Source organism: Phyllostomus discolor, chromosome 1, assembly GCF_004126475.2.
Source record: "Phyllostomus discolor isolate MPI-MPIP mPhyDis1 chromosome 1, mPhyDis1.pri.v3, whole genome shotgun sequence".
Taxonomy (NCBI): domain Eukaryota; kingdom Metazoa; phylum Chordata; class Mammalia; order Chiroptera; family Phyllostomidae; genus Phyllostomus; species Phyllostomus discolor.
The window spans coordinates 74,350,209-74,488,216 of NC_040903.2; the positions used below are offsets into that span (position 1 = coordinate 74,350,209).

Here is a 138,008-nt window from a genome sequence, read left to right on the forward strand (position 1 = left end):
CCAAGGCAAGGAAGTATTCAAAGAATGATGGGGCATGTCAAAAAGACATGAATAGAAGCCAGCCTGAATGGATTTCTAATGGATAAACAGGAGACAATTTAGGCTTTGAAATAAATGACAGTAATAGATTATAATCCACTGAATAAAATAGAAAAGGGCATGAGTCCATACAGATATAAGTAAATGAATAAATTGAAAATTTGATGTGTAATGGGATACTAACATCTTATCACAAAACATTTATTACAAAGAGGAAAACAGTGGCTTTAAAGTGGGAGCACCTGGAAGACACTGCTTGAATCAAATGATCAAAGTGAAGATCATCAGTAATGGGATGAAAGGATGCCATAAGTACACAGTACTTACTGTGTGATTCCTGACAAAGATGCAAAACCTGAATCTAATCACGAGGAAACAAAGAAATCCAAATGGTGGGATAGTCTACAAAATAACTTGCCTGTATTTCTCAAAAGTTCCAGGTCATGAAATCAAGAAAAGACAAAGGACCTGCTAAGGACACATGACAACTAAATGTAACAAGTGGTTCTAAACTGGATCCTTTTGCTGTAAAAGACATTATTGAGACAAGTAGAGAAACCTGGGTCTGAGGATTGAATGGTAGTAATGCATCAATGTCATTTCCTGATTTTAATGGTTGTAGTGATGTTGGAGAATGTCCTTGTTCATAGAAAACACACACTGGCATATTTAAGGGCAAGGAAACCTCACATTGTCGATACCTGTAAAAGATTTAGGGGAGAAAAGTTATTTGTAATATAATTCCAATTTTTCTGTAAGTTTGTTTCAAAATTATATGATTACTATAGCGAGCAAAAATCTCCAGCTTAGTGACAGGAATCACTACATACTCCATACAGTTGAAAAGGTTTCTAGCAATAAGGTTAAGTCTGTTATGAAATTTTAAAAGATAATCTTATCACATTTTGATAAGTATACCACTCAGAGAAAGAAATTGGTTTGCTATTTTTCTCTACAAAGTCTTACTTCATTTGCAGAATCCCAATGCTCTTTTCAGAGGTAGTTGTCTGAGGGGTCAGAGGTAGAAGAAATACATACTGGAACCAAGAACTGCTGTGGAATGCCTGGATAGTCTTCCTTTTGTTAATACCTTTGCTTTCTTTCTAGTATTTTTAAAATTGTATTTTACTATAACAAGATGATTGTTAATGGACATGAATTTCCAGATAGCAAAACACAGTCAACCACTTCATGAAAACCAGGAGAGAGTTCTCTGAGAATTAAACTAGGAAGCAAGATTTAATTCACAAAAAGTCCAGAGTTTAAAACCAAAAAGAAAGACTAATCTGAAGGTAAAATATGAAATGGCAACTCACATTTGGAAACACAGGACATCCTGGTAAAATGACTATGACTAGTATTAATTATAATCTTGAGGATTCTCCATGAATTCTGAGTATGGGTCAGTCTGCTGATTTCTCTTCAAATACCTGAATATTGGAGACCCGTCCTTACATCAGGACTTTTAAAGGGATCAGTGATCAGATAGCTTTAGGAAATTGCCATCTATGGCCAAGGACCCTCTTCCATGCTCTTGGCATGGCCATGCTCCACCATCTTGTGTGGCCCCTGCTAACTTCTCTTGGAGCTGCAAGTCTGCGGGAAGACCTCAATTTCTTGGTGACGTCAATTATGAAGTGCTAGATGAGACCACTGCCAAGAAGTGCTTGCTCACCCTCCTTTCACAAGCAGGGGAATCTCCCTTTCCTGTTCTGGGTGAAGCTGAAGAAGACTCATCAACAAAGTCCAATCCTTCTCACCAATTTCAGCCCACACCTCCCAGCAACTGAACTTGAAAAACACCTGGTTGAAACCACTTCCTATCTGAGACTAGAGAAGAGACTGCCAGACACGATTTCCTGACTGAACAAATCAGCCTAACACTTATAAAGTACAACTCCTGACTGTCATAGAGACTGGAAGGACCAGCAAGGATGACAACCTAATGGACGGATCCCTTTGTCTCCCATCTTCCCAGCACAATGCTAACAAGAGGCTGACAGGAAACCCCGAATTTTGCAGAGAAAGATCTTCTCTTCACTGCCGCTAAGTCTATCCCAGGTGCCAAGAAGATGGAGCGAAGCTTGCTGATGTGGAGGTTCTTCACATTCATCGTGGTAACTGACTGCGTGATAGGTAAGGGGTCACGGGTGCCCTCAGGAGTGTGGAAAGGCTAATGGGTGTTATATCTCCCCAACCACAGAATCACAGAGGGCACCAAATAGAAGGGGCAGAAAAGGGGTTTGAATCCTGGGCTGTATTTCTTGTCCATGACCCTCTGGGGCTCCATTTCATGCCTCAGTTACCCCTGATCCATATAAGAGCTAGGAATGGTGGACTCTCCTATGACTCAAGGTCTTTGACAGTTAATTCTGGAATGAATCAAGGGGCCTGGTGTTTTAAAAGAAATTTTCTTTTATTTCTCCATGGATTTAGTTTCCTGCCTCACTTACCAGCTGTTAAAATAATACTAAAAATCTGCTAGAAATAACTCTAAAACCATGTAAATGTGCCTGTGATGTCAGTACCTTATATATGAAATATTGGGATAATTCAAGATCCCAGAATAGTTTAGGTTCAAGGATGTATACTTTCTTTTTCACTGCTTAAATCATACCTAGGAAGCTCATTATAGGTGCAACTCTATAGAAATTTTGGAAATATAAGAATGCTCATTTTCAGAACACTACTTTTTCTTATGTTCTTGTGTGTGCACTATATGTATGTGTATATGATATTTTATATATGCAAATTTCGTATTTCATTCATCCTTCAAATGTGTTTTGTCAAAGTTTTTTTTTTAAAGAAATAACCACCAACTTTTACCTCAAACCATCCTTCTTAATTGAGTGTGAATTTTCTAATGACTTCTTCTCTTGCTTACCTAGAAAGAAAGCTAAGGTAGCAAAGTCTGTAATTTCATACCCTTGTTTTCTAGATATAAAAGTATGGGTGAAAGTAGGCTTGCTATACAGTGGTTTGTATGGAAAATAATACAATAATTAATAAATAATAATACAAGAATAAAGTCTGTGTTTCACATACAACTATAAACCTATTTTTCCCACCCCTATATGATAATCAAACTGGCTACAAAATGATGTGTCAATAAGTGAAACACAGTTGTGCATGGAGTCCTTTTCCTTGTTTTGGGGAAGTGGCAAAGTTATGTTGGGCTGTGAACTAACCCAGGTGTAAGTACTTCTTCACTTTGGAGCTGAAGTGGGTATGATTTTAGGGGTGCTTCGAATGTAATTTCTGTCTTATCAGGGTCTTTGCAAAGTGGGAGGTCAGTCCAAGCCAGAACAGAGGAGTCTTTACAATTATTCATGCCCTATTCCTGGGAAACACATTTCAAGTAAGCTCATGTTATTGCTAACAAGTTATGACTTATCTGAGGATATGAATGTTCTTGGTGGCAGCAGGGCAATTAGAAGTATTATGAGGACTCTTTCATTCACTCAGTCCTCCAAAAATTTATTCAATACCTTTATTCCCCTTTTCAGTACTATAGAAAATATAAAAATAAACAAGACACTCTCTATCCTTAAGAGATTTGTAACCTAGTGAAAGGGAGAAAGGCATAGATATAATAACAGTAATACACTAATAAAGTTGAAATATGAAGATCTATGGGATCAGGAAGCTACAGAGGTGGTTTCACAAAGGTAGCATGCAAGTAGAGCCTTGATGGATTAGTAAATTCCCATAAGTGGAGATTCCAGACAGGGAGGACCCGATGAGCAAAGGCAATGGATCATTGGGAAAGCATGTGGTCTGCTGTGGCCCTGAGCATGGGACAGTGAGGTGAGGACATTGGGAATTAAGACTGGAAAGGTAGGATGGGGTCAAATGAATGACCCAAGGCCTTGGTTAACAGGTCAAAATTTTTTAACTTCATTTGGTAGTCAATAAAAGACTACTAGAATATATAAAATTATCATTTATAACATACCTTCTATTGCCAGATATATGCCTTATTTTAATCTTCATAATGATTTTGCAGTGTAGATGTCACAAATCCACTAGATGAAGAACACAAAACTTGGAAGTCACACAGGCAGTGACAGAGCTGAGGCTCAAACCCAGGTCTCTCTTGCTTGTGCTCTTTCTGTTTTGTTCACTCCAGACAGAGTCAGAGCTCCACGGAAAAGACTCTGGCAAAGAGTGGAAGGACATTAGGTGCACAGAGGCAGTTCATGAGGCTCTTGAAATAGTCCAATCCAGAGGCAAGTGAGAACTTGGTGGCTAAAGAGAGTGAAATGGGTTGGGTAAAAAATAATCTCATCTCAGGCTTTATTCTCCAAGAACTCAGCCCTTAAGCAATTCTTTATTCCTCAGGGGAAAGGTCTCCAACAAAATCAAACATTGTCAACAGACACAATTTCTAGCTGATTCATGAGGCAGGTTTTCATTCTGAAAGTTTCCAAAGCCACCATTTAAAATTGTGATGGGTTACAGGGGATGTATTAATAAACTTGGGTGTTTTTAGTCTCTATATTACTGGGTCCTGGGATGTGGTTAAAAGAGAATTCTCCTGATATTACCAACACAGCACATTATTGAAGGCATTGTTCTCAGAACTGTGGAAATTCTGAGAGTTTATCTATGCCTTGATCACCTTTCTTTCATTCTAGGAATTCTGTGATCAAATCTTCATCCCTTAGACTCAAAAATAAAAAAACAAAAAAAAGGTATGGAAACACATAAAGATGATATTTCTAATTATCCTTTCTTATAAAGATTATTGCCCACACTGGAATTTCCCATTTTCACATTTGTCATTAAAACACAAAATGTTTAACTCTTCACAGTTAATCATTCAATTTCTCTAGATCCTAAAATGTTATTACCACTGTTATATTACTCACCTTCAAGATACACCTTGGTGCTCCAGCCTTGGTTGGAGCATTGTCCCATACACCAAAAAGTTGTGGATTCAATCCCCAGTCAGGGCACATACCTAGGTTGTGGGTTTCATCCCCAGTCAGTCATGTTGGGAGGCAACTGATGGATGTTTCTCTCTCACGTTGATGTCTCCCTCTCTCTTTCTTTTCCTCTCTCTCTAAAACCACTAAGCATATAGTTGGATGAAGATTTTTTTAAAAAGATATACTTTGGTGGGCCCTGGAGGGACAGCTCAGTTAGAGTGTGTTCCTGATATGCAAAGTCTGTGGGTTTGATCCCTGGTCAGGGCACAAAGAAGAATCAGCCAACAAATGCATAAATAAATGGAACAACAAGTCAATCCCTCCCTCACTTCCCGACCCCTCTCTCAAATCACTAAATAAAAAAGACAAAAAAAAAAAAAAAGAGATACACCTTGGTGAAAAAGGGCTTTGGTAAGCATAGAGAGTACCTCATAAAATAGTTGCTACTTTCTTTAAAACAGTGTGTCTTAAATAGACAGTGCTGTATATCAGCCATACCTATGGTCCATTTTAGACTTGAGAAAACTGAGGCATAAAAGAGTTGACTTTGCTAACAGACAGTTAGAGATGCTAGTAAAGAACTATGGATGAGCTCTACAACCCCACCATATGACCCCACTCTTCTCAAACAGAAGTATTCTTAAACTTTTAAAGCTAAATCCTTGAGTATTCTGGATAGTTCTGCATAATTTCTTGTTGAAGTCATTCTTTTAATAGCTAGAGTCACCTTCAAGTCAGGCTATCTCTCAATACAGTGGCCATTCAAGTTAATTTCCCTCCTCTTCTCATTGCTCAATGATCAGTAGAAACCTTAAAAATAGACAGAGTTCCTTTAGGCAGTGGGGCAAGTCACCTGAGGTCAGTGGAGAGAAGAATTAGAGGGAAATTGAACTTTTCAGGGAGTTAATAGAGGGTCAAAACACCTCTTTACAAGCATTGTTGGAGAACTAAAGAAAAGACATGTGAAGGATGTGATTTTTTACAAATTTCTATACCTCCCAGGTCTTCAGTTTCTCTCTGTACAATAAAAATGTTGGTAGAGATGATTTTGAGGCCTCCTTCCAGTCTGTCAGGAATTCTGAAAAGGGAAAAGGAAATAAACTTGGCTTAAAAGGCATTTTCAAGCTGAGGTACTTGTGGATGAAAAAGTTTCCAAACTTAAGACATACAAAACAAGGTCTGAGTTAAGAGACCTGTGAGTGTCAAAGTACTCACGCTAACATCTCACTGTAGGTTATTTCCAACTCTCTCCACTGCACTCAAGCATGACCCAGTGCTTCCGTAATTGTTGCAGCTGTCCATGTCAAGGCAAAGACACCACTAATGTTGGTGAGACCTTCTGCTGATTCTCGTTAAAGGAGTTTTTGCCTGAAAACATTTCCTTATTTCTCACAGGAGAGGTCTTACTTGAGTGGGAACCTACTCCTCTTCTGTTTATCCCAGGCCATTCCCTGTGAGAAAAGGAAAGTATTTTAATTCAATTGATTGCTTCAAAAAGTTATAAGCCCTTCACCCATGAAAATGTTCAAATAGGCACTGACTGGCCACTTCTGAGGGATGCCATGGGGGGTGCACATGCTGGCCGGGAAGGTGGACAGGGTGGCACTCAGGCTCCTTCCCACTTATCTATTATGGTTCTCTTCTACTGCCTTCCAACCACTATTTTTCACTTCTCCTCCTAGAAAATGAAACTAGGGATGTGTGATTTTCATACTTTTCAAATCCAAAAGCATCCAGATCACATCTAAGTGTGGATTCTTGGTTTTAACCCACTGACTGCTCCCCCACCCCAAACTTTGGGCAGCAACGACAAATACAAAAGGAAGGGAAGGTGATTGAGGCTGGGTGAGGGGAAGCCACTAGAGAGGTAAAATTTGAATCATGGGTTTATCTGTACAGGGGGGCACAAAGGTAGGTTTACAGTTTTTCTTCTGGAAAGCAACACAATAATTAATAAATAGTAATACAAGAATAAGCTCTGTTTCACGTACTTACAATGGTAAACTTAACTTTTGCCCAACCCTGTATTTGGTGAACTTCCAAAACACAAACACTCAGAGTGAAGAGCTCTTCCACTCCTGTCCTCTCCACAAAAACATGGTCTCCCTTTCTCTGGAAGCACCTTAGCAGATCCTACATGAAAATTTGTCAAAAATGAGAAGAGATGTCCCAAACCAAGCAGAAAGCTGAAGTAGTGGGCTCTGATCCCTTGGGTGTCAAATCTAGGATTCCTTCCACCTGGACTGACAATGTGTAGCCACCTTGGCATCAGTCTATGGCCCACCAGGGAGCCTTCTGTTACTGGGGATCTCTATGCTTCCCGAGACCCTCTTCTTCTGTTCAATTCTTTGTCTAGGCAGGTATAGGGAGAGATTGGAGAGCCTTAAAGAGCTTCCTCATATCCTGCCTTCCTCTTGGTGCCCCTCTCTGATTATTTCTACAGTTTGGTTTGGTAAAGTCAGCTGCTGCCCCAGGTGGCATCAATGGGGCCAAAAAGAAAACAAGAAAGCCCTGAGAACCTCACTACACAAAGATGATCCTCATCTATGGCTCCTATATCCACAGTCTGAATTTCTCAACAGGAAAAACAGTGTGATAGCAACAATTCGTCTAGCTTTTGGTTCTTAATCTTATTTGAGTGGTGAATCCTTGAGAAAATGTGATGAGATCTATTAACTGTTTCCTTAGAAAAAAATGTGCATACCCACCCAATTTTGAATATAATTCTTGGATTTAAACCCTCTTTGTAAACCAGGGTTCCCAGGCAAGACCTCTGATTCCATTATTTGACATCTTAAGACTCATTGTCATGAATAGAGAGAATGAGATACAGGAAGTCACTCTCCCTGGTAAGGGAACTATAAATGGCAAGGGCCACCTAAGAGGCTTGGTGCCTAGAGAAGAGAGAAATAAAGGGTACCATGGAAGTAAAGGGTATCCCAGGCAAGCAAGAAAAGTGACAAAGCCAGGACTACAACCTAGACTTCCTAAATTTCAGTCCAATGTTCCCTGCATTTCTTTACATAGATTCTCAAAGACATGCACCCACCCATCCATTCACACATCAGGTTTACTGAGATGACAAAAGTGACAGCCCTTGCCCTCAAACTGCTTTTGGCCTAACAACAGGGATGAAACATCTGCTGAGCAATTCTTGTCTTGAAGACTGACAAGGGAAGCCAACAGTATTTGCCAATGAGTCAACAACCCATCTCTGAATCCCCCCACCAGGCTTTCAAATAAGTCATCCATTTAGGGGAAAAGAGTGATATAATTGTCTCTAGGGATTTTAGGTATTTTCCACTCTAAGATTACTCAGATAGTTTTTGGCTATTTTGACTTGCTTTGAGGTTACTCTGGGATATGATACCATCAATAAGGAAACACAAGTCCCACTGGGAAAAGTATTTAGAGTGGTGGTTCCCAGCACCAACTGCACATTGTGTGCACCTGGGATGCTTTAACAAATGTCTATCCCCTACTGCAGAATAAGTAAGATTAATTAGTTAAAATTCTCTGGGGTTGAGAACTGGACACAACAGTAAGTTTTAAAAAGTTCCTCAATGATTCAACATGAAGTTAAGATTGAAATCCACAAAATAATGATTCCTATTTTAGTATGACTCTCTGATTCCCTTTCTATTCACTAAGAATGAGTGCTCTAGTGAAGTACTTCCCAAAATTTAATGTATTTACAAGTCGCCTGTGGATATTGTTATGAAGCAGAATCTGATTCAGGATGTCTCGGGGAGGGGCTGGGATTCTGTTTCAGACAGGCTCCTACATGAGGCCCATGTTGTTGGTGCATGGACCTCATTTTGAGTAGTAAGCATCACGTGAGAGAAGAAAAATGAGTTGTGTCTACCCACACAAAACTTGCAGTTAAAATGGGCAAACCAATCTGAGAAAGATTCAAGATCAAATTTTGTATAGTAGTATGTAGCAAAAAATTGACACATGCCATAACGATCATATTAAGTGGATAATATGCTTCCTGGAGAGTTAGGAAAAGCTTCTCATAGGAGATGGTCCTGGGACTTAATGGCTCTGAATTTGTGCTTGTGAATATCAGGAGATGGGTTGGAGGATGGTGTTTTCTAATGATTTTGCTAAAGTTGCATACATGGAGCATGCTCTGTGGGTAACAAACTAAAAATTGAGGAGTTTATCAGGGCAATGAAATAGATGATTCATATTTCACATACATACATACACATATATACATATATGAGCATTTGTGCATATGTGTGTGTGCTGAGCAAAATGAGGCTCAAATGGCTAGTGATTTAAAAAAATACTTTTTCTCATATAAAAAGCATCTGAGTGCTCCTCATCTCACTTTAATCCTCTAGTGTCTATACACGTCATTGGTACCTGGTAAACTTTATTCACCCAATAGATCACTGGATCATCATCACCAGAGCCACATGACACCTCTGGCTAACAGTCAGGAAGGCCAGGAGCTTATTTTCCCACATTCAAATTTCACCCCTGACCCAGCCCCAGCTGACCACATGCCAGTACCTACAGTCTCAGCTATCCATTCTGACAGCTCCACCTACACTCCCCACCACTCAATTCCTGGGGCATTGGGGGGGGGGGGGGTGGTCACCATGCTGGGAGGAAGGCAAAGGGAAGGAGTAAGCTGCTGATCAGAAGCCTGTGTTTCTGGCAGGCTGGCCCACAATGGCAGGAAAGGGTCAGATCAGTCCGACACAATTTTGTGACTGCTTTCTCCCTTTCCAAGCTGTCCTCACACCTCTCATTCCAGATACAGTGAAAGAATAGGCTGGTGTCAGACTAGGAGAAGTTGAGTATTTTTTCCTCAAAAAAAAAAAAAGGGAAAAGGAACATGTTTCTGAAGATAAAAGGGAAGTTCTAAGTAGGCAATTGGTTTCTTTACCCAAAAGAGCATGGAAAATTAACTAGTTTCCAGTAGGCACTGATCGCCTATAGTGAGAGAGAAAGGTGAACCAATGAGTGAGGTGTGAACAGGAAAACAGATGGCTGGTTTAGGCAGATTGAGCATGAATACTGAGACCAATATCAATTTTCCTTTCAGGCTCATTTGCTTTCAACTTGTTCCAAGAAACATTTTGAACTGTAATGATAATAACACGAGTGACTATTCATATTTTATAGGCTATCTTTTCGACATTGTGTGAAAATGTAGCATTACTTCAGTTAATCCTTATTATCCCCACTTTACACCTGGCTACCTGAGGCTCATAGAGGTTAAATAAGCAGCCCAATGACACACAACTAGGCTCTGAGCCAGGCAGTCTCATTCCAGAGCCTGTGTTCTTCGCTATTCTTCTAAACTGCTTCTAAAAGCCAAAGATATATGTGTTGTATTGACAAAGTTTATTTTCATTGTGAGGCATATCCCACTGCTTCTGTGGTTTTGCATAAATTAATGTGCCTGTGACTACAGAAACCTACCCATGATGCCATGGAGCTGTCCCCCTAATGTACTGGAGGAACCGGTCTCTTAGGGTCCATCAGGTCCTTGGAGTCTGACATTCTCTGAACCTTGCATTCTACTTCAGTGCTCGTTCTACCCCCAAAAGAGCAGTTTGCGATGCCTTTCTTGTATTTCACTGTGCTTCAAAGAAACTTCAGTCGGGCCAAGTCTGCCCCAGCCGCCCACAAAACAGAGGAAATTCTGAGCACCTCCGGGCATGATTCAACCACACCATGTTCAGGAATTGCCATTTCTGCCCACGGAATCACCCACTCTTTTCTGTTTGGGACAGAAATAGATACCTCCTTCAGCAGCCTCACTGCTTTCTGTACTCTCAGCAATAAAAAAACAAAGGCAAGGATAGGTGGGTGCTTCTAAGGCAACATGGTGGGAGTTTTCCCTGCTGAGAAGGTTTTCATAGTAAAAATGATCTTGCCAAGGCAGAGTCAACACACAGGATGGGTGGGACAGGTGGAAGAGGGAAGCCATAAGGTGACTGGGGACAATCTTGCCTGTGGTCATTTGTTCCTTCCCTCCTTACTTCCGTAAGTAAGTAAGTATGTATTGAGCCACTACTATGTGCCAGATAGAGCATAAGAGGTGAATGTAAACCAATCCTTGGTCTCCAGGAGCTCACCAGACAGCAGGGAAGAAGTACATTACACAGATAATTACAGCACAAGATCTAAGGTACAAGTGTGAAGAAAGAGTGATGGAACACACAGATGTTCATTCTTATTGCAAGTCCCCAAAACTGAAGTCAGTAACAGCCTCGTGTTTACACTATCATTTGGGACAAAATGAGGCTGAGCACATTAAGTCAGTATTAATAACTAAAATTATTAAAATCAATCAACACTGATTTTGAATTTGCAATACTTTATAGAGAGGATATGCAGAAGCCTTCTTTTGCTCAAGAAATTCCTTTACAAGAAAATGGGAACATTTGAGGTGGGGGTATCTACAGTCCTTTAAGATCAAACTGCTTGATTTCTCCCAAAGCCTCTAAGTCAGGGGTGTCAAACTCATTTTCAATGGGGAGGGGGCACATCAGCCTTGTGGTTGTCTTCCTGAATGTAATTTTGGACTGCATAAATGTAACTACTCCTTAATTAGGGGCAAGGAGCTTGGCGCTGCCGCCAGGTAGAAACAAGGTGCCAGGCTGGATAAAACAAGGTGGAGGGCCGGATTCAGCCCACGGACCTTGTGTTTGCCACCCGTGTTCTAAGTGGTTTGGAAGTCCCATTTACAGATGGTGCTAACTGCTCCCTCCCCAGCTGTGTGTGAGCAATTCCCCTGTACTAAACATCAGAAAGGACTTTCCTCTCCAAGGGAACTTAATCAGTTTAATTATATTATTATGTGCTTAAAAGAAAAGCAACAATGTTTCTTTAAAAAGTTTTTTTCTTTTTATTTCATGAAATGAGCCCTTTGGAGCAAAGTGGCCCATTTCCTCCTCAAAATATCAGTTATTATGATACCAAGAAAAGGGCGAAGGAATCATTTCTAAGAGTTTTGCTTGAAGTCCCCAAAACATAAGTTGACGTCAGCTTCTTCCTGTCTCAGAGCTCTGTGAGTTTCCCGGGAGTTTTGGGGGGGTGATGACTTTACACAAGGTTGCACATTTGACATCTTTCCTGGCTGTGGCCAGGGGTATCTCAGCTTCCCCCGCCGATGAGAGCAGGCAGAGCCTTCAAACCCAGCTGAGCCCTGTGTGGTATCTGTTTCCGGCCCCTGTGGTAGTGACACCTCTGTTCACCACCTAATTTAGAATAAAAGGATTTTGTAAAAAGAAAACTTATTTTAAGTGAAAAGCAAAACAAGCAACTACAAAAAAACCCCACCAAAACCCATTTTAAAGTAAAAGGGCAGTTTCCTCAGACATCCCGCTAACACCCAAGAGAACACTGTGACCGCAAATGGTTAGCATTTCAGCTCTCAGTATTTAATCATTTTGTCATTTATTTCACTTTTGGCTTTCACTGCATTCACAGATGGGGCCATAAATCTCAGTTTCCTTCTCCCAGGGGTTCTTTTTTTCCAAGTAAAAATTTTTTTTATTATGCTGTTACAGTTGTCCCATTTTCCCCCTTTGTCCCCCTCCCCTAGCGCCCCCCTTCCCTCTACTAATCCCCGCCCCTTAGTTCATATCCATGGTTCATGCCTGTAAGTTCTTTGGCTTCTCCCTTTCCTGTATTATTCTTAACATCTCCCTGTCTATTTTGTTCCCACCAATTACACTTATTCCTTGCACCATTTCTCCCTTTCTCCTCCTTCCTCCTCCCAGCTGATAACCCTCCAAATGATCCCCATAACTATGATTCTGTTCCTACCCTGGTTGTTCGCTTAGTTTTTTTTTTTTTAGGTTCAGTTATTGATAGTTGTGAGTTTGTTGTCATTTTAATGCTCATAGCTTTGATCTTCTTTTTTTTAAATAAGTCCTTTTAACATTTCATTTAATAATGGCTTGGTGATGATGAATTCCTTTAGCTTTATCTTGTCTGGGAAGCAGCTTATCTGCTCTTCCATTCAAAATTATAGGTTTGCTGGATAAAATAATCTTGGCTGTAGGTCCTTGCTTTTCATCACTTTGAATACTTCTTTCCAGCCCCTTCTTGCCTGCAAAGTTTCTTTTAAGAAATGAGCTGACTGTTACTCCTTTGTAAGTAACTCTCTGCTTTTCTCTTGCTGCTTGTAAGTTTCTCTGTTATCTTTAAACTTTGGCACTTTAAATATGATGTATCTTGCTGTGGTCCTCTTTGGTTCCAACTTTATTTGGACTCTCTGTGCTTCCTGAACTTGCATGTCTATTTCCTTCACTAAATTAGAGAAGTTTTTGTTCATTTTTTTTCAAATAGCTTTCAAATTTCTTACTCTTTCTCATCTCTTCTGGCACCCCTATGATGTGAATGTTGGCTCTCTTGAAGTTGTCCCAGAGGCTAATTATACTACCCCATACTACCCTCATTTTTTAAAATTCCTTTTTCTTCTTGTTGTTCTGATTGGTTATTTTTTGCTTCCTTATGTTTCCAAATCATTGATTTGATTCTCAGCTTTATCCACTCTATTGTTGTTCCCCTGTAAATTGTTCCTTATTTCAGTTAGTGAATCCTTCATTTCTGACTGTTTTTTGTTTTTTGTGGTTTTTTTTTTTTTTTTTTGCTGCTGAGGTCCTCATTATGTTCCTTGAGCATCCTTATAATCAGTGTTTTGAATTATGCATCTGATACATTGCTTATCTCCATTTCATTTAGCCTTTTTCCTGCAGTCTTTATCTACTATTTCATTTGGGCCATGTTTATTTTTCCCCTCATTTTGTCAGACTCTCCCAGGGGTTCTTGAATTTTACTTCTGTGGTCTGAGTTTGCCATATAGGCTGGTGCAGAAGCAACTTTGAGTCAGAGTGAGCTAGGATGCCTAAGCACCCTGCCTTCCTCCTCCTCATGTGATAGTAATTTTGGCTCCAGAGACTTTTTGTGGGCCAGTCAGGCACTAAGCTGCATACTCTGCATCTATTGTCTCACAGAATCCTCATAATAGCCCTGTGAGATTGATACCATTGTTATCATCCCCATTTTCCAGATGAAAAAACTGAGGTTATGAGGTCCAAGAAAGCAATGGAAGCAGGCTATCTGCTCTACTCTTGTACAAGGAAAGCAGCTGTCGGCAGGTATTGTTACTTCCCATGGCTTTTTATGCAAGGCTTCTATCTTTCATTTGAAGTTGTTTCTTGATCCATCTCCAAATTAATCTCTTCTGAAAGCAAATTTCATGATGACATTTCCCTGATCAAAGAGTTCAAATAATTTTCTGCTGTCTGTGGGACACATTTCCTCTGCCTGGCATCTAATATTCTTCCCTGGATATGCACATGCCCTCTGCACAGGGAGTACCCCAGCTCCATGCACCCCAGCCAGCAGCTCTTCTTCTTTTCTGCAGGCACAACTACTTCACCTGTGATTTCAAAGCTTGCCTGCTAGGGGAGTCTTACTTCCCCCCTTACTGGAATAATCTTCCACATCTCACCTACCTCCTTGGAATTCTGCCCAACTGGACAACATGTTGGGAGAGCAGAAAGGGCTCACGAATTAGGAAATCTACAGGCTTGAATTCAGACCCCAGCTTGAACTTGCATACCTCTCTTTTAAAGCAATCATTGAGTGCCATTCTCAGGCACTAGCAAGATGGTGAGATCAGAGGGACACGGTGCAATAAGCACAGCCCACAAAAATGGCAAGGTAGTCTGGGAATGCAGAGGACTGTCCTAAAACCAGGGCTGAGAGGGTCCAGGCAGCTTCCTAGGGAAAAATGGCAATGAGGAAGGTCTGTAGGTCAAGCAGGGGTCAAGAAAGAAAGTAGGAACTAAGTCTTAAATATAGAATGAGCGCGGCCAAAGACAAAAGACATGGTAAATTCTGAGAGCTGCATGTAGTTCTACCAGGCCAGAGCATTCAGGTATATGGCAGAGGTAGAGACTTTGAGGCTGGGTGTGAGCTATATCATAAAGCCTTGCCAAGCACAAGGATAAACTATATTTTGAGAGGAAAAAATACCACAGAGTGATCTTAAGTGAGAGAAAGACATGATCTGTACTTTAAAGTGTTGGCACTAGCTTCATTGTGAGTGATTAGCGGCAGACAAGAAGGGAGGCTGGGAGTGGCCGACCCCAAATGTGCTGAGTTAGGCTGCTAGGTTAGGTGAGAATGGATGGTAGGCAGGTTCCTTAAACCTCCATGGGCTTCAGTTGCTGAGAATATAAAATGGGAATAACGCCCACCCCCCTCACTGGGTGGGCTGTAAGGCCATGTAAGACAGCTTGCCTAAAGTAAGCAGGATGCAGTAGGTGGTCAATAAACATGACTTGCTAGACTTCTAATCTGCATAGCCAAAGGCCCAGTGGATCTTTCCACATGAATATCTCATAGCCTTCTCAAACCTGATACATCCAGAATTGTTCCCCCAGGTCTACTCTTTCTCCCTTATTTCCTGTTTCAATGATAACACCATCATCCACCCAACTGCCCTGAAAACCTGGCAAATTCCTTGTTTCTTTCCTATCAGTTGTTCTATGCACCCGATCAAGCCCCAAATCCTTGGAGATTCCAGCCCTTATAATCTCTGGACGTTAGCAACCTCTCTCCATGGTCTCGCTCATTAATCCCACTGAGAAGGCCTGCAATAACGATCCCACAATGCAGGACAGAGGCAGAACAGGGGCAGTGGGAGATCAGAGGCTACAGTGACTACAGGAACAGATGCAGCTAAGACACAATGGCAAGGAAGGTATGAATGCATCTGCTGCTAGCCTGTCAGGTCCAAATGCCTCCTTTGCCACCAATGGACTATGTGACTCTGGGAAGGTCACTCACTGAACCTATTAGTACCTCACTTCCATCATCTAGAAAAGGTAGACAACAAGAACCATTCATCCAATAATTAAGTATTCAATGATTCCTATTTATAATTATACTATAGTACCTTGTATAATATGTATATTTTAATTATATTGTAATGATACAATGATTATGTTATTTAGCATTAATATTTATAATAGCCTACTTCATAGGTGACTGAGAGGATTAGAGGCATCAATATGTGTAAAGTGCCTAGAAGAGCTCCTGGCATGCAGTTACTCTGAGATAGCTTGAACAAGTAGCACTCTCCTACAAGGAAGCAGACTGAGAGATGGGGTGTTTATGCCCCCTTTCAGTCCTGACTTGTGGCTTAATAAATACTTGCCCTATAGTGGAGTGAAAGGTAACATCTTTTCAACATCATTCTGACTATGCCATTTAACCACCCAGGGGGATGGCAAGCTCCCCTACCTGCTTTGGGTCGGTTCATAAGCAGGACTGAAGGTATTAGTCCAAGGCAAGGAAGGAAGTATATCTAGTTCAGTCTCTGTAATTACCACATCCTTGATGAGTTCCATTGGTTACTTTTTAGCACAAAGCAATTCCCAGTAAATCTTGGAAACATCTTAAGTTCCCATGTCCTTAGAAAACTCAGCCACCTTGGATTTAAATTCTATAAAAGCCCAATGATAATGCCCATTTTGCAGATCAGAGACCATGATTTAGTATGTCAGCTAAGAAGTTACATAAGATGGGAATGGTAGAGCCAATACTTCTAAAGGGAGCACTGGGGAGCATGGACTGGGGAGCATGTTTCCTTCAGCCCTGGCTAAGGGAGAGTGGCCCACAGACTGAACTCAACTAAGGCCTTTCGGTTAAGTTGGCTTTTCTATGGCCAGTCCCTGGAGTACAAGAGAGGATTTTTGGTATCAAATCTAAAATTTTAACTGAACCTCCTCCCTACCCTATGTTATTCACCCCCTCGTCCCACTGGAAGTCCGAGGTCAGGGGGCCAGCATGGTGGAGGTGTGGGGAGGACTTGCTTCAGGGTCACAGACGGCTGTCTTCTCATTGCGTCCTCGTGTGGCAGAGAGAGGAAGCCAGCTCTCTCATGACTCTCAGAAGGGATGAATCCCATTCATGAGGATTTTTACCCTCATGATCTCATCTAATCCTAAAGGTTCCACATTCTAATACCATCTCATTGGACAGTAGGGTTTTGACATATGAATTTGGGGATGTGGGGCTAGAGACATCCAATCCAAACAGTATGCACTTGTGTCTAGCTTAAAATTGAGTGTGATTTTTGAGATAGCAGGGAGTGCCTCAAAGAGAGGGGTCTAAGTGTGTGAATATGGCAGGAGAGGGGTGGCTGATGGCAACATTTGAACCGGGGGCACCTCAGGTTGTGTACAGGTGAATTTGATGTGCCAGACACAGTTAGGGCCTGTGTCAATGTGGCTGGCTTTGCCTGACACCCAGACTGGGCCACAGTTCTGAGGAGAAACACTTTTTTGCTGAAGTCTCCATTGCTTCACATGACTTTTTCCTTTTTTTCATCTTTTCTTTGTTTCTCTTCTAGCCTTAAGTTTCTACTTGGCATCATACTTACCTATCCAGTATTCTTTAAAATCTCAGAAGAAATTCTGTTGTTATCCTGTTGAAAATATCCTCAACTCTGAAGTCCAATTTCATAGAAAGCTCTCCTTGCAGAGGACTGTGGGTGGGATTCACCCATGTAGCATGTTTTTACTAAAAATATTATTCTGTCCCAAGAAATAGGTTTCATAGATTTGAAGAAAACTACTTTTAGATTTCAGAGAAAAAACAAGAGTATATTTCTACCCTCATGTTTTTCTTATCTGATAACCCTTTAATTTTCATCAGGTTGACATTCTGTGGTGAACTTGTGGTTAACCCTTCCATGTACAGAAGCTTTTTATCAACTGAAACGACTTCCAGGGGCAGAAAATAAACAGTCCCAACTTTTCACTTGCAGAAGCATTTGAGATCCCAAAACACAACAGTTTTGACTTAGAGACAGCTGCTGGGAGGGATATTTTTGGTTGCCTTCATTCTTTTGTTTCTTCCAAGGTTAAGAGAAAATAACTGGATTCCCATCCTCCCTCCCCCTTTTATTCTTGGTAACAAGTGTTGATTAAGGCACAAGCTGTTTTCCAGAAGGGTCTTACCCCATGAGTCACTCATTCTTCAGTTGTGGAAACTCTGACTATTTGACCTACTAGGCCCAGCCAGGCCTCAAGGAACTGTGGGTCAGGTAACACACAGGTGCTAATTACTGCACATTACTAATGTGCCCAACAGCACCAAGACTTTCTCCCTCAGAGTACACAGCCTCCCCTCTTATTCAGGGAACCAGGTACCTTTGATGACAGTAACTTCCCTTGACCTCATTGCCCCAGCTCCCATCCCAGTGACACCAAACTTGCTTCTGTCACATACCCCTCAGCATTTTCCTAGCTGAACAAAGATGGATAATTTGTTTGAATGAATGATTTAATGAACAGTAATACCACCAGCAATACTCCCAATCATTTATTCAGTGCCTACTGCTGCCTGTGTTGATAAAATAGTTTAAATAAATAATGGGGGATGTGGGCCCCCAACGACAACCCAAAGTGACTGTAAGTATTCAAACTAAATGATGGTGACCTAGCTGACAGTGATCAGGGAATTGACCATATTTTAATAGATTTGAAATTCATTATAAACTATTCATGTGAATATATGTACGAGGAAGGAAACTGATATAAAATTCTCATAAATAGTTCTTAGAAGATGAATTCAAAAGAAACTCCATTTCCTTGCTCTGACACAATGAAGCTTTAAGTAATTAACATGTTAAATAATTTTTTCCAGGTCACAAAGCAACCTTACATATTTTATCATTTTGTCCTAAAAACAGCACTGTTTGAGAAGTTATAAAGGCAACACACAGGATTTATGAGGCTTTTTACAGATTTTAAGATCCTTTCAATTACATTATTTCCACTGATATATTTCTTTTAAAAATATTTTAATGTATTTTTTAGAGAGAAGGAAAGGGAAGGAAAAAGATTTCGAGAAACATCAAAGTGTGGTTGCCTCTCACACACCCCCTACTAGAGACCTGGCCTGTAACCCAGGCATGTGCTCTGACTGGGAATCGAACCAGCAATCCTTTGGTTTGCAAGCCAGCATTCAATCCACTGAGCCACACCAGCCAGGGCTCCATTGACATATTTCTGTCATCCATAACCTTGTTATTCACACTCCAGCAAAACATTCTACTTATAGTCCCCTGAAAATAACACTCCCTCTGCCAGGTAAGCTATTCTGTTGAACCTCCCAGGTGAAACCCTATTCACTCTTCAAACATGATACAGCCAAGAGCAGCCTTTCTCCTTATCTGGCTCATGGACTGGGGTAAGATTCCTCATCAGGGAGCACCATGTCAGGAGACCCTAAGACCAATCAGCATGGCCAAAGGCAACAACTTGGGGTATCTAAGAAGCTCCTATGGTCACATGTTGGTTAATGACTCTGAGGAATCTGCCATCTACTTTTTCACTGGCAAACTCAGTTGCCAAAGTGAAGCAACAAAATGCAGTCAATATCTCCCAACAAAAACTTAGTTCATGTGAGAAAAACCCATTTCCTGGATCAAAAGAAAAAGAAGGGAGGCCCTAGCCAGTGTGGCTCAGTTGGTTGGAGTGCCATCCCATAAAACAAAGCATTGCTGGTCCTATTGCTGGTCGGAGCATGTGCCTGGGTTGCAAGGTTTGGTTCAATGCTTCTCTCTCAAATCGATGTTTCCCTCTCTGTCTCCCTCCCTCACTTCCCCTTTCGCTCTCTTAAAAAAAAGGGGGGAGACTTTTTTGTTGTTGTAGCCAGAGATAAATCACACAGGTGGAGAACACAAAACCTCACCTCTAGGCCATTTGTTATGCTACTGGTATAATCAGTTCTGTATTTTAGGATGTTTGATATGACAATATTTTAAAGATATATTGGAGGGATGGAGAGATCAAAGGTAGAGAGAAACAATAAAATACTGTTGCTATGGCAGGTGAACAGTTAGGAGATAATGAAAGTGGAGGTGAGAAAAGATGTGAACAAGAGTATTGCACAGGTAAAAATAGTGACTCTTGGGAAACTATTTGATATGAGGGCAAAGGACAGGTGGAATTTTAAAAAGATGCAGAAGGGTCAAGCTTGGGAGACTGTGAGGGTCATTAACAGAAACAAGTCCAAGAAAAGGATCAGAAGATTGTGTATTTGTTTTTAACTTTTAATTTTGAGATAATTGTAGATTCATATGCAATTGTAAATAAGAATAGAAGTCCCATATAGTCTTCATTCAGTTTCCCCCATGATTATAGCACAATATCACAACCAGGAAATTGACATTGAGACAATCTATCAATCTTATTCAGATTGTGCCAATTTTATATGGACTCAATAGTGTATGTGTGTATTTAGTTCTATTCAACTTTATCACATGTGTACAGTCATGCGACCTCCGCCACAGTTAAGATGCATAACAGTTCCTATCAGAAAAATCCTTCCTGCTACCCTGATGTAGCCACAGCCACCTACCTCCTTCTTTCGTAACCTCTGACAACAACTAAGGCATTTTCCATTCCTATAATTTGTCATTTTAAGAATGCTAAATAAATGGAATCATATAATATGTAATCTTTGAAATTGGGTTTTCTCATTCAAATTCAGTCCCTTGAGATCCATCTTTCTGCATTCTTTAGCTGGCATTATTCTGTAAAAGACAGCTTTCTGCCCACCCCTACACACCCCACGGTTTTTTAGCATCACCATGAATTGCTATCTTTTAAAATTATTTTAGTACTTTAATCATTTATTCTCTTGGATTTATTAGATATACTATCATATAATTTGCAAACTGAGATAGTTTTATTTCTTTTATTTCCAATTTTTATGCCTCTACATTATGTTGTCTGATTGCATTGGCTAAAACCTCAATGGCAATATTGAGTAGAAGATAAAATAGTATTCTAGGAACAAAGATAAAATAGTAGCCTAGGAACAAAGTTTTTTCTTAAGTACATTTTATTGATTATGCTATTACAGTTGTCTCATTTTTTTCTCCCCTTTATCATCTTCCATCCTGTATTCCCCCTCCCATCAGGATCCACCACATTTAGTTCATGTCCATGGGTCGTACAGGTAAGTTCTTTGGCTCCTCCATTTCCTGTACTATTGGTAACCTCCCCTTGTCTACTGTGTACCTACCATTTAAGCTTCTTAATTCCTGTACCTTTTCCCCCATTCTTCTACCTCCCCCTCCCTGCTGATAAGCCTCCGTGTGATCTCCATTTCTGTGAATCTGTCCCTGTTCTAGTTGTTTCCTTAGTTTTTTTTTTTTTTTTTTTTAGGTTCAGTTGTTGATAGTTGTGAGTTTGTTGTCATTTTACTGTTCATAGTTTTGATCTTTTTCTCAGATAAGTCCCTTTAACATTTCATATAATTAAGAGCTTGGTGATGATGAGCTCCTTTAACTTTACCTTATCTGGGAAGCATTTTATCTGCCTTTCCATTCTAAATGATATCTTTGCTAGATAGAGCAATCTTGGATGTAGGTCCTTGCCTCTCATGACTTGGAATACTTCTTGCCAGCCCCTCTCTGCCTGCAAGGTTTCTTTTGAGAAATCAGCTGATAGTCTTATGGGAACGCCTTTTCAGGTAACTCTCTCTTTTTCTCTTTTATCTTATTGCTTTGAAGATTCTGTCCTTATCTTTATGCTTGGGTAATATAATTATGATGTACCTTGGAGGGTGCTTCCTTGGGTCCAGTTTCTTTGGGACTCTCTGAGCTTCCTGGACTTCTTGGAAGTCTATTTCTTTTGCCAGATTGGGGAAGTTCCTTTCATTATGTTTTCAAATAAATTTTCACTTTGTTGCTCTTCCTCTTCTCCTCCTGGAACCCCAAGAATTTGGATGTTGGAACATTTAAAGTTGTTCCAGAGGTTCCTAAGCCTCTTCTTATGTTTTTTGAATTCTTGTTTCTTCATTCTGTTCCAGTTGAATGTTTATTTCTTGCTTCTGCTCCAAATCATTGATTTCCTTCCCAGTTTCCTTCCCTTCACTGTTGGTTCTTTGTATATTTTTCTTTATTTCACTTTACATAGCCTTCACCTTTTCCTCTATTTTGCGACCTCAACCATTTCTATGAACATCCTGATGACCAGTGTTTTGACTCTCCATCTGATAGGTTAACCATTTCTTCGTCGCTTAGTTCCTTTTCTGGAGTTTTGATCTGTTCTTTCATTTGGGCCATATTTCTTTGTCTTTGTGTACAAGTCTAGGTGAATGTTTCTTCTTCAACTTCTTGGCTGTCACACTTCCATACAGTTCAATTTCCTGGCAGTTCTGGTTGTATTTTGTGTTTAAATTTGTTATTGTCTTCTTTTGATTATGTGAGGAGGCAAAGTGTATTTACCTACACTATTATTTTGGCTGGAAGACTAGTAACAAAGTTTTGAACAGAGTTGCAGTACCAGAGGACAGTGAAGTGGAAGGTAGAAGGGCACAGAGTGGCGCTGGAGCTCAGGGATAGAGATACGGATCTGGAAGAGACAGCATAGCATCATTACTAAGAACATGGGCTCTGAAGCCTAGACAAGACTCTCAGTTCCATTACTGTAGGTCCTCTAGTTGTGTGACCTTGCTAGGGATTACCTCAGGGAATTTATCAAACCTCCCCGGACCTCAATGTCTCATTTGAAAAATGGCAGTAATATTTACAGCATTTACTTCATAGCATAGTTTTCAGAATTAAGTTAGTTAATATCTATAAAGGGCTTAAAATTATTCTTGGAAATTGGTGAGAACTCAATAAATATTAGATTTTTTTTTTATCTTTTGGAAGCCACGGCATAGAGATGAGGACTGAAATGATGAGACTTCTGAGAAAGAATAGAATGGCAAGAGCCAAGGTCAGGTCATTGGGAAACTCCTAGACTGAACCATTCTTAACAATTTTTTGGTCATGGATTAATTTGAGAATCTCATGAAAGCTATCATCCTTCTTATTCCAGTCTAATCATGACAAGGACATCAGACAAATTCCAGTAGTGGGGCATCCTACAAAATACCTGACCGGTGTTAATCAAAACAGTCAATGTCATTAGAAAAAAAAAAGAAAATGAGGAACTATCGTATTTTTTCCACAGCCAAGAAGAACTTAAGGAGACATGACAACTAAATGTAATTCAGACCCCTGAGTGGGATCTTGGAACAATGAAAAAAAAAGGACATTAGGGGAAAACTGAGGAAATCTGAATAAAGTATAAACCTTAGTTAATAATAATGTATCCATATTGGTTAATTAGCTGTGACAAATGTAACATACTAATGTAAAATATCAGTGATAAGGAAATCTTGGGTCAGGAAATTTATAAAATGAGAGTAAAGTGCACATTCAGAAAAAGAAAGCCAAAGAGATGAGCAACCAAGAGACCGTGATGCCTTATGATACCAAAAGTGAAATTTCAAAAAGGAAGAGTTAAATTTGGAAGCATATGCTAGACAAATGTTGAGGAGAATGAGAACCATTAGATATGACAAGAAGCTTGACTGGTGGCTTATTGGTGTGCTCTGAAAAAAAATATTTCCAGTGGAAGCAGAAGACACACTGAACAGTTATGGAATGAGTGGGTAGGCAGGAAATAGAAATAATGAAGTGAACAGTTTTTATGAAATACTGAATTAGGAAGAAAAGAAATAATGATTGATTGAGGGGGACTTGAAGTAACTGAGATGTTTATAGACTGAGGAGGGGATCTGGTGGGAGTGGGGATGCTGCAGCAGGGACAGCTGAGAGGGCACAGCTCCAGTGGCTGTAGAGAAGAAGTGATACAAGGCACACTGGTGTCAACTTTAAAGAGATCAGGAATATGTTTTATGTAGAAAGAGAAAACAGAGGAAATGATGAGTAAAGATGGGCCCATTTTGAGATATTGAAAGAAATGTTGAGGAACTTCAAAACTAAGGGAGAAAGTAGCAGGTAAGTGAAAAAGGGCGATGAAGCAAATACTTCACCTGACCAAATTCGTAGTATCATTAAGGGTTGGGGTGGCAGTAGAATGCAGAACAGTGCCTAATCTTTTGACTTCTGGCCCTGGCTCTGCACCACTAGCTGTATAACTTTGAATAAGCTAATCAGACAGACTCCTAGGCTACATTTCCTCATTTATGAATAAGATAGGAATCCCTTTTAAAAGCATGTCACAAAAAATCTTAGGTAAACTTAAAAAAAATCTGTGTGCCAAATATTACAATTTTCAAGCTAGAAAAGCCCCTCTAAGGATTCTCGAATTCTTATAAACTTCACCCAACTGTCAAGGCAGTCTCTCATTCCATGGTACTCTTCCTAACCTCCCATGGGAATTTCCTCCAGGGGCGGGGGGTAGATGAGCTGCAGGCACTGTGAAATTTGACCAGGGACCTAGGAGGAATTCTTCTTACTCCATCTCATGGACAAACATCCAAGGTGAGACTACAGTGAACCAGTGAGTGGAAATGGAAGAAGACTTGAGCCTTTAACACTCAGAACTGATTTGCTTTCCTTCTACACTTAGGTGGCAGATCCAAATCAGCCAACAGGCTCTGAACTCAAGGTCATCATTGCTAAACACTTGACATTTTAAAATGAGGACAAAGTGTTCTCTTCTTTGAAAGTGTTCACATTTCTTACCTCACCAACATCTACTCTGTTGACTGCACCAGAAACTCTCTTTGCTCTGTTGAGATCCATGATGTCATTTCTCATTTTTCCTCTTCCTTTGCTCCCCACTTCCTAGTGGTTGTACAGTCATACTAATATCCCTTCTCTTCCATCTCTCCAACCTACCTGTCCCCTCTTTTCTTTCCCATTCCCAAGACTCCTCTTAGCTCTCACTCAGCCTATTATAATGGTCTACTAATTCCTTACCCTTCAAACTGTGGTAGGGACAGCATCAGCAATCCCTCAGAGAAATACACATTCTCAGGCTCCCCTCCAGATCTGCTGGATCAGGATTTGCGTTTTAATAAATTCCCCCATGTAACTTGTGCACACAAAAGTTTGGGAAGCACTAGCCCAATTGGTCACTCTACCTCCCACCTCTGTCTACCCTTCTGCTGCCCACAACTAGCCATCTGTACACTACTGCCAAAAAATGTTCTTCTTAAAAAATAGACCTGAGTACAGCACCCCACAGTCATAAATTTTCAAATGGCTCCCTAGTGATGTTCACATGATTTCCTTCATGATTTCATTCTGATGATTTCCTTCTTGCTTTCTCTGCTAAATACCTTGAGTGCTCAGACTCAATGATGACCTGAACTAAATAGGTCCACTCAAAGTTCCTCATACATACACAGTATTTCTCCAACACATCACCTTGCCTTCCTCGTGCTATTCTACCAATCTGTGCCTGGGAAATGCTTTTAATCCCTCCAGGTGTGCTTACAGAGTCATTATTTCCATAACTTCCTTCCCACTGTCTTACCTACCATATGAAAGTAATGGCTTCCTTCTGGGAACTCATATCACTTTGCATTTGTTCTTTTCTTCCTACCGGTTATCACTTTTCTGCTTTGCCTTAAAATTGCATACCTGTCCTTATCTTCTTTACTAAATTACAAAGACGTAGAGGCAGGGATTGCAGCTTCATTTTAAAAAATTTATTTGTGTGACATTGGTTAGTAAATTTATATAGGTTTCAAGTGTACAATTCTATAATATGCCATCTGTGCATTGTATTGTGTATTTACCACCCCAAGTCAAATCTCCTTCTGTTACCATGTATTTCACTCCTTTTACCCTTTACTACCTCTATCCCATCCCCCTTTCCCTCTGGTGACCACCATATTATTGTCTGTCTACGAGTTTTGTTTTGTTTGTTGTTTATAGGTTTGTTGCTTCAGTTTTATAGCCTACATATAAATGAAATAATATAATTCTTGACTTTTTCCACCTGACTTATTTCACTTAGTATAATATTCTCAAGATCTGCCCATGATGTCACGAGTGGCAGTATTTTATCTTTTCTTATGGTTGAGCATATTTCATTGTATAGATGTACTACATCTTGTGGCTTCCAGTTGGTTTTTTTTTCCCCCCAAATGACTAACCACTCCAGTTGTTTCCATGTCTTGGCCACTGTGAATAGTGCTGCAATGAACATAGGTGTGCATATATCTTTGCAAATAAATGTTTTCAAGTTTTTCAGATAGATACTCAGAAGAGGAGTTTCTGGGTCATATGTCAACTCCATAGTTAATTTTTTGAGGAGACTTCATACTGTTTTCTGTAGTGGTTGTACCAGTCTTGTTGATAATAGCCATTCTAACAGGTGTGGCATGTCATTGTAGTTTTGATTTCTATTCCCTAACAGTTAGTGAAGTTAAGTATACTTTTGTATGTCTGTTGGCCATTGGTGTGTCTTTTTTGGGAGAAGTGCTTGTTCAGGTCCTCTGCACATTTTTAATTGGATTTTTTGTTGTTAAATTGTAGGAGTTCTTCATATATTTTGGACATTAATCCCTTATTGGAGGTGTTGTTTGCAAATATCTTCTCCCTTTTGGTTGGTTGCCTTTTTGTCTTGTTGATGGCTTTTTTGCTGTGTACCTTCATTTTTTAGTTATCTTCTTGGGTTGTGAATACTTAGTCATTGTCATTGGATGAATCATCCATGAGGGACCAACATTAATTCACATCATCAATCATAAACAGAATGTTACTATCAAAGCTAAAGGGAAAAACATCAAATATAAATACACTCTGATAGTAGCTTATACTATATCTTTTTATCATTTCACACTGTTTGTAACTGCTTATTTGTAAAATTTATTTAATATCTATCTTAATATAATATCTGTCTAGAATATAAGGTTCATGAGGGCAGGGGTCCATCTCTGTTATTCATGCTAATCCCCAGGCCTCAGCAAGGGCTCCACATATAGTGCTGTCTGTGGTCTACTTTGCAATCTAGTTCACTGTCAGTTGTAAAGTACTTAAGTCATATCAGTAATGCCCTTTGAAGACGGATACTGTTACAAATCCATCAGGAACTCAATGCTGTTAATCACCTCTTTCCTGGGTTTCAAAATAATTTAAGTTTCCTTGTTAAACAACCAGAAGCAATTCACACCCAGGAGGAAATAATTTTCCCTCTGTTCTTCATTTTTCTTTCCTTCTTTTTTTTTAAATTGTTGTTTAAGTATATTTGCCTCCATTTTTCCTCCAACTACTCTCCCCCACCTCACCCACCCCAACCTCCCATCCTTGATCAAATCCCCCTTTGGCTTTGTCCATGGGTCCTTTATACATGTTCCTTGACAACCCTTCCCTTTGTTTCCTCCATTATCTCCCTCCCACCACCCCTCTGGTTACTGTTGGATTGTTCTTTATTTTAATGACTCTGGCTATATTTTCTTGCTTGTTTGTTTTGTTGATTAGGTTCCATTTATAGGTGAGATCAAATATCATATATATGATTTCACCCATTTTTCTACCACAATCTCTGGGTACGGCTTCTCCCAGGAAAAGACCTTTTGAGCAAGTCTTTCATCTTGGGCGCTGGAACACATTATTAGAAACAACCATCCTGATGCTACAATAGAAAAACCTCTCCTTGTTTTTTGAGCCACCTTACTATGCTCTGGAGACTCACTGATTTTATATTAAACCTTTACTTTGGTTTTAATTTTATTTACTCATTCATTCATTTTACAGTTAGATCAAGAATTGACTTAATCATTATTATTAGTTCATGGTACATTGTTCTCATGCATCTACACAGCATCCCTCTCTCACTGTTATTTTCCTTCTCTCTATTCTTTATTTAGACTTTCATTTTCCCCACCAACACCCTCTTTTATGTCCCTAGTTGGCCTTCAACTCCTTGACTACCATATAAATGTCTCATGTATGCATGAAATAAAAGTGGATTCTGTTTTTGTTGTAGTTTCCTAGGGTCGCCCATTATACCAACTTTGTTAGTTGTGTTGGTCCATTTTTTTTATATTCTTATTTTTTGTCTGCTTGATTCATCAACCACAAAGGAAGGCTTTGTTAAAAATCTCTCATTTGATAGTAGACTTATAAATTTATCATTCTCCATTAATAGTTTCTTCATATGTTTTGAAGCTATGTTATTTAGTCCATCAAGTAAAGAATTTTTTTTCTTGGTGTTTGCTTTGTATGTTTTGAAGCTTGTATTCCTTTAACAATTTGTAATGACTTCTGGATTTCTATTATTGTTTTTGCCTTTAAGTATGATATTAGTTAATACAACATTATTTTGGGTTGTAATTGCCCATTCTTTTTTAGGTTCAAACTTTCAGAACTCTTATGCTTTAAGCATGTCTCTTATAAACATCACATAACTTTATATTTTAAATTCTTTTTTCTTTACCTGCAGAGTTAATCCACTATATTGGTTCTTATAGTTGATATGTTTGGATTGATTCCCACTATCTTATTCTCTTTATTTTTGCTCTTCTCTTTCTATGTATTTTTTCCTCACTTCTTTCATCTTAAATAAGTTTTAACTCAATTTAATTCTTTTCTCTTTACTAGTTTTCAGGTATTTACTTTACTGTCATTTTAGATGTCATTTTCAAATTTTTAACATGAACCCAGGATTTAAACATTTCAGATTTAATCAATATCATAACCCTCCTTACAAACGTAAATAACCTTAGAATGCTTTAACTCTACTCACCTTTCTGACTTTGAGGATTTGAGTTCTATATTTTAACCTCACAAAACAGACATTTTGATTGTTATATAATATCATATTGACTTCGATTCACTCACAAGTTTACTTTTACCTTCACTTACCATCTCTTCTTGCAATTCATATTTTCTTTCTGGGCTCATTACTTTTCTCTTTGAAATACATCATTAGAACAAAGTAACATGATAAAAATCAACACATATGCATTAGTAGTTTTAATCAATATAAATGGACCAACTCTGCAGTTTAGAAAATTAATAGAAATCCAAGATCAGTTAATATTGATAGAAGTTCAATACACCAGGGACATATTAATGTGTATGCAACCAATAATATGGCTTCAACATAGACAAAACAAAAATTGACAAAACTATAGGATAAGTTGCTGTATCCTATAGTTACAGCAGCTGTAGATGGTGACGCAGCTAATTCTGGTCTCTGCATCACCTAATTTGTCATTAACCCTACCTGATGCTTTTTGAAACTTTCTCAACAAAAGGTCTGTCAAATTCTTAACTCATGTTACTGCTACATTCATGTTCAATCCATCTGTGAGTCCTTTATATCAGCTCTTTTAACCAATCCTATGTTTTTTAATTTATGTCTCATATTTTCCATATTCTCTCTTATCCCTGTTAGGGTATTAAAAACTTATAAAAATTCTCATTTATTTTGTTCTATTTATTCTGCTTTGGCAAGTGTAAGCCTTTCAGTTTCTTGTTCTTTCTTTCCTAATGGTGGCCATCCTCACTCCTTTTATTTTCCCTTTTGAGATCATTCCTCCTGGGGATTTCAACCCAAATGTCCTATGAGAAGGGGCAAAGGTTGGCCCCAGTAGTGGCCAGATGCTGAATTAAAATTGGGAGGGGGCAGAACATTCTTCAGGCCAAAGAATTCTGTTGTTATAATCTATCTTCCCCTCCCATGTTGACCACAGCACCTCTCTCAGGCGGCCTCTCAGCAGAGAAGGGCTCTGCGTTTCTCCAAGAGCTTTCTCAGTGGTATTCACTTAGCCTTGGACAGGAAAAGAGCAGCAGGAGGAGAGAATGCCCAGGGATCAGGCAGTCCCCAGGTCCGTCACTCTTCCTCTTTCCACCCAGCTATATTTAAAGTTGCCCTCGGGGTAAATCCACTCCACTCTACTCGTATTGGTCTGGTTGCTGATTTTCTGGGTTAGAGAGGTGATAGAGAAGGAAGTGAGAATAAGGGAGAGATAAGGACGCAATTAAAAACTCTGCATGCTTCCCACCCTCCTAATCTTGGCTGCCTCAAGTCTTCTACCCGAGCAGCCCCCAACCTTTTTGGCACTAGGGGCCGGTTTTTCCAAGGGTGGTGGGATGGGGAAGAGGAGGACGAAACAGGAGGCAGAGCTCGAGCGGGCTACCCTCTTGAGCCAGTTCCTAACACGTCACTGACCTGTACTGGTCCAGGGCCCTGGAGCTGGGGACCCCTGTCCTACACACAAACACAAACTGAAAGAAAGATCCAGCCACTTTCCACTGTGTCTGTTCTAGTTTCATAGATCTCTTCAGAACCCTTTTTCTCCTGAGACACTGCAGGGTGGGTTTCTGGGAGGAAGCTGGAATTTCATGCTAATTTTCTACTACTCAGGGAGTATAGATCTCTTTAAAAGGGACAAAGAGTTGTATTTATATATAATCAACATAGATTTTAGAGAAGTTAACTGAATCAAACATGTAATAGAATATAACAGATTTTTTAACAACTCATCATATGTGAATCTTGGAATTAATTCTAGTCCTGTGACATTTCCAGCACATGCAGAAAGACGTAACATTCAGGAAACTGAGGAGCAAAACTAATATTCACCTGGTATACCCTAGTAGAGAAGTTCTCTAAGTATATGGTTTGCAGGCATTTCTTGAAATTGGACAGTGAGTCTGCCAATTCCAGGGAAAACAGTCATACTATTTATTATGACAACTTTTGAGGTTTGATAATGATAATTGATAAATTTTGATAAAATGATCAAATGTGAGCACAATTAAAATTTTGAAAAACTTGTGTTTCCACTGTGAGCTTAACTATTTTTCAGTGCTTAAAAGATTTTTCTGATGAGATCAGAGGTGACATTAACACATCTGATTTGTTGGTATTATATAATGAATGTGTCAATATTAAGGAGCTCTGTGTAACTCAGTGAACCATTTTCCCCCCCAAATGACTGATTCAAAATCAGGTATAAGCACAAGACCCATTCAAAGTGCAAAATAGACCTATGGGTTTTAATCTAGCAAAACATCGATCTGCAACCTGCAATAAAGAAACTACCACCTATTTAGTTAATATCAAAGAATAATACCTGCAATCATCTGAAAAGGCTATTAAAATACTTTTCTCTTTTTTAACTATAAAAAGCTGCATTTTCTTCATGTACTTCAACCAAAACAACATATTATAGTAGCTTGAAATGAATGTGAGAATTCCCCTTATATTAAGTGGAGAAATTTAAAAGTTTGCAAAAATGTAAAACAATTTCACTCTTCTCACTAAATTTTGGAAAATTTAGTCATTTTCATAAAAATTATTTGTTAGTGTAATGGCTCATTATTGTTATTGTAAAATGAATTACCTGGTAAGTACATACTTTTAAGTAGTCTCAGTTTTAATTTCCAATATGGTAAACAATGATCGATATAACCCACAAAAGCAAAAGCTTTTGGGGGTTCTCAGTCACATTTAAGAGTATAAAAGGGCCCTGATAACAAATGGTTTGAGAATCACTGCCCTAGTCATATTGGTTGTTAAAAAATTTAAATACTTCCAAGCTTCTTGATACATATCTGGCTTTGAGCCTCTCAAATGACCCCTGTGTACTCATTACCTTGGCCCTTCCTACACATCAGCAACTAAAGTGTTAATGCTTAGCCACAGGGGCTTCAGGACCCTCTATGTCATCCTACATTGACATTCCTTCACATTTGTCCCTGACCCTGTTAGCCTGTTTGCTCAATATTTTGAATCTTGTTCCTGCACAAAGCCAATGGCATCAGCCTCTGAGTTTTTATAGTTTCCTAAGGTCCATGCACACCTTCTATACACACTTCTGTCCTCTTCATCCTTTCTCCTTCTTGACACATTTAAGTTTGCTACTTGAAAGAATTTCCTTAAAGTGAAAACAACAAATTTTTAAAGGCAGAAAAGAGGGCGGCAATAGTAGGATTTCTCTTGATTCTTGTCCAGCCACCTCTTTCTGAACTTCAATCTCCTGCTATGTAAAATTGGGATGACAGTATTTACCTTTCATGGGTGTAGTGAGCACTAAAGGTAATCTAGACAAAGTAGCAGCACACAGGCAGGCTCATATAATGTAGTTACTATTACATAAATGGCCCCAACTGGAGGCCCTGAGCTCTCTGACTTCTTCAAAGATAATGATCTGAATTAAACCACAATATTTCACAAACACTTTCCAGTGACCCAGATAGTTTAGACATAGCCCTACTTCTCAGCAGAAAGAAGACTCCACTGCTGGGTGAAAAGCACACTCGTTCCTGAAGTTTATGATTCTGCATGATGGGAAAGCACTGAGCTGGGAATCAGGGTTCCCATGACTCGAAGAATGACACACAACCTGTTTTTTCAGCCACAAAATGTGGAGGTTGTCCTAAATGATCTTCTGGGTTTCTCTAAGCTCTCAGATCTTAGGATCCTAGTAAGAGTTATATTCGACATGTTCTATGGTATTTTGCACCAGAAACACTTGGTTTTTGCTGGTTGGGTTTCCTAAGGAAGTTGTATGCTATGTTTGACATTAGGTATAGCATTGTGGTTCTTCTTAGATCTGACATAGATAAATGGCTTTAGGTCAAGAACAAGGTCATTTCTTTATCAAGCGCCCCAAGCTTTTGATGTACTTCTATGCCCCAGTGTAAAGCTTAGTGAATCATCATCTAGAAGTTTCTGTGCTTAGTGAGTTATTCTAATGTCCATCCCCCATCAGGGGTGTCCAACCTGCAGCCTGCAGGCTGCATGTGGCCCAGGATGGCTATTAATGCAGGCCAACACAAAATTGTAAATTTACTTAAAACCTTTTTTTTTGCTCATCAGTTTTTTGTTATTGTTTGTGTATTTAATGTGTGACCCAAGATGGTTCTTCTCCCAGTGTGGCCCAGAGATGCCAAAAGGTTGGACACCCTAAATGGTAAAGTGGAGAGGCACAAAGATGAAGCCTTTACTGAGTTTTGGAAACAGTGCTAGCTGAGCTGTGGGTAAATATAACTTGACCTTGATTCACCCACAGAGCAAAGAATCTTATCTGAGACTCTGTCCACATCCTTTTAAAGCCCCTTCCCTTTCTTTACCTTTCATGTTGTTCACAGGGTCTACAAGAGCCAGATGAATTCTTTCTCCTTTTAAACAACATTGGACAAAAAAAAAAAGTTACCTAGCCCACAACTGGTTTTCACCCACCCATCTTTCCTCCAGTCAAGGAAATTTTCACTGCACCATCTTAGACACTGAGTGAAGTGCCTGGGAACAAGATGCTGTCAGCAGGTTGCATAGCACCTCAGGGCCCCTGCTGTCTACCTACTCAGGGAGGTGGTCCTTAGGAAGAGGGCAGCTGGAGAGGGAGGCTATCCCAGCCATTGCCACTTCAAGTGTGTGATTGCAGCACCAGCAGCAATTGGGAGCTTGTCAGATGTTAGCCCCAACACTCGCCTAGGGAATCCAAATGAGCATTTTAACAAGACCCCACAAGGGACTTGCATGCACGTGAAAGTTTGAGAAGCATGGCTATGAACAGCTTAGACATAAGTTCTACTGGCTGGAGAGAACTGAGACATCACTCTCCCAGATCAAATGGCCTCCAAGTGTTGACATTTCTAGTTAACTCAAGAAACACAAAAATATCTCAGCACAAAACTCAGTTTTATTCCATTTAAAAAACAAAAGGATAAAAAAGACAGGGGGAGTTGGCAAAACAAAATAAAAGGGTGTCAGGATTCCAAATCTGATTAAAAACTCCTGGATCTCCAGCTCCTGTCCTTCTTACTGTGGGGTGAGGCCACCCACTTACAGGAAGAAAAGAGAGCACCTCACTTCACTACCTTTCTCATCTTTTATTTGAAACCCAAGCAGTAGAAGCTACACATTTGTTCCTCTGGGAATAGTGATGGGTGGTTGATGATACGGTCTAACACTTGAAAGGAGAAAGCAGATACCTGGGAGACAGGAAGCTGGTTGGAACCCCTAAATCTGTTGCTGTGTATCCTACAAATGCCTAATCTCTCCCAGCCCAGCGTGGGCATGGTGAGTGAGATGGAGAAGTTGAGTCCCCAGCAATCCATTGGAGGGAAATCAACATCAACAAAAAGTTAACAGTGAAAGGAGAAGGGTTTTGAAAGGTCCTTCACCCACCTTTCTCCCAGATCTCTTTGGTGATACAAGCCAGAGGAAAGTGGTTCTCACTTATTTATCACTAGTGTCAGCTGAAGAAGCCAAAAGTACCTACAGAGTCACACTTCAGTTGAGTATGAGGCAACAAATCCATAAATATCCCAAGGTAAGATCCACCCATAATAATATTTCAAGGCAGTGGTGGAAATGGGGTATGATAAGGGAGTGGAACTCTGGGATCCTGCCTGTGTCTTTCAAATTGCTATTCATAGAAAAATTATGAAATAAGATATGAAACATTTTCAACACCAGAAGAGCCCAGTTTAACACTCTCTTAGTGGATGCTGAAGCCCTCAGGATTTTCAGGATTAATGATAAGTGTTGGCTGTCTCCTTTTCCCACTGCCCACATAAAAGCTGTAAGAGCTAAAAGGTAAGGCCACATTATTGTATCTCTGCACCTATGGTAAGAGTCCCTACTGGGAGCCCCGCTTTGCAAGCTCTGGGCACTTAGTTGTCCCATCTCTCAACACCAGGTAAGAAATCTGAAGTTTTACTCTACTTACAAGTATAAGCAGCAGACACTTTTTAAATGTTTTAATCAAGTATTTACTGATACCCATAGATCTTGTTTTACAATAATATTAACTGAAGAGAGAATCTTGTGTTCAGTTGGAGAGACATATAAAATCAGAAAAGAAATTGTAACTCAGGGAAGGTGTTGATTTAGGAAACTAAAGAAGCTAGGTTGAGACAAACATTAAAGCAAATACGAACTAAGGGCAAGATTGTTGGAAATCTGTACCCATTATTTTCTCCTCTGCCTTCCCCTCCTCCTCAATTCTTTCTTCTCTCTCTCCAATTTTTCTTTTGCAGAGTCTTTCTTCAGGCCCTAGAACTGAGGATGGAATGATTAGGTTAACTACATTTAAGTTAAAGAGCTTCTTTGCACTGATGCAGAGAACTAACTAAATTTTGCATCACTTTTTGTGTCGTTTTATTTTAAAAATAATATGACACCATCTTGGTCCACATACCAGATATATCTTCTGACTCTATCTAACCTTATATTATAGATATTTCCCAGGTAATAAAATATCATAATGATTTTTGATATTTGCATGTCACAACACACTGATTTCTCTTATTTAACCATTTTTGTTTATGGCACAATCAATGGTATTTACATTTGTGGTTTAACAACAAGAGCAATCACTGAACATCTTTGCTCTCTTTCCTGTTGAATTGGTTGCTTAGGGCATGTTCCTTGTAGTGGGATTCTGGGATCAATGATTATAAACAAATCCATGGTTTTTGATATGTCTTTATATCACTTATTTAATTGGAAAATGAACTCTGAGTTTTCCAAACACACTGCCACATGAATGAATTTTATCACAATGATGGTTTAAAGGGACTGGCTTTAAAGGGACAGACCTCACTTTTGCAAGAAATAAAGTAGGGCCATGTTAGTTCAATCAGCAAATATTGTGCTCATCTGTATAAGGCTCTATATCAGGTGTTGCAAGAGGCTGCCAAGGGGACTAAGACAGTTCTGGCCCTGTAGGGGGTCTCAGTTGTGGTGGGAGGTTGCAATATAAAACCATTGGGTTAACTCGTGATTTGGCCTTTTCTCCCTGTAAAAGTCAAGATCACACAGGCCAGGAAGCACAGTGGAAGCACCAGTGGGATGCACAAGATGGCCACAACAATTCTGGGAAGCCAAAAACACTTGTCATCTATGTAACTTGATGGTACTGGGTCTGAGTTTAGGTTCTGAGGATGACCCTGAGCAAGCCACACATCTGTGAGATTCTGGTTCCTCATCTGTGAAATGGAGACAACGTTTCCCTCAAACACTGTTGTCAGGATGAAATGCTAATATGAAAGCCCTTTGGAACCAAATAATCCATACAAATGTCATATATTAGTAGTATACCAACCTTCCTCCTTCTCTTTCTCTATCTCTTACTTCCAATCTACCACCCCTCTCATGCACTTAGTTCCTTTATAATTCTTTGGGAATCCAGATCTTTCCCTTCTTGGAAAGAACTTGTTTCCAGTTTTCTACTCCAAACCTCAACTAGTTAGCAAAGAGCAGAAGGCTGTATAAACTACTTTACATTAAGGAGTGGTATTGGTCTGCTCAGCCTACCATAATAAAATGCCACTGACTTAGCAGCTTAAAAAACAGAAATTTATTTTCTTAAACCTCTGGAGGCTGGAAGTCCAAGATCAAGGTGCCAGCAGGGCTGGTTTCCCCTGAGGCCTCTCTCTGGTTTGAAGACACTACCCTCATACTGCCTCTTCATGGGGTCTTTTCTCTGGGAATCCCTGGCATCTCCTGCATGTCCAAATTAATTCTTCTTGTAAGGACACAAGTCAGATTGGATCAGGGCCCACCCATATGACTTAATGTAAACTTATATTTTTAATTTGTTTTTTAAAGATTTTATTTATTCATTTTTGGAGAGAGAGGAAGGTAGAGAAATATCAATGTGTGGTTGCCTCTTGCATGCCCCCTACTGGGGGCTTGGCCCCCAATCCAGGAATGTGCCCTGACTGGGAATCGAACCAGCAACCTTTTGATTTGCAGGCCAGCACTCATTCCACTGAGCCACAACAGCCAGGTATGACCTAATTTAATCTTAATTACCTTTTTAAAGGCTGGTTCTCTAAATACAGTCAATTCCAAGGTTCTGGGAGTTAGTTTCAATACATGAATTTGAGGGGACATGATTCAGCCCCTAATAAAGAGTTAATGATAAATGATCTAATATTCCGAGCACTGGAAAGAGGATGCTGAAGGAGAGAAAACCCTAAGGAAAGGATGACTAAATGAAGGATGGTTTGTACCACCTCATGAGCAGTTGGATGGGGGGGTGGGAAGGGATTTGGGGCTGGAGATCTTCACACCCTTCACAGGCAGGCAGCCATTGGCAGCAGATACTTTAAATGCTCTCAGGAGAGGAAATGCCATCTACATCCAGACTTGTACTGATACTTAAAAATTACAGAGAGAAAAAGATTTCCCTTCCCACCTTCTAAAGAAAATTCTGTTTGCCTCCTGAGCTTCTAGGCCCACTGCAGTGCAAGTCAGGGCAATGGGTAGAGCTGAGAGCACAGACCAATGGCTGCTAAAGAGTCAGAGCCACTGGTGGAAATGAGAAGGACAGGTACAAGAGGAAAGGTGGAGAAAAGCCCCTCCCTGTTAGCTGAATTTCAAGAAAGAATTTTCAAAGTCTTTAGTGAGTAAACATAGAGAATAAGCAAAGATGCTATTCCACGTAGGAAGACATTTTTAAGGGATAATACAGGGAAAGAAGATTTAAAGACATTTTGTTGAGTCATGAAAATAGAATTCTTTATTATTCCTCTGCAAGACTTCAGGATAGGCAAAGTACTTTCAATTCTTTTTTTAAAATATACTGCTGTTTCTTTTATGACACCCTACTGAGAAAGGCCAAAAAAACAGTCCAGATTTATTCCCATTAGAGTAAAAAGAAACAAACCTCCAGGGCTACCTCACCCACGTACTCTTCTACCTCCCATTTTCTTCAGATGGTATTTGGAACACCCTTGGTAAGGCATTTTAGGGAAAAGAATTATAATCTATCTTATTACTGGTTCTTAGCTATAGACCAGAGAAGTTTCAGTGTTTCTGAATTACAGAAAAGATGCTTTTATGGAAGGAAAATTTATGGCAGTAAGAAGTTCTGGAACTTCCCCTTATCCCCACATGAACTCCTCAGATACTCGAGCTAATTTATAATGACTATGGAAATTTCCATGGCATTACTTAGAAAAGCATGCTATTACATAATTAAAGAGTTTTTAGGGACATCTGTATGTCTTTTTTCAAATTTATGTGTTTAGAAATTGTCTTGGTTTGTGGTTAAGTTATCAGATTCCAAATGCATCTGAGGTTAACCCTTGATTATTTGTGGTAATTAATAACTACAAGAGTTGCTAAGTATACTTCTTAATGATTTTTGAGGTAAAATTACTGACAGTGAAATGCACAGATGTTAAGTGTACAATTTGATGAATTTTAGCAAATATGTACTCCCATATAATCAACATCTCTGTGAGTCACCCTTCTAGTCAACCCCACCTACCACAAGCAACCTGCTTACTTTCTGTATACTAGGTCTGTCTTTTCTTGAACTTCATATAAATAGAATCAAACAATATGTAGCATTTTATGTCTATATTCTTTTGTTCAATATAATGTTTTTGAGATTATTTGAAGCTACTATAAATATTTTGTATGCCTTTTTGTAGACACATGCTTTCATTCCTCCTAGACCAATATCTGGAAATGGAGTTGCTAGATGTAGAATAGATATGTATTTATCTTCACTTTAAAAACTTTCAATTTTCCAAAGTAATGGTATTATTTTACACTCCTATCAGTAATGTAAGAGAGTTCCAGTAGCTTTACTTCCTCTCCAGCATTTGGTAGTATCATTCTTTTATACATTTTACCCCTTCTAATGGACTATTTCATGGTCATTTCCAATTTGCTTTTTTATCTTTTCTGTCTGCTGATGTTGAGTACTCTTTCCTGTGCTTACTGATAATCATATATGTTCTTTGGAGAAGTGATCCTTCAAGTCTTTGCCCATTTATTTATTGGATTGTTTGCCTTTTAATAATGATTTGTAGTTCTTATATAATGTGGATACAGGCCTTTTTATCACATATATATGTCGCAAACATTTTCTTCAAGTCTATTTCTATCACTTATTTTTTTCCATTTTCTTAATGTCTTAGGATGAGTAGAAGTTTTTAATTTACTTCTCTTTTATGGTGAGTGCTTTTTGTGTCCTCTCTAAAAACTCTCTGACTATACCTAGCTTGCAAAACTATTTACCTTTATTTGCTTTTAGAAGCATAATAGTTTCAACTTTTATGTTTATACCTATGATATCCAGATCTAGTACATAAATGTTTAGATATATAATAAAATGAATGTTTGTATATGGAGTGAGGTTCTTTTTTTTTTTCACTATATATTTATTCATTTGTTCCAGAAGCATTTTTCCTTTTTTCACTGAATTGCTCTAGTATGTTTGTAAAACAATCAACTGAATTTACATGTTATTCAGAAATATCTATTTCTGAATTTTCTGTTCTGTTTTATTATTCTATTTGTCAATCCTTTACTAATATGTACTGTCTTTTTCAATGTAACTTTATAGAAAGTCTTGACATAAAATTATGTGAATCCCCTAAATTTGTACATCTGTTTAAAGTTGTCTAAGAAATTCTAGGTCCTTTGCATTTCCAAAAAAGTTTTAGAATCAGCTTGCCAAATTTCTACCCAGAAGTGTGCTGGATTTTTAAAATTGTAATTTAATTTAATTGTAATTGTCCACCATAATTGTACATTGAATTTATTGATAAATTTGAGATGAATTGACATATTTTTCTTAAAAAAAAGAATGTTCTGACCCATGAACATTGTACATTTCTCCACTTATATTGCTCTTTAATTTATTTTAGCAATATTTCACAGTTTTCAGTTTAGAGGTCTTGCAAGTTTTTGGTAACTTTATTCATGAGTATTTTATGTTCTTGATACTATTGTAAAGGGAATTGTTTTAAAATTTTTTATTTTATAATTGGTTTTTTCCACTACTTAAAACTAACTACAAGTGGCCCTGGCTTGTGTGGCTCAGTGGATTAAGTGTTGACCTGAGAACTGAAGGGTAACGGGTTTGATTCCCTGTCAGGGTACTTGTCTGGGTTGGGGGCCAGGTCCCCAGTAGGGGGTATGCGAGAAGCAACCACACTCATCTTTCTCTTCCTTTCTTTCTCCTTCCCTTCCCCTCTCTCTACAAATAAATAAATAAATAAATTTTTAAAAAGAACTAACCATAAGTGATTTTTATGTATTGAGATTACTAAATTTACTAAGTTCTAGTAGTTAGTTGGTAGATTTCTTACTAACTTTATGTAAACAATCAAATCATCTGTGAATAATGTTTCTTATTTTAAAATCTTTCTGACATTTGCATATATATATAAATATACATGTGTGTATATATGTGTATATATAGCCACAACAGCTTTCTTATGTGTACCTTTGCATAATATATCATATTTTTATTCTATCATTGTCCTTATATTGAAAGTGTGTTCTCTTGCAAAGAGCATATAGCTGGGCCTTGTCATTTTACCCAGTCTGAAAGTATCTGGCTTTTAATTTATGTTTCATGTATGAACAGCTTTAAGTCTATCTTCTTGCTATCGGTTTCTAACTTGTTACACCAATAAACCTACCCCGACAGATCATTATCCCCAGAGTCCACAGCTGACATTAGGATTCACTCTTGGTGTTATAGATTGTATGAATTTAGACAAACATGTAATGATATGTATTCACCATTATCGTAACATATAGAGTATTTTCACTGCTCCAAAAGTCCTCTGCGCTTTTTGTACACATCGCAGCCCCCTCCCTAATGCCTGTCAACCACTGATCTTTATACTGTCTCCACAGTTTTGCCTTTTCCAGAAGAGTTGGAATTATAGAGCTGGAATTATACAGTATGAGGCCTTTTGAGATTGGCTTCTTTTACTTAATAATACACATTTAAGTTTCCTTCATGTCTTTTTTTTTAATATATTTTATTGATTATGCTATTACAGTTGTCCCATTTCCCCCTTCACTCCCCTCCCCCCTGTGCCCCCTCTCCCACCCACCTTCCCCCCCTTTAGTCCATGTCCATATGTAATACTTATAAGTTCTTTAGCTTCTACATTTCCCGTACTATTCTTGCCCTCCCCCGATCTATTTTCAACCTACATTCTATGCTACTTATTCTCTGTACCTTTTCCCCCTCTCTCCTCCTCCCATCCCTACTGCTAGCCCCCCCTTGTGCCCTCTATTTCTGTGGTTCTGTTCCTATTCTAGTTGTTTACTTAGTTTCTTTTGGTTTTGCTTTAGGTGTGGTTGTTAATAATTGTGAGTTTGCTGTCCTTTTACTATACATGTCTTTTCTTTATCTTCTTTTCTTAGATAAGTCCCTTTAGCATTTCATAAAGTAAGGGCTTGGTGATGATGAACTCCTTTAATTTGACCTTATCTGAAAAGCACTTTATCTTCTCTTCCATTCTAAATGAGAGCTTTGCTGGATAGAGCAATCTGGGATGTAGGTCCTTGTCTTTCATGACTTGGAATATTTCTTTCCAGCCCCTTCTTGCCTGTAAGGTCTCTTTTGAGAAATCAGCTGACAGTCTGATGGGAACTCCTTTGTAGGTTACTGTCCCCTTATCTCTTGCTGCTTCTAGGATTCTCTCCTTCGTTTTTACCTTGGCTAATGTAATTATGATGTGCCTTGGTGTGTTTCTTCTTGGGTCCAACTTCTTTGGGGCTCTCTGCGCTCCTTGGATTTCTTGGAAGACTGTTCCCTTTGCCAGTTTGGGGAAGTTCTCCTTTATTATTTGTTCAAATAACTTTTCCACTTGTTGGTCTTCCCCTTCTGGTACCCCTATAATTCGGATGTTGGAACGTTTAAAGGTGTCCTCGATGGTCTTAAGCTTTTCTTCGATTTTTTGAATTCTTATTTCATCATGCTCTCCTGCTTGGTTGATTCTATCTTCCTTCTGGTCCACTGTGTTGTTTTGAGATTCAGATTCCTTCCTTTCACAATTGGCTCTTCTCCGTGTGTCTTCCTGCATCCCTTTTATGGTAATCTGCATTTTTTCATGTAATTTGGATCCAAAATCCACCAGTTCCGTGAGCTTCCTGATCACCAGTGTTTTGAACTGTGCATCTGATAGATTGGCTATTTCTTGGTCACTCAAAAGGATGAGTCCTGGGGGTCTGATCTGTTCTGCTGGAAACATATCTTACATCTTTCCCTGTCTCTCCTATTATTTTACTTATTTATTTATTTTTTCTCCGGTCTGGTCGCTCTTGTTATGGTGGGGGGCGGAGCCTTAGGTGTTCACCGGTGCTGGGCGCCCCAGTCGCTAGCTTGTGACGTTATATGCGGGGGCAGGGGCGGGAGCGGGGACAGGAGGGATCAATGGCGACCCTTCCGTTCTCCTGGAGTCAGACACTTCCCTGGGCTTCTGGGCTGTGAGCTCTGCCCTGATCCCCAGTCGCTGCCCCACTGATTCCCCCAGCCGCCGCTTGCGTACTCAGGGATCACCGCTACACCACTGCGCTCGCTCCTGCGTCCTGGATTGCTGTCGCGCCGATTCTGCGCCAAATTTCCCCCGACCTCCGCGCCTGCGACCTGCGCCAGCCCCGCGCCTGCTCGCTCGGCTCGTAGTCCCCTACCAGTCTGGATGTACGGGTCTACTTCAACTTCTAGGCTGTCCGTCTTCCATTTAGATAAATCCTCTGACAGTTCTGATATTATGACTGCAAATCATTGTTGTAAATTATTGTTGCTCTGTTCTTGGTTGTGCGAGGAGGTACGGTGCGCCCACCTATTCCTCCATCTTGCCGGAAGTCCTCCTTCATGTCTTTTTATGGCTTGACAGCTCATTGCCTTTTTAATGCTGAAGTATATACCATAGTCTGATGTACCTCAGTTTACTTGTCCATTCACCTGCTGAAGGATATCTGTGGGGTTGCTTCCAAGTTTTGGCAATTATGAATAAAAATGCTATAAACATCCATGTGCAAGTTTTTGCAGAGACACAAGTTTTCAGATCCTTTGTGTAAATCCCAAGAAGCATGATTATTGGATTGCACAGAAAGAGTAAGTTTAATTTTGTAAGAATCTGCCAAACTGTCTTCCAAAGTGGCTGCACCATTTTGCATCCCCACCAGCAACATATGAGGGTTCCTGTTGCTCTATATCCTCACCAGCATTTGGTATTCTGGATTTTGGCCATTCTAAAGGTGTTTAGTGGTATCACATTTATTGTTTTAATTTGCCTTTCCATGATGACATATGATTTGGGGCATCTTTTCATATGCTTATTTGCCATGTGTACATTTTCCATGATAAGGTGCTATTAAAGTCACTGGCCTATTTTTTTAAAAAAATTATTTATTTATTTTTAGAGAGAGGGTAAAAGAGGGAGAAAGAAAAGGAGAGAAACCAATGTGTTGTTGCCTCTCCCATGCCCCTTACTGGGCATCTGTCCCGCAATCCAGGCATGTGTCTTGACTGGCAATTGAAGTGGTGACCCTTTGGTGTGCAGGCCCTCACTCAATCCGCTGAGCTACACCAGCCAAGGCGATTGGCCCATTTTTAAAATCAGATTGTTAATTTTTGTATTGTTTACTTTTAAGCATTCTTTGTATATTTTATATAACAGTCCTTAATCAAATTTATCTTTTACAAATATTTTCTCCCAGTCTGTGGCTTATCTTTTCATTCTTTTGAGAGCAGAAATATTTTATTTTAATGAAATCTAGTTTCTCAATTCTTTCTTTCATGGATCATGCCATTGGTGTTGCATCTAAAAAGTCATTATCAAAACCAAGGTCATTTGGGCTTTCTCTTATGTTATCTTCTAGGAGTTTTATAGTTTTGTGTTTTACATTTAGGTATGTGATCCATTCTGAATTAATTTTTGTGGAAAACATAGGCTCTCTGTCTAGATCCACTTTTTGCATGTGGATGTCCAGTTGTTCCAGCATCATTTCTTGAAAAGACTGCCTTTGTTCCATTGTATTGCTTTGCTCTTCTCTCAAAGATCAGTTGACCATATTCATGTAGATTTATTTATGGCATCTCTATTCTGTTACATAGATCTTTTTGTCCATTCTTTCACCAGTTCTACACTGTGTTAATTACTGTAGCTTTATAGGAAATATTGAAGTCAGGTAGTGTCAATCTTCTACCTTTGTCCTTCAATATCGTGTTGGCTACTCTGAGCCCTTTGCTTCTCCATGCAAACTTTGGAATCAACTTGTTGACATCCACAAAACAACCTGCTGTAATTTTGATTGGGATTGCATTGTCTATCGTTCAAGTTGGAAACAACTGATATATTGACAACATTGAATCTTCCTATCCATGAATGTGGAATATTTCTCCATTTATTTAGTTCTTCTTTGATTTCTTTCATCAGAGTTTTATAGTTTGCCTCATATAGATCCCATACCTATTTTCTTAGGTTTATATCTAAGTACTTTATTTTTGGGGTGCTAATTAAATGCTATTGTGTTTTTAATTTCAATTTCACTTGTTCATTGCTGCTATATAGCCAAGCAATTGACTTCTGTAAATTAGCTTTGTATCATGTAACCTTGTTATAATTACTTATTAGTATGAACAGGGTTTTTTTTGTCTGTTCTTTCAGATTTTCTACATAGTCAGTCGTGATGTCTGCAAATAGAAAATTTCATTTCTTCCTTCCCAATCTGTATACCTTTTCTTTTATTTTTTTTTTCTGTTACATTAGCTAGGACTAGTACAAGGTTGAAAAGCAGCTGTTAAAGGTAATGTCCTTGCCATGTTCCTCCACTATTTTTTCTGATTATTATACATAGTTTGTTTTAGAAACAGATTCACCATCTGATACTTAAAAAGTTGGTTAGTGTTGATGTCTGATAAGTGCTAGAGAGTGGTACTAATCATATGGGCTGTAGAGGGAGATGCCCTTTTGCAGAAGTTAAGGGATAAACATCCTCTGGGGTGACCCAGAGGATGTGAACCACTATCCTCTTTTTCTGGACAGAGGAAAAAAATGGAACTAGCAACTATCTATGCCTATTTTGTGTCAGATGCTCTGTAAGTTATCTTAGTATGTTATATCATACAGTCTTTAAAACAAATTAGTAAAATAATTATTATAATACCCACTATACAGAAAAGGAAATAATTATTGTAACAGCCACTATACAGAAAAGGAAGCCACATCTTAGATAAGCAAAAATAATAAAGCTATATAGCTAGTAAAGTGGTAGAGCTATAATCTAGAAAACCATCTCTCTCCCCTTTCCACCATGCTGCCTTTCTTGTCTTAGTAGATGTTATTATAATTACCAGAATTTATTGAGTGCTTATGGTACATGTTCCTCTACAATTGCTGGCCCACTGAACCATTCAAATTGCTTTCATTTAATGCCTTCTTGTATAGACATGGGGCAAGCTGCCCACGATCTCCTCACCTTCTGTTCCTGGGGATAATAGGGGTGTCCTAAGTCTTGGATGGGTTCGCTTCTAGGATGACAAGACTCTGGGCAGAGTGTGAGGGCACAGAGAAGCTTCACTACAGCCCAAGTGATTAATAAGCAATTAGTGGATGGTCCTCTGCCAGCAATGAGTGTGGCAACCGGCCCAGATTCAGTCTATTCTGGTGGATGGAGAGGCTGGCTGTGATAGAGGCCCCTGCTTTCTCACCTTTTCCTGTTTCCCATGATCCTTCCTATCCACTTCTTTCATCCAGTGGGTGGCTTTTTTCCTAAAAATCTAGTTTCTTGAGGCAAGAGAACTTGTTTCAAGATATGCAATGAAGTCATCTTTCTGATTAGACCAATGCCTTTTCCCCTTAACAGTTGAGTATTTGGCCACTGTATCAAGTATGGGAAACTAGTGTCCATTTTTGGGGCTGAGAAAGGGTCAGGTCTTTACAGCATGCAAAGGGATTTGGAAAACTCACAGGTGTGTAGGTGGGTGAGAAATACACTCTTCCTCCTAGCTAGACATTGAGTGAAGAAGCACTTTACATTCCTATTTTTTAATGGTACAGAATCATTAATTATAGAAAGTTAGACAATGCTTATTTCCTGAAAAGTTCTTACTTCACTCACACACAAATTTTGTCCCTTAATTAAATTTACACGACTTTCCTCTCTTCTTTTCCTCATATTTCGTCTCTTCCTCTCTCTACTTGCTCAGCAGGAGGCATATTCAGAACAAAAACATATTCATTTCTATTCATTTACTTTGAAATATATTGTAGTCTAAAGAGGGATTTGGTTGAAATTAAATTTTGAATTGTGTCATACAAAGGTTTCTAAAGAACAATGGCAACAGCCTTAGTTTCTTTCTAGGAAAAAGTGGGGTGTACATAACTCCATTAAATAAAATGAAGAAATGGGTGACTAAATCACTACATGATTAAATATGTGAGTGTTTGCCTGGGCCTTCCTGAACTCCTAACATGCTTCTTTTTCTTTGCAGTCCGTTGTAATCCCAAGCTACCATATGTCAGCCATGCCACATACAAAGCCCTCACGTACAAAATCGGCACCCTGCTCAACTGTGACTGCAAGAAAGGCTTCCGTAGAATGAGCGACAGGTTACCCTACATGAATTGTACAGGAAACTCTGGTCACTCTTCCTGGGAAAACCAATGTCAGTGTGTAAGCATTTGTAAGTGTTTCCTTTTGTAACTACCAAAGGGAAGGGAGCTGTAGCAAAGAGAGAGACAGAGCTCCAGCTTTTGTTTACTCAGCCTCATAGACAAAAAATGACCAGTCTGAACTATATGATAACTAATTTTAGTAGTTCCTGGAATATTCATTTACTTAACAAATATTTAAGGAGCATCTTCTAATTCCAAGGACTGGTCTTGGCATGCAGGATACCCAACATTCAAGAAACATATTCCAGGGATAGGCAGAGAGCAGACATTACACTAATAATTACTGAACAATTAAAAAAATAACTCTAGTTCACAGCAGCATAAATGCCATTGAATTGTACACTTAAAATGTATGGTATGGTAAATTTTATGTTATGTTTATTTTATCACATTTTCAAAAAAGGAATAGTGTGAATAAACCTATATAAAGAATACATATAGTAAAAAGCCAATTCTAGTGGGTGATATAGGGCTGCCCAATATAGGGCTGAAATCTACAGGGCTGCATTAACTTGTTTGTGTTCTGATTTCCAAAGCTCACACTTCATACCATCAATATCCTGACTGATGAAATATACTTATTCTAGTTCCATCTCCAGAAACACAGCTATGTGAATTCCTAAGAATGCCCCATGACCCCTCTTCCTCCCTCTCCTTTTTAGTTACCAGCTCTGCAAACCTAAGGGAAAAGTTCTAGGTACAAAAACAGGAGCAATTGGAAAGGCATTTCCTCCCCTGACAAGGGTAAAAAGGAAATAGAAGCTCATGCTACTGAAATCTAGAGTCTTATCTATTACTTACATTTTTCACTCTGGGTACCATGAGGCCTTTGGGAGATTTCTTTGGAGAGGAAGTATATAGTCAAGCAGAAATATATTGTAAATCCAGGTTCTTCCCCAGCCCACTGTCAGGAACTGGCATTCCAGAGCATGAGGAATATTCCCCAGAGGCTCCACATCCCCTTGCTGGGGTCAGAATAACAAGCCACAGGGAGGTCAGACTGGTGTGGGTAGGGGTGAGGCCCCAAATCAGCACGAGGGAAGCAGAGAGGCAGAGGAAGTTGTTCACTTAGCATTTCTTTATGTCTGAATTTCCAAACATGGCTTGAGAGCTCAAGGCCCTCATTACCAGACATGACTGGCATCACTGGCGGAATGAGTCTCACCCTCACGATTGCTGGGGAGGGCAAGAAGAGATTGCGGAGCTACTTCCCAGATATTGTAGGTAGATTGCCTCCCTGGAACAGAATTGATGGGAATGACCCCCACGATGCTTTCTAAACCTAAATTGACCTGATACCATGACTTTGCCATTTAACTTTCTTCTTTGAATCCTGAAGTTCTCTCGTGAGTCCAATTTCCCTATGAGGCCCTTTGTCCACTCTGTGATATTGGAAAGTGGTGAATAGTGGTGGATTCATGTCCTTTTACTTCTTAATCCTGGAGATGGTGTTGATGAGTGACTTTTGTCCCACCCAGACCATATACAGACTGCATGTCAGGAGATTGCCGCTCTGTTGAAGTACCCCATTGTCTTTTTCCCCAGAAGATTCCTTCTTGAACCCTAAGTTAGAATCCCAACTCCCCCTCATTTTGGTGCCCTTACTCAACTCCTTTGCCAAAATCTTCATAATAGAAGAGGGGTTGTAGAGAGGTCTTCTTCTCATTACTTTAAGATAGCATCTCCCCAACTTTTAAATGAGCTGCTTCAGGGAAACAAGGGAGTCAGTCAGTGGGCTTTTGAGTCAGATTGCTCTTCAGTGCCGTCACACATACACCCATGCACAGCGTAGTCAGGGTCAATGGCCAGGATGTGGTCCCTTTTGGGGAGACACACATACACAAGAAATTCCACCAGAAAATCTCTTAGTCCTTTCAGAAACATGCTGGAGGCCATTGTCTTTACACACACGAATACTGAAGGCCAGTACTGTCCTGGGCTTGACATGAGCAGGGCCCCCTGAAAATACCCTAAGGGAAGGGCATATGTGTGGGTCATCTTTGTAACCCCAGCACCTAGATATTTCCTGGAACACCACAAACACTAGATAGACACTTTCTGAGTAAATAATACATGAAGAAGGTTTATTATTATAAGCCTTTGTGAAGTTATTTGCTTCCTTCTGTTCAAATTCTCTAGACCTTGGGAACAAACGAAAACAAGCTACTCCTAAACCTGATGAACAGAAGGAAGGAAAAAACACAGAAATGCAAAGCCAAATGCAGTCCACAGACCAAGTTAACCAAGGTAAGAGGTGAATCTGAACAACTGTTGTCTAGCTGAATACAAGGAGCCAACCTTTCTCTTGCAGGTTTGTGATGTGTTCCCCAAAGGAAGGAAGTCTGTCCCACTATCCTCTCTTCCAAGGTTATCATGTCACCAAGAACTGTTGTATAGAATTTGCAGACTATTGGCTTAGCATTTCAAGTCAGTCTCACAGTAGCCAACCTGGGCTCTGGGTTTCTTCCTGGTTTGGGAGATAGCTGAATATGATTCAATTCAATCCAGTCCAATCCAATCCAATCCAATCCAATTTAATTCAATTAGCAGGTGTTGGGACTAAAGGTGCCAGGCACTGCCAAAGAAGATACAGACATGACCAGACAATAGTCCCTGCTCTAGGGAAATATTTTATTTTTCCCCTAAGTAGAAGATAATGAACTGCCAGCAAAACAATTTACTTCAAGATGTTTCTCACCGTGGGGTTGTGAAATGTGCTGGGCCATACTGGTGAGTTTCGAAGTCGTAGACAAATACCTCCTAGCTAATGGGCTGTGGATGAGTGAACACCATAACTACCCAGTTACTTTGGCAATTTTCTACAATGAATCATATTGGTTGAAGTCACCATAATGTCAGGAGGAAGTAGACCCCATTGGGGAAGCCTGAGCTTTGTGGGGGAACCAGCTGACCTTATGAAACCTTGTGGTCCCATGATGATTTTATAACCTTACAAAGAGCCTTATCATAGTGTATATGATCTCACTTGAACCCCAGGACACAGTGAGTCAGGGAGCAAGGGTATTACTTCTTCAATTTACAAAAGAAATAGAGCTATCAAGAAGGTAAAAGACTTGCCTAATTATTTTAAAAAACTAATTATTAAAAAAACTAATCCAGGGGCATTGTTGCAACATGAAGTTTTTATCCATTTGCCCCTCAAACTTTGTAATGGAATGATGTTTTAAAACACATTTGTTTGTTTTTCTCTACTTCTCCTACATTACCCTCCACAATTATTGAATTTTTTCTCAGAAGGCCAGTGTTTGTTTTCCTTAATAAATAAGCAGCTGGTTCTGGCTATGGGATATTTCACAGATTGTCTTAATTAGGATGTTTTCATGTAAAAGAAGCAAACCCAATTCAAACATGTTCAGACATTCTGGTTTTTGTTGGCTGTAAAAGAAATTTTTTGAGCCTAAAACATAAGTTCAGTCATGATTTGCAAGGTGCTACACCAGAGCAGACCCTCAGGACAGAACCACTAGGCTTCCTGCTGTGGCAGAGAGGTTACATGGAGTCTTTGTAGGTTATATTGGGTAGTCAGGTTGTAAAAAATCTGAAAGGTCAGAGAATACATGTAGCTTCACATGTCTGGGGATAGAGGATACATGTGGTTCCATAGGTTCAGATAAGGGGTGGGGTAGAAAACCCTGACATTAATTTAGAGCAGGACACGATCTCTGGGGTTAAAGGTCAGTCAGAGTTGGGTTTGGGTTGGTAAGTGGGAAGCTCCTGGGCATGGGGAATTTTCAGAGGCCTTGATGGACTCGGGGAGGGCAAGCTTCAGGTATGGCTTGATTAAAGATCAGGCTCTAGTTCTCTGAGGTTCTCTCAGCCCTTCTCTCCTCATGGCTTTGGCTTTGTCCCCAGCCCTTTTACCATGGTCCCAAGGTGACCATTAGCACCACCCAAGGATGTAACTTCCTCAATCGGCAGTGGAGATCCAGGGTGGTCTTCACTTTTCAGTGACTCAGACTGGCTTAAGTCTGCCCTTATCTCTCAGCTGAGACCTCCCTTCCTGCTCCTGTCCACTTATGAAAACCCTCACTGTGGTCAGAAGCAATTATTCATCCCTCTGTGTAGCAAGCGTCTGTTCCTTAACTCTAACACTCAGTACATCCTGCCTTCATGTGCCTTTCTTACCCAATTAACTGACCCCTCCTGCACGAGTGACTGGATCTTTGTGCCTTCCCACAAGGTGCCCAGGAAATTTCCTGACACACAGATGTTCTCAATACATATTGGTTAAGTGAAATAAAATGAATGAGCAAATGAATAAACAAAAGAATCAGAACCAAGGTCCAGACTCTAGGAAGGGGAAACTTGGATTTACTTATATTGCTTCCCCACCTTGACTTTGGAATTTTCTTTCCCTCTTCAAGGTCATTGCAAGGAGCCTCCACATTGGGAACACGAAAGTTCAGAGAGAATTTATCATTTCTCGGAGGGGCAGATCATTCACTACGAGTGTGCCCAGGGATTCAGGGCCCTACAAAGAGGTCCTGCCAAGAGCACCTGCAAAATGATCTGTGGGGAGGGGAGGTGGACACGGCCCCAGCTCAAGTGCGTAAGGGAAGGTAAGAACAACCAGTTCCTAGATATGGAGGGCACCTTCTTGAGTTCATTACCTTGGTTTTTCCATCAGGCCAACCGGGGTGGAATTCCTGACCCACCACCTATGTAACCTTGGGCAAGCCACTTAATCTCCTTGGGTCTCTGTTTTTTCTCATTCTAGAAAAACCACTAGATAAACTCTAAGGTCTCTAGCACTGAAGGTCCCCTGTACCCTGAGTGGGGATAAGTAGCAGGAGACAGAAGAGGAGATAAGGTCTTTTGAGTGTCCCAAAGCCCTCAGATCACTCAATGGTAATAATTCTCCCCCTTTCCTAGATGATTCTGAAATTTCACTTCTTCCTCTAAGCTACCAAGACTTCCTCTCATTCAAAAGGGAAAGTCCTTACCCTGGCAGGTGTGGCTGAGTGGATTGAGCATAGGCGGTGAACCAAGAGGTCGCTAGTTTGATTCCCAGTCAGGGCACATACTCGGGCTGTGGGCCAGGTCCCCAGTAGGGGGCGTGTGAGAGGCAACCATACATTGATACTTCTCTCCCTCTTTTTCTCCTTCCCTTCCCCTCTCTAAAAATAAATAAAATCTTAAAACAAACAAAAAAAACACAAAAGGGAAAGTCCAGTCTGTAACCCACAGATTTCTAATTTACTGATGTATAATATAAATCCATTTTTTTGTACAGCACTACACTGTTGGCATGCAACTTCCCCTGTATCATTCCCACTGAGCTTTGATAAGAGTGCAAATATACAGGGAAGGGATTTATTCAAGCACAAACATGCACACACCCCCCCACATGCACACCCTCACTCACACATACACACAACCAACTTATATTAAGGTCTTCTGCTATTTTCATTCTGAAATCATGTTACTATTTCTACAATAAAAAGCCACTTACATTTAACTATGGATTACTGGTTTCTTTGCTCACCACCCTTTCCCCTGTCCCATGTTTTCCTCTTGGATTCCTCGGGAATTCTGTGTTTCTTTCCCATAGACTGTCTTCAGTGAGCCACATTGCTGGTCACGACATGCTCCTGATTTCCTTTGTAAAAGGATGAGAAAGCAGGGTAGAATCCCAGGTAACTGACCATACCCATTAGTAATGGGGGACCTGTCAGAGAAAAGCTATCCTTTCATGCCTTTCTACTTTGTTTGATGGTTCGATGGAATTTGTATTATCATGACCTGTCTCCAAGCCACAGATGGAAACCAGGGCTGAGTAGGAGTGTTTCTCAGAGTTCTATGGAAAACCAGAATCACAACTAGAATTTCCTCTTACAGGGCTCTGCAGGGGCCACTTACCCACCTCCCTGTGACTCTGATAGGGAGCCATGTGATGTGGCACGCACAGAGCACGTGCCCAGAACTGAGACTGACACGTTAACTAGTATGTCTGAAGTCCGCTGAGGAGGGCAGGTGGGGTTGGATGTGAGGCTCCCCAGTACCCCCACATTCAGTTACATGGCATTGCTTACTGTCTCCTCCAGGTGATGAAGAGTCTCAAGCAAGCACGGACACTCCTTCTGAGAGTGAAACTTCCTGTCCCTTAATAACGACAGGTACTACTACAGGTATGGCTAGAGTTTGTTTCTGTGAAGATAAAAGCTTGGTCATTGAATGATAACAGGAGAAAGGGAAGACAGTTTGCCTGGAGCAGCACCTCCAGCAGATGGGTGAGAGCTGCCCCATGGATGTTTAAAGATCATCAGGCATCTGCATCCAACCTCCCAACCCTCAAATCCTCACTGGAAAGCAAGTGTCAGAAAAAGGAGAAACCAGACTGAGGGCGATGTATCAAGGCAGAAGAACAGAGTGCTTGCGAATGGCCTCCCCTTGTCTTTTACATCCCATCCATCGGTTTCAGAGGTCCTAGCTCAGGGAGAAGCCCTAACACTCTCTAGCCTGTGCAGCCTGATAATTGCATAAAGAGAGTATCTTCCCTTTTCTATTTTGCACAGATTTTGAAAAACATATGGAACATACGGAAGTGGCTACAACCCCGAAGATGTTCATATTTACCACCGAGTATCAGATAGCAGGTGGGTAGGAGCCACTTCTGTTACTGACAAAATGTACCCTAGACAGAGGCTGTGGGGCATGTCGTTTGTTGGATAGATTGGTTAGTTGTTTAAAATGGCCCTCTATTTACACTTTATGTTTATAAGAGTAAAAGACTAATCCAGAAATTAACATAACTTAAAATCACAGTAATCAGTTACAGTAAGTTCTGTGTGAAGTCTCAAACCTGCCCCAATCAGTTCCTCCTCGAATGGATTCTAAATGACAAAATACCCTGTGCCTGTATGTGAGGAGTGAGGCAAAAGAGGAGGGAGGCACTACAACAAGGCAAAGGAAAAAAAAACATTCTGTAAGCACTATCATTGTTTCTTGGTGAGAGGGGGAAAAATATGCCTTGCAGCAAGAAAATAAAAAATAAAAAACGAGCTCAGAAACAAGAGTAGAACCTGGTCACCAGGGGCTGGGGCAGATAGGGAGATGGTGGTCAGAGGGCACGAGTTTCCAGTCAGAAGGTAAGTTGGGTGGAATGTATAGCATGGTGGTTACAGTTAACAATACTGTATTGCATATTTGAAAGTTAAGAGGCTAGATCTTACCTGTTCTCACCACAAAAAAGAAATGGTAATTATGTGACATAATGGAGGTATTAGATATTGCTATCATGGTAATTATATGGAAATATGTAGGTGTATCAAACCAACAAGCTGTACACCTTACACTTACACCATGTATATGCCAATTATATCTCGATAAAGCCAGGGGGAAAAGAAGAAAAATAGGCTTTGAGACACAGGCTTTAAGATAGATAGGTAGGTAGGTAGATACATATATAGATAGGTGGCTCACTCCATTACTAGTTGGGAAATATGGACACTTTCAAGAGATGCTAAAGTGTTTATCATTTATCTTTATATTTCAATATCTCTTTTACTTGTCACAGGCCTCACTCAGGGCCGACTTAAACCAAGGTCTGGTCTCTGAACCTTTCTGAAGAGAGTGACTGTCAGGGGGATCTCACCTGAAAGCCTTTTAAGGAAAGGCGCCATGCCCTCCTCGGCCCATGCCACCTCACCCAGTCCTAGCCTAGTCCTCGAGCCCCCTTAGAAATTGTTGGGGGAGGGAGCTGCACTCTGGGAGGGGAAATCAGAAGCTGCAGGGCTCACCTCTTCAGAAAACCCTTGTTCAGGGGGGACTTTCTGAGCTTGCTCTGTGACCTGGCCCAGGGCATACCTTTGCTGAACTGCTTCTCTGTCAACAGTGGCTGGCTGCATTCTCCTGCTGATCAGTATCCTCCTTCTGAGTGCATTCACCTGGCAGCGGAGATGGTGAGTCCCATATTAAGGAAGCCCTTGCTCAAGCTATCAGTGAAACCAGAGTAGGAAAAGCACCAGGGCAGCCATACCCATGCCCCCAGCCCACCCCATTGTCTTACTACCCACCAGCAGTTTGGGGAATAGTAGAGGGAGAATTGGCCAGTGTACACACTCCCAAAGAGTCAATCAACAAGAATTAAAGCCACAGGGAACTGGGAGAGCAAAAGAAACTCACATTCGTTGAGCACTTACCATATACCGTAGGTGGCAAACACAAGGCCTGTGGCTGAATCCAGCCCTCCACCTTGTTTCTTCTGGTCCAGCACCTTGTTTCTACCTGGTGGCAGCACCAAGCTCTCGCTTAACTATTACAGAATAGTTACATTTATACAGTCTTAAAATTACAATCGGCTCTTTGAAGGCAACCGCAAGGCTGATGTGGCCCCCCGTGAAAATGAGTTTGACACCCCTGCCGTATACCAAGCTCAATGCTTATCTAATAAGCATTATCACAACCCGTCTTCTCAGAAACCTTCTCATGGCTACATCTTAGACAGATTAAGTAATGTAAACAAGATTGCACAGCTGAGGCGCCAACTGCAGTGTGAATCAAGAGCCCAGGACCCTTCTGCCCCATCACCTGGCTAGAAGCAAAGTAGGTCTATCCTGAGTTTCTCCTCCCCTGTGCTCCCCACCCCATCTCCAGCAGATGCTACACCAGAGCATCCTTGACTGGGAATATGACCCATGTGTGGCCTTATTTGCATTAACTTGGATTCTCAATCCTAACTACACATTGGAACAACCAGGAGGTACTTTTTTAAATACCAATGCTTGGGCCCCAACCAGAATTTCTGGGATAAGTACTTTCTTCTTTTCAATTGAGATAAAATTAATTATGGTAACCAATTTCAAGTGCATTACTTGGTGGTTTTTAGCAATGTTGTTTATACACCACCACTAATTATACATTAGAATAATGCCATCATCCCAAAAAGCAAACCTGAATTTCCCAATTCCCCATTTCCCCCATTCCCTAGCAACCACTGATCTACTTCCATCTATGTGGATTTACCTGTTCTGGGCATTTCATATAAATGGAATTGTATAATATATAATCTCGTTGGACTAGAAAATAAGTACTTTTTAAGATCTCCTCAGATGCATCAAATACATACACAATCCAATTTTGATAATTCTGCACTAAGCCAGCGGCTCTCAAACTTGAGTGGGTACCAGCATCTCCTGGTGGAGATTCTGGGATCAGGTCTGGGATAGGACCTGAAAATGTACATTCCTAACAAATTCCCACATCATCTGGATACTTCTGTTATAGAACCAAACTTTGAGAACCATTGCATGATACTAACAATGTTAAGAATCAAGAGAGTGAAGTCATTTCTCTTTGAGAGAGAGAGAGAGAGAGAGAGAGGAGAGAGAGAGAGAGAGAGAGAGAGAGAGAGAGAGAGAGAGAGAGAGAGAGAGAGAGAGAGAGAGAGTGCTTCTCCCTCCCTTTAGAGAGCAGACTATAGAAACCTAGCATGTCACTCTCTTGATGATCCAGGGAGTCCCTACCCACACACCAGAGTGCACTCTGGCCAACCCTAATATAAACTCCCCAGTAAGACCCTGAGAAGATATTTGTTAGGTCCTCTCCTTCCTTCAATGACAAGACGATACATCTCAAGGATCTTTTCATTTCAGTAGCTTAAAGGCCAACCACCTTCAGACACAAACGGATGAAGGTATTTGGGAGTGGTAAAGGTTTTGGAATTTATGTTGTGAAACAAAGAACAGCCTAAAATTGAGTTCCCACAAGCTCTTCCAGACTGACAATCTTCCGGGAGACTCTGACCCAGTGTGTCAGAGGCTAGTCCAAATTCCTCCTAAAATCAATTTTCAGCTGATAGTGCCCTCTTATGGCCAAACAGAATCCTACAATTTATGTATTCATTCATTTATTTGTTTATTTTAGCAATTAATAGGGGCTAGTGATGAGTCAGAGCTGGCTTATACTGGCTTCTAAGAGCTAAAGTTAAATGTTCAGAAATTTTTCAAACTGTTTTTAAGCATAGTCATGAAAAATTAAAGTATATAAACATAATTAAATATATTACATTAAATACAAAATTAAGTACTCAAAAGTAATCACATTTCTAATTATTTTACTGCATTTCACTGCTTTCTTTGTCCTCAGGGTTGTTTACATCTATTGCATCTATGTTAAGAAAATGCTATGTAATGGTTTGCTACTGCACATCTCTTTCTAACTTTGTATTCAGTGATGTCATATTGGTAGCCTGAAACTAGGTGATGTGGGAGTGTTTACACCATAAAAATAGGCAAACTTTTTCGGAGAGCTGGTTGTTAAACATTCAGCTCCCATGGGAGTTCTGGACAAGGTAGAACATATCCAATTGGGCTAAATAAAAGCCGGGGAAAGTAAGAACTGTACTATCCAATACCAGTAGCTGCTAGTCACATGTGACTATTTAAGTTTAAACTTAGATAAATGAGATATAATTAAAAATTCAGTTCATTAGTTGCATTAGCCCCTTTTCAAGTGTTCCAAAGCCCCGGTGGCTACCTTATTCGACAACACAGATGCAAAATATTTCCATCATCACAAAGTTCTTATAGCACAGTGCTGGCTGGAAACTAAGCATTTTCAGTTCACGAAAATCACTTAGCATAGCTCATTGCTATTATTGTTCCTTTTCAGAAACTATTGTATAAAAAATTTATGGAGTATCTCCTATGTAGATGTTGGTTAAAAAATACAAACTTCCAGTTAGTAGATGAATAAGTTTGGGGGATATAATGCACAGCACTGTGGTTATAGTCAACAACTGCGTTATACACTTTGAAGTTTCTGAGACACTAGATCTTACCTCCTCTCACCACAAAAAGAATGATTATTACGTGACACAGTGGAGGTGTTAGCTGATGCTATGGTGGTAATCATATTGCAATATATAAATGTATCAAATTAACAGGTTTATACCTTGAACTCAAACAATATCATATGTTGATTATATCTCAAAAAATTATTACATGAATATCTGAATTTTATTAACCAATGTAACCCCAATAAATTTCATAAAAATATACAAGGATCAGCAAAATATGTTAAATCACCAGCTATCATTACCTAAAGGACAAATCATAACTAAGAATATAAAATGATAACAATAATAATAAGACAAATAATACAATAATAAAAATAATAAAAGAATAAACTGTGTTTTGTGTACTCACAACTATAAACCTACTTTTGCTCACACCTGTATATACATATATATTTATATACATACATATATTTTTAAAGAATATCTAACATGTAGCAGGCACTTATCTGGACCCAAAGATAAATACAAATGACCCCTCCTCTCAGGAGTTTATAGACTAGTAGAGGAGAAGGGGAAAAAATGGAAACTTTAAATAAATTTGTGAAAGCATAAGATTGAGGTATTTACAGGAACAAAGGAAAAGGACACTTAGCCCTACATGGGGGCACCAAGAAGACTTTCAGAGTTGAAGGTGCCTAAGATACCTGAAGCCAGATTTTAAAAGGCAGGAGATAGCTGCTGGACAGAGGGAGCAAGGGACAGAGAAAGTGGTGAGAAGGAGCATAATAATGTTTGGGAGAAGCCACAGAGTTCTGAACACAAAGTGCATGGGGCAGTGGTGACGATGATGCCCTGGGGATGGACAGTGACCAAGTCATGGAAGATCAGGCCAGACTGAGGGGTATAGAGCCTATCCAGAGGGCAACACAGAGCACCACAGAAGTTTTACTTATGGAACAAATTAGCATCAGCCCCTTGAATGGTTTGGCTACAACAGAGGCTGGATTTAAGGTGGGTAATAGTGGTGGCAGTTTGATTATGTCACGATGGAGTAAATCCACATAGGAGAGGATGACAGCACAAACTAGGTCAGCAGGCTCAAGTTAAAAAGGAGCAAAAGAATAAAAAAACACATAAAGGAAATTAAGATAGCTGATTGAAAGTGAGGGTAAGGAAGACAGGTGACTCAAGATGAGTCCCGGTTATAGAGTGTGATGGTAGGACCCAGTAGTCACTACACAGTGGGATGAAATGTAAAGTGAGGGTGTACAGTAGTATACCCTGTGGAGGTTAACCCCCAAGCAGAGCCCATCCTGTAGTCTATTACCTGGGACATGCTCAGCCTCCACACCTTAACTGTTCAGTCCTGGAACTGGCAGGAAAATGGAAGGGCTTTCTCAGGCTCTTTCCCAGATTGACTCACTGCACAATGATTGGATTTTTATTCTGTAAGAACCACAGGGCAGTCTTGGTGAGATGGAGGAGTCTTGATGTCAGATGTCAGCATATGGAAAGGTACTAATATCCTGGAGTGGAATTTATAGTTAGTAGGTCAATGGGGGCTTAGTTGAATGTTCTACCCACATCAGTTTAAGGTGGAACCACATTTTTCTTGGTGCAGTATTACACTGATAACTAAGACTTAGTTATATCACTACAGGAAGAAGAATAGAAGAACAATCTAGAAAATCAGAGTGGTATAGCCCACAGCCAAGAAGAGCCCACAGAAGTCATGAAGCACAAGCAAAATCAAAGAAATTAAACATTTTCCCAAGCTGCATCTCCTGTGACCCCTTGGGTTTTAAAAAACTCTGAAGACACATCACAGAACAACTGGCAGCTGCAACCCCATCATGAAGCCAGCTCTGGAGTATTAATGAGTGAACTTAACCTGCTTCTAAGTAGCACTTCCAAGATCATTGGGGGAACAGAGTGGAACAACCAGAACTCTCACTCTTATTTTCACATATATGCGAAGCTTGATAAGCAAGGAACTCTCTCCACACCCTATATAGTATAAAGAAAATGGCTTAATGTGAATTTTATCCCAACTTCCCAGTTTAGACATCCCAAGGAAAACTCCAGCCCTAATTTAAAAGGCACACACAGGCTCTCTAGCATATATAATAGGACCTTGTCCCTTGATCCACAAAGATCCTTTCCCAGACTCCAGTTGACTAGCCCATTCTCCTGCTCATATCTCTTAGTGAATACCCTCAAAGAACTCTGGACTGGTAACTTGACTGCATCCTTTTGTTCTTAGGTCAGTCCTCTAAGCTAGCACCCCCTCCACTGAAACTTCGATTTGGAATTTCAAAAGAACAGAGGTCATGGCAGAATTATATTTGGGTAACACCAAAACAAAGCAATCAAGCCTTGGAATTGTAGAGCTTCAATATTTGAAAGAATTTTAATGAAGTTCATATCAAGAAAAGAAAGATAAACTACCATGTTTTGCCATCTATAATGTGCACTTTTTTGCCCAAATTTCTGAGGGGAAAATAAGGATATACACTATACATGTGTAGTACTAATTTCATATCTATAGAAACATTTTTAATTCTTTTATTTGTGGTTATGCATTAAAAGTATAACTCTAAAAGCAATAACAATATCCACATGCAAAATAATACCCTGGAATACCATAATAAGTTTTAGATATAAATAAAAAAATTGAATTAAAAAGTTAAGACAAAAGATTTTTTCCCTGACAGTTTGGACCAAAAAAGTGGGTGCACATTATGCATGGCAAAATATGGTGGGTCCCAGTTAATTATACCTATTAAAAAGCTTCAATTATTCATTACTAATAGGTTTCTTTAAGAGTTAGTTTCTTTGGGGTTGCTATAAATGACACTCTGAATTAGTCTTGTAATAATTTGATGTTTATAGACAGACATATGATGTGCAAATGTGTACATTTCCAGATAATTGTCATAGAAACACCAATAAGAGATCAAATACATTCGATGTTTATAGAAAGAAGGAAAGAATGAAGAGGGAATTGAGGAGGGGAAAGGAAGATCATACTGATCAGGTGTGACTATGAGAAAGGACATACCAGTGGTCCTCAAACTGTTAACAAATCAGAATCTCCTGGAGGCCTCATTAAAACACAGATGGTTGCCCAAAACAGTGGCTCAGTTGCCTGAGCTTCATCCCACACTTTAAAAGGTTGCTGGTTCACTCCCTCTCAGGGCACATGACTAGGATGCAGGTTCAGTTCCTGGTCAGGGTGCATATAAGAGGCAACCTTGTGACAGGATTGATGTTTCTATCCCCTTCTTTTCCCCTTCCTTCCCCTCTTTCTAAAAATAAATAAATAAATAAAAATCTGAAAAAAAAAATACAGATGACTGGGCCCATCTCTAGAGTTTCAGAATCAACAGGTCTGGGCTGGTCCTAAAAATTTACATTTCTAACAAATTCCAGGTGAGGCTGATGATTCTGATCCATCTACCATACTTTGAGAACCACTGGGTTATACTTCTCCATGCCCACTGATCCTCAATGCCTATTGAAAAAAAAAACAAAAACAGCTCCAGGTGCTGGGATTTCAGTGAAATTTCTTGTACAGACTTTTACATAAGAGCTCAGTGCTAAAATTGGTTGACTTCAGATGTCCCACTTGGACAAAATCACATGACTAAGGCAATTAATGAGAAGTTTAAACCACTAATCAGCCTTCATTTCTGGAAGGGCAAGAAAGTGTTATGAAAAAAATGGGCAGATGTCAGCAGGTCCATATGCAGATTAAAGAACCACTTTCTGTCCTTTCTGTGACCCACCAAGTACCATACAGATTCCATTGTCAGTATTCCTCCCCTGACACCACCCCCCCAAATTTGTGTTTTGAGGTTAGAGTTGAGAGGATACTCAGACCCAAAAAATTCTCTTTAATCTTACCTATCTTACTTGAGTAAAACTGAGTGGAAGTTTTGTTACTCATTTGGGAGAGACAGGACTATGAGATCAAATTTTTTCATAATAAATAAGATGTTTATTTTCCTTTTTCATTCTCATTGGCTTACAAGTGTAGGGTGGAGTTTTCAAGAAGCTACATAATGTGATAATGTCATTACTCTGATGTTAACATACAGTGAGTTTATTACTATTGTTTATAAAGAAGTTAATAAACAATATTTTAAAAATTTCCTGATTTTATTGTCTAAATATGATATTACTAGATGTAACTGCATAAACAAAAGCTCTTTGGGATCCTCAATACTTTTAATAACATACAGAGGTCATGAAAAATAGCTAATAAGCACATTATCATTAGTCATTTTAGAAATGCAAATCAAAACCACAACGAGATGACTTGAAGAAGGAGGAGGAGGAGGAGAAGAAGAAGGAGAAAAGAAAGGAAGGAGGAAGAAAGAAAGAAGGATGGAAGCGAGGAAGGAGGAGAGAAACAAGAAGGAAGGAAGGAAAGAAAAAGAAGGAAGAAGGAGAGAGGAAAAGGAAGGAAGGAAGGAATGAAGAAGGCAGGAAGTAAGGAAGGAAGTGACTTTCTTTCTTTCTTTCTTTCTTTTTACTTTCAGTTGCTTTCTTCTTTCTTATTCCCTTCTTTTCTTCCTCTTCTTTCTCCTCTTCCCTTTCTTCCTTTCTCATTGCTGGATGGGAATGTAAATGATATAGTCCTGGAAAACAGGTTGATGTTCCTCAACAAATTTAAACATTGAATTACTTACTATATGTTAGCAGTTTTACTCCTAAGTATATACCCAAGAGAGATGAAAACCTATGTCCACACAGAAATTTACACATGACTATTTATAAGAACATTATAGCTAAATAGCCAAGAGGTAAAAACAACCCAAATTCTTGTCAATGGAAGCATGGCTAAGGAAATTGTTGTATATCCACACACTGCAATATTATTCAGCCACAAAAAGGAAAGAAGTACTGATGCATGCCACAATGTAAATAAGCCTCAAAAACATGCTAAGTGAAAGAAGCCAGATACAGAAGGTCACACATTTCTTTCATATAGTATATGTAGAATAGGCAGCTTCATAGAGACAGAAAGTAAATTAGTGCTTACCAGGGCTTGAAGAGAGTGATTACTTGTTGGGTATACATGTTTTTCTGGAATGATAAACACAACAATCTCACTAAAAGACTGAAATCTAATTCCTAATTGTAGGACTTGGAACAATTCCCTCCCCCACACCATAGCATCACAAAAATAGCACTTCTCCTGGCAATAGCGAAAGGCAGCCATAAGAACTACAGGTCTCATACTCTATTTAAGAAGTCTCTAGGGAAACTCAGAGACAATAGGGGAGACAAAGACAATAGAGAAAATTTTGTCTCTAACACCACAGTAACAGCAAAGAGTAAACACATAATAACTCCTAGCCAGATGAGCATAAAGCCTCACACACCAAAGGCCTACTTATCTCAGTTTTTTTACCTACTACGTTGTGTTCAGCGTTCAACAAAAAATTATGAGATACACTAAAAGGCAAAAACACAGTTTGAAGAGACAAAGCCAGTATCAGAACCAAACTCAGCTATGGTAGAGATGTTGGAATTATCAGACTAGGGATTTAAAACAACTGTGGGAAATAAATCATTCTGACATATTTTGCTATGTCCCCCTAAATTCCCCCTCTTATTCTTCCATTGGTAGTAAAAGCCCCAGGATTCAGTGGAACACATCCCTCTCCCCAGCTAAGGATAATATTTGCTAGCCTCCCTTGTAGCTGAGTCTGGCCATATGACTAAGTTCTGACCATTGAGACATGAGCAGAAGTGTGACATTTTCAGGATATGTCTTTGAAGAGAAAAGGTATACCTTTCTCCTTTGTCTGTTCCACTGGCTGGCAGGTGGTGTTGGTGAGAGTTAGAACTTCCAATGGGATAGAAACTGAATCTTAAGTATGACTAGGAAACAAAACCAAAGGAGCCTGGATATCTGACACCTTGGGGGTGCCACACCAGGACTGTTTACATTTGTACTGTACCTGAGACAGAAACACCCTCCCATTCAGGCCAGTGTGGTTTTTGCCCTCCTTAGAGCAGCTCTACCAGCATCCTATAACAGTAATCCATCTCTACTAATATCTGGCATGTACATGCCCCTCCCCCCAACTTGACTTATACTGTAATATTAGCATTAAAATATTTTCAGTAGAAAATGATACAAGAATAGCTTTCACCCTTCAAGCAGACTTTCAGGTAAATACATGTTTTCATTTCCATAAATACTACCTTAAAATTTTTTCCTCTAGGAGGTAAATAAGTATAACAGAGAAAACAGTGTCAATTCTTTGTAGTAATTTAACTGCTCCCTACTCATCTTCAGAGAATGACTACAGTTAATTTACAATGTCCCTGAAGGCTTTCCAAAAATATTGGCTCACAACTGATGTTCCTGACAGATGGTGCTTTCTGGCTAAGACAGGAATCAGAAAGAAGGAGCTGCTGAGATTTTCAAAGCCAATCCCTGTTATTTCCACTCCTCCTTTGAAAAATGTCCTCTTCTACAATATTGAGAAATATGCCTTTGTAGTTCTACTACTGCTTTGGGAATAGGGACCAAAAGAAATTTATGTGGTCAAAAGATAAGAATTAGTTTCCTTCATAGCTCAACCATCTTATCAAGAACATAGTTTTGGGGGATTTTTCATCTTTCTCCTCTGTTTCCAGTGATGTCAACTTTATCCAATAACAAGATTAATTTCATGGTGTCAAATAAACTGTAAATATTCCAGAATTTTTATCAGATCACCATATCTAGAAATAAAAAGAGCTTCTTTCCTAAGGTGGTCCCAGGAAATGGGTTCTTCAGTGTTTTTGGCTCAAATCAGCCTCATGTCTACTCTGCACTGTAGCAAAAACATATAAAATGACACATTTCCTTGGGTTTGATCCATGTATCCCACCCTTAGAATTAAGAGTGGAATCAGCTTCCCTCATTGGCTACTTGGAGTGGGGAGAATTATAAAAAACAAATGAAAAGTAGGTTGTCACCAAAAGAAGGGAGAATTGATATAGGGATAAATAAGCATACTTTTCTTTATCTCCCATAAGGAAGTATTATTCTATTTTTAAAATCCTAAATTTTTACAACAATAATACTATCACAAAGCTTAGAAAAAATTAGGTCAAAGCTTAGTCATGAGAATAGGAAAAAATGTGGACAAAAAATTTGTTAGGACTGTAATATGGGAATTTTTAAAGGTGTAGAAAAACTTCTTTGATGTTCTTCCATTGACAGTGTGCTAGGCTGTCCAAGCAAAACTTGGACTCAGTATCTGAGAAGCAGTACTATGGATTAGAATGGAATTGGGATGGGAGTGTTGGGTTGGGCAGAAGAGGGGAGGGTGAAGACTCAGAAGAACTTGGACCTTGATATTAAAAAGCAGGCACCAGCAGACTATAGAGATTGGAGATGGAGAATGAGGAAGGAAAAGGGTTGAAATGGGCTTAGAAAATTTTCTCCTCTTCTTACATATGTGTGTGTGTGGGCTGGGACACAGCTCTGTGCCAGTCAGAGAGCACTGGAAGAATATATAATGTGTGCCCAATCCTCCTTATGTTCCATGATACTACATCAATGATTCTTTCCTCCCCTCCACCAATCTCTTGCTCAGGAGGTTCAAAGACTCCACCAGCTATAAGATCAAGTACATAATCTCAGTCTGTCAGTTTAAATTTTTCTACCCTCCACTCTGACCGAGATGCTCTATTACATGCTGTCCTCTAAACACCTGTGCCACTCCCCTTATTTCACTTCTGTCCCTCGACCAGAGCCATTGCAAGTCCCACCACCTGAGCTCTGCCATGTGCCAATCACAGCCTTGTCCTTTCAACTCGGCATTCATTTTCACTTAGTTGACAGTTGTTGTCAGTTAACTTTCCCCCCATATATTTAAGGTGTGCAATGTGATGTTTGATGTATATAAACATTATGAAATGATCACTACAATCAAAGCTAATTATCATATTCATCACCTCATATAGTTACCTTTTTGTGTATATGTGAAAACAATTAAGATATGGTCTCAGAAAATTTCAAATACACAAGGCAGTATTAACTATAATTGCCATGCTAAACATTAGATCTCCAGAACTTGCTCATCCTGGATAACTGAAACTTTATAACCCTTGACTAATATCTCCCATTTACCCCACACCCCCGCCCCTGGAACTACCATTCTACTCTCTAATTCTATAAATTTGACCTTTTTAGAGTCATCATATAAGTGGAGTCATACAGTATTTGTTTTTCTGTGTCTGGCTTATTTAATTTAGCACACTTTCTGCCAGTTTCATCCATGTTGTCACAAATACAGGATTTTCTTTTTTAGGGTTGAATAATATTTTGTTCTCTGTGTATATCACATTTTCTTTATCTCTTCATCTGTTGATGGACACTTAGGTTGTTTCCATATCTTGACTCTTGTGAATAATGCTGCAGTGAACATGAGAGTGCAGATATCTTATTGATATACTAGTTTTATTTCCTCTGGGTGTATTCACAAAAGTGGAATTGCTGAATGGTAAGATAGTCCCTGTTTCATTTTTGAGAAACCTATATACAATTTTCACAATGGCTGTGCCATGTGAGTAAACTCTTTGTATTTTATTTTTCTTCCCTACCTCCCTAATTTGGAGCTTGTTGTATGTCATAGAATTCCACTATTTACCTTAGTGCTATGCAAATAATAACCATCCCTTAATATTTGAGGAAAGAATGGGTCTTTTACCTCATTAGACCTACCGATTAACACCTATTGGTTGGGCATCAGGTAGAAGAGTACAGATATATTTAACTGTACCCCAGAGTTGTAGATGTAGATCCTGGTCCTTATTACTGCCCACTAATAATTCTTTTCTCTTACATTCTTTGTGTTTGGCATGTAGAATATTTTTTTTGTGAAAGATTCTGAAATTCTTCCTTTAAACCAATCACCAGATAGTTTTTATTCTTATATTAATCTGTTCAACACTTATGCATACAACCAGTTCCAGAGTTGTTTAGGATATGCAACTGCCACCTCCTATACCTAGTGTTTGGGAATCCCTGGCAGATGTGTTTCCATAAGTAACTATGAAAGAAAAATGTTGTGTGGTACACTGAACAGACCAACAAGGAAAAATTATACAAAGATCAAATGACAAAATATTATGGAAACAACACTAAGAGAATAAAGTATCTGAAGAAAATAGACTAATAGCTAGCGAGCTATCTGAGCAGTCAGGCGAGGCAGGCAGCTAGGTATTTTTCATTTCTAATTAGATAAAGAGAGAAAATTTGGTTTAAGCTCTTTAGATGACCTTGAAAAATAGGACCTACTAAGAGAGGATACTAAATGTTTGAAATCTTCAGCATTTTAGGTGGAATAAATGCTTTAGAGCAAAGTGATTAATTGTGAAAATAGTACCATTAATCAGCAATGGAGTAAAAGAAGCAACAGCGGAAGTGCTGAAGCATCAGGCATCTCTATCAGCAAGAGATGGTTCCAGGCTCCAGCAGCCTGTGGCAGCTTCAGCAAAGAGAGAAGTGGTTGACTACCATCACCGGCTTCTGGGAGTTACAGGCTCTGAAAATTTTTGCAGTTACAGCAGCATTAATTTTAATAGCAGCAACAGTTTTCACCAGTACTAGCCTTAAGTACTGCTAGACTCATATAATATCACCTCCTTCTTTTTGTTCCTCTAGACTTTGCTTCCTGCAGTACAAATCTCTGAGCTATTTCCATTTTGTTCCTCAGCCCTTAAAACATTTATGTAACCACATCCTTGTATTAAAAATAAAAGTTCTGTTTAGCCTTCCATTTCTAGCCAAGATGGAGTAATAGGGAAAAAATTTACCTTTATGTCTAAAACAACTAAAAATGAACAAAATATATGAGATAACAATCTTTAAAACATTGGGTATGAGGCAATGAATCTGATCCCGGAGAGATAGGAAAGAAACAAGTTGAGCCCTGTGCCAGTCCCAGCTTGCTACCTTGAGAGAGTTCTGTCATGGTGCCAGGGGGAGGAGCCCAGGTGGAGACCAACAGATTTCCTGAGTTGGAGAAGTAGCTGAGTTTCCAGAGAGATCAAGGCCATTAGAGCGCACAGGGAGGAGGACAGAGAGGAAAGGGCAACACTGAAAGAGAACCCAGAGACCTGCTGATTATGGAAAGACTACTTTAGTGTCCTAAATTTCACCAGAGTACTGATCACCAAATGTGTGTACCTTACACAAACTTCTCAAGGCCAGGAAAAGAGCTGCCCTAAACGATTAGAGGCAACAACACTCAGCTTACATGGAGTTGAAAATAATGCCTGTTTCCATCATCCAGCCTTAATCACCTTCTAATTCCATAATTTATGGATCATTAAGTAGGGTGCTGAGAAAGGCCATGACTCAGTAATGGGGAGTAAGTATCCCTAGACTAAAAGGTGCTCTAATCCTGCCTAATACCTTAAAAGCAAGACCTCAAAGGATCAAAATATATCCAAGCACTTAACTACATCACAGAACAAAGCTCAGAAACTTTTACAGGAATGCAAAAGATATCCACTAACCAAGAAGGTAAAACTCACAACTCAGTCAAGAATTACCTGCCATGCAAACAAACAGGAAAACATGACTCACAATGATATGATGATCAATCAAAATAAAAGCAGAACTGACATAGATGTTAGAACTAGCAGGCAAGCATATTCAAACAGTAACAATAGGGGGGAAAGGCAGAAAACTGTACTTGAACAACAATAAAACAAATGTTAAAAAAAAGACAAAGGCAAAAAAAACCCCAAACAAACCCAATAACAATAACTCTGTTCCATTAGTTTAAAAAGCTAGAGGAAAGATCATACATGTTAATAGAGATATAGCAGATAATTTTTTAAAAACCCAAATAAAACTTTTATACTTGAAACTACATTATCTTAGATTTTAAAATATACTGGATGGGATCAACAGCATATTAAATATTGCAGAAGAAAAAAATTAGTGAACTTGAAGACATAGCAATAGAAATCATGTAAAGTAAAACACAGAAAGTAAAAAATAACAACAATGAAAACAAAACACAACTGTGAGCTCTGGGGAAAAAAATCAAAAGAAACTATATGAAATAAAACACAGAGGGAAAAAAGACTAAATAAAAAAATAACAGCACATGAAAAGATCCTCAATATCACTAATCCTTAGGAAAATGCAAATCAACACTACAATAATGGGCACCTCACATGGATCAGATTGGCTAAAACAAAACAAAACAGAAAATAACAAGTGGTGACAAAGATATGGAAAAATTAGAACTCTTGTGCACCATTGATAAGAATGGGAAATGGTGGGGTACTGAGGAAAACAGTATATAGTCTCCTCAAAAAATTAAAAATAAAGCCACCATATGAATCAGAAATTCCACTTGGAGATATATATCCCAAAAATTGAAAGCAGGGTCTCAAAAACATATCTGTATACCCATGTTTATAGCAGTATTATTCATAATTGCTAAAGCATGGAAGCTACCCATACCTCAGCAGGTGAATGAATAAGCAAGATGTGCTCTATACATACAATGGGATATTATGCAACCTTAAGAAGGAGGGAGGAAGGGGAAAGATGGCGGCTTTACTCTAGGCAGCATGATTCTAGGCTTCTGTGAAAAGGAGGGAAACTTGTGGATTGGTGGAGGAACAGAGCAAGTGGCCTAGGTTACTGAAACATTTTTGAAAACAGGACATCAAAAATTATAGCGATCATTGAAAAACCAGATGGTAAGGAGGCTGCTTCAGGACAAAAGGGATCCAGGGATCAGCGCGGGGACCAGGGGGGTTGCAGTCCCCAGGCCTGGTGCTCTCGGGTCTGCTTCAGGGCACCCAGGAAAGGGGAGTCGCTGCTCCCTCCCTGGACTATGGGGGTTGAGCAACACCAGGGGAGACCTTGTTGCTTGAAGGCACAGAGAGGCCAGTTGGACTGGGAAAAAATCACCCAGGGACTGTGAGCACCCACCCATAGTCCTGGGAGAAGTGAGTGCCTCCAGCTGGCACGACCAGGGGTGGCCTGGAAGTGCACCCGCACCTCTAGCCCAGTGGGAGTGTGTATCAGTGGAAAACCCAGACCTCGCAGCTCTGAACAAGGAAAGGGTGCAGGTGTTCTCAGGTTTCTGGAGCCTGCAGTGCTGAACTGTGGAAGCGTGCACTCCCTCGGGAATCCTGACTCTCGAGCTATGAACCCGGAAGGGATGCAGCACTTAGTTCCTAGAGCCTGAAACTCAAAAATTTGGTGGATGGGCGTGCCCTTCTAGGATCCCCAGAGATGGCACCATGAATCCCAAAACGTCGTGGGTGCTTCCTGAGATCATAGAGCTCGCCGTCGTGTAATTTGGGGGATGGGCAAGTCTCCTTGCAATCCCGGAGCATGCATGCTGAAACCGAAAACTCAAAGGAGCCCTGTGGGGCCCTGGACCCTGGGAGACCGTGGCAGTGAGCTCCGGAGAGCAAGCATGCTCGGGGGCGCCCAGGGTCCTGTAGGGGAAAGTCAGATTGGCCCTGGGGATAGTACCTGAGAGACTTACTGAGATTTGGCTGGGAAGAGTGATAAGCATTTCAAAAGTCCCTCAGCCAGCTGAAGCCAGCAAGATCAGAAAAACTGGTCTAGCCAGTTAGAAACCAACAAGAGGTTTTTTTGTTTTGTTTTGTTTTGTTTGTTTTATTTTGTTTTGTTATGTTTTGGTTTTTGGTGTTTTTTTTGGCTGTTGTTGGTGATTGATTTTATCTTGTGTTTTAAGTGACTTTTTATTTTTCAATTCTTATTATTTTTATATCTCTCAATCCCTTATGTTTCTCTTCCATTCATCCTAATATTATTCTTTCCATTCCAAATTTATCTCTCCTGCACTCCATTTTCTGCTTTTTTTCCTTTTTTTTTTTTGATCTTGCAAGTTACTGCAAATTTGTATTATCTTTTTCTCATTTTTCTGACATTTTTTATTTTAATAATATTTTGGTATTCTTTTTCTTTCTGTATAATCTTCTTTGCTTGGCTGGTTATACTGTCATTTGATAGGTTACCCCTGATATCTCACTCACAGTGTGTTGATAATTTACTATCCTTCATCTGTGTTCCATTAATACACCTCTCAAGGTTCTATACTCCTTATTCTTGTTATCTAGATCTCATCGATTCTGCCACAAGACTGTTGCTTTACTATTACTGTAAATAAGACCTAGTTCATACAATTGTAAATTCTACTCAACACACCTACCTGATCTCAGCCCACTTTGCAATTTCCTGAACTATAATATTGTGGGGGTTGTCTCTATTCTTTTACACACTACTCCTATTTACTAATCTTTATTCCAACCCTACCTTAGAATCTGACCTCCCACAGCCTCACAGCTTGCTAGATCCAACTAACAATCCTTTCGTCCCCAGTAAGAGTCATACGTTCTTTCCATCCTTTGTAAAACGTGGCTAGTGGGGTGGAGGATCATTGTTAACACTATAAGGAGCCAAAGGATAACCCATCTCTTCTCTACCGGCTGCTAATGTAAATATTATAGCATACTGTCTTGCTATCTTAAACCATTTCACCTTACTCCTACAACTGATCACAAAAAAGAGTAGGGGGAAGTTGAGAATGCCAGGATACACGAAGGAGACTGCACCACTGAATCTCACAAGTATTCTACCACAGAAGTTCACACCATAATTACAGGGAACCAGAACAGATCAATTTAAGAAACAGAGGCTAACAAGAAGAAACCCATGAACAATGAGAAAACAAAGAAACAGTCCCCAATTGAAGGGAAGGGAGGAAGCCTCAGGAAAAATGCTAAATGAAATAGAGGCAACTCAATTATCAGATGGTGAGTTCGATGATTATCAGGAAGTTCAATGAACTCACAATGAGCTACCAGAAACTAGAGGGAAGCTACAACAATCTCACTGCAAACTATATAAACATGAAAAAGGAAATAGAAACTCTCAACAAGGGCCAAGAGGAAATGAAGAATGCCATTTCTGAACTGAGAAACACAGAAGGAATGAACAGCAGGATTGATGAAGCAGAAGATCGGATTAGCGAGCTAGAGGACAAAGTAGAAAACAACACCCAGAAAGAGCAAGAAAAGGAAAAGAGGCTCAGAAAGAATGAAGAGGGATTAAGAGAAGCAAGACAATATGAAACGTAATAATATCCGTATGATAGGGATACCAGAAGGAGAAGAAGAAGAACAAGGGATAGAAAACCTATTTGAAAAAGTAATGAAGGAAAACTTCCCTAATTTGATGAGAGAAAAAGTCACACAAATCCAGGAAACACAGAGAGTCCCAATCAAGAGGAACCCAAAGAGGCCCACCTCAAGACACATCATAATTAAAATGGCAAAATTTCAAGACAAAGAGAGAATCTTAAAGGCAGCAAGGGAGAAACAGGAAGTAACATACAAGGGAGCCCCAATAAGGCTAACAGCTGACTTCTCAATGGAGACACTTGAAGCCAGAAGAGAATGGCAAGAAATACTCCAAGTAATGAGAACCAGAGGTCTGCAACCAAGGCTACTTTACCCAGCAAGGCTCTCAATCAAGGTAGAGGGCCAAATAAGAAGTTTCCCAGACAAAAGAAGTCTAAAGGAATACACCTCCACCAAACCAGCTCTGCAAGAGATTCTAAAGGGACTGCTTTAAGGAAGGGAAGGAAAAGAGAGAGAGAGGAACACACGTACATAAAAGATAATGAATAAGTACTTATCAATAATAACCTTAAACGTAAATGGATGAAATGCTCCAATCAAAAGACATTGAATAGCTGAATGGATAAGAAAAAATGACCCACATATATGCTGCCTACAAGAGACCCACCTCAGGATAAAAGACCTGCACAGGCTGAAAGTGAAGGTCTGGAGACAAATTCTCCAAGCAAATCGACAGGAAAAAAAGCCGGGGTAGCAATAGTCATATCAGACAAAATAGACTTCCAAAAAAGGTCCATAAAGAGAGACCCAGAAGGTCGCTTCATAATACTCAAGGGAAGAATCCACCAAGAAGACATAAATATTGTAAATATATATGCACCCAACATAGGAGCACCCAAATACATAAAGAAAATCTTAGAGGACATCAAGAAAGATATGGACAGCAACACAATTATAGTGGGGGATTTTAACACCCCACTATCAAAAATGGACAGATCTTCCAAACAAAATATCAACCAAGATATTGTGGCATTGAACAATACCCTTAATGAAATGGACTTTACTGATATATACAGAGCCCTCCATCCAAAAGAAGCTAAATACACATTCTTTTCAAATGTACACGGAACATTTTCAAAGATTGACCACATGATAGGACACAAAACAAGCCTCAACAATTTCAAGAAAATTGAAATCATGCCAAGCATTTTCTTGGATCACAAGGGACTGAAACTAGAAACCAACCCCAAGGAAAAAAACCCAAAGCACTCAAAAACATGGAGATTAAATAGCATGCTATTAAACATGCTATGAATGGGTCAAGAATGAAATTAGGGAAGAAATCAAAAGGTTTCTGGAAACAAATGAAAACGAACTCACAACCACCCAAAACTTATGGGACACAGCCAAGGCAGTCCTGAGAGGGAAGTTCATAGCGATACAGGCCCACCTAAAAAAGTTAGAAACATTCCAAACAAACAACCTGATCCTACGACTACAAGAACTCCAGGAACAACAACAAAGACAGCTTAGAGCAAGCAGAAGGAAGGAAATAACCAAGATCAGAGCAGAATTAAATGACATAGAGACTAAAAGCACAATTCTAAGAATCAATGAATTGAAGAGCTGGTTTTTTGAAAAGATAAAAAAAATTGACAAGCCTTTAAGCAGACTCATCAAGAAAAAAAGAGAGAAGGCCCAAATAAACACAATCAGAAATGAAAGAGGAGAGATTACAACAGATACCACAGAAATACAAAGGATTGTAAGAAATTACTACAAAGAACTGTATGCCAAGAAATTTGAAAATCTAGGTGAAATGGACAACTTTCTAGAAAAATATAATCTTCCAAAACTCAATGAAAAAGAAGCAGAGAGCCTGAACAGACCAATAACAACAAAAGAAATCGAAGCAGTTATCAAAAAACTCCCAACACACAAAAGCCCTGGACCAGATGGTTTCACAGGAGAATTCTACAAAGCATTTAAGGAAGAGCTAACCCCTATTCTTCACAGACTATTCCAAAAAATCCAAAAAGATGGAAGACTCCCAAACTCTTTTTATGAGGCCACCATCATCCTAATTCCAAAACTAGATAAAGACACAACAAAGAAAGAAAACTTCAGGCCAATATCGCTGATGAACATTGACACTAAAATCCTCAACAAAATACTGGCAAACCGCATCCAACAATACATTAAAAAGATCATATACCATGACCAAGTGGGATTCATTCCAGGGATGCAAGGATGGTACAGTATTCACAAATCAGTAAATGTAATACATCACATAAACAAAAGCAAACACACAAAAAAATGATCATATCAATAGATGCAGAAGAAGCATTTGATAAGGTACAGCACCCATTTATGATAAAAACACTCAGCAAAAGACGGAACATTCCTCAACATAATAAAGGCCATATATGAGAGACCTACAGCCAACATTATATTCAATGAGCAAAAATTAAAATCTTTTCCACTAAGATCAGGAACAAGACAAGGCTGTCCACTTTCACCACTTCTATTCAATATAGTACTGGAAGTTTTAGTCACAGCAATCAGACAAGAAAAAGAAATAAAAGGCATTCAAATTGGAAAGGAGGAAACAAATCTGTCACTGTTTGCAGATGACATGATACATAGAAAATCCTATAGACTCCACAAAAAAACTGCTTGACCTAGTAAATGAATTTGGCAAAACAGCGGGATACAAAGTCAATATCCAGAAATCAAAGGCATTTCTGTACACCAACAATGAAACAGCAGAAGCAGAAATCAAGGGGAAAAATCCCATTTGAAATAGCTAAAAGAAAAATAAAATATCTAGGAATAAACCTAACCAAAGAGGTAAAAGACCTGTATTCAGAAAACTACATAACACTGAGGAGAGAAATCAAGGAAGACACAAACAAATGGAAACATATACCATGTTCATGGATTGGAAGAATTAATATCATCAAAATGTCCATACTACCAAAAGCAATTTACACATTCAGTGCAATACCTATTAAAGTACCAATGGCTTATTTCACAGACATAGAACAAACACTTCAACAATTTATATGGAACCATAAATGACCCCAAATAGCTGTTGCAATTTTGAGAAGGAAGAGTAAAGTAGGAGGGATCACAATACTTGACACTAAACTATACTACAAGGCCACTGTAATCAAAACAGCCTGGTACGGGCATAAAAACAGGCACATGGACCAATGGAACACAACAGAGAGCCCAGAAATAAACCCAAGTCTCTATGGTCAATTAATATTTGACAAAGGAAGCAACAACATAAAATGGAATAAAAATAGTCTCTTCAACAAATGGTGTTGGGAGAACTGGACAGCTACATGCAAAAAAATGAAACTCGAGCACCAACTTACACCTTATACAAAAATAAATTCAAGGTGGATAAAGACTTAAATATAAATCGTGACACCATTAAAGTCCCAGAAGAGAACGTAGGTAGGAAAATCTCAGATATTTCACGCAGAAACTTTTTTACTGACATGTCTCCTAGAGCAAGGGACATAAAGGAAAGAATAAACAAATGGGACCTCATCAAAATAAAAAGCTTTTGCACAGCTAAAGAAAACAGTATCAAAATAAAAAGAGAACCAACTGTATGGGAAAACGTATTTGCCAATGATACCTCAGACCAGGGTTTAGTCTCCAAAATATATGAAGAACTTACATGACTCCACTCTAAGAACACAAGTAACCCAATTAAAAAATGGGCAAAGGACTTGAACAGACACTTCTCCAAGGAGGATATACAGAAAATCCAAAGACACATGAAACGATGTTCAATATCGCTAACTATCAGAGAGATGCAAATTAAAACCACAATGAGATACCACTTCACACCAGTCAGAATGGCCATCATAAACAAAGCAACAAACAACAAGTGTTGGAGAGGTTGTGGAGAAAAGGGGGCCCTAGTGCACTGTTGGTGGGACTGCAGACTGGTACAACCACTATAGAAAGCAGTATGGAACTTCCTCAGAAAACTAAAAATGGATCTGCCTTTTGACCCAGCAATTCCATTGCTGGGACTATATCCTAAGAACACTAAAACACCAATACAAAAGAACCTTTGCACCCCGATGTTCATAGCAGCACAATTTACAATAACTAGGTGCTGGAAGCAACCTAGATGCCCATCCGTAAATGAATGGATCAAAAAACTATGGTACATTTACACGATGGAATTCTATGCAGCAGAAAGAAAGAAGGAGTTCCTACCCTTTGCAACAGCTTGGATGGAGTTGGAAAGCATTATGCTGAGTGAAATAAGCCAGGCAGTGAAAGACAAATACCATATGATCTCACCTTTAACAGGAACCTAAACAACAAAACAAAGAAACAAGCAAAATATAACCAAAGACACTGAAATAGAGGACAGGCTGACTGCGACCACAAGGGAGAGAAGAGGGAATTTCAGGGGACAATGGGGAACGGTTTATGGGGACAAATTTAAAGGACACATAGACAAAAACTAGGGGGAGGGAGGGTGGTAACTGGAGAGAAGTGGGGAGGGTTGGGAGGGTGGGCTTGGTTGGGAGGGTTGGGGTGGTGGGGGTAAAAGGGAGAAAACTGTACTTGAACAATGATTAAAATAATTTTTTTTAAAAAGGAGGGAAATTTTGTAATGGGCTATAGGGAAGATGGACCTCAAGGACATTATACTAATAAAATAAGCTAGTTATAAAAATACAAATATTGTCTGACTCCACTTAAATGAATTACTTGGAATAGTCAAAATCTTAAAGACAGAGGTGGAATGGTGGTTGCCAGGGCTGTAGAAAGTGGAGTTTAGGGAGTTACTGTTTAATAGGCACAGAGTTTTAGTTTTGCAAGATGAAAAGTTATGAAAATGGATGGTGGTGATGGTTGCACAACAGTGTGAATGTATTTAATGCCATGGATTATACACTTAAAATGGTTAAAATGGTAAATTTTGTGTTATGTGTTTTTACCACAATTTTCTAGAAAAAGAATACTTACTGTTTGAATCCATTTTTTTATATAAATGTAAACAAATGTACAGTGACAGAAAGCAGATTGTCAGGGGAGAGGGTAGAAAGAGGCAGGAGTGAGGATTGCAAAGGACCATTGTTTTGATTGTGGTTTTTACAGGTGTAGACATATTGAAACTCATCAAACCATATGCTTCAAATATGTACAGTTTTTGCATGCCAACTAAACTCTCAATAAAACTCTCTGTAAAAAAAAAAAAAAAGAAAAAAAAAGAATCACCTCTGAAATTCCTGTCCAGTTTCTGGAGTTTTCAGGTTTCTAATTTGTTTCTCTTTTTTTGGTGGTGGGGTTGATTTCTGACTGAAATGTTCCCTGGTCTCACCAGTTGGTAGGTGAGGTCATGCTATTGATAGTAACCCATAATTCCTTGATTCTTGCTCCATCTGCTATTGCAGAACTTCAACCCTACATGCACCCATGCACATACACACACACAGACTCATTCAGACACTTCTGGGCATCTCCATGATCCAGTTGGCAGGACTGCATTTGCACTAAAAGAAGGTACTTGTGCCCTAGAGTCCCACCAAGTCCTCCAAGCAACATGTATCCTCAGGTTATGCCTATAGTTTTTCTTTCCATCGGGTTCTCACACATGGCTGAGGCCAGAACAATGGAGCAGTTTCAAACACCAGGATGTCCTCTCTACTCCTCCCCATTCTTCTCCCCTTGGCTCACTCCTCCAAAACCGCAAATTGATTCCTTCATCCTGCCCTGTCAGTTCATCAGACATGCCCAGAGACATGTAAATTCCACTGGCCAAGTCAAGTGAGTGGCCAACTGAACTTCCAATCCGCATACAACAAGAAGACAATGTTGAAACATCTGTTAGAGCCTCTGGATTACAGCACTCCACTATTCATTTTGTTTTGTTGTTTCGTTGCTATTGTTGTTTTAAGGCATCTGCACTTGGGATGGCTGCTTTTATTTTTTGCTCATGAATCTTGGGCCAACTTGTGTGACTCTGGTTGTCACCCCATCCCTCATGTTCAGTTTTTATTCTTCCTTGGAAGGGGTGAATGTCCTGAGGCTGTTTTTACACAAGCTATGGTAGACATGCACAGTGTTTTCCAAGGGCTTCCTGTGTTTGAGAAATGTCCAGCTTTGTACAAGAAGTAGAGTCACTGACCTTTGACCTTTAGAGGCAACAGGACAGGGACTTCACCCCATTGGCCCCATGCAGGATACCTGGCTCAAGGGAAAAATGAAATGGGCACGCAAGGGAAAAGGGGCATGAGTGGTTAGGGTCACCTGCTCATCTATACCCTGGGCTCTCTTATAGTACCACTGAATGTGTAGAGAAGAAGAAGAAGATCAGCACAAGTACAAGGGTACAGGTGGTGCCACAGACTACCAGCAAGCTGTAGCGCCGGAGTGTGGAGCACATACCCAAGCAACCCCAGTCTGGAAACTCTGCCGTGCTGGGGATGGGTTGAGCCAAGGCTGCCATGGCCAGGGAGGCCCAGAAGATGCACTGGCCATCTCAGAACTGCCTTAGAACTGTGAAGAAGCAGTCCTGTTCGTGATGGACAAGCAGCACATCCCACGGCGGGATCGCCTCACGTGTTCAGTGCTTGGGCAGGTTCCACAGGGTGACAGACAGCTGCACTGGCCACCATTGCCCAGGTGCTACCAGATTCTGCTCGGTGCCACTTCTGGGGAGGGTCTACCTCCATGTATTCATTTTACAAGTATGTAATACCACTCCCAAGGGAAAACCCGCAAACAGAAGGCTCCATAGCTGGTGGGATAGGCTGACATGCCAAGTATTACGTTTTGGCAGAGGTAGAAATTAAAGCATCACATTATGTTCCGCACCCCTGCAACCACCTACTCTTAGACCCGTAAAAACAAAGTCGCCAGATGCTTATCTACTGGTTTCAAAGAACGCTGCACAGGGTGTGGACAGAAAAGGTGGGGAAATATGGGACAACCAGGAGAACTGGTTTCCTTGCCTATACCACTCTCACTGCCCAAGCTGTGAAGGAAACGCAGAAAGGAGATAGTGACATCTATGCTTAATGGCTCCACCTTCCCCTTGCCCTGGGGTCTGTGGAGGAAGGGAAGGTTCTGATACACAGTATGCCATTAAACTTAGAGGACTGGGAACCTAGGCAACTATGTAAAGTGATGGAGATGTTAATTAGCTTGATTGTGGTGATCTTTTCACAATGCATACATGTATCAAAATATCAAATTGTACACCTTAAGGATATATAACTTTTATGTCAAAAATATCTCAGTGAAGCTGTTAAAAGGGTTGGGGAAGGGTGCTAGGGGCACCTGGCTATTTAGAGAGCACACCCAGGAATACCAACCCTGTACCACTAGAAGTGGGAAAAACAAGAAAGAGCTTAGAGAGGGCTCTGAGCTTTCTTCCAGCCTGAACTGGACCTAAACGTCCCTGTGTATCCACATGGTGAAGAGAGGTTAACTTAGGGCATGGGTGGGCACACTTTCCAGGGCATCACCGAGCAAGGAGCCTGAGAACTTTCCATAGGCCCCAAGGGAGTGGAGGCCCAGAACAGTAGTGAGTCTCTGAGCTAGGAAGTGAATGGTACCCACAGACCTGCCTGCTGCCACCTGCCAAGACTGGGAACAGGAATCATCAGCCATACGGGGCAGAAACAGGAGACAACACCGCCCCCCCAAATCCCCAACGCCTCATCTCCAAAGTGTGGCCAATTGTAACCACCACCAGCCTCTCCTTCCAGGAATCCCAGACTGCCTGTGCCCTGACAAGTACCAGAGGGAGAAGGCATGGAATCCTGAGGTGGGATTTTGAACTAAACTCTGCCTCAGTTAATAATTGGCCTAAGAAATTAATGAAGCGGACTAAACAGAAACATAGAATGGATAAGCTTCAATTGAAAGCACCTGGAAGATCAGAGGTTTAGAATCAGAAATCAAATGTCTAAAATGCTCCTGACACTCTGGCCCCTGCAAAGGTAACTGCTCAATCTGCCTGGGAAAAAAATCAGATGGTATCTTTGCTCCACAAAGTGCACCTTTGGGATTCAGTTTTTCCCTTTCCTCTTCTCCAATAGTTTCCCTCCTTAGAGCTGTATCAGTCTTTACAAATTGACAAACCATTTACTGCAGCTCAAAGGAACCCTACAAGGCAGTATTAGAGAATAAATAAGCTGCAAGCATAGCAGGTCATGTTATACCTCTAATGGGTACAGCTGTTCCCAAATATTCAGTGCCCCACCATGGAGGAGAATTCTGTTGTCCACCCTCTTAAACTCAGCTATGGTCATGTGACTTGCTTTGATTAATAAGCATGAGAAGCATGGGCGTAACCCCTGGGCTGAAGCTTTAAGTGACAGTACATGCTTCACCACAGCAATTTTCCAGACAAATTTCTCTGTTAGCCTGGTTCTCAGTGTGAAGCTGCACTGAGGCAGAGTCTGAGCCAAACTATGCTAAAATGTAACTTGAATAAAACCTGTGTTGTTATAAGCTGCTAATATTTGGGGGTGGTTTGTCACTGAAGCCTAACCTGCCTCACTCTGACATAGTACTATTCAGTGATGCTCACAAATGATAACTTCTATAATCTATAATAAATCTGTAATGAATCAGGCAGACCCCACCTACTAATTGATAGGGAAACTAACAAAATGTCCTATCCAATTTAAACCATCCTGTAGGCGTGGTTCAGTCTCTCTTTAATAAAAATGCTCATTGTCTCAAATATCCTCTCCTTCTGTTTTTTGCCCTAAAATGGTTTCCAGATAGTGTGGAGCTGGGGAGGTGGGGGAGAATGGTTCATGCAACTTCATGCCCACGGGAAACAACCTGGGTGCTAAAAGGCCATCATCCTCTGTGTCTCCAGACCTTGACACTGATTGCCCAGCTGGAGTTCTGAGCTGCAGTTCCAGGGGTCATAAATTGTGCCCTAGTCTCTCTTTGTCCCAGCAACACCCCCGGTAGCTTTTCCCTGCTGACCCAGCTTTATCTTGGTTCCAACACGCTTCATAGACCATTCTGGAGGGGCCTGCAACCCACAAAAACCTCACTTCTATTTGCAACTTGCAGATGAAAAACTGGAGGTAGAAGGAAGCTAAGTCATAGCTAGTATGTAGGAAAGCCGAGACTCAAGTACCTTGAACTCTGACTTCAAATGACTCTAGACTCTGACTAGGCTCACAGAGCACTGTGGCACTATGACATAGAAGTGACACCCAGCACTTCCTTTGGAGCACTTCCTGGGTTGAGTTTCTGTCTCTCATGGAATTTGATCATTTCATCTATCTTGTCAAATTATCACTCATAAATAATATCTTTTTATTATCTGTAGCATCTGTAGTAGCATGTATTCCTTAATTCATATTATTTGTAATTTGTGTCTCTTGTCACTTTTCCAAAACACTACCTATTAGTGTCCTTGATTTTCTCCATTGGTTTTCTGTTTCAGTTTCAGTGATCTGCTAATATAGTTATCTCTTCATTGTGCTTACTTTTAGGTTTTTTTTTTTGCTCTTCCTTTCTATTTCCCTAAGGTGAAAGTTGAGATCATTGATTTGAAATCTTTCTCTTTAATACAAGCATTCAATGTGATAAATTTTCCTCTAAGCTTGCATTGTCTGCAGCTCATAAATTTTGAAATGTATCTTCATATCATTCAGCTAAAAATTTCTGTCTTATTTAGTGACATCTGACTTGACCCATGAATTATTTAGAAATGTTTCACTGGCTTTCCAAATATTTGTTCCTTTCTCCTTACAGTGGTTTGATGTGTTTTGAAGCTCTGTTATAAAGTACTTTAACATTTAAATTGTAGTGCCTTCTTGATTAATTTATCCTGTTAGTATATGATGTCCTTCTGTATCCCTGGTCATAGTCTTTATTTTTTATTCAAATTCTTTGAATTCAAAATCTGATATTCATATAGCTCCAGTTTTCTTTTGAGTGTTAGCATGATGTGTCTTTCCCCATTGTTTTAACCCATTTGTGTCTTTATATTTAAAATGGATTTCTTATAGTGATAATATAGTTGGGTTTTTCTCTTTAAATCCAATCTGACAGCCCTGACCTATGTGTCTCCATTGGTTGAGCATCATTCCACAAAGCAAAGAAAAAGGTTGCTAGTTTGATTCTTGGTCAGGGCACATGCCTGGGTTGTGGGCAGGTCTCCAGTTGGTGTGTGTGCAAGAGGCTACCAATGGGTGTTTCTCTCTGTCTCTTTCTTCCTCCCTTGCCCTCTAAATAAATAAATAAGTAATCTTTAAACCCGATCTGAAAATCTAATTTATTGAACTGCTTAAACCACTTATATTTAATTTAGTTAACAATATGGTTGAGTTTAAATCTGTAATCTTGCTATGCATTTTCTATTTGTCCCATGTGTTCTTTGTTACTTTTTTCTTGTTTCCTAACTTTTTAATTATTTTGTATTATTCTGTGTTATATCTACCATTGGCTTCTTAGCTCTACCTTTTTCTTTTATAGTGGTTGCTCTAAGGTCTTATAATACACATTTTTTTTTACCTGTCACAATCTATCTTCAAATAATATTGTAGCACCTTACCTTAAGCACAATAATCTTTCAAAAGTATATTTCCATTTCCTCTCTCCCATTGTTTGTGTTAGTGCTGAAGTTCATTTTACTTCTGCATGTTATAATTTCCATAATATATTGATACTATTTTTGCTTTAGAAAGTAAATTATCCTTGAACAAGATTAAAAATAAGAAAAGACATTCTTCATATTTGCCCATTTTGTATCATTTCCAGCACCCTACATTCCTTTATGTAGATCCATATTCCTTTCTAGTCTCATATTCCTTCTGTCTGAAGTATTTACTTTAATAAAATCCTGTAATGCAGGTCTACAGGTGATAAATTCACTTAGCATGTACTTGCCTTTAAAAAAACTTCCATTTGTGAGATATTTTCACTGAATATGGAATTACAGGTTGATCTTTTTTTTTTCAGTATAGATGTTCCTTGACTTACAGTGGGGTATCATACCAATAAACCCATTGAATGTTGAAAACATCATGAAGTCAAAATGCAATTGATACAACTAATCTATCAAACATCATACTTTAGCCTAGCTTACCCTAAATGTGCTCTGAATATTTACACTAGCCTAAAATTGGGTAAAATCATTTAACACAAAGCCTAGTTATAAAGTGTTGTCTATCTCAAGTAATTTATCATGTGTATCACTTTTGCACCATAGTAAAGTTGAAATACTGCAAGCTGCACCATCATAAGTTAGAACCACGTGCACTTTAAATATGCCACTTCATCATCTTCTGGCTTGCACAATGCCTGATGTCAAGTCTGCTGAATATATGTCTTATGGACTATTTCATTATTTTCTTGCCATTTTCAAGATTTCCCCCTTATCACTGATATTCAGCAGTTTGCCTATGATGTGCTAGTTGTGTTTTTATTTGTATTTATATTACTTGGGGTTCTCTGAGCTTCCTGGATTTGAAGTCTGTTGTTTTTCATTCATTTTGGGAGAATCTCAGCTATTATCTTCTGTCTTCCTCTCTCTCTTATTCTTATAGGACTCAGTTAGGTGTCTGCTTAGACCATTTCATATCATTCCACCACTTTTGAATACTGTTATTTTTTGTCCTGTTTTACTCCTTACATTTCAGTGTTGACCTATTTTCAAATTCACTGATTCTTTCCTCTGCTATGTCCACTGTGCTAATAAGTCTGTTGAAGAAATTCCTCATATCATGGTTCCATTAGTCTGCTAGGGCAAGCCCTATCTGTAAATACAGTCAAATTGGGGGTATTTCTCCCAAAATTTATATGTTGAACTAGCAGACCAATATTGAACTAACAGACTAATGTTGAACTAACATATAAATTTGGGGAGAAAGGGGAGAGGTGACAATTTAGTCTAAGAAAATGGTGTTCTTTTCTAGCATTATCATGTAACTCTTTTTTGGAGTTTCCATCCATCTGTTAAAATTCCCTGTCATGCATACTGTTCGCCTCTTCCACAGAACATTTTAACACATTAAGTACAGTTATTTTTAATTTATTTTTATTAAATCATTTTCTGTTGTTATTCTATTACAGTTTCCCATTCTTCCTCCCTTTGCTCTTCTCTGCCCATTCCAGTCCCCACTCCCACAGTCAATTCCCACACCATAGTTATTTTAAAGTCTTTGATAGTTTGAACATCTGCACCTTCTCTTTGTTTAACTCTGGTTACTGCTTTATCTAATTTTACTTTCCTTTTTGGTATCTCTTGTAATTTGAATTGAATGTTGGATTTGGTGTGTTTAAGAATAGTAGAAACTGAGGTAAATAATATTTATCTCCAGACATGGGTGTGCATGTTCTTCTATCAGACAATAAGTATGTGAATTGATTCAACTGAGGGTCTACCAAGGGCCAGCTTCATGACACAAAACTTCATTGCTCAGAAGTACCCTGCACTTGTGCTCTGATGTTACTATCTTGAAATTCTTAAAAAATTTGAACAAGCAACCTCACATTTACATTCTGCACTGGGCTCTGCAAATTACATTGCTAGTCCTGCTCATAAGTATGAGTTTATAACTGCTTGAGGATTCCAGAAGTAAGGAATATTTTATAGGAATAATGGGAATTTCAAATGAACTTCATGTATGAGTATACCTGAGTTAGAAATCCAAACAATGGGCAACCAAATATATCCAACCAATAAGACACTGACCTTCAAAAGCTACTAAGGTCTGATCTAGAAATGGAATGTCGTAGGCCACTAATCAAACCAGATGTTGCCTCAAAGACTTTCACCATAAAGTAATATAAATTAGGTTAGGTAGATAATATGACTAATCAGAAATTTCCCCTAAAACTGAACTCATCAGGTTAAATAAATGATCAGTGCAAATATGTTTTTAAAGATAGAATAATTAGAATAAACTAGTACCTTATAACCTTATAAATTATCTTTTGATTGTATTATAAATTTGACTATTTATTAAATTCAAGTATAGTAATAGTTTTTCTTTAAAAATAAAATATAATTGTATGCTTTTTACAAGTGAAATACAATCAAATTTATTTTAAATCACTAAAGGATAATGAAGATGCAGGGAATAGGTTAAATAGTATGTCAAAATTAATCAAAATAAAATACTATATATTTTCTTTCCATTAGAGAAATGAAAATAAAATGGCAAATAAAAAGAAAATCTATAAGGGACAAAACTCAAGCCTATCTGAAATTTAGTTTCTCTTTTAAGGTGTATTGCTAAAATAAAGTTTAGTTGTTAGCAAGACAGAATAATAACAATGACAAGCAAGATAGATGTTTATATCTCTTTCAAGTTTAAGAAGTCCAAGGGGCAATAGTTCAGACTGCTTTTGTCTCCCTGGTGTGAGGGACCAGGCTCTTTTCCTCTTCTTTCTACTTTATGCATGGCTTGTGACTTGTATTTTCAAGAGTTCTCATGGTCTAATATGACTGCTGGAGCTCTAATTATTATGTCTGCACTTTAGCCAGCAAAGAGGAATGACATTACAGAATGATAAAGGAATCAAGCCAACAAACCATTTTTTAATTTTTAATTTTCCCACTTTTATTGATATTTATTAACAAATAACATTGTGTAAATTGAAAGTGTACAGTAATATACATACATATTCCAACAAACCTTTAAACTCCTATAAACTTTTATGCAGCCAACATAGAAGCACCTAAATATATAAAGCAAATATTGATGGACATAAAGGCAGAGATTAATAGTAATACAGTATAGTAGGGGAATTCAGCATCTTGTTGTCATCACTGGATAGACCTTCCAGACAAAAAATCAACAAGGAAACTGCAGCCTTAAGTGACACATTAGACCAGATGGAGTTCATTGATATTTTTATAATATTTCACAACAATGTTGCAGAATATACATTCTTTTCAAGTGCACATGGAACATTTTCCAGGAAAGACTGCATGTTAGGGTACAAAACAAGTCTCAATAAATTTAGGAAGATTGAAACCATATCAAGCATCTTCTCCAACCATAATGGCATTAAACCAATTACAGGAAACAAGTAACAAACACATGGAGACTAAATAACATATTACAAAACAATGAATGGATTAACAACAAGATCAAGGAAAAATCAAAAGAAGCCCAAAGTGAGAAGAAAAAAAGAAATAATAAAGCTCAGAGGAGAAACAAATGAAAAAGTCCAAAAAATAATACCAAAGATCCAATACCAAAAGATACAATGAAACTAACAGCTGGTTCTTCGAAAAGATAAACAAAATTGATGTGGTGCAGGCAAAGACTCTCCTGAAAATAAAGAGCTGCTATCATATGAGCCACCTACCTTGGCCTGCATCTCAGTCTCTATTGCTACAGGCCAGCTCAGATGACAAAGATCTAACTTGCAGCCATGAGCAGCAGTGAGTGCTTCAAGAGTGGATGATCTGGCCATGGGCCTGGGAATGACCTACTGGTGGAGGGCATGATTGTGAAATTCGAAGCCATGGCAGAGTGCTTTCCTGTTTGTTTCCTCCTCTCTTCCAGACATCTGTTGTTGCTGTGGTGAGTCTGGTCATCTTGCCAAGGATTGTGATCTTCAGAAGGATGCCTGCTATAATTGCAGTAGAGATGGCCACATTGTCAAGGACTGCAAAAAAACTAAGAGAGACTGAGAACAATGCTGCTACAACTGTGGCAAACCAGACCATCTGGCTCAAGACTGTAACTATGGAGATGAGCAGAAGTATTATTCTTGTGGAGAATTTGTACATATTCAAAAAGACTGCACCAAAGTGAAGTGCTATAGGTGTAGTGAAACTGGTCATGTAGCCATCAACTGCAGCAAGTGAAGTCAACTGTTACTTCTGTGGCAAATCATGGCACCTTACACAAGAATGCATGACTGAGGCCACAGCTTAATTATTTCCTTTGTTATCTCTTCTTTTTCTGGTTGATGGTTGTATTATTTTCTCTGAATCTTCTTCACTGGCTAAAGATTGGCAGATAGAATCTACTTCCAAGCCAGATAGAGTTTCACTTGCCATGTAGAAGGAGGAAAGGGTGGGAAAAAAAATCAACCTTCTGCATTTAACTACCAAAAAAAGTTTATGTTTAGTTTGATAGAGGTGTTACATAGAATGCTTTGTTAAAGAACCCCCTTTCCATGCCATTAGTAAATAGGGATGGATGAATGGGAGGGGTTGAATCAGACCAGCAAGCCGTTCTGGGTTTCTTGAATACATTCCCATGTAGGAGGTAAAAACCAATTCTGGGAGTATCTGTTAGTTTCCATTAATAACATTAATTTTAGCATAATGATGGCCTTGGATCGTCTGACCTCAGTAGCTGTTAAATAACATCAAATAACATATGTATCAGGCCCTACATAGAACATACAGTTGAGTGGGAGTAAATAAAATAAGAAGATAAATGTGTGTGTTAAAAAAATAATTAAACTGATTAAAAAACTATTAATCAGACTCATCAAAAAAAAAAAAAAAAAAAAGAGAGAGAGAAAGGACCCAAATAAGTAAAGTCAGATAGAGGAGAAGTGACAACTGACACCACAAAAATCCAAAGGATTATCAGAAAATACTATGAACAATTATATGCCAACAAATTGGACAACCTGAAGAAATGGACCAATTCCTAGAAATGTGAAATATTCCAAGACTAAATCAAGAAGAAACAGAAAATCTGAATAGACCAATTATGATCAATGAAATTGAAATTGTAATTTAAAAACTCCAAAAACAATAGTGCTAGACCAGATGGCTTCACAGGTGAACTTTTACCAAATATTAAAAGAAGAATTAACACCCACCCCTCTCAAATTATTTCAAAAAATTCAAGAGGAGGGAAGGCTCCCAAGCTCATTTTATGAGGCCAGCATTATCCTTATTCTAATACCTAACAAAGACATTACTAAAACCAGGAAATTATAGGCCAATATCCCTGATGAATATAAATGCAGAAATCCTCAACATAATATTAGAAAACTGAAATATACAATATATTAAAAAGATCATACAGGTGATCAAGTGGGATTTATTCCTGGGATGTAAGGTTGGTTCAATATCTGTAAACCCATTAAGATGACATACTATATAAACAAAATAAAATATAAAATCACATGATCTTAGCAATAGATGCTGAAAGAGCCTTTGACAAAACCCAGCACCCATTTATGATACTAAAAAAATAACCTTTTAGCAAAATGGGAAGAGAGGGAACAAACCTCAACATAATAAAGGCCATAAATGACATAACCACAGCTAACCACATATTCAACAGGGAAAAGCTAAAAATAGTTTTATATCAGGAACAAGACAGGGATGTCTGCTTTCACAACTTTTATTCAACATAGTGCTGGAAGTTTTACCTACAACAATCAAATAAGAATGAAAAAAAAGTCATCTAAATTGGAAATAAAGAAGGAAAGCTGTCATTATTTGCAGATGACATGTTATTATACATAGAGAAACCTAAAAATTCCACCACAAGACTATTAGAACTAATTCAATAAAGTAGAAGTATACAAAAAAAATATTCAGAAATTGATTGCATTTTATACACTAATAATGAATTATCGGAAAGAGAAATTAAAAGAACAACCCCATTTACAATGCATCAGAAAATTAAAATAAAATACCTAGGAATAAATTTAACCAAGGAGGTAAAAGACCTGTACTCAGAAAATCATAAGACACTGAAGAAGATGCAAATAATTGGAGGCATATACTATATTCATAGATAGAATTAACATTGTTACAATGTCCATACTACCCAAAACAATGTATAAATTCGATGCTATCCCTATCAAGATACCAATGGTGTATTCCATAGAACTAGATGAAATACTCCAAAAATTTATATGGAACCACTGAAGATCCTGAATAGCAACAGAAATCTTGAGAAAGAGCAAAGTTGGAGGCGTCATGCTACCCGATATCAAACTGTACTACAATCAAAACAGCATGACACTGGCATAAAAACAGACATGGATCAATGGAACAGAATAAAGAGCCCAAAAATAAACCCATGCCTATATGTTCAATTAATATATGACAAAAGAGACAAGAACATACTATGGGTTAAGGACAATCTATTCAATAAATGGCATTAAAAAATCAGACAAATAAATGCAAAAAAAAAGAAACTAGACCAACTTCTTACACTATATACAAGAATTAGCTCAAAACAGATTAATGACTTAAATGTAAAACTCAAAACCATAAAACTCCTAGAAGAAAACATAGGCAGTAAACTCATACATTTCTGTTAGCAATATTTTTCTCTTATATGTCTCTTTGAGCAAGGGAAACAAAAGAACAAGTAAATAAATAGGACTACATGAACAAAATGAAAACAATCTGCTGAATCGGGAAGATATTTACCAATGTTACACCTAATAAAGGGTTAATATCCAAAATTTATGAAGAACCCATACAAATCAACACCCCAAAATCAAACAATCCAGTTAAAAACTGGATTGGTCATCTGTACGCCTCCTCCAAATGAAAAGATACCCTACATCAGGGGTACAGATGACCAATATACATATGAAAAGATACTCTACATCAGTAATCCTCAGAGAAATGCACATTAAAACCACAATGAGATATCACTTCAAACCTGTCAGAATGGCTATCATCAATAAAGTAACAAACAACAAGTGTTGGTCAGGATGTGGAGAAAAGGAACTCTAGTGCGACTATTGGTGGGAATGCAAATTGGTGCAGCCACTATGGAAAACAGTATAGAGGTTACTCAAAAAATTAAAATGCAACTGTCTTATGACCCAGCAATACTACTTCTAGGAGTATATCTGAAGAAACATGAAACATTAATTGGAAAGAATATATGCAACCCTATGTTCATTACAGTGTAATTTACAATAGCCAAGATATGAGAGGACCCAGTGCTCATCAAAAGATGAGTGTATAAGTGTCCCAGGTTCGAGTCCCAGCCAGGGTACATGCCTGGGTTGCAGGCCATAACCCCCAGCAACCGCACATTGATGTTTCTCTCTCTCTCTCTATCTCTCTCCCTTCCCTCTCTAAAAATAAGTAAATAAAATCTTTTTTTTTAAAAACCTATAATAAAAAAAAAAGATGAGTGTATAAAAAAAGTTGTACACATATACAATGGACTATTACTTGGCCATAAAAGTGGATAAAACCTTACCATTTGTGATAACATGTATGGACCTAAAGGGTATTATGCTAAGTGAAATAAGTTAGATAAAGAAAGACGAATACCATATGATTTCACTTATATGTGGAATCTGAAGAACAACATAAATGAACAAACAAAACAGAAACAAACTCATAGATGCAGAGAACAAACTGATGGTTGTCAGAAAAGATGGGTTTGGAGGGGCTGAGTAAAAAAGGTGAAGTGATTAAGAAGCACAAATTGGTAATTACAAAATAGTAATAGGAATATAAAGTACAGCAAAGGGAATATAGCCAGTAATACTTTAATAACTATGTATGGGGTCAGATGGCTATTTGAATAATTAGGGAGATCATTTTATAAATTATAAAATTGTCTAAACACTATGCTGTACATCTGAAACTAATATAAAATAATATTGAATATCAACTCTAACAGAAAAATAGAAATTTAAAAATCTGTAAATTCTTACATTTAAAAATTGCAATATGTATAAAATATTACACATATTATTACATTGTAAACATTTTATTCTTAACATTTTAGGTCAAGGACCCTTTTGAAAAAGCTGATGAACACTATGGATCTTTTCTGCCAAAAAGTGCACACTCCAATAAACTTTTTGCAAACAGTTCTAAGAGATCAAAGTCCACCTATTTTGATTGGTCATGGATCTAAAATTTTAAAATTCATGAACCAAACTCATTGTAGTAAGTTAACATTTCTGGTTTCTATCATGGTGGAGGAATAGAAACAATCACTGTCTAAATAAAAAGATTAGTATAAATCAGATGTTGCAAAGGCTACAGATGGGCTTTGTCTGGTTTGTTTGGTGTTTTGATATTTTCTCCAAAATAATCACTAGTACTTGTAAAAGAGGAGATTTCACACAAGGTCTTGTATTTTCAAAGTTTCTTCTAAAAAATAAAAAACACCTAGCGTCAACGGACACAATTGCTCCCTTGCAGTCTACCAGTGCTTCCAGCATACTTCCACTTGTCTTGTGCTCACCAATTCTGCTGTCTGGCCCTTATAGATATTTGGGTTTGGAACTCCCAAATAATTCTTGGATTTACATCTTTAAAACCCTAATATTCCATCACGTTCTTGCTTTTATCCTGAGTTTAGGGATAAAACAAACAAACAAAAAAACAAAGATGAAAGCAGAAGTTTCTTCAAAGGCTTTCCTCTTCTTTCAAGTTCTCACCAGCAGAGGGGTAAGGAAGGTAAGGAAGGAGGTGGGACAGAAGGGAAAGGGCAGACTTATTTTGTGAACATGAAGAAAGAGCACCAGGGGCTGGGGGAGAGGCCACGTTGAACTCTTAGGTAGATGAGGGCCAGTAGGGGATGCTCCTGCTGTAATTGGCAGTGGAGCATGAAGCTACTTCATCGTGGGGTAGTTTTCTTTACAAGTTTACCATTTTAGTTGGATGTAGTCTTGTTATAGGAAGTGACACTGAAGTGAGAACATGGGACCCAGCTGTTGGAAGTTACACTCAGGGTGGAGTTTCTACCCTCACCATCTGTGTGTGGGGCCTCCCATTCATCTCCCTGGTGCTCTGGTGTCCTGCCTTGACAGATGGCTCAGCTCAGTGTCATACATAATATTCCTTTGAATACTTTTTCGACCTCTACCTTGTATTTAACATTTTTAGTTGATAATTTTCTCTATAATCATCTTAGGTAGTTTACAAAGGACAATATAGTAAACATTATATATTATATATTATTTATTTAATACTTGTTGAGCACTTATATGTCAGACACTGTTCAAAATGCTTTTGTTAACTCATTTACTCTTCAAAGCTACCCTACAGTATAGGTCCTGTTATTCTCATATATCTGGAACTGGACAGAATAAGCTTTTAACAACAATTAATAAGTAAAATTCCAAAATAACTTTTAGTTAAAAAATAATGAAACTTTAAAAAGTTGAACTCACTCTACTCTGATAAAAATATTTAAAATAAAAATCTATTTTGTAGTTTAAATTTTCAACTACAAAGGTGATTAAATTCTGGTTATGAGGCTCCAAATTAATATAATTGAGTTATCAAAAAATGAATTGGTCTCTTGGAGATTTTGCTACCAAAGATTCACCACAGAGAAGAAAAGGGTGATTTCCTCAAATTATGTTCTAGAATTTGGGGTTCTCCCATCCCAGGGATGCAATTTATATATTGTTTTTTGATTTCAGGACACTAAGGAGGCTGACCCAAATAAATCTTTTCTGGAGGAAGACTTAGGCTAATTTGAGATAAACAACCTAAACTGTCTGTGAGGATAAATGGCTATACAAATAGTGTTTTGAAGGGAATGGAGATGGGCCACCTAGAAGGGAGTCAGAGACCGAAGCCTGGAGGGTGGGCTGGACAATGACCATCTGGAAGTAACAAAAAAGGCAGGCCACAGGCTTCTCCCTACTTTTTCTGGGTCCCGGCAAAATCCAAGGGAAGGGAAGAGAATTATTTGCCATGTGTATGTGGGGGGTGGATGATATCAGATTTTTGTTGATCTTGGCAAGTAGAAGATTGAAACCAGATATAGTGTGATTTACAAAAATAAGTAAATGCGGTACTCTTAATCCTTTCAGCATTGAGTATCAATTCTTTCCTCTTATACCCAATGTTTGCTTTTCTGCTCTTAAGCAAAACTCCTTTTGTGAGTGGACTTGTTTGTTTTTTTTTTCATTTCCTCTACCTCATTTGTACTGCCTTGGTTTTCCTAGGTTAGCTGCAGTGGCTAGATGCCTTCATGCTGATTCCTACAGACTTACCTTGCCTTAGCTCCTAAGTCAGAACCTCCCAAAGCCAAGTACACTATAATTTGGTGAGCATTATAAAAGCATCACCCACACACACTCCCAGGCTGAGAAGTAGTTGTGACTGGTTCCTAAATGGCTATCTGAGTCTTCTTATTAGCCTCTAAGAATCTTAGAATTATCCTGTACCAGGGGTAGCCAAACTTTTGGCGTCTCTGGGCCACACTGGAAAAAGAGTTGTCTTGGTTCACACATTAAATACATTGTAACATATAATCACAAGAAAATCTCAAAATGTTTTAAGTAAATTTATGATTTTGTGCTGGGGTGCATTCATAGCCATCGTAGGCAGCAGGCAGCTTATGGGTCATGGGTTGGATATCGTTGCCAGTAACCCCAAAATTCCACTCCTGGGTATATACCCAAGGAACCAGGAAGCATATGTTCACACAAAAGTTATTCATGAATGCTCATTGGAGTATTAGTCATAAAAGCCAAAAAATAGAAACAATTCAAATGTTCATGAACAGGTGAATGAATACACAAAATGTGGCATATCTAGTTAATAAAATATGATCCAGTAATGAAAAGAAATAAAGTACCAACACATGCTACAACACTGATGAACCTTGAAAAAATTATGCTGAGTGAAAGAAACCAGACACAAAGAATATTTTGTATGATTCCATTTATGTGCACTATTCAGAATAGCAAATCCATAGAGACAGAAAGCAAGTTAGAGTACCAGGGACTAAGGACAGGGGAGATTGGGAGTGATTCCTAACATGTACAGGTTTCTTTTTGGAGTAATGGAAATATTCTGGACTTTGACAGTGATGATGGTCACATGATATCATGAATACTCCAAAAACTACTGAATTATATACTTTAAAATGGTAAATTTTATGTATGTGAATTACATCTTAATTTAAAGTTTTAATATTCTTAAGCAAGAAGGAAGAAGAGGCTATACAGGAATAGGAGGAGAAGGGGAAAGAGAAGAAAGAAGAGGAAGGATAAGAATCCATTAGCCTTGAGCCACAGCTATACCCTTCTTTGTGACCCAGTCTGACACCTTAACCTCCCATTCTGAGGGCCTACTGTGTATCCCCTTCCAGAGGACAGCCTACGGCTGAAGACCCAGCTATTGGCATTGTGTTTCCTGATCCCCCAGCTTTGTCCTTCGCTTCAGCTCTGCTCTGAGTAATAGCTGCTGACCAACTTCCCACCCCTGTACGGGCCCTCTGATTTGGACCCCAAACTAACTCCCACTTGAGTCACCCCTGAAGTGTGGACACTATACCTCAGGAGTCCAGTCATCCTACAGCCAGTGCATTTCCTTTGGCCTAAGAAAATAGATCTTGGACTTTGTATCAAAAATAAAGACACCATATAATTATGGGGAGAAGTGTTAACCCAAAACAATATGTTGAAGTCCTAACCCTCAGTACCTCAGAATGTGGCCTTTATAGGAATCATCAAGTTAAAGTTAAGAAGTCATTAGCATTATAGCAGGTCCTAATTGAATATGACTGGTATCCTTATAAAGAGAAGAAGTTTGGACACATACACACAGAGGTAAAACAACAGATGGAGAATATGGGCATGTAAATAGAGTCATGCAACTATAAAGCTGGGAACACTAAGAATTACTGGCAAGCACCAGAAGGTAGAAGAAGAAAGGAAGGATCCTCTCTTAGAGCTTTCAAAGAGAACAGGGCCCTACCAACACCTTGATCTCAAACTCCAAGCCTCCATAACTATGAGAGAATTGATACCTGTTGTTTTAAGCCACCTCATTTTTTTAAACTTATTTTTTATTTAATCATATTATGCATACTATCTCACAGTGGTTATATTAGTTTCAAGTGTACAATATAATGATTCAATATTACGGCTTCCATATCTTGGCTATTGTAAATAATGCTGCAATGAACATAAATGTGCAAATATCTTTCAAATCAGTGTTCTTGTTTTCTTTGGATAAATTCCCAGAAGTGAAATTTCGAGGTTGCATGGTATATCTATTTTTAGTTTTTTTAGGAATCTCCATATTGTTTTTTATAAGGGCTGAACCAGTTTGCAGTCCTACCAATAGTGCATGGGGTTCCCTTTTCTCCACATTCTCACCAACACATATTATTTTTTGACTTGATAATAGCCATTTTGACTGGTGTGAGGTAGTATCTCATTGTGATTTTGATTCGCACTTCCCTAATGATTAGTGATATTGAGTGTCTGTCCATATTTCTTTTGGCCATCTGTATGCCGTCTTTGGAGAAGTGTCTCTTCAAGTCCACTGCCCATTTTTCAATCATAGTGTTTTTGTTGTTGTTATTGAGTTGCATGAGTTTTTCATATACTTTGGATATCAACTCCTTATCATATATATCACTTGCAAATAAATTGTCCCAGTCAGTAGGCTGCTTTTTTGTTTTGTTGAAGGTTTTGTTTCCTTCACTGTGCAGAAGCTTTTTCACTTAATGTTGTCCCATTTGCTTATTTATTTTATTTCCCTCCCTCACGGGGATGTATCCAAAAAAAAAATATTACTCAGACTGATGTAAAATAATTTACTTCATATGTTTTCTCCTAAGAATCAAAAGGTTTCAGGCCTTACATTTAAGTTGTTAACTCATTTTTACTTTATTTTTGCACATGGTGTGAGAGAGTGATCCAACTTCGTTTTTTTGCATGTATTTGTCCATTTGTCCCAACACTTGTTGAAGAGACTGCCATTACTCTAGAAATAGATTAGTTGACCTTTACCATAGATCGCTTGACCATGTAAGTGAGGGTTTATTTCTGGGATCTCTATTCTGTTCCATTGACCTATGTGTCTGTTTTTGTGTCAGTACCACACTATTTTGATTATTATAGCTTTATAGTACAGTTTGAGATGAGGGAGCATGATACCTTCAACTTTATTTTTCTTTCTCAACATTGTTTTGGTTACTTGGGATATTTTGTGGTTCCATATAAATTTTAGGATTCTTTGTTCTAGTTTTGAGAAGAATGACATTGGTATGTTGATAAGAATTATACTGAATCTATAAATTGCTTTGGGTGGTATGGTCATTTTAATAATGTTAATCCTTCTTATCTGTGAGCATGGTATATACTCTCATTTGTCTGTATCCTCTTCAACTTCTTTCTTCAGTGTCTTAGAGTTTTCAGAATAGAGGTCTCTCACCTCCTAGGTTAAGTTTATTCCTAGATATTTTATTCTCTGATGCACTTGTAAATGGAATTGTTTTCTTCATTTCTCCTTCTGATTGTTCATTATTAGTGTGTTGGAAGATGACAGATTTGTATTCAACAGACAAATATTAATTTTGTATACTGGTTCTATACCAAATTCTCTTATTAATTCCATTAATTTTTTATTAAGCCACTTCATTTTTGTACTTTGTTGTGATAGCCCTAGGAAACTAATACAAATATAAAAGCAGCAGATTGTTTGGGTGTGGATGGCACAGGTTCACACATTTAAAAAAGAAACTATCAAAGACTTCTGGCCAAGATGGAGGTATAGATAGATATGCTTTGCTTCCTTGAACAACCAAAAGAAGGACAATAACCAATGTACAAACAAAAAACAACCAAACCTGGCAGAAAATTGAACTGTATGGACTGAGTTAAAGAAGAAACATTCATCCAGACTGGTAGAAGGGATGGAGATAGGCAACTGCGGTGGAGAGGACAGGCAGTAAGGCTGCAGACCAGGCAGGCAAGGCAGTGGTTGGCAGACCTGGTGGTCCCACATTCATGTGTGGATAAGCTGAGAGGAACAACTGGAAAGTGAAACAAAGCATGCAACCCACCAGTTCCAGCACAGGAAACTAAAACCTCAAAACCTCTGGCTGTAAAAACCTGTGGGGATTGCAGAAGTGGGAGAAGCTCCCAGCCTCACAGGAGAATTTTTTGGAGAGACCCATTGAGGCCTAGAACAGACACAAGCCCATCTATCTGGGAATCAGCACAAGAAAGACCCAATTTGCTCATGGGTAGTGGGGGAAGTTACTGAAAGTGGGGAAAGAGCCAAGCAAGTGGAATTGTTTCCTCTCTGACCCTTCCCCCAAATACAGAACCACAATGCAATGAAGTGGGTTGCTCCACCCTGGTGAATACATAAGGGTCTGCCCCTTAAACTTAATAGATGCACCGAGACAAAGAAATATGGCCGAAATGAAAGAACAGATAAAAACTCCAGAAAAAGAACTAAGCGACAAGGAGATAGCCAACACATCAGATGCAGAGTTCAACACACTGGTCATCAGGATGCTCACAGAAATGGTTCAGATGGAAGCAAAATAGAGGAAGAAGAGAAGGCTATGCAAGGTGAAATAAAGGAAAATATATAGGCAACCAACCGTGAAGAGAAGGAAACAGGGACTCAAATCAATGATTTGGAACAGAAGGAAGAAATAAACATTCAACTGGAACAGAATGAAGAAACAAGAATTCAAAAAAAAGGAGAGGCTTAGGAACCTCTGGGACAACTTTAAACATTCCAACATCCAAATATTAGGGGTGCCAGAAGGAGAAGAGGAAGAACAAGAAATTGAAAACTTATTTGAACAAATAATGAAGGAAAATGTCCCCAATCTGGTGAAGGAAATAGACCTCCAGGAAGTCCAGAAAGCTCAGAGTCCCAAAGATCTTGGACCCAAGGAAGCACACACCAAGGCACATCATAATTAAGTTAACCAAGATTAAAGATAAGGAGAGAATCTTAAAAGCAGCAAGAGAAAAGAGGAGAGTTACCTACAGAGTAGTTTCCATGAGACTATCAGCTGATTTCTCTACAGAAACTTTACAGGCAAGAAGGGGGTGGAAAGAAGTATTTGAAGTCATGAAAGGTGAGGATTACTCTATCCGGCAAAGCTATCATTTAGAATGGAAGGGCAGATAAAGTGCTTCCCAGATAAGATCAAGTTAAAAGAGTTCAACATAACCAAGCCCTTATTGTATGAAATGTTAAAGGGACTTATCTGTGAAAAAGATCAAAACTATGAACAGTAAAATGACAACAAACTCACAACTATCAACAACTGGACCTAAAAACAAACTAAGCAAACAACTAGAACAGGAACAGAATCACAGAAATGGAGATCACATGAAGGGTTATAAGGGGAGTGGGGGGGATAAATGGGGGGCAGGTACAGGGAATAAGAAGCATAATTGGTAGGTACAAAATAGACAGGGAGGTTAAGAATAGTGTAGTAAACAGAGAAGCCAAGGAACGTATATATATGACCCATGGACATGAACTAAGGTGGGGGAATGTGGGAGGAAGTGGGGGTACAGGGCAAAGTGGGATAAAGGGGAGAAAAAATGGGACAACTGTAATAGCATAATTGGTAAAATATACCTAAAAAAGAGAAACTGTCAGTACTACTTATAAAAAGGAACAAACTACTGATACACACGGCAACTTGAATGGGTCTCCAGGGAATACTGAGTGGAAAAAAGCCCACCTCTAAAGGTTACAAACTGTATGATTACATTTATGTAACATTCTTCACATGATGAAATTATAGCAATGGAGAAAAGATCAGTGGTTGGGGGTGGGGAGAGTGGAGGTGGCTGTGAATGATTCTGCAATAGGAACTCTCTGAATCTTGGCAGTGTCACAGATGTCTCTCTCTGTCTCAATCTCCCTCTCGCTGTGTGTGTGTGTGTGTGTGTGTGTGTGCGAAAACTGCACAGAACTAAATCCACAAAAATGAATGCATAGAAAACTTACAAAATTTGAATATAGCTATGATTTGCGTCAGTGTCAGTTTCCTGAGTGTGATCTTGTACTGTAGTTTCCAGTAAACACGGCTCTACTTGGTTACCTCCCCTCGCCTTTCTCCAGCAGGTGTGAGCAGATGGCATGGGCTGCACTCCCAGGGCAGCTGCCCCAGTCGGCCTCACCACGGCTACCCCTCCGCTGTTACACACCAGTGAGGTCTGTTCCCTCACTGCGATCGGAGGGACAGGTGAAGCACAGGGCCACTTGCCCGCCAGCCCAAGGCTCAAAAGTGCTGGGAAACTTGGAAAGGTGAAGTCGGAGCGACAGGCGGAGACAAGCTAAGGAAGGTCAAGAGGAGCAGGAGTCCAGTGTGGACGTCCACTGGCCGCGATTCCTGGAAAGACCTTGCTTCCAAAAGGGTTTGCCCACTTCCTCTGCGTGGGGACATGAGACCGAATGTGCTTTTGGGGTCACGAGAAGCGAGGAGAGTAGGGGGGAGAAATGCAGTCCTCCGCAGGTGACAGCCCGGGTCTCTGCTCTGAGCGGCCCTTGGTGCTCCAGGGACTTGGGGCGGCGGCACGGGCATCAGCCGGGGCTTTTTCTAGAGGAGGGGGTGGGGATGCTGAGTCACAGATCTGTCCTGCTTCTCACCTCTCCCCAGCCCTCCGGGGGCTAAAGCAAAAGCGAAAGCGAATGCTACGCTAGGCGGCTAGTCCAGGGAGCTTCGCCGGTCACCTCCTCGGGGACCGTCGGGCTTCTGCACACGCTGGAGGCAAGGCGTCCCCGCCAGTGCGAGGAGATGGTGGTCGAGGGTAAAGCCATGGCCCGCCTGCGGCTCCGGCACTGCTGGCTCAGCGACCTCCCCACGCTGCTGCTGCTGCTGCTGCTCCGGCCGCCTGCGACGCTGGGTAAGGAGAGGCGTGCGCCCTCGGAGGGGCGGCGGAAAGAGGCCCGGGCGCCGCCTGTAGACAGCTCTGGGAACCCCACCTACGGCGCCAGGGAGTCGGTCCGGGAGGGAAGAGGTGTGAGCCGACCTTAGAGCGGGCGCTGCACCTCCTGGCGGGGAACACGTGGAAGGAGCGGTGGCTAGGGGCAGAGCGCGAGTCCTTACGCCCCCACTCACCCTGGCTGTCCAGGTCACTTAAGGGAGAGAGCTGCGAGGCCAGGCTTTTAATACGACCTCTTCCCGATTTCCGAGGCAAAAGGAAAATCTCGGAGTTTGCAGTGGAAAATCCGAGTTGGAGTTTTACTGCAATTTATAGAAATCGTGAGTGCTCTTCTCCGAGTCCTAGGAGGAAAGCTGTGCGAACGTTGCAAAGCAGGCAGTCTCCGTAGACTTCGGAGGAAGACGACCCCATCAAAACCCTCAGAAAAAAAGGCAAATCACCCGGGTGGGTAGTGGTAGGACGGGGTAGGGACTGCGTCCCTGGGAGAGAAAACGTCTCGGGCAGGTTGTACATCTGGGGAATTTGGAAACAGCTCCAAATTCTTGAGCAGCAGCAACCTGTGGGAGGGCGTAGGATAGTGGGGCAGCCTGGAGTACGCGCTCCCCCACAAAGGGGAAGAAATGAAATCGGTGATAGTTTGATGTGGTTCACAGAGATGTAATTGCAGGGGGAAGAATCGAAAGAGTGACTGATAGATTTTTCTCCTGGGAGCTAGAGTGGAGGGAGAAGAAAGGATGATAGATATAGATGGGTCTGGCGTTATCCATGTTGGTGCTGCTTTTTAGTTTGGAAGCTCCTGGAGGGTCTGATGAAAACTACGAACCCTCTGCCCAGAAAAATGCATGAGTGCATATATTTACAAAACGTACATATAATTTTGGGGTCATGGACCCACTGAAGGCCATCCATGGAATCCCCAGGGGATTTAGTAAATCCATTATATCTCTCACTTCCGTGTGTGTGTGTGTGTGTGTGTGTGTGTGTTTAAGGCAATACTCCCCATCATTTACATCCAGTCAGTCAGACCAGTTTAGCCACTACCTGATCACAGACATCCACCCTGGCTGGGCTGGTGTGAAACCCACAGCTCTGTGAATTCCATGAAGTTTTATTTTCATAAGACTGTCTTTGGAGCCTCCCACCCCCATCTGGTTATCTGAGTTATGTTGTTGGGTCCTCCCAGCTGACTAACCAGTATCCTACATGACCTTTAGAAGATGCGGGAGATAGCCAGGGGATTTCAGCAGCCATGTAAATGAAATGTAGCTTTAGTCAGAACCCAACAAAAATGAGCTATCAAAGTGCAAAGAGGAACGCTGCAGTCCAGATCTCTAAAGCTCATCGACTACAGCTTTTGTCTTACAAAGTTATTGCCACCAGCTGTAACTCCTGATGTTTCTTAGTTTTTCTTACACAGCTTTACTGAGGGATAATTGACAGCTAAACTGCATACATTAAAATTGCATGATTCGATAAATTTAGAGGAATTGTATACACTCATATAGCAATCACCATGTTCAAGAGAATAAACATCATAGTCACTACCAAAGGTTTCATGTCCTTCATATGCCTTTCCTCCCAAATAGCCCCGTCTCCCAGGCAACAACCATCTGCTTTCTGTCAGTACTAATTTGTTGCATTTTATAGAATTTAACATAAATGCTATCACAGTATGTACTCTTTCATTCATAGTAACCATTCTAAGAATTAATTCACATTGTTACTTGCATGAATAGTACCTTTCTTTTTATTGCTGAGTATTATTTCATTGCATAGATATCACCCAGTTTGGTAATTCATTCACCTGTTTTTTTAAAGTACCTTTATTTTTGTATTTCTTCTTCTAGTTTTCTTTTTTAATTATATTTTATTGGTTATGCTGTTACAGTTTTCCCAGTTTTTCCCTTTGCTCCCCTCCACCCAGCACCCCCAACTCCTTCAGGTAATCCTTATACTATTGTTCATGTCCATGGTCACAGGCATAAGTAAGTTCTTTGGCAACTTCATTTCCTACACTGTACTTTACATCCCCATGGCTATTCTGTAACTACCTATTTGTACTTCTTAATCCCCTCACCTCTTCACCCATCCCCCCACATCCCCCCCAATCTGGCAACTATCAAAACACTCTCTGTGTCCATGATTCTGTCTCTGTTCTCTTTTCTTTGTTTGTTTTTTAGATTCAATTGTTGATAGATATGTATTTTTTGCCATTTTATTGTTCATAGCTTTGAACTTTTTCTTAAATAAGTTCCTTTAACATTTCATATAACAATGGTTTGGTGATGATAAACTTCTTTAGTTGTTTTTTTCTCCTTCTCTGGGAATCTAGCTCCCCTTCAATTTTAAAGCTTTGCTGGGTGGAGCAATCTTGGCTGTAGTTCCCCACTTTTCATGACTTTGAGTATTTCTTACCAGTCCCTTCAAGTCTGCAAAGTTTCTTTCGAGAAATCAGCTCACAGTCTTATGGGAATTCAACTGTAGGTAAGTAACTTCTCTTTCTACTTTTAAGGTGCTCTCTTTACCTCTAACCTTTGGCATTTTGATTATGATGTGTCTTAGAGTGAGTCTCTTTGCATCCATCTTGTTTGGGATTCTCTGTACTTCTTGGATTTGCATATCTATTTCCTTCACCAAATTAGATCAATCTATTTCATTCATTATTTTTTTCAAATAGATTTCCAATTTCTTGGTCTTGTTCTTCTCCTAGCACCCCAATGATGTGAATGTTGTCATACTTGAAGTTGTCCCAGAGGCTGCTTACACAATCTTCATTTTGGGGGATTCTTTTTTCTTCTTGCTATTCTGGTTGGTTGTTTTGTTTTGTTTTTCTTATGTTCCAAATCATTGATATGATTCTCAGCTTCATCCATCCTACTGTTGTTTCCTTGTAAATTGTTCTTTATTTCAATTAGTGTATCCTTTATTTCTGACTGGATCTTTTATGCTGTTAAGGTCCTCACAAATTTCCTTGAGCATTCTTATAACCAGTGTTTTGAACTCTGCATCTGATAGATTGCTTATCTCCATTTTGTTCACTTTCTTCCTATGGAGTTTTGATCTGTTCTTTCATTTGGGCCATGTTTCTTTGTCTCCTCATTTTGGCAGCCTCCCTCTGTTTGTTTCTGTGTATTGGGTTGAGCTGCTATGACTGCCTGTCCTTATTGAATGGTCTAATGTAGTAGGGCTTCTGTAGAGTCTAGTGGCACAGCCTCCCTTATCACTCAGGTAATTGAGATGTGCCCTTTGTGTGGGCTTGGTATGGCCTTCTTTTGTAGTTGAGGCTTGATTGCTTTTGGCAGGTCAGTGGGGGGCATTTACCCAGGCCAGTCAGCTGTAAGACTACCTGTGACCACTAACCACCAACCTCCCTACTCCATGGATCAGCTGTGCAGGGGTAGGATTGTGGTACTCTGAAGTGGTCTGTAGCTGTCCACTGGGTGTTCTAGCCTTGCAGTCTCCTGGGTGGTGTAGGCCAAGGTCATCTCCCACCTGTGTTTTGCCTGAGACCAGCTTGCCTGAGCTATAAAGCAATCTGAGATGGCAGCTATGTGTGCTGAGCTTCGAGATTCCCAGGTGAAGCCAAGCTATGAATCTAGGCTGGCTGCTGCTAGTGCCCGGCCTGGGACTGGGGCTCACTGAGGCCAGTTGTTGCTTGTTTGAGAGTATTTAGGAACTTGTGAAGCATGAGCTAAAACTAGCTAGTCATATGGAAAAGTCAGGGTTAACAGTTTGGGTGGGCTCATAAATTGGGTGGCAGAGTCTCAGAGGATCTTCAGAGCAAGGAAAACAGTGTTAGCCAGGTTGACAGAGTCTCAGATATGGCACCTGCCTGCTGGCTCTGTGGCTTTGTGGAGGAGGGTTTCAAAAAGGGACAATGGCCTCTGCCCACCTTTCTGTCTGGGAGAAAGCTGTCCCTCAGCTCTTGTCTTGATACCAGACACTTCAGTTCCTTTCTCTATGCCACTGGTGCCTTTCAGGCTGCTAGAGATCAGAGGGAGTGAGTCTGAGTAAATCTGTAAATGGTTTTTTTAAGAGGAACTGCTTGGGACTCCAGTAGTTTCTTCTACCAACTCAGTCCCTGATAGTTTTTGCAGCCAGAAGTTGTGGGGACTTAACTTCCTGGCACTAAAACTCTGGGCTAGGGCCTTATGTGGGGCTGGGACTCCTTGCTCCTGAGATATCTCTCCCCCAAATTTTTATCCACCACATGTGGGTATGTGACCAACCCATTCTGTGTCTCTGCTCCTCCTACCAACCTCAATGGATGTGGTTTCTTTAATTCTATAGTTGTCAGACTTCCACTGAACTCGATTTCTGACAGTTCTGAGTGATGGTTGTCCTATAGTTTAGCAGTAATTTTGATGTGGTTGTTTGAGGAAGTGAGCCATGTTAACCTATGCCACTATCTTCACTGGAAGTCCACTTCACTTGTTAGTGGACATTTGTGTTGGTTTGGTTTTTGGCCATCACATATAGAGTTGCTATGAACATTTACATTTAGGTTCTTGTGTGGACATAGGAGTTTATTTCTCTTGGGTAGAGAAAATGATTAGGAGTGGAATGGCTGGATCATATGACATGTGAATGTTTAATTTTTCTAAAAGATACTGCCAAGTTATTTCCCAAAGTAATTGTACTATTTTACATTTCCACCAGCAGTGGGGGAGGGTTTTAATTCCTCCACATCCTTGTCAGTACCTGGTATGATCAATATTTAAATAGCTTTTTAAAAGATTTTTCCAGCTTCTTTGAGAGAAAATTGATGTATAACATTGTATAAATTTAAGGTGTACAGTATGATGATTTGATACAGTATATTGTGAAATGATTAGCACAATAAGGTTAGTTAACACATCCATCACCTCACATAGTTACCAATTTTGGGTGTGTAGTGTGTGTGGTCTGCCTTTTTTAATTCTACTCATTCTAAAATGGGTATAGTGGTCTCTCATATTTTTAATTTTAATTTTCCTAATAACTATGCTGAGCATCTTTTCATGTGCTTATTGGGCATCTCTATATCTTCTTTGGTAAAAAATCTGGTTAAATCTTTTACCATTTTAAAACTCAGTGTATTATTATTGAATTATAAGAGTTCTTTATATATTTTGGATACAAGTCCTCTATAAGATATATGATTTGCAAATATTTTCTCAAGGTCTGTGAGTTGTCTTTTTAATCTTTTAATGGTGTCTGATGAAAGCAGGAAACTTTATTTTGATTAAGTTCAACTTATTAATTTTCTTGTTACGAATTATGCATTTAGTGTCACATCTAAGAAATATTTGCCTAATCCAAGGCCATAAAGTTTTCTTTTAGAATTTTATAGCTTTAGGTTTTAGATTTATGTGCATGATTCATTTTGAGTTAATTTTATGTGATGTGAAGTTATGGATTGAAACTTTTGTACTGGTTTGGTTTGGGCTTTTTCTTTGGGGGGCTGGGAGGATATGGCCATCCAATTGTTCTAGCACCATTTGTTAAAAAGATTATCTCTGCTGAATTGCTATTACACCCTTTTTTAAAAAAACATAGCTGTCCCTTCATGTCTGGATTGGTTGCATTAGACAAAATAGCAATATACAAAAATCGATTATAGTTCTACACATTAGCAATCAGTAACTGGAAAAATGAAATTTAAAATATATACATATCATTAGGTATAGCATCAAAAAGTATGAAATACTTAGGGGTAAATCTGACAAAAGACTAGAAACGATCACCTGTACACTGAAACCCACAAACCATTGCTGAGAGAAATTTAAAGATCTAAACTAATGGAGAGATATACCATGTTCATGGATTGGACAAATCAATATCATTAAGGTGTCAATTCTCCCCATATCAAAATTCCAGCAGCTTTATTGCAGAAATTAACAAACTGAATCCAAAATTCAAATGAAAATGCAAAAGACCTAGTATAGCTAAAACGACTCTAAAAAAGAATGGAATTAGAAGAACACTTCTAATTTTTGAGACATTATAAAGTTACCATAATCAAGACAATGTGGTATTGGTGTAAGATGCACGAAGAGCTAACAGAACAAGGATATCTTTGTATTTTGTTTTGTTTTGTTTTGAAATATATTTTATTGATTATGCTATTATAGTTGTCCCATTTTTTCTGCCCTTTATCCTCCTCTGCTGAGTACCCCCACTTCCTCCAACATTCCCCCACCTTAGTTCATGTCCATGGGTCGTACATATAGGTTCTTTAGCTTCTCCATTTCCTATATTATTCTTAACCTCCCCCTGTCTATTTTGTACCTGCCAATTGTGCTTCTTATTCTCTGTACCTTTTCCTCCATTCATCCCTCCACCCAGCTGATGACCCTCCATGTGATCTCCACTTCTGTGATTCTGTTATGTTCTAGTTGTTTGCTTAGTTTGTTTTTGTTTTTAGGTCCAGTTGTTGATAGTTGTGACTTTGTTGTCATTTTAATGTTCATAGTTTCCATCTTCTTCTTTTCTTAGATAAGTCCCTTTAACATTTCATATAATAAGGGCTTGGTTATGTTGAACTCCTTTAACTTGACCTTATCTGGGAAGTATTTTATCTGCCCTTCCATTCTAAATGATAGCTTTGCTAGATAGAGTAATCTTGGATGTAGGTCCTTCCCTTTCATGACTTCAAATACTTCTTTCCAGCCCTTTCTTGCCTACAAGGTTTCTTTTGGGAAATCAGCTGATAGTCTTGTGGGAACTCCTCTGTAGGTAACTCTCTCCTTTTCTCTTCCTGCTTTTAAAACTGTCTTCTTATCTTTAATCTTGGTTAACTTAATTATGATGTGTCTTGGTGTGACTATCTTTGGGTCCAGCTTATTTGGGACTCTCTGAACTTCCTGGACTTATATGTCTATTTCCTTCATCAGATTGGGGACATTTTCTTTCATTATTTGTTCAAGTAAGTTTTTAATTTCTTGCTCTTCCTTGTCTCCTTCTGGCACCCCTATGATTTAGATGTTGGAATGTTTGAAGTTGTCCCAAAGGTTTCTAAGCCCCTCCTTATTTTTAGAAAATTTATTTATTTATTTATTTGTTTGTTTGTTTTTAGACAGAGGGGAAGGGAGGAAGAGAGAGAAGGAGAGAAATATCAATGTGTAGCTGCCTCTTATGCACCCCCAATGGGGACCCAGCCTGCAACCCAGGCCTGTGCCCCAACTGGGAATCAAACCAGAGACCCTTTTGTTCATAGGCTGGCACTCAGTCCACTGAGCCACACCAGCCAGGACTCTCCTCATTTTTTTGAATTCTTGTTTCTTCATTCTGTTCCAGTTGAATATTTCTTCCTTTCGTTCCAGATCATTGATCTGAGTTCACATTTCCTTCACTTCATTGTTGATTCCCTAAATATTTTGCTTTATTTCACTTTGTATAGCCTTCACTCCTTCCTTTATTTTGCAGTCATACTTAATCATTTCTGAGAGCATCCTGATGATTAGTGTTTTGAACTCTGAATCTGGTAGGTTGGCTATCCCCTTGTTGCTTAGTTCTTTTTTTGGAGTTTTGATCTGTTCTTTCATTTGGGACATATTCGTTTGTCTTGGGGCACCTATTATGTTGTAAGGGGAAGAGCCTTAGGTATTCACCAGGGCAGGGCAGCCCACTTTGCTGTGCTGTGGTTCTGTATTTGGGGGAGGGGTCATAAAGGTAAGGATACTGCCTGCTTGGCTCATGCTCAGCTTACAGTCACTTCTCCACTTCCTGAAAGCAACTGATACCCTTCCAGTTGCTACCCTGGTGCTGATTCCCCAAGTGAGTTGCCTGTGTATGTTCTAGGACCCTGTGGGCCCCTCAAATGGACTCTCCTGAGAGACTGGCAGTTTCTTCTGCCACTGCAACCCCTATAGCTTTTTACAGACAGAGTTTATGAGGAGGGGTCAGAGAGAAAACTGTGCTACTTGCTCAGCTCTCACCCAGCTTTCAGTAACTTCCCTGCTTCCTGAAAGTGAATGGTGCCCTTGCAGGTGCTGCTGTGGTACTGATTCCCAGGTGGGCTTGTGTACACTTTATAACCCTGTGGGTCTCTCCAAGGAATTCTCCTGAGAGGCTAGTAGTTTTTTCCACTGTCAAAACCCCTACAGATTTTTACAGGCAGAGGTTCTGAGGCTTTATTTGCCTGGTGCTGGAACTTGGATTACACAGTCTGTATTGCTCCCCAGTTGTTTCTCTTGGTTTTTATCTGCACATGAATGCAGGACTGCCTGGTCTGCCAGCCACCACCTCACCATGTGTCCTGTCTGCCTTAGGTGCCTGTCTCCACCCCTCCTATCAGTCTGGATTTCTTCTTTAACTTCTTGGCTGTCAGACTTCCATATCATTTGATATCCTTGCCGTTCTGGCTGTTTTTTGTTTTTAAATTGGTTGTTATCCTTCTTTTGGTTGTGTGAGGAGGTGAAGTGTATCTACATATGCCTCCATCTTGGCTGGAAGTCTATTTTTGTTTTTCAAGTGAGTTTAGAAGAGATTCAGATGATTAAATTTGCTACTTAGTAGTATGATTCTTGTCATAGAGTATAAAGAGCAGCACATTCCTTATCCTTAGCTTAGAAAATAATATAATCTCAGAATTGATCCTGCTAGTTTACAGTGCTACTAGATAGAAAGTTGTGATCAATCTATTCTGATTCCAAAGGCCTGATTTAGGCAGGAATCTATCATCTTGGGCAGAAGGTCATTTACTTCTTAGAAGTGCTCACAACCTGAAAGAAGAAGGTGAATATTGCTACTCACCAGTTCTAGTTTGAAAAGAATGTTAGTACACTTGGGTGTGGTTTTACAACTAATGTCTTTCAACATTTTTCAATCATTTTTCAGCAGTCTGTGGAGTTTTTCCCGAACCTTTATTTTGTTATTTCAAATCAGTTTTTTGTAGTTATTATTGCTTTGTGCTACTACTGATAGCAAAAAAGTGATAAAAACTTAAATATACAAAAATGTAGGATGCGTTGAAATGAAACTAAGTGTTCAAAAGCAGAGGACTGCATAAATAAATGGAGTTACTCTCAAACAGTATGCATAATATGATTTAGTTTTTACTGGAAGATCTAGAAGTGGCTGTCATTAAGCAGGGAGATATGGATTGTGTATGTCTGTGTATTTTTTTGCCTTTTACACTTTTCTATCATATTTTGAATTATTGTGCTTGGCTCAGCTGGTTAGAGCATGGTGCTAATATTTAAAAAATATTTTTGTAATGATAAAAGTAAAATAAAACCACAAAATAATACTAAAAGATCTAGAATTTGGGGGTTTTATATTAATTTTAAATTATAGCTGATCTCCTTGTTTGGCAATGTTTTCATGACTTTTTATATTTTTTTAATTGCTCAAAATAAGATACTATAAAGTTACTACATATAACATTTGTGCATACTATACATGCATTTCATAATCCGTTACAATTTGTTTAAACAATTCCTTATTGTTAATATTTGATGTTCTAAACAGCACAGAGTAGGTAGGAATAACTGGAGGAAAACTAGCTAGATAGAGCAAAAAAGGCAAGGGGAATCACCTTGAATTCTAAAAATTTACAGTGTTTCTGGGGATATTCTTTTTCAATCAAATCATCATTTCAACTAACTGGTTTCAGTCTAAATCACTTTTACCAAATTGATTTTACCAAACAGTATATAACTATGTGAATAAATATATAAAATCCCCAACTGTATACTCTTGGAATCATACATCCTCCAAGTATATACTCTTGGAGTGTTATTACATAGGGTTGATGTGATCTGAATATTTTCTATTTGAAAAGATTTTTCTTCTGCACAGTGGGGAGCCATTGACAGCTTCTGGGCAAAGGTAAGATCACTGGAGCTAAATGGTGCAAGGGTTACTCTTATGAAGAATGTAAAGAATAAACCATAGTGAAGAGGGCCTGGAGACAGGAAGCTAAATTGAAGCCTTATGCAATAGTTCCAGTAAGTGGTGGTGAAATCCTAAACCAAGCCACTGTCAATAAGGAAGAGAGGAGTGGGCAGATTTCTTGCTGAGTCCTATGAATATAAAACATATTTCATTCTTTTCCTTTTGTTTGCTTTTCAACCTGTAGCCATTCAATTCATCCAAGCCTTCAAAAGTTATTACTTAAGGACTTGAACTATGATGAATTTGCTTATCACACAAAAAGTGGGTCGGGAAACTCAGTTAATGAGCCTGAGACAAGGATAGATGAGTTAAGGGCAATGACCTGAGTACAGTCCATACTTACAATGAGTGCCAGAAGGAAGTATGTTGGCTTGGCTGGCATTCCAACTATAAAAATAATGAAAGGAAATAGATTACTGTGAACACAGAGAGAGGCCTTTGCTCTTTTAATATGCCAGCTTCACACTGTACTTGTTGAAAGCAGAAATCACATGGCACACATCTTTGTATCCTACAAATAGCATGCTGTAGGCATTTAAATAGTAGAATAAGAGAAAGGAAATATTGGAATGGATTCTGACTCTCCTTAAAGAACGGGAGAGGCATGTTAAACCTGATAATGTTGGAACTCTGAGTATGAAACTAGGCCACAGCTACTTACTCATATTAGATTATATAAACCAACTTGATAAAAAGCCTGATTCACAAGTTCTGCAAAGTAGAAAGAGGTGTGACCCCAAACACTATTTTAGTGACTTCATTTAAATGATTGTTAGGACTCGTTGTATATGTTTTTTGGCTACTTAGAGTTTTGAAAATCCCAGAACCTTAAGTTTTATCCTATTTCCATGACCTCATTCATTCCACTCTAGATATTCATAAGCCACTAACTTACTTCAGAAAATATCTATTGCATGTCAGGCTTGACATTTTGTGTACCAGAGGACTTTAAAATATATTCACTACCTTCAAGTTGCTTACAATATTATAAACAAGATGAAATTTGCTTACATTGAATATCTAGGGAACGATGTTATAAAAGAATGACTATACAGAGAAATTATCATTGAAGTATCAAAATATGTAATTAAGACCTCAATGAAAGGTTATTAATATAATCAACTGCATTATCTATAATATGTTTATGAGAGACTCTAGCTTTGTAAAGTAAGTAACTGGCTGATTGGGTTACATGTAGTATATTGATATTCTTGTGCATCCATACACCAACTATTCATGTATTTATCTGTCTTTGAGGGCTATTTATAATGGAAAGACCACTAGTAGACTTCCTTTTTCAGCAAAATGAAAAAGTAGATATTCTGAAACACCCTTCTGCTACAAAACACCCAGAAATGATTAATAAAACAGAGCAAACATCTATTAAAATCCCTAGCCAATGAAATAGGTAATAACTGCCTAAAGCAAAAATAATAAATAATAATAATAAATAATATTGTGGGGTTTATAATATATATAGAAACAAAATGTATGACAACAATAGCACAAAGAGAAATGGGAGGAGAGAAATGGAACTATATTGTTCAAGGTTCTTACACTATGTATGTGAAGTGGTGTAATGTCGCTTGAAGGTAAACCATGATAAGATAAAGATATATACTATAAATCCTAAAGCAACCACTAAAATAATACAACAAAGAGTTGTAGTTAGTAAACAAATAAGAGAGATTAAATGGAATCATGAAATGCAATCTATGACCTGATTATCTCCATAGAAAATCCTATGGAATCTACCAAAATGCTATTAGAACAAGGTTGCAGAATACACAATTAATTTACAAAAGCACATACCACCAAAAATTAAGTACCTAGTAATAAATTGACAAAATATGTCAGCCCCTTATGTAGAAAATTATAAAACTTTTAAAAAGAAGCCTAAATAAGTAAAAAAGATTTACACTGTTTTCAGGTAAGACTAGATATCATAAAGATGTCAATTCTCCCGAAACTAGCCTCACTCTATTAACTGTCAGGACTTACTACCTAAATTGTGGTGTAGAGATAGAAAACCAAATCAATAAAATAAAATGGCCTAAAGAGAAACAAAATATAACACCTTAATGATAGAGCGGAAAAAGATGTACTATTTATAAGAAATCTTGAAATAATTGGCTATCTTTCTTTTACAAAATGAAATTGAATCCTTTGCATCATATACAAAAGTCAACTGGAGAATGAGAGAAGACTTAATGAAAGACAAATATATAAAACTCTTAGAAGAAAATGTAGAAATAACCTGGAGTAAGGAAAGACTTCTTAAGTAAAACACCAAAAGTCTGATCTTAAATGGAAAACACTGATAGATTTCACTACATTTAAATTTAAAACTTCTGTTCATCCAATTGCACCAAAAAGACAGTAAAGACAAGCCACAACTTGAGAGAAGTTATTTGTATCAAGAATACATTTTTTAAAACCTGTAATAATCAAAAAGCAAAAAAAATAATATAATAGTAAAACTGTCAAAAATCATACAGGAATTTTACTAAGAAACGTAAATGGGGTTTGTAAACACCTGAAAAGCTACTTATTTGTATTAATAACAGGGAAGTGAAATTATTACCATGAGATACAATACAATGTCATATTCATCAATTTAACAAAAATTAATCGAATAATTGTTAGTGACACGGTGGAACAAGAACTCACCTACTGCTGGTAGAAATGTAAACTCATACAGTCACTTTGGAAAACAATTTGGTATTATTCAGTTAAACTGATAATGTGCATGTGCTGTATCTCAGCAATGCCATCACTAAGAAAATGCCATAAAGAAACTCTTTCTATGTGCATCGAGAGACACATACAAGAATATTCACTGCCTTATTATTTGTAATAGCAAAAACACTGGAAATGACACAAAGGTCTAACAATAGCAAAAAGGATAAATTGTGGCATATTCACACAATAGAATAGTTTAATACCCCAAATGGATGAACTATAGCTATGTGTATCCATACAAATGAAAAACACAACCTTGTGTGAGAGAAGCATAGTATAGAATGATATGTGTAATATGATTCAATGTACAAAAACTCAAAAACACAAAAACTAAACAGTGTATTATTTAGGAATGCTTATTCATGCAGTAAAGCCATAAACAAAAAAGGAATGATTGTCACAAACATGAGTCTGGTGTTCATCTCTTGGGGAGATAAAGTTGGGGTTGGAACTGGAGATGGCGCTCAAGCACCCTCTTAGTTACTGAAATATTCTATTTCATAAAGTGATTGGTACACACATGAGTCTTCATTTCATGATTAATCCTTAAACTTCACTTAAACATTTTATACACTTTTATATGTGTACTTTCACAATAAAAATAGTTTTAAGAATGTACAAAGGAAGAAGAGGTCTTCTTAGGCTGCTATCCTGACTCAAACACAAATTCTCTGATTATTGACCTAATCTGGTAGATGCTTGTCAACAGTAAACAGATATAATCAAGTGCAAATAATCAATATTCGATTACTTATTCAAAAAATCAATAGAGAAGATAAACATCAAATTATAGACCAGGAAAGAGAAATAAGTAAACTAGAAGATAGATCTGAAGAAATTGTTCAGGGTACAGCATAGAGAAACAGGGTGAACAGGAGAGTTTAAGAGATATGAAAGATAGAGCTACCCACTGAATGTCTGTGTCCCCCCAAGTTCATTTGTTGAAGTGGTAATCCCCATGTCATGATATTTGGAGGTGGAGCCTTTCAGAGACAACCCGTTTAGATGAGGTCATGAGGGTGGAGCTATGTTGAGATTAGTGCCTTTATAAGAACATGAATGAACAGAGCTCTCTCTCCCCACCATGTGAGGACATAGCAAGAAGGTGGTGGTCTGTAAACCAAAAACAGGGCTTTTACAAGAACCCTACCATGCTGGCACCCTAATTGTAGGTTTCCAGTATCCAGAAGTGTTAGAAATTAATGTTTGTTGTCACCTAGTCGATAATATTTTGTTAGCAGTCTGAACTGAATAAGACAGTTAGAATAAGAATCATATGATCAGAGTTCCAGAAGAGGGTAATAGAAACAACAAAGAAGAGATGGTAGTAAAGGAGATAATAATGGCTGAGTATCATCCAGAACTGGTCAAAGCTACCAAGACACAAAAGATCAAATTGGGGAAACATCACCAAGTAAGATAAAGAAACCCATACCAAGAACCACTGCAATGAATCTGTAGGACATAAAAAACAAACAGAAGATCTTAAGTATCCAGAGAGAGGTGGGCAGGGTAGGGGAGAGTAATGGGAGAAAAGTGGGGACAACCCTAATTGAACAACAATTTAAAAAATGTGGAAAAAAATTAAAAAATACAATTATTATATGATCCAGAAATTGCACTCTGTGTATATACCCAAAAGATTTGAAAGTGGGGTTTCAAAGAGATATTTGTGCACCCGTGTTCATAGCAGCATTATTCCCAAAAGCTAAAATGTAGAAGCAAGCCATTCATCAACAGGTGAATGGATAGCCAAAATATGGTATATACAAACAATGGAGTATTGTTCAGCCTTAGAAAGGAAGAAGATTTTTCAATATGCTATGATGTATTTTGTGCTAAGGACATTATGCTAAGTGGAAATAAGGTTTGAGCAAGGTGTCTTTGCAATCCTAAAGGGACTGGTCTTGTAGGTAACCATGTGAGTGGTGTTTCAGGTAAGATAGAGGATCTTAGACTCTCTTTCCTGAGGTTTTGGAATTGCATGTGGCAGGGGCCACCACAGTATGGCAAGTCCTCCAAAAACTGAGGGCTTGACTCTGTGATTTCACAAGTTCCTCCAGGTCCACGGCCATGACACTGTCAGCTCCAAAGAGCAGAATTGGTGTATGAAAGGAAAGGGCCAAGGGAGGAAAATCCAGTTAAGTACATTCCTACCAACAGAATCCAGTCTGTGTCCAGCCTTTTCCACTAGGGAGCTCATGTCTCATGTTCTCTGGAATCATTGATTTGTGTCTGGATGGAGACTGCCCAGGCAGTGATAACATATTATTACCTGAGAGGTCCAAAGATCCAAGGTCAATTCCAGTTCCCTCAGAAGGAAGGAACATTTTACCATAGAGCAGAGTCTAGCATTTTTATGGAACTATCCATTCTGGTCTACCATCAAATTTCTAGAGTTGAGTTTCATGATTATTCCTCCCCACTCTATCCTAGAACCTCTAAGTATTTTCCCAGATATGTTAACATACAGGAAAGAACATTAGATGCAGATTTAAGATTTTGGAAGTATGAAGCTAAAACTATGGTACAACCAAACAGAAACAGAAAAAGAGAGAGGGAGAGAGAGAGAGATTTGAGATGGAAAAGGCGTAATTAGATCCAATTAAAAAGTATTACAAAATAAATTGAGAAGAGCACAGCAAGAGGACCGTGTAAAAGAAACCCTCACTGATAAAGTTGATGCCATTACCTAAGGAAGGTATGAACAAGCAGCTATCCCTGAGTCCTACCGCTTCAAAAGCTCTGGGAGGAGGACCCAGCATTCTGTGTTTTAATAAGCCCTTCAGGAGATTCTGATGCATGCTCACATTAGAGGGCCCAAGATGAAGATGAAGGTAGGCACAGAGTTCATGTAGCAGAGCAAGGACTCAGTATGGCAATGGTGAATGCACACAGCGAACCAAAGTTACAATCAAATACCAAAAGTAGAAAGAGTGGAAACACCACTATTGGATGCTGGAAATGAAAAAAGGAACTCAACGAGATGTGAATACCGACAAGAAAAGAGGAAAAGTTAGCACTATGAAAACCACAATTAGAGAAACTAAAGAAAATTTTCCTGATAGAAGATAACCTTGGCCTGAATTTTCAAGGGCCCTTAGAGTTTCCTCTGAGAGGAATCCTCAAAAAAAGGGCCCTACTCATCAAGTGGTTTTATTTGGATGCTAACTTTGCTTATTTTTTAACTTATTTATTCTGTTATAATTTCAAACTTATAATTAAGTTGCAAGACTAGTACAAAGACCTTCTGAATACCCCTTTACCCAGGTTCACCACCTATTTCTACTTTGCCTTATTTACTTTATCATTCCCCCTCTCTACCCATATGCATTTTCTTCTAAAAGTAATTTAGAGGCATTATGTCCCTTTATGCCAAAAATACTTCAGTATATACACATTTCCTAAGAGCAACATTCTCCTACATACCTTCCTAAAATACAACATATTTACAGAACAATTATTAAGATCAGGAAATTTTACCTAATACTCAGTCCATATTTAAACTCTGTCAATTGTCCCAATAATGTCCTTTTTAGACACTTTCTCCTTAATTGTGGATCTAATCCAGTGCCATTCATTTTCATGTCTCTTTAACCTCTTTCAGTCTGGAACACTCCGTCTGCCTTTCTTTGTCTTTCTTGATCTTAAATACAAGCACACTATTTTTAGAATGTCTCTCAATTTAGGTTCATTAAGTGTTTCCTCCTGCTTAGGTTCAGGTCATGGATTTTGGGGGAAAATACCACAGATGTGATTGATGCTGTGTCTTTCTCGGTGAGTTAGATCAGGAGGCAGATGACACTGATTTATCCCAACACTGGTAATGTTAATTTTGATCTACTGTCAGAAGGGCTTTCTCTTGTCCCTTAATAAATTTATTAATTTATATTAGTACAAACTTACAGAATTTTATTTTGTTCCATAATCTGTTATTATCTTGTTTTAGTACTCCAATAGCCCAAATTTGGTGAGCAAGATGGAGTTCAACCTGGCCCTATATCCATTTGGCATGTTTCCATCATTCTTTGAGCACTTCCTTACTTTCCGGTGCAAGATATTCCAAGCTCACCTTGTGCTTCCTTGTCCTAACCCTGGAATCAGACTTTTCTCCAAGGATCCATGGTTTCTTTTTGCACAGACCAAAACCTGAGTACCAAGTATGTTTGTTGCTAGTATGTCATCACTTCTAAGCACTGTCAGAGGACAGAGCTAGCACACACACACATACACATACATACTTGCATGTACACACTCACATGCACACACATAGACACATATACACACATGGGTATGTACACACACTAATTATATACTGATACCTCCAACCTCAATTCTATTCCAACACCATAGGGTGTGGGGGGACTCTGACTGGATGAGAATAAGTCTACCAAGACATGATCTGCTTAGGGAGGAAAAGTGGCCAATCTCTCACAGGAGAAGGGCCAGGAGCCTTTTCCTCAATGAGCTTTTATTGGGTTCAATTTGCACAGGAATACAGATAAAGTTCATCAGTCACTGTCAGGCGGTAAGGATCAAACAATAGATAGCATACAAAGAACTCTGAGTGCTTATTCTGAGTCAGGGTCAGATAGCTAAAGGGCCATAAAACTTTGGGAAACAAACTCATTTCATGCTTGGACCCTTATCAGAAACTTGAGGACACTTAGCAAAGCAGGTTTCACAGGATTTTATGCTTGCTTTCTTAGGCCTGATTGCCCCCGGGGAACTGCTCATGCCTGCCCTGGGCTGCACCACCATCTAGCATTGTTTCAGGCTTACATCAGGCAGGGGAAGTACGGCAGCCAAGAGATTAAGAGGCTTCTTGCAGGCAGAATGAGGACTAGGCTATGTCAAAGCTCAGGGGTGAGGGTCCATCACCCTGTTTTTCTATAGCCTCCAAGTCCTTCCCTGAGGGCCCCTTTATGACCATGACTGTCTTAGGTCATCCCTCCCTTGAGGAATCTTACCCTTCTTTGGCTAACCAGTCATCTGCCCAGGGCCAAGCAGGATGAAGTGAAACAGCCAGAGGTGGTACCCCTACCAGGAAGACAAGCTTTGTCTCCTTAGTGCCTTGTGGTCACAAGTTCTCTTACTCAGCCTTAGCCATGGGCGGTTACAGTTTCTGAAACTAGGCAGGGCAGTTCCCAACAACAGGGTACATTCTTCTGATCCCCTCCCCCTTTCCACAGTTATAACTTCTTCCTCCAACACTGTTACTGGGTTTGGCTGGGTTTGTTCCACTCATTGATGATGACTGGTTCCTACAGATTTTTCAAGAAGAAAAGGAGAGATTACAGTGATTTAAGACCTGTGCCCTCAAATTTAACAGCAGAGGTGGGCATGGGAAGAACATATGCAGAAGCTGCAAATAATCACTATTTACTCAGGATCTGGCAAAGCTTGTTTTCCCTTTTACAACAGTGGTTCTCAACGGTGTGCATAGCACGTCTCCTGTGAATCTTTTCCTACCTGGTGTGTAAAATTCATTGGTGCTATAACTGCATATAACTGCAGCAATAACGTTTGGCAGAAGGGATGTTGAGCTGAGAGGGGTACTACCTCCTATGAATCTAAGGTCAAGAGTAGTAAGTCAAGCCATCCCTTCAAAAGACTGCATATTTATGGGAAGCTGTAAGAACTCTGGGCTCTTAGATTCACAGCACTGTCCCACCCGCATGAGAACGAGCTCTGAGGGATAACCACATGATTCACATGTTAGCCCCGATGCCCTTCTACTATAGCAGCAATGCTTTAAAGCTCTTGCTGACACGGTTGCTATTGCTTTGACTTTTTAAATCCCCTCAAGTGATAGGCCACATATGTTTTATTTCAAAATGAGCTACAAACACTCAGAGCTGAAAGCCACTGTCCTAAATGGAGAAGACTATTTCAACACTTAGAAGACATAGAACAATTTGCCGACAAAAATCTCCAATTTGAAAATAACACAGAAGACAGTGAAGACTGAAAAAGGCAACCAAGGAGAGATAAAAATCAATTCAGATTCAGAACATTATTTAAAATTAAAATCAGTTGGAAAATTGAACTTGAGGACTATCTGGCAAATAACAATGTTTTGGATGGGATTCAGGCAAGTAAGGTACAACCCACAGGCCAGATGGAACACAGAGAGGACCGTAAATGAAGTAAACTAGTAGCTAGACTCCTCCTCTCTAATAACTTTGTTCAGAGAAGTGAGGAGGAAATACTTTTTTCAGAAATTAGTAAGGTAAAATGATTATCCTATGATCTCACTGAAAAGAAAATGAAAATGTTCGAGCTCACTATAGAAGCCACATAAGTGAAAAGAGAACATGGAGACTAGCAGCATGGAGTGACAAAGGATGACACAGATTATATATATAACAAATAAGAACAAAAATCAGTAATCCATTTTCTCTCTTGAGATTAGGAAGACCAAGTGAAGCCTGGAGTGACTGACTCCTTGGGCTGTCATAGCTCAGGTGGGCTCAGGTATGAGGTATGCTGAAACCTTGGAGTCAGAGCCTGAGGAGGAAGAATTTCTGAAGCAGGAAGAGAGGGTCTGATAGCTGGCCCACAGGGTTGCCTGTCTGGAGCCTGTCAGGCACTTGACAGTAGATTGTCTTAGCATTCTGACTTCTAAAATGGCTCCCTCTGATTCTGAAATCTGCAGAGGCCCACCTGACCAGTAGGACATGGCATAAGGGGTCCAGGAGACTATGATCCTGGGAGTCAGGTGAATAGTTATCCTGGTGATTCTGGCAGTCATTCTCTGACATCCAAACCTAGCCATCAGCTGAAAAGTGTGGAAATCCAGGAACTGCTCTCTGGAGAAAAAGGTGTGCAAGACCAGGGCAGAGGGTCAGGGTCCTCTTGTAGAAAGCTAGAGTTTCTAGGCAGAGGCAGGCAAATCCACAGGAAGCAGGTGAGATAGAAGGAGAAAACTGTTATTTAGTTAAAGCTGACACAGATCCTGCCTGACCAAAAGAAGGTTCTGGCTGCTGGAAAACAGGTACCGATTTATTGGAGTAAATCAGACAAGATTGGTTTATTTGAAAGATACCAAAATAAATCTGCATCACCTAAACACCCAGGTAAAGATCAGGGACATTTCCCAGGATGGATGGAGATTTGCATTCCAGAATCCAGAATCCAGAATCCTCACCATGACGTTCAGAGTTGTGGAAGATGATCAAACTTTCCAGAATCTGTCCCCCTCCAGGCCTAGCACACAGTCTAATCCAGATAGATGGCCAAGCTCACCTCATCCATTTGGGAGTTAGGCTATTCACAGCCCTCCCCAGTAGCTAAATCATCAGACTTTCAGCTAGAATTGCCTGATCCTGGCACATTCCTAAGCTCAGATATTAGAACAAATACTAGGTGTCGTGCTAACAAGCCATTAGACCAGCTCTGGGTTTATCCTGAAGATCTACTGAGCATCTGTCTGTAGAGCAGTGTCACAAAATGAAATGAGGAGACATGACTGAGCAAGCCCCAGGACACTGATTTTAGCCATTAAGTTTCAAACCAAGAAAATCTTGGGTTCTAAATCTTGCTCAATTAGGTCAATTTCTAATTAGGAGGAAGGAAGAATTTGTAACACAGTTTTATAGCAGTTTACACTAGGTGCATAATAAATAATAGCAATTTTGCATAATGAAAAAAGTTATTTTTTCTTTTTTGCAAGTTTTATTGTTTCATAATGTAGAAAAACATCTGAAGTACTCCTACAACTCACTAACTCATTAAATGTCTTTAATACTTATGTTGGATGCTTTTATGTGGGGAAGGAAATTTTCCTAGGATGCAAAAATATCAACAGGCCATAAATAATTAACAGCAACAAAAAGTCAGTAATAAATACAGCATCCTCAAAAGGAAGTGGCCAACATTTCAATCTAAGGCAAATATCCTCAGACACTAACTTGTAAAACTCCTCATTTCCACAGAACAGAACTAGAGCCCCATTGCCAGAATTTTTAGTTGAAGTTTCGGAGTCAGAATTTAATTCCAGCTTCCACAAAAGTAGAGCTGTCTGGGGAAATTCGTCTTGCCTCTTATTATTAGGTCAGACTTAAGCTAGGCCTGGAGTTGAGGAAGAGAGTTCATCCATTCACTCTTTGAACAACTATTTCTTGAGCACCTGCTCCTGCCAGGTACTGCATTAGGATCAGGGAATACAATGTTGACAGAACAGACATGACCCCTATCCTCTCTGGCTTGCAGTGCAGATGGTGAGACATGTATTCATTACATCACCTCAATATCTGAAAAGCAACCATGAAACAACTACATGGAGAAAGAACACAGAACTATGCAACCTGACTGACTGTGGGGGTGGGGGAAGACTTTCCTGAGGAAGGACGGCAGATGGCCAGCCAAGAGTGGGCTAAGAGGAAGATTGGGGACCTAATGAGTGGCATGGGGGGACCAAAGGCCCATGTGGCCAGGGAAGAGTAGCTAGTGAGGCAGTCAGGGCCAGTTCTAGAAGATTCTTTAAGACTTAAGGATTTTAATTTTTATTCTAAGAGCAGCAGAAAGTCAGGTAAGAATGAGGCCATGAGATACGCATTTCTGAAGATGATGTTGGCTGCCTGGAGGCTACTGGTGTTTGTTTAGGCAAGAGAGCGCAGAGGCTTGGTGTGGATGAGGCAGAAGAGAAAGACAGAGATGGATACCTTTTAGAGAGATCGAGGTTGGTGCATGGGAAGTGGAGGGTGAGGCAAAGGAGGTTTTCACTGATAACTCCTCTCTCTCTAGCTATGCTGGATGACTGGCACCTAAGGCAAGGTTTCTGGGAGGCTTCTGAACAAGTTGAAATGTGCTAATCTCTCCCCTCATATCTGTACTTTTGCAGGTGCCACATGCTCTACCCCCACATATGTTGAACATGCAAACATCCAGGTCAAAAGTTACAATGAGAACTCCAGGGAGCGGTATACTTGTAACTTTGGTTTCAAGCGTAAAGCTGGGACGTCCAGCCTAACTAAGTGCCTGCGTAACGAAGATACAAACATTACCCAGTGGACAATTCCCAGTCTCAAGTGCATCAGTGAGTAGCCATCCCTGCCCTACCCCTCCCCTCCACCCTTGCCAAGGACACACAGACAGCAGTGCTGCAATATGGGTCACTAAATGAGTCCATCAGAGAGGCCAAGGGATTTGTGTTGAGGCCTGATGCTAAATACAGCAACGGGGCTCTAAACACCTCCTGGAGGTGGAAATACATGGGCTTTGGTGGGGAGAAGGGGGCTCACACAATTCTGGTTTCAGACCTTGGCTCTGCTACTTAAATCTGTGAGACCTTGGGCAAGGGCCTTAACACCTCAGAACTCCAGGTTTCTCATCTAGAAAATGGATCTGATGTCAATATTGTGGCTTGTAGGAGAATTAAGTGAAACCTGGTAAATATTAACTATTATTACTATCAATGCTTTAAGATTATGGTAGCAAGAATTTGGCTACGGAAAAGGGCGTGTTCTCAAGCATGATTGCTTCCCAGAGAGCTTTTCCAATTTCTCCCTAGGAGAGAGCCTGGAGGAAAATGATTGCCATTTTCTCCATTGGTATCTACCTGAGAAGACTGGGGAGACACAGGGCACAGATTCCCTTTACTCAGTCACCCAAGTCTGGTGTCCAGTCAGTGCTCCAGAGCAAATGTGAGGGAAAGTTGCCAGAATCAATTTTTTAAAACCATCTACAACTGAATAACCATGCCAGAAGGAGCTGAATAATCTTGCTGTGGAAGCCAAATTGTGCCATGTCTAGAAATATTAATCCCTTTACTCTAGAAAAATAAAGATGAACCCACAGTCTTCCAAGAGAATTCTGATTTAACATTTATTGCTCACTGGTATATGTCCGACAGCGAGCTAGATACTTTCTCATATAACATTTGTGAAAATTCCCAATCTTTCTGTGGGGGGAGCTGACCAGAGGAGGTTGTTCCATAGCAAACTCATTCTGTTGAAGGACTCTTTGGAGAGCCAGACTTCCTCATTGAATTCATAGTGGTTAGATCACCTGGCGGCCCCTCCCCCTCTCTTTGCATTACTGTCAAAGGCAGGGCAATGAGGAAGCCTCCTCCTCAATGCATAAGACTGACAGATCCTTTCCCTGAACTATCTTATCAAGGATGCTTAAATATATACCCTTGGAAGTTGGAGATAGCACCTCCTTCTGGGAAAAAGGCAGACATGGTGATGCCATTAATAAAAGACTTAGATCCCCTGAGCTCACACTTCCTCTGCTGTGATGAAGCCTGCTGGATTTATCTGTTTAGGTCCAGCCATGTTGCCCCTGGGGGGCCTGGAGATGAGGGAATTGATGCAGACATACTGCTGTAACTGCTGCCTGCTGTGTTTGCAGCCTGTGTTTGCATCTGCATGAGAACTGCAGGTTGGGAAACACTGTAGTTTATTTCTTGTGCTTCTGATCTAGCCTAGGAAGCCAGAGGTATCTATTTTAAATATGTATATTTATTTTTTATTTAAATCCAGTTCTGAAGCTGCCCCAGGTCCCACCCTCAAGAGCATAAATGCCATGTGGTTGTCCTCTCTCTAGGAGACCCCTCCCTGACTCGCCTGAGGCCACATTCCACAGTAGCACCGACAGGGGTGACCCCAGAGCCAGGCAGCCCCTCCCCTTCTGGAAAAGGTAGGAATGTTGGAAATGTTTTAAGGACTTTCATTCTCTTTTAACACTCAGGTGCTCACACAGCCCTCAGATTCATGGACCACTGCTCCACTACGAATTTATATAATAGGAAACATTCTTTTAAAGTCAAGAAAAAAACTTAACTTTAGCTTCATTTTCCATTTTAAATCAAAGGTGCTTCATATCCAGGTTTTATATGTGCATGATTAATAAGGTTTGAAATCCACTCTTACTACGTCAGATCTAACTTAATTGTAGACTGCTACCTTCGTCAAAACTGGGGAGGGTCTGGGATTTTGCCTGTCTCACGTGTTAGCCTGCCACAGCTCCAGGGGTACTGGCAGAAGACACAACACTGCTGGATCAGATACTTGTTGGGGCCATCACTTTCTAAAGTATGTAAATGTTGAATTGCTGTGTTGTACACCTGAAATTAATACTGTATGTCGATTATAAATAATTTATTTTATTTTTTTAAACAAATTCTTTTTTTAAGATTTTATTTATTTTATTTTTAGAGAGGGAAGGGAGGGAGGGAGAGAGAGAGAGAGAGAGAGAGAAACGTCAATGTGCGGTTGCTGGGGGTCATGGCCTGTAACCCAGCCATGTACCCTGGCTGGGAATCGAACCTGGGACACTTTGGTTCCCAGCCCGTGCTCAATCCACTGAGCTACGCCAACCAGGGCTAAATAATTTATTTTAAATCAACAACAGAAAACAGTACATGAGTTCTGGTCCTACAAGGAGCTCTGTAAGGGTTAATAAAGAAATAAATGGCTCTCAGAAATGTGAGAGAGCCCTGCAGAATTGCCTCCCAACAATCCTGAACATCAGCAAATTGACTGTGATGGCTCTAGTGTAGAAGCATTTGCACAGCACTGTCAATGTCCCAGATTTCCACTGAGTCTTAAGCAATCATCTACCCCAATTTCCTCAGCACTGTGTCAGGTTAAGAAAATTCAAAATCTTGGGTGCCAAATATCATGGGACAATGTGCCCCGTAACCTACGATACCCTCACTTTACACTTAACTCTCGACCTTTTGTGTCCCATTATCCAGTTTGTGGCTTTTCCTGGCCCTTGTCTCCTCCCCTCCAGGCATAGCCATCCTGTCCTGCTTGACATGCCTTCCCGAGGGCACTGGTTCCTAAACGTGGCTATCCACCGGGATCACCTTGGAACTCTGGAGAGCCATCTGGGAATCAGAATTCTAGAGGCTCTGAGGGTGATTCTTAGGTCACCAAAGCTGAGAACCACTGCTAAGGGGAGGGTAGAGAAAGGGAGGGGCCAGAGAAATTTCCCTCCTGGTTATTTGGCTACAGACAGAAGGAAGAGGTTGAGGTACTGGCTATATTTAAGTTCGGGGTAATTCTAAAGCTCCTTTGATCAGAGTCACATCTGATTAACCCAATTGATAAGAATAATTAAGTGGCCTCTCCTGGTCCTGCCTTCGTGTGCCAAACACTTGATCAGATGAAACTGCACAGTTGAAATCTCAGATGTGAGGGTGTCATCTTTGATGCAGAGTGATGTGGCAAGGGGCACTTGGATGGGATGGCCCTGGGGGAGCTCAATCTGCACAGTACCTGGTGTGCCTGCAGCCTGGGAAGTATGAGGAAGTGACAAAGGACTACAAGGCATGATAACTTCTCACAGCATCTGTGGCTAGAAGTGCATGGGGAAGTGGCCCCAACAGTGTGGTCAGACAGCCAAAGATGCTGAGACTGGGGCAAAGCTGGACATTCTTCAAATACACTCTGTAGTTGAGATGGCCTGATATCAGGCTTCCCCTCCTTTAGAAGTGTTGTGAAAACACGTGTAAAAGAATCTAAAACCCACATCCCAGTTGTCTTTGGCAAATACTGTATCACTTGTTTTCTTGAGATCAATCTCCCCTAGTAAACAAGTCTGGCTCTACTCTAATCTTTGAGATATTTAACTTACATGCACTATGACATGTCACTATAAATTCTCTAGCATTCTCAAAAGTCTGTGGCCATTAAGGGATTTTCATGAAGAGCCGTGAAACATGTGCTGGGGGAGAGCTGGCCCAGGGTGGGCTCGATTACAGCAGGTATTACATTCACTCCATTCTGGAGCTGAGAAAGTGACTATTCTAAACATTGGTGTTCTCCATGTGTTGCACCTTCCTACAGAGCCAGCTTTCACTTTCAAGTCAGACACCACAACGGCCACAAAGCCAGGTACTACACCCCACTCCAGGCTGATGACACCAAATCCTCCTGCAGAAACCACAGAGGTCACTGGGAATGAGCCCTCCCAAGACCAATCTCAAACAACAGCAAAGGCCTTGGAACACACTGTCTCTGCCTCTCTGGAGAAGCCAGGTTAGCATTGGCTTCGCATGCTTTCGGAGCAGTCAGCCTCTGCCTGCATGACATTATACCATCCAAAGTCAGGACAACTTAGCAACCCTCTGCCACCTGCTTTCTGTCTGCTGCAGCCTTCTTGCTCTGATCTCTATTTTTGTGCTCCATCCTGGCTCAGTCCGATGGAAAAAAAAAGTCCATCTCCCATGTGTGACAAGGCTCACCGTATTAACCTGATTTGCCAAGAATCTGAAGATCTGCCTCCTCGCAATATAGGAGGACAGAGGAAGCTTTCCACCATTTGGAGTCATGATCTATGGGATGGAGGAGCTCTCGGTAATTTGTATCTTCTGTAAGGGCATATCTGATTATATTTTTTCTTTTTCATTTAAAAAATTTTTTGTTGTTGTTCAATTACAGTTGTCCCCATTTCCCTCTCCCCCCCACCGCCTTTACTTGTAAGGGCATATCTGATTCACAAGTGTGGCCCAGCATCTAAAAGAAATAATTACTTTGCTTGTTCTTTGCTAAGATGAGTTTGGCTTTGCCAGACATGAATTTCTCAAGGCTTTAAGATGAGAACCAAATTGTCCAGAATTTCTCCTGCTTAATGAGAACAGTGCCTTTAGAACTACAGTCATAATTGAGATGCAATCTCTTCTCTGCAGGTGCACATGCATACAATTCCACAGCTGTCTCTGGTAAGTATTTACCTTTGTCATGGCAGTGTTGATGCTCGGAGGACCATGGTCCCAGGAAGCTGAACAGTCCTGGTTTGTGCCAGCTGTCCCTGCACGATCACTGCTAGCATTTCCTTTCACTCTCAAAAGTATCTCAGTTTAGAGACAAAGTTACATGATCACCCTATTTATAGAATTCTTTATTTGACATCAGTTATCTTTATCTTGGTACCTTCCCACTGTCAGCCTCCTGATATGGAAACCAGAGAGTAGACACATCATGAAAAGGGGTTATTCACTCATTCAGCAATTCAGTTCTGCTATCAGGGCCAGACTTCTGTCCCGAATTATTAGGAACCACAAGTGAGTGCTGGCTTCATTGAGATGATGTCCTGCCAACACATAGGTTGCACTACTCTCCCAGAGTGTTAGCACCACGTACGTACAGCCAGACTGTTCAAATTTCTCAGGCTAGAAGGCTTCTTTTTACAGAAGACGAAAGAACACTAAGGCTAGAAGATAGAATGTCTCAGGAAGTGTAAGTAGGAAAATTAAAAAGTGTTAGCAAGAATGAAAGAAAAAGATGAAAGGAGAGGAGAGCTCAGAGAAGAGGAGAGAAAAAGAGAAACAGAAGCAAAAAGAGAGAAATGCAAGTAGTAAGAAAGGATCTAATACTTTTGTCTGACGGGTTTTCAAATGAACCCCAAAAACTACTAATTTCACATGGGCAAAAATGATTTTTTTTTCTGATTTCCAAGTTTTTCTGCTAGAGAAAGATTCATATTTTTGTGGTTACATTTTATCTGCATTAGTGTCATCTGGAAAAAATCAAGTGGCTTTGGTCATTTCAGCAGTTCGTTGATTAAAATGGCTTTTTAAAAAAATCAGTCATATATGCAAAGGCAAGACATTTCAGAAAGGCTCTTTGTAGAGTATTTTCATAGAGAAACTATGGCATTTAATAACAAGGATGTGGAAACAAAAATATGTTTATCATTTAAGAGGAGACCAATAAATAAAGAAGCCAAGCTAATTTTTCTTTTTATGTCATGTACTGCATTAATCTTTCTACAGTTTTAAAATTTTTATTCATTTTTTTTAAATTGATAATATTTGCGCATGGTTTAAAAATTTTTTTAATTACAAAAAGATATATGTAGTAAAAAGTAAGCCCTGTGTCTAAAAAATCCCCTTGCTGGAAGGAAGAAACTCCTGTTCCCAGATTTCTGCGGGCCTTTTCAGAGAAAGTCAGGATGTAACCACGCACAGAGGATGAATGGTGCTGGCCAGTCAGGTGTTTTATTGTCACTGTTCTGCGCCCTGTTTGTTTCCATTAGTGGTATACCTTGGAGATCCTTCTACATCAATACATAAAACCATGTTATTCTTTTTAACAGCTTCAAAATATTCCATAGCATGAATTTGCCACAATTTATTCAGCCAAACCCTATTTGGACATGTGATTGCTTACATTCATTGGCTATGTTACATGATTAATTGGAAAACCGTGTATTGTTCTGCATATGTGAGAGTATAGCTATAGGATAAAATCCTACACATAAAATTTTGGGACCATATTTCTATATAGATTTTCAAACTATTTTATTGTGGGCTATAATCTAGAATATATATTTTTTCCAATTCGTGTCTCTCACTGGGTTAAACTATGAGAAAGTCACTCCTAAATTCTGAAATGTAATATAATAAACATAAACTAAACATGTACAATAGACAAAGATATCTATGTGCAAGGAACTGTTAAAATACAGAGATTTAAAAGAAAAAAATAGCTTTAAACCTTTCATATTACATGAATAAGAATGTCTTCTTTCAAGCTGCTTAAAATATAAAGATAGCATGTTAACAATTATAGGACAGAGCAAGTAATTTCAGCAGGGAGATGAAAACTAGATATATTTCATTTGTATTACTTGAGTTTCATCTCCTAAGAAGGTATATGCTAAAATGAATAGCATGCTTATTTTATGAAAACACATAGTGATAATGCATTCAGAGTATGTCACGTACAATTGCAGGCACCTAAGACCTAAGAGTACGCCCAAGACTGTTACCAGTGACAGAGGTACTTGCTGGTGCCCTAGGCATCAGTGGGTGTTGTTATTTCTATATGAATAAGCAATCAGTTGAGTCCCTCTTTGTAAGGAAATATAAATAATGCTTCACTATAGTGGTCGCTCAGTCAATGTTTAATGTTTTAATCAGCCCATTGATACTACCAATATCATAACTTGGTTTTTTTTAAATAAGTTTATAAAAGGTATCACAACTTTTAAAGTTGCTATTTTTGGTGCTATAGAAAATGGTAAATAGTAGATGCTGAATAAATATTGAAAAATTTGCAAATTGGTAAGTGAATTTGAGGGCTTTAACCTTTGAATAAATATTAAAGTGTGACTCATCATTTTTCATTGCCTTCAATATCTACCGCCTCCTTTGGCAGTCATCAATATCTTTATTCAATAATTCCAATATCTGCTCTCTGATTCTCAACTAAGGTATTCTTGAAGAGTCTCAATTGTAAAAAATAAGGTCAAAAATGCTAACTATGACAGTGTTCACATAGCCATATTCATGTAGTACACTGGGAGCAGGAGTTTGATTTTCTGAATGTGTTACAGCTGTAGTCAGGTCATCGGAAATAAGTTCGCTGTGCTCAGTCTGCTCGACCTTTCATAGGAGCTGCGTCTCTGTCATTCATCTGTCCAGTCAATGCAAATTGAGATCCTATTTTGTGCCAGATATGGTCCTAAACTGCAATGAAATGCAGATTTCTCATTAAAAAGCAAATAGCACTTACTTTTTAAAAAACATTTTTCCTTTTTATTGAATTTATTGGGGTGACTTGTTAACAAAATTACAGGTGTCAGGTGTATAGTCCCACAGCACGTCGTCTGTACGCTGTGCTGTGTGTTCACCTCCCCAAGTCAAGTGTAAATGGTACTTGAAATGTGCATACTTCAACTTATGGAATGTTAATGATTTTATTCAATCAATTAAATATTGATTATCTACTCTGACCACAACACTTAGAATGTTCTCAGCATAGTAAGAGATAGAAAAGAAACTAGGAAAAGTGCCCAGGCATAATGAATTGACGTTCTTTTTCAAAATTGCCCTCATCAAATACAAACACACAAGGATCCTGGGCACAGCAACATCAGAAATGTATACTAAGCCCTGGCTGGCGTAGCTCAGTGGATTGAGCCCGGACTGCGAACCAAAATGTCACAGGTTCGATTCCCAGTCAGGGCACATGCCTGGGTTAAAGGCCATGGCCCCCAGCAACCACACATTAATGTTCCTCTCTCTGTCTTTCTCCCTCCATTCTCTCTCTAAAAATAAATAAATAAAATCTTTTTAAAAAAAAGGGACAGATGTGTTAAAAAAAAAAAAAAGAAATGTGTACTATTCCCTGAATGACCTAGTTTGCAGGTGTTGCTAAGGAATGGCAATTCCCTATATATTCACAAAGGACCTTTCATCAAACACGTTGAATAGTGGCCACTGGGTGTCTGGACTGCCTCACAGCCTCAGACCCAACATGCACTGTAGGTTGAACTCAGGGCAGCAGCACTGACCTTCTTGGCCTCCTGTGTAATAATCCACTTTTTCTCCTCCCTTTCCCAGACTCTAATCCTCTTCTCTCATCCTCCATCTCGCCAAATCTCTCTCACTTCCTATTTCTCTAACCCATGCACCACCCCCAACCCCGAGGAAACATGAAAGGGTGGAGAATTGTGGCAGTTGATATTTTAGTCCATTGTTTTAGTGATTCTGGTTTCAATTTCTCTACTAAATTTGTCTGTTATAACTAAGGAAGAGGCCAAACATTTGATTTTAATTCACTAAATTCAAATTGCTTTGTTTGGATCACTGGCTCAGAAGACCTCTTCTCACTTGAGTTTGAGTCTGCAGTTTTTATTCTCATTAAAAGGAAACCGGAAGAAGCATTGTGAAACACAACTATTGTTTACATTGACTTGCCTTTTCCAATAAATCTCTCTATAAACAGTAAATGCACACTAAGCGGATTAGTCAGTGTGAAGAAATAGCTTATCATAGGCTGCAATATCTTTGCTAATAACAGATTTCTGACTTTTAGTCCTGCTGATGAGTAATATTAAGTTTGAAAACTCAAAACATCTGTCACCAATTTCCCATGTTTTCTGTTCCTTCTTTTGGAACAAGTTTTCTATGCTTACTTCTACTGAAAGTAGTTTTGAAGACTTGTAAAATTATAAAGTTTTGCCCAAATTTTTGAGGGAAAAATAAGGGTGCGTATTATATATGGGTGTTAGTAATTCTGCATCTATATAAATGTTTTTAATTCTTTTATTTATGCTGATGCATTTAAAATGTAACTTTAAAAAGCAATAATGATATCTGTATGCAAAACAATGCCCTGGAATACAATAACTGGTTTAGTTTCTAAATATAAACAAATAAATAAATAATTGAATTAAAAAATTAAAATGAAAGATTTTTTTCCTGAAAGTGTGGACCAAAAAATGTGGGTGTGCATCATATATGGCAAAATATGGTCCTTTCTCATGTCCTTAGAATTCCTAAAAGCAGAATTGGAGAGTCAAAGGAGATAGTCTTCTCTAAAGCTTTTGTTATGCTGCCGACTCCCCTTGAGGAAAACTGCATGCATTTACACTCCTACCCAGGAGACAACCTGGTTTTGCCACACATCCATGTATTTAGCTGTTTTTCAAGACAGTTGTATTTTGAAAACTGAGCCATGGGATATTCCTCTTGCCCACAAAGTTATGTGTTGGTTTTATAGGCACAGGTCCGAAAAGCTTAATAGCCTAGGAGACGGAAGTGACTCATGGTCCCCAGTGAGACAGCTGGTTGTCCAGATGTTTAGGGTTGTCATGGGGCAGCTAGGTGATTTTTGCAGGGAGATTTCATAACATTAAGTCAAACTGGCCAAATTTGCTTGGAGCTTATTATTTACACAAGTGTTTTAAAAATAGCTATGCTCACCCTGCCCACAGGATAAGCCTTTTGCTTCCACACAAAGATCCCACTGTTCAGGTCTAATAAATCTAAAAGCTGTCATCACTGCTGGCCTTCCACCCTTAACTCCTCCCACCCCTCTGTGCTGTCCCTTACAACTCAGTCCACATGTTTTGTTCCTTTTCTTAAATATTACCTTATTCTCCTCTCATCTGTAGGACCTCTCTTATAACACTTCTTCCTTCTCCTTATCACCCTTCCTCTGTCATAAAAAGTAGCAAATAAATAAATAATGATAATGAAATTGGAAGACAAATGGCACTGCAAGCTATCATTTCTATTTTCTTTTTCCTTTGGTTCTAGCCTTTTATTTGCAGTTCATTCTTGATTTTACTTTATTATTTTTAAATATATTTTATTGCTTATGCTATTACAATTGTCCCATTTCCCCCTTGACTCTCCTCCACCCTGCACCCTCCTCCCACCCCCATCCCCCCTTTAGTTCATGTCCATGTGTCATACTTATAAGTTCTTTAGCTTCTACATTTCCCGTACTATTCTTACCCTCCCCCTGTCTATTTTCTACCAACCATCTATGCTACTTATTCTCTATACCTTTTCCCCCTCTCTCCTCCTCCCACTCCCCTGTTGCTAATCCTCCATGTGATCTCCATTTCTGTGGTTATGTTCTTCTTCTAGTTGTTTGCTTAGTTTGTTTTCATTTTTGTTTTAGATGTCGTTGTTAATAACTGTGAGTCTGCTGTCTTTTTACTGCACATGTTTTTCATCTTCTTTTTCTTAGTAAGTCCCTTTAACATTTCATAAAAGAAGGGCTTGGTGATGATGAACTCCTTGAACTTGACCTTATTTGGGAAGATCTTTATCTGCCCTTCCATTTTAAATGAAATCTTTGCTGAATAGAGCAGTCTTGGATGTAGGTCCTTGCCTTTCATGACTTGGAATACTTCTTTCCAGCCCGTTCTTGCCTGTAAGGTCTCTTTTGAGAAATAAGCTGACAGTCTGATGGGAATTCCTTTGTAGGTAACTGCCTCCTTTTCTCTTGTTGCTTCTAGGATTCTCTCCTTCATTTTAATCTTGGGTAATGTAATTATGATGTGCGTTGGTGTGTTCCTCCTTGGGTTCAACTTCTTCGGGACTCTCTGAGCTTCCTGGACTTCCTGGGAGTCTATTCCCTTTGCCAAATTGGGGAAGTTCTCCTTTATTATTTGTTCAAATAACTTTTCCACTTGTTGCTCTTCCTCTTTTCCTTCTGGTACCCCCATAATTCAGATGTTGGAACGTTTAAAGACGTCCTGGGTGTTCCTAAGTCTCTCCTCATTTTTTTGAATTCTTATTTCTTCATTCTTTCCTGATTGGATGTTTCTTTCTTCTGGTCACCTACACCTTCCTTCCTACACCATTGATTTGAGTCCTGGTTTCCTTCCCATCATTACTGATTCCCTGTACATTTTCCTTTATTTCACTTAGCATAGCCTTCGTATTTTCATCTAATTTGCAACCAAATTCAACCAATTCTGTGAGCATCCTGATTACCAGTGTTTTGAACTGTGTATTTTATAGGTTGGCCATCTCTTCATTGCTTAATTGTATTTTTTCTGGAGCTTTGATCTGTTGTTTCATTTGGGCCATGGTTTGTTTGTTTGTTTGTTTTGTCTTAATGCACCTGTTACACAGTGAGGGGTGGAGCCTTAGGTGTTCACCAGGGCTGGGTAACCCACATCACTGTGTTGTGGAGCTGTATGTGGGACAGGGGTCTGAGAGGGAACAATGGCATTTGCTCTGCTCTCTGCCACATTTCAGTCACTTCCCCCACAGCCCCCAAGCAAACTGGGCCCTTCTGGTGCTGATTCCCATGTGGGTGGGTTTGTTACGTTCTAGGATCCTGTGGGTCTCTCCAACAAACTTTCCTGTGAGGCTGGGAGTTTCTCCCAGCATCTCAACCCCCACAGGTGTTTTCAATCAGCATTTTGAGGCTTTATTTCCCTGAGCCAGGACCCTGGGTTGCGCAGTGTGTCTCATTCCCCGGTTTTGCCTAGTTTATCTGCACACAAATGTGGGAACCGTCCAGTCTGCCAGCCACCTTGTGCACTGTGCCTATCCACATTCTACTGCCTCACCGGGTCCACCAGCTGCAGCTTTGCCTCAACCCCTCTCCGTCCCAGCTCCCCAACTCTGCCCCTCCTACCCATCTGGATGAACGTGTCTACTTTAATTCCCTGGTTGTCAGACTTCCATACAGTTCAATTTTCTGTCAGTTCTGGTTGTTTTTTGTTTCTAAATTGTTGTCCTTATTTTGGTTGTGCGAGGAGGCACAGCGTGTCTACCTATGCCTCCATCTTGGCCAGAAGGCACTGATTAAGCTGTCATTTCAGGTTTCTGCAAAGCTGCAGAAAAGGGGGAAGTCATGTCAAAGGACAGCCAAGGAGGACCCTTGCTGTGTCTGTTGTTTTCCTGACTTTGGAGTTAGCAGCAAGCATTTCTTCTCACAAAGTGCTAGCCTCCTCATCCTCATATGTCCACCTCAGCTTCTGATCCCTCCTGACTTACTCCTGTCCTTTCCCCTCACCATGTCACTCAGCTCAGGAAGCACAAGGATTAGGAGCAGAGGACTGGGTATAAGATGAATGGGGACAGTTTGAACTGGCAGTGTCAGTGGGAAAGAAGTGAACTTTTTGCCCAGATGAATAGATTGGATTTCATGGACCTTAAGAAATGTTAACAACAGTAAACTGGTTGGGAAGGTGTTTGGATCTCTCTTCAGGAACGTAAATTGTAAAGAATTTTTAGATTCTTGGAAATGAATCTGCTACCTGGACTTTTAGCATGATACCAACTTAGTTCTCTTGTTTTACAGTGGCAGTATCCATACCTGTCCTTGTGATTTGTGGAGTGTGTGTGGCATTTCTTCTAGTACGTTACTGCAAAAAATCAAGGTGAGTGGCACAGGAAAATCACACTAGGCAAGATTCTTCCGTTCCTCTGAGAAAAGAGCTTCATTATCATGACTCTGGCCCTTTCCTGTCTAGAGACGCTGGCTCTCACTCTCACCCCTTTCTGTGTTGGCCAAAAGGAGTGTTGGAGCTGAGGAGTCACTGAGCCAGTCCTAGAGAGCCCTTCACTTTCCAAAGCAAGCCACTAATCAGAAATGGGGCCACCAGAACCTAACTGATGACATGGGGCCAATTTTACTGAGAGCCAGCTCAGAAGGAAAGGCTGTGCCAAATAAACAATTTGATATACATGCAATTTGTATCAATTCTTATCACATAGTCATGAATACATTCTTTTGGAACACATATTAAATATGGATATAACTTTTTATAAATATACTCCTTCGTGTCAGCCTTACTTTTATATTTGTAATAATTGAAATTCGACATGTCAGCATTTGTGACCAGATTGTTTCTGCCACTTGCTGAAATTTCAGATTTTACTACTTTTCTAGTCTTCAGTCATTTTCATCATTCTTTCATTAAAGCTTTAAATGATATATTAGCCTTAATTTTATACTTCTATCAATCAGTAATCACTATTTCAGCACTCCAGATTAATGTGGTTGCTCTGGATCCTTCCTCAGCATTACACAATGAATGGATATCAGATTTGTTGAAAATAAACTTTTAGTTACTAGTAAAAAAATTCTTTTCTAAATATCTTATTCATATAAAACTAATCCACCTTTGAGCCTAACTCTGAAAAAAATGAACATTTCATGAAATGCTACTGTAAAACCAAAATGAAAACATCATATAAAAATTTACATAAATCTTCAAAATCTGGCAATACCATCGCAACCAACAAGAAGTGACATAAACCTCACAGTTTAGAAATTAACAAACTAAAGATAATATATTACTTGAACACTTGTCAAAAAACAAAAAAACAAAAAATGTTAAAATGTTGGCAAAAATATGACTTTTAAAAGGATTTTCAAAATGTCCTTATAATAATTTCCATATAGAATGCTGTATTTGGAGTTACACTCTTAAGAAATTGTAATGACTATATTAATTGACTATATTTAAAAAAGAATACACACACAATATGTTAAAAGAATAATACATTAAAAATATATTCTTAAAAATTTTTGAAAATGTGGTATAAATGGCCAATAAATATACTCATAAGAGGAAATATCAATATCCGCAGCCTATGTTAGAGAAATATTCATAAATATATCTTTAAAAATTGGTTAACCTCCAAGAAGCTCAAAGTGTTTATTTTTAAATGTCCTAAAAAGTGCTTATCCACAGGAAGTGGATTCAATAATCCAGGAAAGAAATCAGTGACTCAGATACTCAAGTCCTAAAAAACATGGCAGAAATATGGAATTAAAGTGTTATGCCTCCCCTTCTCTTGTTTACTCAGGAACTGTCAATGTAGTTGTTTGTTTATTTATTTAACACTAAGTGCCAAATCACTACATCATTTTTATCAGGATTATCACATTGGACTTATCCGGGCTCCTAGTCTTTCTCTCCTCTTGTTCTCGCTGTCTGAACTACCACTTTTTAGCAGATAGTTGGCAAAGTGGGGGAAGCTGCTCCAACAGCACTGGGAACTCTGGTGAATGAGGGGATTAAAAATACCAAAATGTGAGTTAAACAGTATCTGTGAATGGAGTTTTCTCCATTTGAGTGTTCAACAGGGACTGTTTACTTCATTTTGGGGCAAGTCCTCTTTTTAAAACCTGTCAATTACCTGCTTTACAGGCAAAATTCCTGGACACCCAGCGTTCAAATGGAAAATATGGAAGATAGACCAATGACTGGGGGAACCGACGGCAGAGAGGAGGACACAGAAAACCACCACATAGCCTAGGAAACTCCAGGGGCCAGTGGGGCCAGCGGGGCCAGCGAGGGCTTGAGTGAAGGCACCAGTTTTGCTCTGGCCAGAGGGAACCTAGAAAAGACTCAAGAGGTTGGGTGCCAAGGAAAGCTGCTGGGATGCTAAAATGATCGGGTATTATTTTATCAACTGTGCCTACCCTAGACACTGCCTGGATGAGTAGGTTCTCCAGTAGCACAAAAACCACATGCCTGGCCCTGCTTAAGATATAGGGCCGAGTTACCAAAGTCCCAGCTTGAAGGCCTCAGGTCTTCCTATCAGGGCTTTTATTCATTATGATATTTACTCAGGATAGCTTATCAGCTTCACTATTTCTTCTGTCCCTCCTCTTGGCTTGCACTTTACAAAGAAAAGAAATATACCTGAGGCTCTAAGTGAACTTAGTAGGCTCCTCTGGCAGGGAAAAATCTATAAGGATGGCATTAGGTTTTCAGCTCCTAAAACTTTCTCCTGTTAGGTGCTCTGCATTTACTGAAAGGGAGGAAAGAGATATTGTGCCCAGTGAATCCTCCTGATTTAAGGATTCAGGAAGAAAATTGAACTCAGTGACATTTTCCGTATATATACATTTATATTTATATTCCCTTATCTATTATATCTACATATTATATGACCTCTATTTTGAAATTGTACCTTGTATAAAAATAAAATGTCTATTTTCAATTAAAAATGTAGTAAAAGAATCACTGAAAGAAATGTACACACACACATAAAACAAAACAAAAAAAACAAGAGGATAAAGAACAGGAATATTGAATCCCAAATGGTTGAGCTCAGCTTCTATAAAAGGAGAAATTCTTGCCTAAAGCTGGATCAGATCACAGTTTTAGAGAATTTCTTATGAGGTTTCCATGTGAGAAGCCACAAGTGGCAGGTTATGGCAGGTATGCTTGGTAAAAACATGCTCTTGTGCTGAATTGTTTTTCTCTTCCTTTCTTTGCTGTTTATAAAATTTTAAAAATAAAATCATGGTTCTATTTCCACCTCCTCATTTTTTAAATGAGAAAATTGAGGCTCAGAGAAGCTGACTTGCCCAAGACTCATGGCTCAATTAATGCCAGAGTTTGAATGGAATTTAGGATGGGGAGGGGGCCGGTGGGGAATAGTAGTCTCTGTCTTATAAACTGGGATCAGCTGCCCAATCACACAGCCAGGGGTAGCTAAGCATTTGGGAGGCGGGATATAGCAATCAATTCATGCTCTGCTAGAAGCTCTCAAAGTGTCATTTCTTCTTAACTTCTTTGTGTTACCAATTTAGATCGTTTCATCAAAAGCAAAGGGTAGGAATTTAAATGCCTGGTGCTGGGAATTTTAGAGCCATACCATTTTCACTATGTGCAAATACCTTTTTCAATGAGTGGAAAACTCACTACTAACATGTGAGCTGAGCCATTTTATTCACTATTGGCTTTAATTACTCCATTATCCTGAAGCTGCCTGACTTAAACTCTTTAGCTCCTTGGTTCTAAGTTTCTAGGGCTGGATCCACTTTGTTCTTTTTAAAGAGTTTTAAGAGTCTGACCCTTGTTATTTGTAAAAGTAATATGACAGAACACACAACTTACATAAAAAATTGGGCAGATATTCAGTGGAATCAAATTTTGACATGTTTCTATCGAGTGTAAGAGGGGCCAGTCACAGGGCTAGTTCACAGATTTGTGGTTTGAATTCACCACTGATTTTGGAAAAGTGAGTGATATGATTCTGGGGGCCCATTTTTGAGCTTTGAAATCACTGGCTCACGTCCATCACAGAAGCAGCCCATGGGCCATCAGTCACCAATCGAGTTCAAGCTGGGTAAATTACGTGACAAAAATTATATCTAGATAATTAGATCTAGACATGGAAGCAAGCAGGATGGGGTGGAGTTGAGGTCTGAAAGGACCAGGGAGAGTGGGGTGGGGTGGATAAATGAGTAAATAAACAAGTCAGGATTTTTTTCTCCCAAAGACATAAAGGGGTACAATGAACTCTTTTACCAGGTGGTGTAGTTCTTCTAAAAAATGTTTAAATAACTTTACAATGCCAAAATATAGTATGGTCCCAGAATTTATCCATCAAGCAGTGATAAACATCTCAAAAGTAAGACTGTATCTTCATCTTTGAATTCTCAGAGACTGATGCAGTGCCCTGAAGGTGATTAAGAAATGCTAGATCAATAAATTAAAATCTTCCTAAATGAAGTATGAAATTTTTTTCTGGGACAGGGAAAGCTGTTGTCAGGCAAAGCTACAAAGGAGGTGATATTTGGGGGCATTCAGCCACTTTTTTTCTTTGTGCATCCCATCTCCCCATGCTTCTCTGACAGTTCCAAGCACTGCCTCAAGTTCTGTATCGCTGTCCCCATTTTTACACACAATGGGGCTTGTAAAATTGCCCAGAGGGTTTAGCTTGAGAAGGCACAACATGACCTGGAAGTGAGGGGCTGTACATGGACAGCAATAAAAAGCTATGTTGGAAGGGAAGATAGATAGTACATAGGGAACTGAGGCACACTTTTTCAGTTGCATCAGTGCCCCCTTCCTAACCCATACCCCTTTCCCCCTACCAGTAGGCTGCCTGCCAGAGATCTCCAAGCTCACCATTTTCCCATGCTACCTGAAAGCCTCAGATTCAGCCTATCTGGGAAGAATCCTGCTAACTGACCTGCTGTGATGCTACTTGCTCTAGTTGCATAGCAAAACACCACTCTTTCCTATCTCCATGCTGACTAGGCTCTGCAAGGCAGTTCTGTTTTATGTGCCATTAACTAAAATCACTCATTTGGCTGCATTCAGTTAGAGGCCAGACTGAGCTCAAAGGTCTGAGAAGGCTTCACTCACTTGTCTGGTGCATCAGCACTTCTCTACATGACTCTCCACATGGCTAGCTTGGACTTCCTCACAGTATGGTGGCCTTGGGGCAGTCAGACTGCTAACATGGTAACAAAGAAGAAACTGCCAGGCCCCTTACAGGCTGGAGAAGGAACTGCCACATATTGCTTCTGCTCATTTTATTGGCCTGGATATTTGAGGAGTATCTCACATATAATGGGACTTGAGTTGAAGGGTGGGTGTGACTTAATAAACAAAAGCAGGGAGGGAGGGTTCTACCCAAGGGGACTGACAAGGCAAAGACAGACAGGAATGCAAGTGACAGGTTCAG

General features: G+C 39.4%; 2 protein-coding genes and 2 pseudogenes across 2 annotated transcripts; 3 read left to right on the forward strand and 1 right to left on the reverse strand.

Annotated features, from left to right (window-relative positions):
• The first annotated feature begins 1,808 nt into the window (after window positions 1–1,808).
• IL2RA (interleukin 2 receptor subunit alpha) lies at window positions 1,809–60,671 on the forward strand. Its single transcript, XM_036024905.1, has 8 exons — window positions 1,809–2,175; window positions 46,014–46,205; window positions 48,337–48,444; window positions 50,583–50,777; window positions 52,263–52,346; window positions 52,734–52,814; window positions 54,053–54,119; window positions 58,617–60,671. The coding sequence occupies exons 1-8, from the start codon at window positions 2,112–2,114 to the stop codon at window positions 58,639–58,641; spliced, it is 816 nt and encodes a 271-aa protein (XP_035880798.1). The 5' UTR covers window positions 1,809–2,111; the 3' UTR covers window positions 58,642–60,671.
• Window positions 60,672–77,149: 16,478 nt separating this feature from the next.
• LOC114491941 lies at window positions 77,150–77,829 on the reverse strand (annotated as a pseudogene).
• A 7,496-nt stretch (window positions 77,830–85,325) lies between these two features.
• LOC114493085 lies at window positions 85,326–86,197 on the forward strand (annotated as a pseudogene).
• Window positions 86,198–97,475: 11,278 nt separating this feature from the next.
• IL15RA (interleukin 15 receptor subunit alpha) lies at window positions 97,476–135,538 on the forward strand. Its single transcript, XM_028506232.2, is given in 8 exon segments — window positions 97,476–98,425; window positions 98,428–98,482; window positions 98,484–98,695; window positions 120,201–120,395; window positions 124,156–124,347; window positions 124,998–125,030; window positions 132,871–132,949; window positions 134,729–135,538. Coding segments are annotated over 8 exon segments (894 nt in total). The 5' UTR covers window positions 97,476–98,406; the 3' UTR covers window positions 134,838–135,538.
• The last annotated feature ends 2,470 nt before the right edge of the window (window positions 135,539–138,008 follow it).

What these genes read in the sequence shown, in the direction of transcription:
- IL2RA (XM_036024905.1), top strand. Translation starts at nt 2,112, where the DNA reads ATGGAGCGAAGCTTGCTGATGTGGAGGTTCTTCACATTCATCGTGGTA. An exon ending in AACGACAGGTACTACTACAG is followed by an intron (nt 52,347 to 52,733) that starts GTATGGCTAGAG and finishes TATTTTGCACAG; the next exon opens with ATTTTGAAAAACATATGGAA. An exon ending in CACCGAGTATCAGATAGCAG is followed by an intron (nt 52,815 to 54,052) that starts GTGGGTAGGAGC and finishes CTCTGTCAACAG; the next exon opens with TGGCTGGCTGCATTCTCCTG.